At 53.3% G+C, this 126,346-nt stretch overlaps 3 protein-coding genes across 3 annotated transcripts; 2 read left to right on the forward strand and 1 right to left on the reverse strand.

Annotated features, from left to right (window-relative positions):
• Nucleotides 1-3,011: 3,011 nt before the first annotated feature.
• On the forward strand, nt 3,012-40,333 carry AR (androgen receptor). The gene is made up of 8 exons (XM_058813914.1): nt 3,012-3,922; nt 20,605-20,756; nt 27,837-27,953; nt 33,392-33,679; nt 35,740-35,884; nt 36,644-36,774; nt 36,961-37,118; nt 37,388-40,333. The coding sequence occupies exons 1-8, from the start codon at nt 3,012-3,014 to the stop codon at nt 37,541-37,543; spliced, it is 2,058 nt and encodes a 685-aa protein (XP_058669897.1). The 3' UTR covers nt 37,544-40,333.
• A 6,625-nt stretch (nt 40,334-46,958) lies between these two features.
• OPHN1 (oligophrenin 1) lies at nt 46,959-98,756 on the reverse strand. Its single transcript, XM_058813998.1, has 24 exons — nt 98,603-98,756; nt 82,902-82,997; nt 78,890-78,951; nt 77,433-77,504; nt 70,525-70,626; nt 69,514-69,624; nt 68,804-68,908; nt 67,732-67,861; nt 66,311-66,411; nt 64,708-64,799; nt 64,508-64,586; nt 63,848-63,881; nt 62,468-62,530; nt 61,421-61,495; nt 59,713-59,797; nt 59,339-59,397; nt 57,888-57,993; nt 56,974-57,133; nt 53,191-53,338; nt 51,909-52,211; nt 51,086-51,251; nt 50,097-50,147; nt 49,335-49,385; nt 46,959-49,159 (listed from the first exon to the last, which is right to left on the reverse strand). The coding sequence occupies exons 1-23, from the start codon at nt 98,754-98,756 to the stop codon at nt 49,343-49,345; spliced, it is 2,397 nt and encodes a 798-aa protein (XP_058669981.1). The 3' UTR covers nt 46,959-49,159; nt 49,335-49,342.
• Nucleotides 98,757-99,192: 436 nt separating this feature from the next.
• Nucleotides 99,193-103,064, forward strand: YIPF6 (Yip1 domain family member 6). The gene is made up of 7 exons (XM_058814137.1): nt 99,193-99,255; nt 100,039-100,167; nt 100,710-100,788; nt 101,086-101,128; nt 101,764-101,889; nt 101,980-102,137; nt 102,802-103,064. The coding sequence occupies exons 1-7, from the start codon at nt 99,217-99,219 to the stop codon at nt 102,918-102,920; spliced, it is 693 nt and encodes a 230-aa protein (XP_058670120.1). The 5' UTR covers nt 99,193-99,216; the 3' UTR covers nt 102,921-103,064.
• The last annotated feature ends 23,282 nt before the right edge of the window (nt 103,065-126,346 follow it).

The raw sequence follows: 126,346 nt of genomic DNA on the forward strand, positions 1-126,346 counted from the left end.
TCAGGCAGCAAAACAAAGGACCACCTGTTACTCTTGGGTCTGGAGGGAAATTTTTTATGGAATGGCCCCTATCTCTGAAAAATGTTGTTTGCTGCAGTTCTGAGCAGTCACACAGGACATTCTGAGCCAAAGGATTTTATCAGAAAAATTTTTTTCTCGGTGTCCAATGTTTTTGACAGCGCTTTGTAAATAATCACCTTGGTACTGATCCAGCAAAGCACTTAAGGGAATCCTTAACCTTAAGCACAGGAGTATTTCCTAGATTTCATTGGGACTATTTATACACTTCAAGACGAAGATGTGTCAAAGTGTTTTGCTGGATTGGGTTTCCTCAGCACCTCCCCCTGCCCAAGCTGGAGCTCACTCTGCTTTCTATGAGGCCAGGCAGAGTGCCTGCTCTATGACACACTCGAGTCCACCATCTTCAATTCTTTTAACTCCTTCTGCATTTAAATGGACTTTGAACTGAAAGACCAAATTGTTGTTGACATACACAGCTCAAATCTCAGCCTGTGCAGAAAGTCTTATTACCTGGATGGGATGTTAAATTCACACTTTAATAACACATTTTCACATTTCACAATAACACAAAATCACATTTACAGATACAAATTACCTGAATATGTGTTGCTGGGGGAATGGGAAAGTATAATTGAAATCTATATCAAATTCAAGCTGAGAAAAGGACATCTCTAGAACACTGTGTGATGACTTCGGCAACCAAGTATAAAGATTAAAATTCACAGATCCTTTAAGCCTAACATATGCAGTTGTGCACATATACAGCCAGAAAATCCACTAACATTTCATCAATTTTAAATGAAACGTGAGGACCAAGTTAAAAAAATAAAACCCCTGGAAGATGCCTGTTCAAGAAATAAATTAAAAACATCTTTGCCACAGATCATCAGTCAGAACTGAAGTGTTGGCTGTGCAGGCTGAAGTACACAAACCATTTTGCAGTCTCGCTTTCTGCACCTCTGCAGGGATCAACATTCCAAAATCCCCACAGCAACACTCAGACAGGGGAAAATGCAGGGCCCTGTGGATGCTGCAGAGAGGGGAAAGGGCAAGGCAACACAAACAGCACCACAGCCAAAGCTCCAGAGCCAGGAGCTGCGGCCCCAACAGGTCCCATCCCAGACAGGATGGTTGTTTGAACATCAGAATTCTGAGCTGTGCTGAGGTCTTTGCAGGTTGTGGTGTTCCAGGGTGTACAAGCTGAGGATGTTTCCTCCTCGTGGGAACAGTGGGGTCAAGCAAAGCTCTCTGATCTCAGCCCATGTCTCATTTGAGGCATAGAGGCCCCTGTTCCTGCAGTGATCCCACACTGCAGCCCCAGCCCTCAGCCCTTCTCGATACAGTTCTTGAGGCTGACAGTGAGAATCCTCCCCTAGATGTTCTCCACAGTCTCTCTCTGTATTTCACTCCAGGAGCCTGTCAGCTCCGAGAGGCTGGAACAACAAACTCACTGGAGCCCACATCCACTGGGCAGCAGATCTCTTACAGCATCTCCCTTGGTTTTTACCATCTCGGGTGTCAGCTGAGCTGCCTTCAGCACTTTGGGGCTGTGGGACTTGGCAGCAGAGCTCGCACGCGAGGGCTGATGAGGTTTCTCTGCAAATGCTCTTCCTCGCTGGTGGCCAGGGGGAGCAGGGCACAGTCCTGGGCTCCCCACAGCCCCGGGGGTGGCAGTCCCTGCCCTCAGCAGTGCTGGGCTGCAGAGGCACCGGCAGTGACCCCCTCCCCACGGCGCACATCCCTCCTCTCCCTCCCCCAGCTGCTCCCATCCCGCAGGCAGGATGGAGCACACTGCCAAATTTTGCTTGGCTGGACTTCGATTTTTATTTTTATCTTCCACAGCTTGTAAAAAGGCTTTTAAAAGATGGGATATGTCTCTCTGTTTTCCCCACGGGCTCCGCTTATTTATGACTTTTTTCCCTTTGTCTTCAAAGGGGCTCAAAGTAAGGGGCTTGTTTTAAGCTCCCTCGAATGAAAATGATTCCATTCCCAGGTTTCCTAGGGATGGTGCCTCCCAGAAGTTGCTTTAGGATTGCTATTCCAGGACCAGCAAGGGGAGCTCAAGCCTTGTTTACGGTAGGTCCCGCACTAATTCTCTCTGCCAGCGAGGTGTTATTCATCCCAGTGCGTGACCCTGGCGGGGATGCCCCCGGGATGGTTCGTGCTGTGCCAGGCGGGGGCTGTGGCACGACGCGGGGCGCTGGGGGGTGGAAGCGGGCGGCAGGAAGGTCCTCAGGCAGGAACCGCACCAAGAGCTGCGGGGATCTCCTCGGGCCCAGCCGAGGGTGGGGAGCTGTGAGCGCCGACACGCCAGCGCCAAAAGGAGCATTTTTCTGACCAAGTCCGCCCAGCTGCGCCAGCTGTCAGCCGTGGGGAGAGCGGGGGAGCAGCGGAGCCGGCCCGGGGCGGGTTTCCCGCACGCACCCGCTCCATCGGCAGCCCAGCTGGGAACCCGGGCGGCCGCCGCCCCCATCCCCGCCCCGTCCCGCCCAGCCGGGGCGCGGGGCCGGGCGGGCGCTGCCCCGGGGGCCGCGGTGCCGGGCGATGTCCCCAGCGGGCCGGGCCGGGTACGCTCATCCAGCTCCGAGGAGCCGAGCCCGGACACTGCGGCGGGGCTGCGGCTCCGGGGCCGCCGCCGGGGCCGCCCCGAGCCCGGGGCCGGCCGGGAGCCGCTGCCGCCGCGACCGCCACAGAGTTAATCGCGGCGGAGCCCGGAGCGGGGCGGTCTCCCCGCCGCGCCTCCCTCCCCGCGGCCGCCCCCGCCCGCCCCTCGCTCCGCCGCCGCACCTGCCCGCGCCCCCGCCGACAACTTTCCCTGCCTGTTGCGCGCACCGAGCTGCGAGCCCGGCGGGCACTGCCATGGGCGCCGCGGAGCAGCGCCGCGGGTAGGCGGCCCGCGGGGGTCGGGCCGGGAGCGCTGCCAAGGCTCTCCGCCCTCGCCTCGCTCCGCCGCCGCCGCCGCAGCGATCGCTGCCCCGCGCTCGGCGAGCATGGAGGTGCAGCTGGGGGTCGGTCGCGTCTACCCGCGACCGGCGGGCAGGACCTTCCGCGGGGCTTTTCAGAGCTTCTTCCAGAGCGTCTGCGACGCTTTCCAGCCGCCGCGAGAGGAACCGGGCGGCGCCGGGCAACCTCCGCCGAGCGCGCCCTGCCCGCCGAGCCCCCGAGCGCCGCCGGACTCCCCCGCCTGCCTGCCGCCCCCGCCGGGCTGCCTGCCGGCCCCCGAGCCCCGCGTCCCCGGTAAGGCGCTGCCGCCCGCCGGCCCCGCCATGGGCTCGTCCTTCCCTTGCACCGGAGAGCTGAGGGAGCTGCTGGGCGAGGCGGGTGCGATTCCGATGCTGCCGCCGCCCGAGACCGAGCCGGCGGACAAGGAAGATCCGCTGGGCGACAGCGCCCGGCAGCTGTGCCGCGCCGTGTCCGCCTCCATGGGGCTGGCGCTGGAGGCGCTGGAGACCCCGGCCGAGCAGCTGCCCCGCGAGGACTGCATGTTCGCCGTGCCCGCCGGGCCGCCCCGCGCCCCCCGCCCGCCTGCCCGCAACCCCTCGCCCGTCTTCGAGGCCGCCCTGGCCGCAGAGCCGCCCGCCGGGCCGGGGCTGCCCCGCGGCTTCGGCCGCGTCAAGCTGGAGAGCGCGGCGGGGCCGGCCCCGGGCGGCGGCTGGGGCGGCCCGTGCCGCTTCGGGGCCGAGCTGGTCCCGCCGGGCCCCGCGCCCCCCTGGCCCACCTTCTTCGCCGAGGAGGGGCAGCTCTACGGGCCGTGCCCCGAGCCGCCCGCCGGGCCCGCCGACTGCCCTGCCGATGCCTGGTACCCACCGGGCCGGGCGCCTTTCGCCGCGCCCGCCCCCGGCATCAAGAGCGAGGTGGAGCCCTGGGTCGAGGGCTACGCCGGCGCTTACGGCGACCTCCGGTGAGTACCCGCGTCCCGCAGCCCGCCGGCAAGCGCTCCCTGCGCCGTGCTTCCCGCCGGCATCCTGCAGCCCGCCGGTACCGGCATCCCGTGCCCGCATCCCTCATCCGCCCTCTGCACCCCGCCGCGCTCACCGCGGGTCATACCCGCTGTGTCCTGGCTGTTCCCGCTTTGGTCTCCGCTGCCGAATCTTCCCTTTTGCCGCGATGCTCTCATTTGGGGCTGGCGAGGTGAGGTCGTGCCAGGAGCACCGCGGTGCGCGCCTGGTGTCCCCGCCGTCCTGTGAGGTCGTTGCGTTTATCTCGTTTCCTCACGCATCTGTTATCCCGCTGCTCCTGGCCGCTGGGAGCGGGCGAGATCGGGACGCTGAGCCCCGAAGCACGGACGGATGTTGACATCGAGTTAAAATCCTCCCAGCAACTTGTCCCGCCGAGAGCTGCCTGCGCTGTGCAGAGCAGGAAACCCCGAATGTAGTGGCAGAGAAACATCACCTGCGCTTCAGGGCTGTTTTAAGTACAGGTAGAAAATGTGTTTTAAAATAGAGCTAGAACAGGTTTTGGGAATGAATCAGAGGAGGGGAGATTTTTTATTTTTTTTTGAGAAGTAGGATTCAATCAAGAATAATTTTTCTTGGTGGATTAACTTGAAAAAAAGTACATGAGCCACCTCTGTAAAATACCTGTACAGCGTTTAAAGCAGTGTGCACCTGCATTCTCACCTGTCAGCACAACAGAATGTGGCCAAGTTGATGGAAATGGGAGGGAGAAAGGGCTGCCCAAGGGATTTTCTGCTGGCTCAGAGGCAGCCCCATCCAGGAATATGTGAGGCCTCAGCTGGGGTTTGCATCGTGGGAGTCCTGCATCCACACACTCACCCTGTGATGCTTGGGATGCTGGGAGCAAAGGCTGAAATGAACAATTAGATTTTACCTCTAAATTAGCACCAGGCAAGTGCACTGCCTCTGGCCTTGTTTCTGTTTTAAATGCCTGGAGCTTCATTTGGGTACCGGGGCAATTTCCATCCACACAGTGATTTACTGGGGGATTGTACAGAGATGTCAAGGGCTTGGCAAAAGAAAAAAGAATAAAAGTAATGACAGGTCAGAAAGAGTGCAGCTGTGAGCATCATCCAGCTGTGAGCTTCGTACGTGGCAGGAGCTGTGTGAGCTCTGGGTGTGTCTCTGGAGTCTGGATAAATCTCTGCTGGAATCAGTGCAGAGGAGGCAGGGAGGAATCCAGTTGGGAAGTTCAGCATTGGGGTGCTGGTGCTGGCGGCGCAGGTTTGCTCCGTGCGGCCGCTCTGCCTGCGGAGCTGTGCTGTGTGGTCCTGCACAGCTGGGAATGTCACACTGAGGAGAGCAGGTGTGGCTCCCATGGAGGTCTGCAGGCAGCCTTGGAGGCTGGACCAGGCAGCAGCAGGTACATTCTGCCCGGGTCTTGCCTTAGAGATAAGCAACATCTCCCTCATTCCTGTGGGAAGTGCTGTGCACTCCTCTTCCTTGCAGCTCTCTTGGGTGTGCTGTGCCTGCTTGCCCTAGCAGACTTCTGTGGGATCAGCAGGGTTGGAGCTGGCACAGCAACCTTTACAGCACCAGTGTCTTGTCCTTTGAACTCCAAGGCTTGTACAGCACTGCCCTGCTGCTGCAAAGGTGTAATGGAGGGACATTGTCTCTCTGTGCTCAGATGTAATTTCCAAACACCGTAAGGAAAGCGGAACGCTCGGCGTGGTCTGGCTCAAGCCGTGTGTGTTAATCGCTGCCAGGTTTACATTTTATCCTAGCAAAGTCTCCATTAGCTTTGCAGCGTGCTGCTGGCCCATTCCTACAGATTTGCATTTTCTCCTGGCTCTGTGGGTGCCAGCACAGGAACAGCCTCTGCTGCTCTGGAGCGGGGATCGTGTACCAGCATCCCAGGCAGCTGCGCCTGGGGGAAGGAAGGTTTGTGGGAGCTGAGAGGCTGTGTAGTAAAATTCCCTGATGGAAGGATGACTGGCCTTTGGACCTGCACCCCTGTGCTGTCTGGTGCAAGGTCTGCTCTCCTGCCCTACTTGACCTTGCACATGAAGCTTTCCCCTTGAACCCTCAGAGGATGCAGCCTCAGTGTTCTGTGGGGACAGTGAGGGCACTTCTGGGGCAATGGGCACCTCAGAGCCTTGTCCCTCGAGGTGCTGCTGGGAGCAGAGCACACCCAGGCCCCCTTGCTTTGGAGAATAAAGAGCATTTCAAGGTGTGCTGCTCCTACTTTCTTTCCTCTCTGGATGGTCCTGCTGTCTGCCAGCAGGATCGTGGCTCTTCCCTCACGGATGGAGTTCTCCCAAGCCCCAGTTCTGCCCTGCTGCAGTTGGGACCAGGTATGGGTAGGTATTTTTTGAGTTAAACATCCTTCATACGACACTAAAGCATGAGCAGTTTTTAATATTTGAGGGAGTGTCAGGGTTAGGAGGTGCTGGCACATCTCAGAAACACAATTAATAACCACAATGTGGTTATTAACACAATTGGGTTTAATTTAAAGCTTTTGGTAGAGTGTCCCTGACTGCACCAGCCAGGCTTGCATGTAATTAGCAAATTAATTGGATGTTTTGTTACTCTGGACTTGGAGCTGTTTATCTTTTTGCTGTGGTTGTTGCATCATTACTACCAGTAGTATTTGAGGTGACAAAATAACCTGTTTCAGGAGCAAGATGGAGCATTGTCAGAAGGCTCTGCCATCAGAAGACAAATTACAGTGGTGGATTGGAGGGGGTGGCCTCTGGTTTAGATGAAATGGAATCAGAGAAGGAGCTGTTACTGAAGCAATGGAATCAAAGGGGAGAAAAGGATTTAAGGGGCTTTTGGCTCAGGAAAATCTGCTGTCCACGTAGCTTCAGACGTTTTTAAGTGGCATTTGCTATCACTGCTGTTACCTGGTGCTGATACTGGTTGGAATCCTGGTGTTTGCTGCTTACATCTGCCTTTGGTTCCCTTCCCTAGTCTGGCTGTGGTCAGCTTGGGCCAGTGCCACGTGTTCATTCATCACCTGGCTCCATGGCTCTGTAATCGTTTCTGCTCTGTAATTGTGATAGGCTTACAGATAAAACCTGCAGTAATTCCTTCCTATGGAGGGAGGAGATAAGACTGGCAAAGAGAGGAGGGAGTGAAGGGCAGCTGTTGCACTGAGAGATGGAATGAGGCAGGAGGTCGTGCTCAGGGCTGCTCTCACTCCCAGTCTGTGCCCGGCAGCAGCTGCTCTGGCATCCCAGAGGGGGATGGGGACCCCCAGTGCTGCACTGGCAGAACTCCAAAGCCCTTGGGAAGGGGCTGACCCTCCTGTCTGCTGTTGTCAGTGTGACCTCTCTGCTCTGGCAATTGGCCAGAGGATGCAAATATTTCTTTGAAGACAAGGGGAGCATGGCAGAACATCATGTGGGCAGCTGGTCCTTTTGGCCCCTATGGACACATGGACAGGGAGCCTCTGGCGGCCAGGGGAGTCGGGGGTGTGCTAAAGCTTGCTTCAGTTCCTGATAAATGGAGAAGAGAAAAGATAAACAAATTTCTTCCTCAGCACCTCTCACCCTTTCCTTGCTCACAGGACAACTATGATAATCCAGCTGGAGCTGGAATAGAGAACTCAGGGCTGGGTGAATGTGAGCTGGCATGATAGCAGGCTGTGCAGGGTGCGTGTCTGTCATGGCTGGAGCTGAGGTTGTGAAGTAGGTGATACTCTGGGGCTGGGTAACTGGAGCTGCAGGGATGTTGGAGCTGTGCTTAGCAAGGAGAACCCCTCAGGACTGGGGGAGCAGCCAAGGACTGGGCACTGACCTGGAGCACAGCACTGGTGTCTCCTTTTTCTCACTTCTGAACAAATATCAAATCTCATAAAATGGTCTCCTTGTTTTCCCCTCCCTCCTCTGTCCGTCCCTCCCTCTCTTCCCTGCTCTCCTGTGCTCCAGCTCTCCCTTACTGCTGGGAAGGGGAGATGGATCAGCTCTCAGGGGCTGGGTGTGGAGGGCACACATGTAGGGTGAATGTCCCTGTGGGACCCACCAGCTGCTCTGAGGGTACACAGCATCTCTTTGTCTCTTCACTGCTCAAAGGCAGGCTTTGCCCCATCCTCCTCTAGGCTTTCCCATCATATTTTCTAAATATCTTGGGCTTTTGAGCTCTTACACCCTGTGGAAGCAGCTTCCACAGTCTTGCGCTTGGTATTGGCAGTGAGTATTCCACCCTGGCTCCTCTCAAGTGCTGGTTGCAGTGGAAGCACAGGCTTTATGTGGCACTTGGTATTGGAAGCAGCAGCTGCAAATCAGAAAATTTTGCCAAAGAAACAATCCACAAAAAGCTTTCAGAGTGTTGCTGGGTCGGAGTCACACAGGTATTTTGTGTCTTTTCTGGAGGATTTGGAGCTGGCAGCTGCACAGGATCTGCTCATGGCAGCTCTTCTCCTGCTTATGCAGCTTTTACATTCTTCCGGTTGTTTACAGATTCCCTATTGCACAGGTGTTTATCCACTGAACAGATGAGCACCACTCCCTGCAGCCAGTCTGGCATTAACATTGGTTTTCCTCATGGGAGAACTTCATTCCAGTTAACTGAGAGCCAGTTCACAATGGGAAGTGCTTTGGTGCTGCTTCTGAAGACAGAAGAGCGTGTCAAAATACGGACAGGAGAGAGATTTGGAACAGGAGAATGATTTGGAACCGGAGAGTGTGTTTTGCAGCCCAGGGGACAGGAGTCAGGATTCCCTGTGCAGAGATGGGTTTTTCCCCCAGAACAGGATCCCTGCCATGGGCACAGGTACCATACCAGCCCCAGGGGCTGGGCATCAGCGGGTGCTGGAGTTGGAATCCTGTCCCGAGGCACGGAGCCCACAGTTCCTGAAAGTCGCTGCCTCTGTGCGGTTTCTCAGAGCGAGGAAGGTGTGGGACAGTCCCGGGAAGAATGAGAGCAGAAACAGTGTAGCGAGGCAGGCGATGTGAGCGGTGTCCCAGGGGCGATGCCAGCTCCCTCCCCCTGCAGCAGGACCCTCCAAGGCCGCGCTGGCTCCAGCAGAGAAGAGACAAGAGCCCGCTCTGTGTCCATGCCAGGCGTCACCTCCGGGTCCCCACGGGCGCACATTGCCCATGGGCAGGGGGAGGAACGGGCTCAGGGGAAACTGGAGCAGATCAGAACTCAGTCTCTGCATGGGAGGAAAGCTGGAATCACTGCCATGCATTGCAGGAAGAAATCACAGAATTCCCCAAAATATTGGGAATCTCGTAGTCGTGTTTTGGTGTGATGAAAATTTCATTACACGGGGTTAAGAACAATTTGTAGTAGAGAGCAGTTGCTCAGTTCTTTGTGTTTTTCTGTCATTCCCATGAATTCCACTCTTGGCACGGACCTTCATTCATATTTTATAAATTGCTGTTTGAAGGTGGCTGTCCCAGTTTGCCTGATCTCCATTGCCAGTTGCTGTCTAGACTCGGAGCACTCCCTGGAGCCTGCTGGGTTGGTGTTTGCAGTGGATACTTTCTGCTAGTGATTGTGGACTAAAATTACAAAAGAAAGAAATTGTATTTATTTTATTGTCCTGTGAACATTTAAAATTTATCAAATGAGTGTTTACTGAAAGAAAACTATTCAGTGGGAGACTTTCTATGACTTCTAGTAAAAACTATTTGTTTCTGAAAGCTGCCCTGGTAAATCCCAGAGATCTGTGCAGCTGTGGACGGCTCTGGAACATTGAAAATATACAGGAAAAATGAAGATTCCTCCTTGCACAGCTCCTCAGCCTCATTACTTTGTGCAAGATAATTTTATTTTTGGAAGATTTTCTGCAAAAGGCACGTCTGCACATCAGACTGGTGCAAAGCAAGTGCCACAAAGCCATCATGGACAGCCTGGGCCAGCTGGGTAGGGCAGCTTTGTGCCACCACGTGCATGTAGTGACGTGGCACAGGGGGCACAGGTACCTCCTGCTGGGGTCATCATTGGGTCAAACATGGGTATTGATCAGATTGATCTGCTCTCACCTTGGATGAGCCCAGCTCTGCACCATGATCATAGGAAAACAGCAATGGCAACACTTCCTGTGGGGGTACTGGATCCTTTCCAGCTCTTTCTTTTCCTCCAGAGATCCAGCATGCACAGGAGGCATATGTCTCATCTCCTATTGTAGCAGAGCATTTGTAAATGCCTGGTAAACAATTAGGAGGCAGATTTGGTCACATCAGCCCTTGGTGGGTGGCCGTGCAGGCGTGCCCGGTGGTGGCCCTGGCAGTGGCTGGTGGCCCTGGTATGGAGCGTGTCTGCACACTGTGGGGACCAGAGCCAGCCCTGTTTGTTAACAGTGCTATGAGGGAGCTCATTGAAATGAAAAGGAACTGGCCCAGTTGTCATGGCAAAGACTTGTGACGGAGGTTCTCCATCCATATTCTCTCGCTCTTCCAGTGCTGCCTGCCTTCCCTGATCTGCCTGTGCTGCTCATCCACCTCCAACCACCCTTAATCCTCTGCCTGCTCTGGGTGAGGGACAGGGGGAGGCATGAGCCTCTCTGGGGAGACCTGCTGGTGGGGGGAGTCCAGCTCACTGTGGCCAGGTACCTGCAGTGGGCAGTGCCTGTGCTTTGTTCTGCTTTAAATCCAGCCATTGCAACCCTGTTCCTTCTCGCCAGCGTTTTCAGGTGAGATTCAAATTATCCTCTAACAGTAATAAAAACACTGCCAGCAGTAGGACTTCACTGCTGAAGCGCTCAGGAGCAGCGATTCTTTCAGCCTCCAGGCAGCTGTGGAAATGGGAATTGTCCCTTTTCTGCGGGCTGAGGTCTGACAGCAGCCCCAGGTGCATGAGTGCCGCAGCCCTGGCTCAGTGCTGGGGTCAGTGCTGGCTTTGTGCCGGTTCCTGGGGACCAGCCTGCTGGACCTTGCACCCCTGCATGGGCCCGCTCACCTCCTGTGGCCCCGGTGTCCCTGCACAGCCCCGGGACAGTGTTTGCAGGAGCAGGGTTACGGGAGTGCGGCATCGCGCCCGGCATCGCTCCCCGGGGACCTGTGCAGAACGGGGCAGGCTCGGTTTGCCTGGGGTCAGCTTGGCTCAGCTGCTCTCAGGGTGCTGCTTTGCTCCCTGCTGAGCCTGAACAGAGGCCAGGGAGAGCAAGGTCACCTGCTGCACCCTGGCTTGGAGCTCCCCAGCACCCCCTGCCCGGGGCCGCCGCTGCCAATAGTGACAGAGAAGTCAGGTGCTGACACGTCCTCAGGAGTGGTGGGATTGGTCTCTAGGGACATGGACCTCAGATTAAGTGATTTGCAGTAATAGAAATAATCTGAAAAGTATATGCCAGTTCCCCAGGTATTTATAGCTTCTGCCCTTTTCCCAGGCCGCCCGGCCCCAGGCAGCTCGGGTGTCCACAGGGCTGGATTACACCCGTGCTTTCCACAGGTGTCCTGGTGCCTTCTCTGTGCCATCCAAAGGAGAACAGAGCCCATCCTAATAAGTAAATAATGATTTCTGGGCCAAGCCCCTGTTTCTGCTGAGGGGGCCGGTCTGTCGTGGTGCCTGGCTGGGGGCTGGAGGGACCAGGCTGAGCACCTCATGACAGGCAAGGCAGCTGCCACTTCCCAAACAGCTCTAGGGGCAAAAGAGATGGCTTAGCTCAGGATGGGAGAGTCAGTGCAGAACCACCAGTGCTGGGACAATGACAGGGCCTGGGAGGGAGTGCTGTGAGCAGCCTTAGCCAGGGCAAGCAGCTGGGCACAGCCACATTTACCATTTGGTGTGTCTGCCCTGAGATCTGGGTGCTCCTGGGACACATTTGGTGTGTGCCTGGGCTGGCAGAGCCCTGCTTGGGCTGTGCAAAGCAGGAGAGCTGTTTGAGAGCTCTGTGCAGAGCTCCAGCCACCCCTCATGCGCTGGGCATGGCAGCAGTCATGAGGATTTACCTTTCATGTCACCTGTAGCCAGGTGTCTGTGACAGGCACTGCTGGGGGGATGTCCTGGGTGCTGCCCAATCCTGGGGAGTCTGGTCATAGACTCAGGGAAGGTTTTTTTGGAAGGGGCATTAGCGCCCATTTCATTGCACCCTCTCTGTGGCAGGGACATCTCCCCTAGACCATGTTGCTCCGAGCCATGTCCTGCCTGGCATTGTCACCTTAAGATGGGCGGTGCATTCTGTGGGTTACCTCTGCCTCTGCACCAATATACTCCAGCAGGGACTAGACATGGGCTGGCGAGGTTTGGGAAAAACCTCGGGGCAAATCCTTCTGTGTTACAGCAGCGTCTTCACCTTGCAGACCCCCATCCCACTGACTGCTTCTGGAATTGCTGCCAGCAGGAACAATCCCTACAAATGCCAGAGAGGAGGCTGCAGATCTCCAGAATACATTTTACAGAGGATGTGTTCAGTCCCTGGGATGAGGTGGGAAAACCCTGGGGTTTGCTTCCTCCCCCTTGTGCTCTCTGTGCCTGGGGGTGGATGGAGGGGGCTCCTTGTCTCTTCCGAAATGACACGACACTTCTGTCTCTGCTGTTTTTGCCAGCCCACAGCATTTTGGCTGCTCTTACAGATTTTAGCTGTGTTTGCTTCTTTGCCGGTTAGAAATGGCAGAAAAAAAAACCGCTTTGACCTTGGCCTGTGTGCTGAGAACAGAGCCCAGGCACAAGTTTCTGTATCACAAATTTCCTGGTGAAGGCTCTGCCTCCTCCCCCTCGCCTGATCCCGCACATCTCCCGACTGCTCCTGGGAGGGCTGGGACGGGATATCTCAGCAGCTCCACTTTCCTCTTGAAAGAGAAATACAGAGCAGGAATTCTTGTGCTGATTGGCTTGATATCTTTCATCTGGGAAGCAATGGGGTGCGTCAACTGGAAAATGAAATCCCCCTGCAAAGAGAGCCGGGGTGATTTACTGCTTCTATTGAATCGTGTGTGTGCCTGTGCACAATGTGGATGTTCATCATCTTCCCATGAACACCACACACAGATTCTGTGTGTGTTCTCAGTGCTGTGAGGAGCATCCCCACCCCTCTGCACCCATGTCCCTGGAGGGCAGGCGCTGTGCCATGGGCTGCCCGCATGAAGGAGAGGTGCCTGGAGCTCTGGCAGCCTCTGCAGGCGGCACAGGGCTTGGTGTGGGATTGGCATTGCTGCTTCTCCCTGCTCAGACCCTGAGAACCAGCTCAGCCCCACTCCCTCTGCTGCTGCCTGGCAGTGCTGTGTGAGCAGGGCAGGGCTGGGGCACACGTGTCTGGAGCCATGGGTCCAGTGGGGACTGTAATCCCCGTGGGCTGGCGCTGGGCATTGTCCCTGTGCATGCTCCTGTGCTCCAGAACATGTGACATCGTCCTGATGAACTTAGCCTGTTCACATGGATTTCGTTTTTCTGGCTCTCCGTAATTGGCTTTGTTTTCACGTGTTCCCTGTGGTTAAAAAGTCTTTTCCCTGATAATAGGATCTTCCCCTTACAAAGAAATCTATTACTTCCCATTCTGCTCCCCAGTCCTCTGGAGCATCTTTAAATGGTTAGGAAAACAATAGCAGGACAGGGACTTTTCCCCTTCCTTGTTTACAGCACAGCCTGTGCCAAGAGCTGGGTCCTTGATTCTAGGCTGTGTTGGGGGTGGTTTGAAAAGGGAGCAGAGCACAGTGCTGGGAAGCCTGCAGGACAGAAATCCCACTGGGGCTGTGCTGAGGGCTGGGCAGAGCTGAGCTGAGATGGGAGCTAGGGTTCCAGGGGACAGCTGTCCTCTTCTTGTTCAGTTCTCCTTCCCTTTTGCCATGTGGGTGCTTAAAACCTTGGATTATGGCCTGAGCTGAAGCAGTTGTCATGTCCAGCAGGAGGAAAGTGGCAGCCTGGGGTTAGCAGGGTGGCTGGCCAGTCCCTCTGCCCTCGAGTTGGTGGAGGGGGCTCAGTGTGTCCTGCAGGATCCCCTGTGGGCATCTGTTAACTCCTGGCCATGCTGTGCCCTCCTGCTCTGCCCTTGCCCCCCTGTGCAGAGCTGGGGTCAAGGCGGGTGCGCAGCCACTGCGGCTGCGGTGTGTCCTGAGATGATATCTCACTGCTCACTCACACAGACTCGGGAGAACACTCTCAAGGCTGGGAGGCCTAAAATTAGATGTGGCATCTGTGTTTTGGTTTGCAGGCAGGCTTGAAAGGAAATCGTTCTTGGCTGCTTTAATTCCTTGCCTTCTTGGAAGAGCACGGGCAAAGGGTAGTGGGCAGGGCTTTGGTCCCTGGTGTGCCATGGCTTTCTCTGGACATGGCTGTCCAGCAGGGCCAGTCAAAACTCCAGCATGGCTCTGTGAAAGCAGCAGGACCACCCATGCCCACAGGTCCCTGGAGGCAGCCGGGTGCAGGTCTCTGCTATCCGTGTTTTCCTGGGAATGCTCTCAGCCTCCAGAACAGCAGGTGTGGCTGTCCCTGCCATATGTCACTAAAAGTGCAAACTGGCATTAAAGCACTGTTTCCCAGCCTATGCCTGTCTGGATACTGTGGGTTGTAGTAGGTATGTGCTGCTGCAGTTGGTGCTGGTATAGCCATCCATCCATCCATCCATCCATCCATCCATCCATCCCCACCATCCAAGCCCTGCTCCTGTCCCAGTCCTGTCCTGCTCCTGCCCCAATCCGTGTGCACCTGGCAGATGTGGGCAGCTGTGAGCAGCGAGCATGCCACGAAGGCCAGGCTGGGACCAGGAGGGATTGGTGGGTGTCAGCCAATGGCTGTGAGTTGCTGGGGAATTTGCTTCTCTGTTGCCTGTTCTGCTGAGACTGGGGCTAAGAGTTGCAGGGAGACCTGGCACTAAATATGTGAAACCTTCATTTATAATTAGTGTGTTTATGTCGGGGATGAGTCACACCACGATCCGCTTGGAGGACACGGCGGGAAGATGATAGTGTTGCACAAGTCGTGAAGCCTCCTCTAGAAACTCTGCTTTGCCAGCAGAGCTGAAGGGAAGTTCTGCAGATAGCGCTTCTATCCACTCCTAGACATAATAAGGCAAAGGATTTTTATGCCCCTGCAGTTGTGTCTCTGCAAAGATTTGGTCTTGATAGAAACGTGCCTAAAAATAACGCAGTGCTGCTGGTGAGCGGTGGGGCCAGCGCTGCAGTGCTGCTGCTGTGACCCCCGCTGCAGGAGGGGTGCAGGGGGCTGCTCCCCGAGACGGGGGCTCTGCTGATGGCTGCCATGCCCGTCCATGCCAGGGCCCCGTGCTGTGCCCGGGGGAGGGTGCTGGCTCCAGCCGTGTGCCTCCCCAGCTGGGTGCCAAATCTGTGGTATCTGCGGTCTCCTCATGTTTCCATGCCGGGTCCCGCCCTTCTTGCTGACTGGTTTTGCCTTGTGCTTCCTACAGTGGAGAAATAAAAATGCAGAATTTGCAGCATTGGTTTCCTTAGCAATAATTCCACTGCCAAAGGAAGAGGGGAAAATATTTTGTGTTTTAAATATCTGAGTCTGGGAATGAGTCCTGGCATCCCTCAGCAGCCCAACTGGGAGCCAAACACTGACCTCTGGCCATCAGCACAAGTTGATCCTTGTTGCCAAATTAAATTCCAAATTCATTTAGAGTTCTGTGAGATTGGAATCCTTCTGCCTGGAGTTTCTCTTGGTGGCCCTTTAGCAGATGCTGTGGTTAGCTGGGGGTGCTGGGGGACCATGGTGGCCTTGGGGGCCAGTTCCCTTGGGGTGCTGTGCCCCATGGCTGGACACTGGTACCGTGTTCTGTTCCTCTGGAGATCTGCCTGGCACACCAGCTGTGAGAAAAGGCACTGAGAACTTGCAACCCCTCTCCCAGAGCATTTTGTAAGCATCACTGCATTTGATTTTGGAAGAGGGAAAGGTGAAAATTCTCCTGCAGGTGAAGATGTTGGAATGTGGCACCACAAGTCTGTACCCTGGATGCTTTCCTGGGAGCTGTAAGCCTGTACCTGCATCTGGCATGATAGCAGTGTCTCTTGGAGCATGAAATATATGTATCAACTGTCTCATTATTTGTGATTTTCTTTACAGGCACATTTTCTTTTCGTGAGCAGAGGAGATGGATTTGAAAAATGGAAGATTATGGTGTGGCTTAAACTAACTGCATAAATATCAGTGAGGACAGAGTGTTTCCTTGGAAAATAAGTAGGGTTCTCTGTGCAACAAGGATGCCAAGGTCCTGTCCTTGGTGACTCCAGGTGACTCTGCAGTCACCAGGAGGACACAGTGTAGGGCTCTGATGACCTCGGGAGTGCTCCTCAGGGCTGCAGCCTGCCTGCAGCCTTGTTGCTCCTTGTTTGCTATTTTGTCCCCTTTTTGCTTCATAATCAGGTGAGCTCCCATCTGAAGGGACCTTGCAATGACCTTGTGCCATCTCTTTTCATAGCTACCTGCTCTGTCTGGGCATCAAGTGTTCCATCTTCTCTGAGCTGATTTATTTAAGCTGCTCCCTGAGCCTCTGGATGGGCATCAGGCTCTGAGGCAGAAGTTTTGGTGTGAGCTGCACCAAAGGTGGGCAGCAGTCTCTGCTGTGGCCACTGGTGAGGTGCAAGGGCTGAAGGGTGGCTTCTCCCAGGTTTTGCATTCCAGGTGGAGCAAACCTGCCACCTTTCACCTTTGCAAGCTCATTTTCTGCTTCTTCCTTGTGGGAGGTTGGAAGGTGGGAGCCCAGGAGGGCCATTAAATGAGGGGATGGGACTCCCCAGCAGGCTCAGCCAGTCAGGGGGAGGCTGGGGCTGTCCCCTGAGTGCAGGGACAAGCAGTTGCTGGGTCCATGCAGCTCCAGGCCTGGAGGAACCTTCATGCACCACAGAGGAGCAGAGGAGAGAAAAGGGCTGGGAGTGGTGGGGCTTCAGCTGCAGCGGTGATGCGCTGTGTGAAAAACAAACTGTCAAAATAAGGAAACAGAGTGTTTGAAAACAAAAACCCAGAGTTTAATTTGGGGATTTGAGAAGGGATTTGTGCAGCTGGGTCTTTGGAAGCTATTTGTGCCCCTTGGGTCTGGAGGCAGTGCCAGGGCTGGAGAGCCAAGCCTGCTCCTGTGAGTTGCTGGTGGAAGAACATTTGCTTTCTCTGAAGTCTGCTCCTCCTGCCAGCCCGCCCTGCTGGGATGCTTGGAAAACCCATTGTCATCTGCTAATAATTATTTAAATTTAGTGAGGATCCTGTTCCTGTGTGTGTTTACCAGGCCTGGGGCTCAGGCTGCACCCTGCTCTGCTCTCAGATGCTGTCGTGCCTCTGCTGCCATCGCACACGAAAACAAGGCATGAGCAGACTGGAAAATACTCAAGGCTATTTAGCAGAAAGAACATGAATTCAGTGCACAAAGCTGCATGTTTATAGATTAAATGGCTGAAAGCATTTTAACAGATGAATGCTTTAAAGTTTCTGTGCAGGTCCTTTTATCTGGATGAGTGTGATGTGGAGGCTGTGAGTGCAGGCTTGGCTCAGCTCTGGCTGGAGCCACCAGCAGCCAAATGCCAGTGCAAGGGGACACGAGGATGTGCCCAAAGTGGGCAGTCGCACCCTTTGCTGAGCATGGGTCTGGCCTTTTGGTGGGAGTCACAGAACTCCATCCAGGCAGGAGCACCACAGCTGCACTGAGGGGAAGCCAGTTAAATTTAATATTGCATTAGAAAATGTCATGCACAGGTAATGCTGTTTTAAAGGCAGAGATTCCCCTTGATAACATCAGAGTGTCTCAGAAATGACAATACTTGAAGTGACTGGGTAGGGTTTTGTGTCACCTGTGAGTGCTGGCTCAGTTCTGGTCTCAACTCCCTCCTGAGCATCGCTGATATGCAGGTTTTGCATGATGAAGGTGCAAACCCCCTTTCCTCAGGGAGTATGGAACCAGGGCACTCTGCTCTGGGGCTCTGTGTGTGGCAGCTGCCATCATTGTGTCCTGGTCTGCCTTAGGGCAGTTGTGCCATGGCTCCTTTTGAGCAGCCTGTGCCAGCTGTTGCTGAGATGGAAACTTCCTTTGTGGATCAGGAGGAATGGTTGGCTCCTCTTTCACCAGTTCCTTCTCTTGGCTTTCTGGGGATGTTGTGAAATGTGGCTGTTTGGTGAAATTTAACTAATGACAAACAAATGCTTCATCACATGATAGTTCCTACTCCCCAGAAATATTTGCGTGTGTGAGGGGAGCTCAGAAAATCCTCCATTTCCTTACAGAATCCTTCTGAAACGAGAGTAAAACTCATCTTAGAGCTGTAGAAGAGATAGCAAGGTTGTTTTTCCCTGCCCCCAAAAGCCACCAAGCTGCTCTGTGACAGCCACGACCTTGGCCTTGGGGGCAGCTCTGGCTCTGCCGCCGCGCTCGCAGTTGTGTCTGCCCCGGCCGCTATCACCCTGCTTTGGGCTCTGCTGTGGAGCTGACACTTGCCACACTTTGTGCCAACTCTGGGCCCCCTGCAGTTGTTTTGGTCTGACCTGAGCACTCTTGTGGCTCTGAGGGCCAGCACAGCCCCACGGAATGCAAACTTCCAGGCAGAGCAAAGTTTTGGAGCTGCCAGCAATGAAGTGGCCGCTGTGCCACCTCTCGTGTCCCTTCTGTGCCCTCAGTGGTGGTGAGAGGCTGTGGCACTGCCTTGAGGCAGGTGGCACCTGGGGCTCTGCCCAGAGTGCTGCCAGCCCTGCAGCTTCTGCAGGCACCTCTTTGGCTCATTGGCCCGTGTTATGTATTACCTGCACGTTTTGAGAACACCCTGTAAATGTCCCTTGGAAACTGGAAAATGGATCATTAAAGGAACCATTAGCATAGCTCTTTCTGAGTTGCTAGAACATTTTCACATTTTGTTTTTCTTGCAATTCTCTCTCTAAAAATAAAAAAGAAAAGGCAAACTGGAGTTGTTTTGAAGTCAAGGGCATTCCTGGGCAGATGCTTTGGCTCTGGGCAGTGGCTGCTGGCAGGGAACCACGTTGGTGCTGCAGGGTCTGTGGCAGAACCACTCCCCAGCTGCCTAAATACCATCTCCTGCCCTTTGGGGTGTGGGGCTGTGCACACCCTGCCAAGTCTTACCCCAGGAGGAGCCCATCTCATGGCCAGGAATCACTTTCCATGTCAGCCAGTGTCCTGCAGTCTCCATCTGTTGGTGGCACTGGGGACAAGGGTGGCTGAGCATGGAGGGGTGTGTGGGGAGCCCTGCCCAGCCCCATCCCTGGCAGGGACACATGTATGGGCTACTCTCAATGCACACCTGCTGGAAAGTGTTTTTGTACTTGCACAAATCTCTCCATACATGAGCAGCTCTTTAAAAGCTGTTTCAGAAGCCACTCAGTTTCAAACCTGCTTTGCAGTTTCAGATAATTGATCCTCAAAAACACCCCAGGGTCCTCTGGGAGTCCTGTGTCTGTTGTCACGACACCTGCTGCTCATGGCACACAGTGCTGAGTGTGGGGGAGACACAGGGGAAGCCTGATGGAAACAGGGAAATGAGCACTGCTGGATTTCTGACTGCACAGAGAGCAGAAAAGAGGTGTTGGGCCATTAGCAGGAAGGCCTGTTATGTGTGAGCCTAAAACACACTGGATAAATATGACATTTTTAGCCAGGCTTTTGTGCTGCTGGTATTCCTGAGCAGGGTCTGCTCTCCAGCAGCCCCTCTCACCCAGTGCCAGGGCTCTGGAGCACATGGGGGGATGTGGGAGCACCAGGAGGACAGGTGGGATGCCGTGTAAGCCAAGAAAGGAACATGTTGGTTGCAACAGGATTTCACTGTGGCAGACACGGTGCAGCCAACTGTGCCTCCTCCATTTAATCAGTAATTCCAGAAAAGCCTTGGAAATGGAGATGGTTGGGGAAGGCTGGTTGAGCTGCATCTACAGATCAGTCACTGATTGTTCCTGTTAACCTTCTGAGTGATTTCTCATCTCTTTTCTACCATAAGAACTGAGGATGAAATTGCTGCTCCAGTTACCGAGGTGGGATGTGCACAGCTGTCAGGTGAGGGACAGGCAAGGACAGGGGGGCTTTTCTGGGTATAAAGGTTTTTTCAAGAAGTCCCATCTTTGTCACACTCACTGTTGATGTAACCTGATTTCTCAGAGCTCACCTGCAAGCAGTAAACAATGCCAAAAATGAAAGGGGAAATTTTATGGAGAAAGTTGCAGTGACTTGCAGACTGTAAAAAGCTAATTGCCTCCTTCAGTGGTTGCAGGTAAATGAGTTCTGGTAATTAACTCAACGTGCTGGTGTTTCCCAAACTGCCTGGACATGTTGGCTCCTCATTTGGATTAGCCCCTCTCCTCCTACCATGCCCTCTGGAAAAGCATTTTCTCCAAGGATCTGATCAAACAGATCAGATCAGGTTGGGGAGGGGACAGTACCAGCTGAGAGACAGAATGTGGGTGTGTGGAATGGTGAGGTGTTGGAGAAGGGCAGTCAGGTGCTGGTGGTTAGTGTGGCATTAAGTGACTGGCAGTGCCGTGCTCTGCCTTGTTTGGTGCATGAGCTTCATTACTGAAGCCCAAATTCCATGAGCACTGCAGCAGCCAGCCTCAGTCACCTTCTGTGCCTGGGCTGTGCTGTCACCGTGTGTCACTGTCACTGTACTTTGTCACACTTTGTCACACACTGCACGCAGTGGGCAGGGTCTCTGCATGGTCAGGGCCAGGCTTGGCTCAGTTGTTGCTTTGCTCACCCCCTTGGCTGATCCATCACTGCAGTTCTGCCATGACCCTGCTCCCCTCAGCTTGCCCTGAGCTCATTTGCTGACCCTTCTCTTGTCCTGTCTGCTTTGTGCTGCAGGTTGGAGCCGGGCCGTGACCATGTCCTGCCCATTGATTATTACTTCCCACCTCAGAAGACCTGTCTGATCTGTGGAGATGAAGCATCTGGGTGCCACTACGGAGCCCTGACGTGTGGGAGCTGCAAAGTGTTCTTCAAGCGGGCAGCTGAAGGTAATGGGGACAGGAGAGGGAAGGTCACTGCCCCACTGTGGTGGCATTCTCAGATTTCTTAAACCAGGAAGGGAAAAAAATCGAGGATAAATTGATTTTTCTCTCTGATGTTTGTAATTTCATTTTACAGATTGCACTCAAGAAGTAGCCAAACCAGTTTGCCAAAATACAATTCATTCCAGTGGCATTGAGCAATCAAGGTGTCCCTGCCATGGTGTGGACCAAGATGGTCTTTAAGGTCCCTTCCAACCCAAATGTTTCTGTGATTCCATGATTATCTTAGTGACCTGGTGAGAGCCCGGAGCAGTCAGTTCCTGCTTCTCTTCTTGACTTTCCTGAGTGCTTTAAGCTCCCATCAGCCCACCTGCAGTTTCAGGGGAGGCTTTTCCTCTCCTGCACCCTTCCAGAGGATCCCTTCTGTGAGTGCCCACAAAACAGCACAACCCCGTGTCCATCAGGAGCCCTGCTCTGACCTTGGGGTCTGTGATGCTTCTCCCCAGCCCATGAGAAACCAATTCCTCCTTCATGTCCAGCTCCATAGTGTCAGGCTCTCCAGGGATAAGTGTGAGCCCAAATGTTCCCTCTCAACAGCAAGGTCTTTGTCCCACCTTCCCTGGCAATGACCAAGCAGAAGCTCCCAGCTCAGCTGTTTCCTCAGGCTGTGCCTCAGCAGTGGCTGGTTTCTACCTGCACTTCAGAGCTGTGGTTCTTGGGCAGCAGTGAGAGCCTCTGGTGTGGGAGATGAACTGTCCAGCAATGTAATGTGCCTGTGGTCACTCATCAGGCTTGCTGTCAGGAGACATGAACCAACACAAGCCATCATTTTTTCCTTCTTGCTAATATAATTTATGTGGGCAGCTGCTGTCACTGGCTGTGGTGTCCTTGGGAGTAGGCTGGCAGCTAAAAGAGGATGAAGCTTCTGTCTCACCATGACCTTCCCCTGTGCCCACCCTCTCCTGTGCATGAGCAGAGGTCCCAGGCTAGGGGTGCTCACCTGCTGGTGTCAGAATGCTGCTTCTACATCAATTAGATCAATTAGCATTATCCCGCCTCTTGCTGGAGTCCTGTTCCCCTCATTCTTCTGTGTCAGGAGCCAACTTGTCAGTGCTGGTCCAGGGAAGAACAGGGGCTGTGCCACAGGGGACATCAGTGTTGCCAAAAAGGGCAGTCAAACAATAGTTAACAAATTTTGCATATTTCTCCCAAGTAAATCATTTGCAGATCTGTCTCTGCTGCACACCAGCTCTGTGTCAAGCCAAGTGGGTTGGCTTGTGCAGCCAGAGTAAATAACAGATGCTTGTTTAAGTCAGCAAGTTATTGTTGATTTATAGTAAGTGGAGGCTTGGCTCTCAGTCAGATGAAGTGCTGCTGGAGTGCCTGTGTCTGCGGGTGTCTGTGGGGGCTGTGCTGCCTGGCACCAGGGTGGGTCACAGGGACCAGAGGTGCCCACGGGCAGAGGGGCAGCCTGGGCTGCTCTGAGGCACGTGCCCTTGAGTTGTTCCCTCTCCTGGTGGTGTTATGTCATTAATTTAAATGTTAATTTTGGCCATGTTGGGATTGGGCAGCAGCCCTCTGTCTTTCCTGAGGAGCCATATGTGTGTGCAGAGAGCTGCCAAATTGTCAGGTTTCATCTTATGCTGCCCTGAGGTACATGGCTGAGTCTTTATTTTAGGGAAGTGACAATAAATTGTGCTCCTTTATAGGTACTGAATGCAGAGATGGCAGGTGGTGATTTCTGTTCTAACTTTTGGTGAGTTTCCAGACAGATCTCTTCCTTCTTAAAGCTGAGCAGCATTACTGAAAGCTGATATTTCAGCGCGTTCTCATGTTTTAAAGTCCATAAAATGCCTCTCAGAAAGCCTTAGGTCGCCCTTGGAGACTTTACAGCAGTAGATCAAAATGCTTCCCCATGAGAAAAGAAACCTGTTACCTTCCTGGGGCTGGGGTCAAGGCACAGCTTTAGTGGAGGGAGCAGCAGAGCTGTGACTGGAGCAGCACAAACAGCGTCTTGGAGGGGAGGGAAATATCTGGGCACATAATTTCCTTTTTATTACAGTCTTCTGAAATAATAGTGAACTTATCTGGCAGGGATACTTAAGGAGGTTTTATAGACATGCACTGGCTTCTATGGGGTGAGAAAGGGAAAAGATTAAAAAAATAGGTTGTGACACTGATTCTTCTTCCCTTTGGACACACTGAGGGGTTTATGAGCAGGAGCAGGTCACCCCTGCTTTGATGGAATATTTGACAGATTTGAGGGGTTTCACAAGCTCAGGTTCAACTGCTTTTCCCAGAAAGATGCTGAAGAGTTAACAGAAATGACAGGAATGTTGTCCTGTCTCGTTTTGCTGGCTCTTGTGATTCACAGACTCTCTCAAGATGTCCAGGCTGTGTCCAGGCCAGCCCTGAAGCACGGCCCACAGACTGGTGGGGACTGCCTGACCTGCAGGGTCACCAGACCAAGCCCAGCCCTCCCTGGCAGTCACAGCCCCAGAGTCCAGAGGGCTGGGTGGCTGCCCTGGCACCCGGGTGCTGCTCCCCCTCCTCATCTGCTGAGCAAAAACCTCACCCAGCTCAGCACAAATGTTGTTTTTCCTTAGAGGCAGGACACCTCTGGGTGCGGTGAGCATGGCTGGGGTGGGTTGAAGACATGGGAGTTCAGTCTTTGTGATGCCACTCTTGTCCCTGAAACAGAAAAATGCTTCCAACAAGGCAGCTGCTGTGTCAGTGAGCAGCCCAGGGCTCCTGCTCTCCCATTCTGTCCAGGAGGGGGATCATTGTGTCTCTGCATGTATTCCCGGAGAGAAGCAGACCTTCCTTGTCCCTCTGAGGTTTCTGGGATCTGCTGGTGACCTTAGCCAGCCCAGAGCTGCCTCCACACAGCGTTCCTGGCAGTGTAGGACTGGGATGCTTTGGGCTGTGCTCCTGATGGGGCTGTCTTTAAATATATCAGAGAGCTAAATGAAAAAAATAACACAGTATTTGGCAATTTTCCTAGCAGGCACCCAGCCAGGCTGCTGTGCAGGCTGCTCTGAGTGCCTCCATCATTCTCCATATGGATTAGTGTTCTATGTTCTGACCTGCTGAGGATTAGCCTTACACCAGAGAGATGTCACTGGGCCAACTCAACAGTTTCTTGCCAGATTTCAAGATGACACCAAGTTAAAGTAAACCTTTGCAAAGATCCTTGCCATGTTATATAAAACTCTCTCCTCCTTTCCAGGCTGATGTGGCATGCAAAGAAATTGACTCTGCAGAAGATTCAGTGGTGCTGCAGCATCACGATGCTCCAGTGGTGGGTTTCTCACGACTATTTGGGTGTTATGTGCCTTAAAATGTCATGGGGAGAGCAAAATCTGGGACAACCAGAGCACAGGGAAAGCTCTGGGTGCTTTCCCTATGCTCACTGGTAAATACAGAGGGCTGTTCAGGAAATGACTTTGCAAAGGTAGTTCCTCAGAGTGGCTCAGTGCTGGCTCCTGGGAGCTTTGTGGCTGAGCCCTCCTGAGTTATTAATAGGAGCATCACATGGGAAGGGTGCCAGCACCAAACCCCCAGGCTCAGCTCTGGGCATGGCCCTGCTGGTGGCAGCCCCAAGGAGCAGAGGCTTTCCAGGGGAGCTCTGCAGCCTCCATGGTTCCATGAGACCACGGGGAATTGCTTTCGCAGAAAGCTTGGCCTCATCCCCCAGCTGTTAAAAGTCAGTTTATGTCCTGAAGTATGAGGATCTCTGTCTTCCAAAAGGCATTTACTGGTCTTTCACATTTATGGTCGTATATCTTGCTCCAGATGTTTGCAGAGATTACTTTGTTGTCTGGAGGAGAAAGTTAGTCTGGGCACAACAGCTCGTGTGGCAACAGGCTGTTAGTTAGATGATTCCTCTGGATTGAGCAACTCACCTCCATAAATCATTATTTTTAGTCAAGCAGACCTGGAGAGCAGCTCTTCCCCTTGGCTCCCAGTGTGTGCTGTGGTCCCAGAGGAGTGGGAGGGCTCAGAGGTGGTGGAAGAGTCTTTCTGCCTGGTGTCAGGGGGCCCAGGAGGGGCCCAAGGTTGGGGGTACATCCCAAGCAGAGGGGACATGAGCACTGCAGTGTGTTCATGGTGGGGACTGCTGCAAAGATGCTCTCTTGGGGTGTCTGTGCTGGTCTGGAAGGCAGAGGGTGCTGGGTGTGAGTTCCCCCCTCACCTGTGCAATGTCAGACAGGACCTGGGGGCACGGGAGGATGTGAGGCTTCTCTGGGTGACATCTGCACTGTCCTCAGCTGGGCATGGTCTGTGGGGGAAGGACAGGCTGGGTGAGGGGCCTTGCAAAGGGCAGGACTGCTGGGGAACACCCCAGAGTGGGTGTGAGGTTTGGACCTGTATGTACAGGTTTGCAAAGCAAGAGCCTCTGCCTTGGAGTGGCAGGAGAAAACACCTCTGCTGTTTGCAGGTGAGAAAAGGAAAACAAAGAAGTAGTTTCAGTGTTAAACTCTAGAGAAGGATAAACCAGCACATTTATCTTTAAATAAAGAGCAGCTGATTGCAAATGTCTCACTCACCTTGCTCTGGAATGAAGAGAGTGAATTACCCTGAAATTAGAAACAGGACTCTGTGTGTGAGAAGGGAAGGAGCTTCCCTCCACTTCAGAGGGAAGGAACTCATCCATGTTCCAGCCACCCTTCCCTGTTCTCCTGCCTTTTAGAGCTGGTGGTTCCTCTCCTGGTGGTTAAGGGGAAATCTCTGCATCCCCAGGAATTAGGGTGAGGTGAGCTCAGCTCATTCTCACACCCAGCAGCAGCACCACCATGACCTGCCGTGGCTGTTGGGTTCTCTTTTTGTTCCTGGAGAACAGCATAAAGTAAACAGGGCTCACTTGTGCAGGCCCAGACAACAGAGAGCGAGTTCCAGAGACAGAGACAGGCCCAAAGAGCCTGTCCATGAACCATGAAGCTGGCCTGGCCATGTCAGCAGTGTCACTGTACCGTGACTGTGGGGACAGCTGTGGCTGCAGCTCACAGCCTGTGCTGCTCTCTCTGGGGTGGCACTGCCATCCTGCAGCCTCCTCCAGCGTGCCCAGTTTGTCCTCTGGGCCCCTCTGCCTACTCCTGGCTCATGGAAGAGGCTCCTTCTCCATGTCCCTGCCCAGCAGTTCTGGAGCTGGGAGATGGGAAACAGCACAGTGGCCTCATGGAGCAAGTTTTGGACTCCACTACCAAACCTCATCTGTGCTCTGTGCTCCCTCCCCTGGGGACAGAGCAGGGTGGGGATGAGCCCACGTGCTGGGGTCTGTCCAGATCCTGGGGGTGAGCAGGGGCCTGGGGCTGTGGGGTTCTGCTCCTGACACAGCTGTGCCTGATCCTGGAGCACCCTTGGGGGGCTCAGGCAGCCAGATCTCCTTCCAGCTCTTCATTCCCCAGAAAGTAGGGCATGTGTTTGTGAGTACCTAAAAAGGTTGAGTGGAACGAGTGTGGCCTCAGCTCTCAGTGCCCCTGGCACAAAAATAACTCCAAGTAACCCAGTTTCAGCTGAAGTTCTTTGTTACTCATCCTCCTCCTCAATGAGCTGCTGAAAGGGAGGATGGTGTTTCTCCCCTTAGGGTCCTTAGGGATTTAGGTGTCATTGAGGCTTGACTCAGTATCCCTCTCATGGGAAATGAGCCAGGGAGAAGGTGAGAAGAGCTGTTCTGAGGACAGTGTAAAAATGATTTAACAGGTGTGAGATGTGGTGAGTAATGCAGGTGATGGCTGAGGCACAGGGGTGGGTGATGATCCACTTTGAAGAGGACAGTTCTGAGAAGGTCAAACATGAGGTGTTTGTGCAGCCCCTGAATGCTGTGGGAGGAGTGGGCTGGGTGCTGAGCCCTGCCAGGGGGCTCTGTGGGGGTTACAGTGGCAGCTGGTGCTGCCAAAACTGTGGCCAGGCACGAGTGGGGGGACCCAGGAGCCCCAGTGAGAGCCTCAGGCAGTGGCAGTGAGGGCAGCAATGGGGGAGGTGTGGGGGTTGTAAAATCTCTGCACCAAAATTGGTGCATCTCATTTCAAAACTGGCACATTTAGGGGTTGGATTCAGCCTCACCTTATTCATAGACTTCTGATGACTCCAGAGGGCTATTTCTATAGGAATGCAGAAAGTAACCTCTTGCAGGATGATAAATAAAGGCCATGGGCTGGTTTCCCTTGTGGGCTGCCTGTGGTTCTATAAGCTGCACCTCTCTGTTGTGCGCTGAGTCCAGTTTGGTTTGGAGCAGCCTGAAGAACATCAGATAAATCCTGCTCCAGTAAATGTGTTCAAACTTGACAAGAAAAGTGATGATTCTTGGCTTGTCTGGCAAATGGGGCAGTGAAAAAAAGCTGTGCCCTGGAGCTGCACGAGCTGCTCTCTGAGCGAGTGCAGGCTGAGTCTGAGGTATGAGTGACTCTCACCATAAGTAACTCCTGAATTTCCTGCCCTTCCCCAAAACCCACAGCTGCACAGGGTCCTCTATATAAGGAGTTGCTGGTCCCAGTTCCCTCCTGGCTGACTGCAGATATATCCCAGGGTGGCATAAGACTCACCTGTGGAGCAACAGCTCTCCAACCCCAATATCTGTAGATACAGCAGACCCAACTGGTATCAATGGGTTGCACAAAAAATAATTCAGCCCCAAAGAGGTCTGTTGAGCATCATGGTTCTGGGGGGACTGGTAGGTGAGTATTGTGGCAGAAGGTTCAAACTGTGGGGTTTGGTCTGGGAGAAAACCCCCAAAAGCCATTCAGTGGCTGATGGATGGATGACATTGGATGGCATTGGATGGATGGATGACGATGGATGGATGGATGGATGGATGGATGGATGGATGGATGGATGACATTGGATGACATTGGATGGATGGATGGATGGATGGATGGATGGATGGATGGATGGATGGATGGAAGGATGACATTGGATGGATGGATGACATTGGATGGCATTGCATGGATGGATGACATGGATAGATGAATGACATTTAAAAAACAAGAACCAAACTCTCCAGGCTGCCCACGGTGATTCCAAAAGAGCCCAGCCTGTCTCTCTGCTGGCACCCAGCACCCATGCTGTGTCTCTCTGGCGTTTTAGGTAAACAGAAGTACCTCTGTGCCAGCCGCAACGACTGCACCATCGACAAGTTCCGGCGGAAAAACTGCCCCTCGTGCCGCCTGCGCAAGTGCTACGAGGCCGGGATGACGCTCGGAGGTACGGCCAGGTCCCCTCCTGGGGCCCTAATGTCACCTGGGGGATGAACAGTCAGCAAATGGCTGGAAAATGAGGCTGATGGATACACCCTCAGAAAACATTTTCAGAGTTTAATAGCAAAATGGGGAATTTCAATAGCTTTTGTTTGTGCTTCAGGAAACGTATTTTTCCCTCATTTCAAACCTTGTGAATCTAAAAAAATTAAACAGCAGGGTGAGTTGGTTCTGGCTCCTGGAGCCTCAGAGCAGAGCACTTCCCTCTTTTGATGGGATCATTCCAAGGCAGAAAGGAGCAATTTCTCGGTGAAATTAAAAGCTCAGTGTTTTCTTTTGCAGGATGGAAGCTGCTCCTGTGTCACTGGTGAGGGTCCTTGTTACAATTTGTCTCTGTTCCCAAACCTGTAGCCCTCGAAAACTGACAAGATGCTGATATCCAAAATCTGAGGTTTTCTGCTCATAGTCTATAAGTTGGTGTTGTTCACTGGGTGTCTCCTTGTTGAGTTCATCTGATTAAATTCTTCCCTGTGTGATGAGGCCCTGGCACAGGGTGCCCAGAGAAGCTGTAGCTGCCCCATCCCTGGAAGTTTCCAAGGCCTTGGAAAATTGGACAGGGTTTGGAGCAAGCTAGGATAGTGGAAGGTGTCCCTGCCCATGGCAGGGGGTGGAACTGGATGATCTTTAAGGTCCCTTCCAACCCAAATCCTCCTGTGATTCTGTGAGGAAGACAATATCCTGGGAAAGGGTGCTGACAGACCTGCCCCTGCTGGGAAGCTCTGGATTGAGAGGGCTTCAGGGGCTGCACAGAGGAGCCTTGGCAGTGCCAGGCACAGCACAGGGGGACAGAGGCAGCCCAGACTGCTTGGGTGTGTCAGCATTTTAGGTAAAATCCTAACCCCATTGCTGGGATAGGCTGAGCCTCCAGAGCTGCTGGGCTGCAACAACGCTGTCTTGAAGGACTTGCTCCTGAAGTGGCTCTGATTTGTGACTCACCAAGGAGCAGAGGGTTTCATTTGATTTCTCCCCAAAGATCCCAAAAGGCAGTGCAGTCCTCCCTCCCTTTTCTTAGCTTATTTTTAAGTGCTTTTTTCTGTGAAGTTTCCATAAGTAGGAGAAGACATACATCAGTGTAACCCTCTTCTGCAGGACACACTGACAAAATTAATGCTAATACGGATACCCCGCTCCCTTCTTTTTTTCTTCAGCTCTTTGGGTCACCCTGACCTGTTCTGCCTGGTCTATTTTACATTTGGTTTGGATGTCGGTGTAAAGGCAATTGTTACAAACAGGCAAGCTTGTGGTTGCCCACAGTAACCTCTCCCACAGCGGAGGCAGGGCGTTTGAAATCACTCCCAAGCTCCAACCAGTTGTTTTTAACTGGTGGCTAATTACAGTCACTGATGGGGTACATCCCTGGTGCTCTCGTGGGGGAGGAGGAGGAGGAGGAGGAGAAGAAGGAGGAGAAGGGGGAGGTGACACACTGAATGCCTTCTGCAGGCTCTGCTCTGGAACAGGATGGCAATGTGTTGAAGCACTTCATTATTGATTGAGATCACAGTGACCTGCAAGCTGGTATCCACTAAGCAGGATTTTCTCTCTATAGAGAGGGAAAAGATACTGTAGAGAGGGAAAAGGAAAAAGAAAGAGGAAAAAAACAGTGATAATGCTGTTTTAGTGTGTTGGGTCCTGCTGGTGGGCTGGCCTGTGCCCACCATCCCACTGCACCTGTGCCTGCTGCTGGGGAAGATGCTGCAGGGATTCTGCCAGCTCTGAACCTGGAAAATGTCCTGGTGTGGGCACAGCTGCAGGGATTCTGCCAGTCCTGAACCTGGGAAAAGTCCTGGTATGGGATTCTGCCAGTTTTGAACCTGGGAAATGTCCTGGTATGGGATTCTGCCAGTCCTGAACCTGGGAAATATCCTGGTATGGGCAGAGCTGCAGGGATTCTGCCAGTTTTGAACCTGGAAAATGTCCTGGTATGGGCACAACTGCAGGGATTCTGCCAGCCCTGAGCCCAGGAAATGTCCTGGTGTGGGCACAGCTGCAGGGATTCTGCCAGCCCTGAGCCCAGGAAATGTCCTGGTGTAGGCACAGCTGCAGGGATCCTCCCAGCCCCGAGCTCAGGGAGCATGAGAGGTGCCAGGGGCTATTCCTTTGGGCACTCCAAGCTCCTGTACCCACAACCAGAGCTGGCAGCCAGCCGAGCTGCAACCCTGTGGGTCTTGGCTGGAGCAAAAACTCAAAACATCTGCAATTCCTTTCATTTTGTTTAGAGTAGGGCTAGAAATCTCCTGTAATAACAGCCAAAAGCTTGTGAAAATCCAGGCTTGAGGCATAGGTGTGTTTAATTCAGTCCTAATTCAGGTTCAGGCAGAGCAGAGTCTCACCACATATTGGGTATTGATTCCAGCCAGGGGGAATTTGACACAATTTTTGCAGAGCCATTGCAGTAGTTGCAATCAGTGTTACAATCAGGCTGTACCTGATTTTTCATCCGGTCTGGTCTTGACTTACAGCAATTTGATCTTTATTACAACTAGATTTTCTTGATTAAAACCCCTAATTTTATTGATTTTCTGTCCCCACAGTGGGTATTTGTCACCTGTGACTCAATAACCCTTTTGCCTCCTACACAGCCACCCAAGTGACATTCCTTACCTCCTTGCTCCAAGACATGTTGTCAAATCTTCAGTGTCCTCTTCAGTGTCTTCATGGTTTCTGCAGTTTGCCAACACCTATCAGCCCTTGTGTGCTGACCTCTGTCCATCTGTTCAGTGATCATCCTTAATGCTCATCCCTGTTTTCCATCCATACATTGCCATATGGGCTGGTTGAGTAGAAATGGTTAAGTCTGGTTTTGGGGTGAATGTAGCTATAAGCCACCCTTGTAAGAAACAAACCTGTCTGATGTTCTTTCAACACAATAATTGCCTTGAGATGTATCGCTAGGGAGTTTGCAACAATTCAGCAACACTATCTGCTATTACATCCTTCAAGTTCTTTTCAGTCATGTGGACCTGATTGACTCAGATCTCTTAAATGTGTCTGCCACAACCAGTAATTTTATTATTATCAACTGAAATTGTTGTGCCAGACAAGGTTGATAGCTTGACAGGTTCTGGTTTTGGCAAGCCTGGTGTGAAGCTCATGAAAACAGCAAAGGGCAGCAGGTTATAAAACAAGTCCTGTTCATCTCCTCAGTGTCCCTCTGGCAGCTGAGCTCGACGTGTGCTGCAGGATCTTTCCATTGTAGTCAGTGCAAGAGCAGCTTCTTCCAGGTCTCCATAACTTCCCTAACTCCTGGCATCATGAAAACTGGTGCTGGAGCCCAGAGTGCTCCTTCCTCAGAGCTTTAGAAGTGCCTGTAAGGGAGATGTTTGAAATGTGCATCACTTTGGCCATCGCTCTGAGTGTGCTCCCACGGGTTCTTGCACTGCTGAATATTTTATTGTGATATATAATTGTGTCCTTTAAGCTTTTTCCCAAATCTATCCAATAGTTCCCCAGAGACCCCCAGGCAGCTTGCAGGGCTTGGGGCAGTGCTGTGCTGCAGCTGTACCTCGAGGCTCCCTGGGCCTCTTGTCCCTGCTGACAACCAAGCAGGAACATCCCAATATTAATCGCATTTCCTAAGGTTTCTCCCACTACAGATGTCTTTAATTCCAGTTTTTAAATTTTTGTTTATATTACCTGCTGAGTAGGAGCCACCACCACAAAGGGGTTTGGCAGAGGTGACTGAGTAGGAGCCAGTCTTTACCTCTGAAGGTTTTCTCCACTTGGTAATGTCAGTATTTCAGTGCTCCTGGAATGCACAAACCCCAGGCCTGTCTGAAAGCACAGTTAACACCCATTGTCACAGGAAAGTCTGGTTTGTGGCTGCAGTTTCAGAGCCAATGCAGTAGGTACTTGCTGTTTTCTCACTTCATTTGGGATATTTTCATACTAGATAATTAAATATTAAGGGAAGAAACCCAAGCATTTAAAGCAAACCATATGTGTGTTTTGTACGTGTGGGTTTGGCTTCGCTCACACACATGACCTGGGGCAGTGGTTATTTCTAAATCCAAACTCTGTCACAGGCTGCCCAAGTGGAGTCACCATCCCTGGGGGGATTTAACAGATTTGTGGCTGTGTCACTTGGGGATGTGGGTTAGTGGTGGCTTTGGCAGAGCTGTGACTTTGGAGGCAAGGGAGAAGAGGCCATATCAAACGAGTGGCTGATGGCCAGAGGCCATCACTCTGTGCTGCAGCACTGTTTTCCTCTTTCTTTCCCGTATTTTTATTCATCCTTTCTCCTCCCTTTTTAGAGAGAGGCCTGTCGTCATTGCCCATACAGCAGATCATACAGAGTACCAAAAAAAAATCAACATTTGGAGTTAATTTACAGAGCTGCACTTTGACTTGACATTTTTATGTTTTACTGCTTATTTTTCTAATTACAGCTGAAAGGAAATTTGAGATAAGTATCATATAATGAAGGAGCCAAAACCCCAAGGACAACTGGTTTGATGTTGTATTACCTGCTGAAGCCATGGGCTTTTGTTCTCTAATTAGCTGGGGTTTGGATTCAGTGAGGGGTGGCAGGAACAGGCCACCTGTGCTGAGCAATGTCATGCTGGTGTCAATGAGGGGAACATGGACTCCCCAAGACCTCTGGTATCACACCTCTGGAGTGCTGCAGCTGGGGTTAAGAGCCAGGTGTGTGGGGAAAACACCTTTTCATGGCGGGCACAGGCAAAGTCACCGGCTGCATTGGTCCCCCTGCCAGCTCCTGAGGCTCATGAGGGTGCACAGCAGAGTGAGACCACCTGGCTTGGGTCCTTTACCCCTTGGTGGGGACTCCAGGGAAACAGCCCTGGAACTCCCTACTGGCTTCTGAGATGTGTTTTGTGTAATATGTGTGCAGTGTGTTTGGGAGAGCCTGCTATGGGGCAGCAGGCATTGCAGGGAGGTTTATCTCAGATGCATCCTGCTTCTGCCCTGGTCTGAGATGGGACAATCCCACTCGGCCATCCATGTGCAATGTTTTTTCTCCCTGGAACATGACTGTATGCTGAGTTTATCATCTTGTGTTGCTCCTCTTTTTGATTGCATATGAGCAGTAGTTTGAGTTGAGTCAAAACCTCTTCTCTCTCTTCCCTGGATCTTCCTCTCTGTTTTTAAGTGGGACTTACAGACCAGTCATTGCAGAGGATGTAAATCATGTTGGTTCTTTTCCATGTCAGATTAACAACAAAATGGATTTTGTCACACAGGGTGTTCTCGTCTTGTCCTTAGGTGAGAGCTGCAATGCCAGGGCACTCCTTGGGCAGTGCCCACTGAGGGAGGAGCTGCTGCTCTCATCACTTTTCCTTTGCTCATAACTACAACGATGGAGCCAAGAAGCCCTGACATGTTTTTAACATATTTTTAAGTGTCACTTAAACTGTATCTTTCCCACAGCCCGCAAGCTGAAGAAACTGGGTAACCTGAAGGCCCAGGATGACATGGAGGGAACCAGCTCATCCAGCCCAACAGAGGAGCAAGCTCCCAAGCTGGTGATGACACGCATTGATGGCTACGAGTGCCAGCCCATCTTCCTCAACGTCCTGGAGGCCATTGAGCCTGGGGTGGTGTGTGCTGGCCATGACAACAGCCAGCCTGACTCCTTCTCCAACCTGCTGACCAGCCTGAATGAGCTTGGGGAGAGGCAGCTGGTCTACGTGGTCAAATGGGCAAAGGCTCTGCCAGGTGAGAAGGAAAGCAAACAAATCCTCTCCCAGCTCCAGAGCCCATCTGCACTGCTGGGGGCAGGGGCAGAGGGGATGGTCTGCAGCCCCTGTGCCATCACACAGCTCCTGGAGGACCCCCTCCATGGGCAGTGTGTGTGTCCCCTGCCTGTAGCAGTGTGGGACTTGACTCTAGAGGGGCTCATAATGGGAGAAGGAACTGAGGGGTGATGGAATGTGTTGGAATTATACTCTGAGTTCACATAGCTCCTGGTCAGTGATACCATGTGGGCGCAGGGCACTTGCGCCCATGGCAGGGCTGCAGCTGGTCTGGGCTCAGGGTCCTGCTCTTCTCCCCCTCTTTCCATGGAGGTTTTGCTCCACTTCCAAGCCGTGTCTGCCAGCCCTGCAGAACTGCCCTCTAGACAAGGATCAGCCCTGTCCCAGAACCCACCTGAAGTGATGAAAAGGGTAAATAGCAACATGGCAAAAGAGCAATGCAGAATCCTAAAGGGCTTTTCCTGGCAGTCACTCAGGTTGCCCATGTGATGGCCTGGTGTGATATATTTGTGATGCTTCAGAGAGGTAATAGGGGGCAGGAATTTTCCAGATGCTGGTCAGCAGGTGCAGTAAATGGAGCATCCTGGTGAATGATGTGTTCATTGAGCCGGATTTGCAAGGTGTCTCTGCAAGGTTGGGGACATGCTGCCTGTTCCACCTTGTCATCCTGGAACTGGGTGAGTGGGATTGCAGAGGGCTGAGCTCAGTCTGGGCACCCAGCTCACCTCCCAGCATCCTGGAGACTGGGGCATGGGGCCAGGTCCTGCTGCCTTCTCCTTTCTGACCCCTTTCCTCAGGGGACACCAGAGAAAGGAGGAACCCTGCTCCTCGTATGTCTGGGGTGATACAGCCAGAGGAGGAGACTGAGGCACAGTAAATTTGCCACTCTCTGCCAAACCCTGGTGATGAGCTATGGTCAGGTGTTTAGCAGCTCCCTAGACTGGTGCTCCCAATGAGATATTGGTCTGCATACCCTTAAATGCAGAGTAGCCCATTCTGTTTCTGCTATTCTTGGCTTGTAAAACCAGGGACAAATCTTGCTTCCTCTTTGGCTTGTCTACACTAGACATCAAGATCCACAGAGACACCACCAAAGCCACCTGGCATCCAGGGCTGAGGCTCTGCCACTGCAGTAGTGCTGATGGAAAGGGAGAGTGCTGTGGGAAATGTTTTCTGTCATAACCACCCCTTTATCAGAGGGTTTTACTCTCCTGAACTGCACCTGATGCCCGACCCCTCAGTGTGTAGCAGTGTCAGCTGCTGCCCTGCTGCCCCCGGGGCCAGCACCGACTGTGCCAGGGTGGCATCTGGGCAAGGTTCATTCTCCAGCTTGTTTGCCTTGAAGAGCTCTCCAAAGCACAGAGATCCTTGCCTCAATGGGTTGTAATTATACACTGGAGCTGTTAAATTGCTTTAATATTTGATTGAAATAATGCATGATTGCCTTGAAACTCAATTATATTTGCCTATTTACAAGTATGTTGAAAAAAACAGCGTTGGAGGTGGTGAAAGCATGCCTGGGGTTTAACTCTGGGCTGCCATCTGGGAATGGTAATTTGAATTTAGTTGCTATTTTTGTTTCTCTTGCAATGTAGCTGAGGTTTCCATGCTCATTCCCACAGTCAAGAGATCCATGCAGTGTGTATGGGGCAGAAACCAGAGCACCTGTAGCCATGGTGGGAGGCCTAGGGGCTGCCTGCTGTCTCTGAGCATCACATAAAAATCCAGTTACTTAAATTGGTGCAGTCCTAGTGGAATTTTCTCCCCTATTTGTCTCTGAAGTTCCCTTTCTTCCCTTCCAGGGGCAGGTTTGTGCTTGTCTATTCTTGATTCCCAGTCAAGGTGGGAGCTCCATGTCATGACTCATGTCCTGAGACATAAGCTGGCTGAGCCTGGGCTATGGACTGACCACTTTTTCCTAAGAGAAGCACTGAAGGAGAGCTGGAGTCTGCCTGGAAACAGCCCTGGAAGCTGCAGGAACCCAACAGTAATTTGTAACATCCCTCCCTCATTGTTTATTAGGATTTCGCAACCTGCATGTGGATGACCAGATGTCAATAATCCAATACTCTTGGATGGGCCTGATGGTGTTTGCTATGGGGTGGAGATCCTTCACCAACGTCAATTCCAGGATGCTTTACTTCGCTCCAGACCTGGTGTTCAATGAGTAAGTGTGAAACAACAACAGCCTGATGCTGGGCTTTGGGTCAGCCCAGGTGACCAGCTACACTTAGAGCAGTTAAACTGAGCTGCCCAGCATAGCCCAGCCTGGCTGTGCCCATCCTGCTCCCCACTGTCACCACCCATGGTGACCTCCAGGAGCAGTGAGGCCACTGTGATGCCTCTCTGGGTCCTTCTGCCTGCTCCCTCAGCCTTGCTGTGGGCTGACACCCACTGGGGCAGCAGCAGAAGCTGGTATGGGGTGAGGGATTGCTCAATTTCTGTCTTTCTGCCATGGGGTTTGAATTCCAGCTCTGTTGGGTAGCTGGGGTGAGCAAAGATAGAGACAAAATGTACTGTAAGGTCCTGGTGGGCTCTTCTTGATGTACCATCAGCTTAGAGCTGGGGAGGGTTTGCTGGCAGTCAGATTGAGGAGATGGAACCCAATAACCAAACACAGCAGCAGGCAAATTCTCACCTGCCTGGGAGCTCCAATTCAACCTCATATCCCTGACAGACAGAAATGTTTGGGAAATCATTGCAGTCGCTCTTCAGACAGATGCTGCAAATCCCTTGTAGCCATCTGTGTCCAGTGAGGATCACATACAGGCCTTCTGGAAAATGCTCCACTCCTGCATGAGGCAGAGCTCAGGCCCTTGGCAGCAGGCTGTGCCAGGCAGGGGGATTTGCTGGGTCAGGGAGTGTCCCCCTGTCACACACGTGCATGTTGGGCTCTGTGCCACCTGTGCCCATCTCACCCTGCCAGGTACCGCATGCACAAATCCAGGATGTACAGCCAGTGCATCAGGATGAGGCACCTCTCCCAGGAATTTGGGTGGCTTCAGATCACACCCCAGGAGTTTCTCTGTATGAAGGCTCTCCTCTTCTTCAGTATTAGTGAGTATCCACACCCTTCCCTCCACAGAGCTCCAGCACCTTGAGGCATCTGGTGCTTTTCCTGTGCCTGGACTTTCACTTCCCAGGAGGAAGCTGGGGATGTCCCCTGCTTCAGCCCTTCCTCCTGCTCTCCTATTGTTGTCACTTTCTGGGCTCCTCTCACTGTTTCCTTCCCTTCCCACCCAGTTCCAGTGGATGGCCTGAAGAACCAGAAGCTCTTTGATGAGCTCCGCATGAATTACATCAAGGAACTTGACCGGATCATTGCCTGCAAGAGGAAGAACCCCACCTCCTGCTCCCGGAGGTTTTACCAGCTCACCAAGGTCCTGGACTCTGTGCATCCGGTAAGAGAGGACAGGGAAATGTCCATCTGTACACATAATGGCCATCTAAATGCATAAGGAACAATATAAAAAAGAAACTTTTCATAGAGAGAATGATCGTTCTCTGGAACAACCTCCATATCATGGGAGGAGTTCAGATGCAATTGGAGAGAGCACTGGACAGTTTCATCCGGTTTCCCTTTCCCGGGGTAGGTGGGACCTCTGTCATGTATCTTCCCAGAAAAAGCACTGCCCAGGGACTTGTTTAACCAGTTCTCTTCCTTTCCCAGATTGCCAAGGACCTGCATCAGTTTACATTTGATCTCCTAATCAAGGCACACATGGTGAGTGTGGACTACCCAGAAATGATGGCCGAGATCATCTCTGTGCAGGTTCCCAAGATCCTGTCTGGAAAAGTCAAGCCTATCTACTTCCACGCACAGTGATCTTTCAGAGGGACCCCCGTGCTGCCACCCCCATTCCAGCCATCTCCTGCCTGTTACTTCTGCACTACTGTCCTGCAGTGCCTTGGGGAATCCCTCTGTGGCGGTGGCCAAGGGGACAGGCAGTGACAGACCTGCTGAGATTCCTGAGATTACAATTTTCCTGAGGTACCTCTGAACTGAACCCCTGGCGCTGACCTCTGCCTGGCACCAGCTGCTCACGGTGATGGACGGGGACTGGTGGGGGCAGTGGCATCATGTCTGAGTGTTCTCTGTTTGTCACTGTGACTCCAGCAGCCCAGGGCCACGGGACAGCAGAAGAAGTGCCAGTGGTTGGTGGGTTTGGGGTGATTTTTATAAAAAGAATACAACACAAAGCAGGTTGCAGCTCCGCGTTTGGGTGTGGATTATGTTGCCTGCCTCCTTCTGGAAGTTTTGTTTGCACTGTGGTGCTGGGAAGCAGATAAGTTCAAACATTGCAGAAGAGAAGCAGAGCAGAGCTGGGGGACAAGGCAAATTTGTGGCTGAGGAGTTCATGGGCCCTGCAGCCACTGTGGGATCTGCTGTGGTCAGCTTGGCCCTGGGACCGGCCTGCACTGCCGAGACACGAGCGATGGAGAGGACAGGCTGCAGCACAAGGCCTGCCAAGGAAGATCACCTTGGAAATCCCCCAGCGATGGCTGGGTCCTGTTTTCCACCTGGGTTGTTTTTCCTATGGCCTGTCCAGCTGGGTCAGACCCCCAGGTGCTCAGCAGTCACATTCCTGTCCTTGCCAGCTGCTGCTCCCTGACAAAGCTGAACCCACCTCTGAAAGTGCCTGATGCCCTCGGACCTCACACCTGCCTGGCTCCCCTGGGCACCTGCAGCCCCTGCCCCCACACCTGCTCTGCTCCTGTCATGGCTCTGCAGACCTGGGATTCCAGCTATGCTCTTTCCCTTCATTTGTCCCAAATATTTTGTCCCAACTATTTTTTTCCAAAGCCAGCAGATGAGTGTTCTGGAGCCAAGACCAAGGCCAGGGTCTACGGGACCTGTGGGACCATGGGACTCCTCTCTGAATCCTGTCCATGGAGAGGTGGCTGTGGGAACTGGCTGCTGCCACCAGCACTCTTTGGGGGGGCTGCAAGGGAAGTACCAAGAGACCCCCCTGCTCTTGGAAGCAGCACACACAGCTGCTGGTGGTGGCAGTGGCTGATTGCAGCCCAGGAGGACACCACTGTGCACTCACTGTCCCATGTACATGGTCCTGTATGCGCCACACCACCCACACCCCATCCCTTACACATCACCCACACACCCCATGCCATGTGCATCACCCCACACACCATCCCTTACACACCATCCCTTACACCCCATCCCTTACACACCATCCCTTACACCCCATCCCTTACACACCACCAACACCCCATCCCATGGGCCCCACACACCCAGCCTGTCCCCAGCACACACACAGCAGCCAAGCCTATGTGCTCTGTGGTGTTTTAGTTCCCATCTTCCTGCACATCCTGAGTTCATCAGAACCACCTGCCCAGACCCAGACAGGCTGTCAGTGACTGCACACACACACAGGCCAGGGTCACACATGCCATCATGGGCTGTGACATGGCCTGGCGTTACCAACACAGCCATCTGCGAGAGATTCTTGTGCCAGCACAGACAAACTCTGCACCCTCCCAGGGCAGTGAGCAAACCCAGAACCCTGTGCCCACCCAGAGCCCTGTGCCCACTCTGTGCCCAGCTCTCCAGGACATGCCAACATGGTGCAGCTGCTCCTTTACACTCTTGGAGTAAAACAATTTCCCTGATACTTTCCAGCCTTTTGATGGGATTTTCATTATAAGAAGGAGTGGGGGAAAAGCCCCTATGGAAGGAGAGGATCTTTCTTTGCAATGATTTTCCTTCCTCTGCTAGACAGGGCTCTGATCCTGCTCCTCCTCCTGAAATCCTCTCATGTGGCAGCAACAGAATCCATACGTGAACTTTCTGGCTGGCAGGTTGCTGCTCTCAGAGGCTCCCCGTGCCAGGGGGCTGCTGGCATTTTCAGTGCTGGTGTGAGCTCAGATATTTGCAAATGAACCAGTAAAAAATTCCAGCTGGTGCATCCCTGTCTTCTGGAATTTTCCCTGGCTCTTCACAGCAGAGTGGTGATTCCCAGTCCCTCTTATGAGCTCAGGCTCCAAGCAGTTGGAACAGCAATTTGGGAGAGCTTCATGCATCACACAGGCTCGTGTCAGGGAAGGTTTGGTTGGTTAATGAGTGTCCTGCTGGGTGTTCATCTGCTGGGAGACTGAAAAGAGGCCAAACCCAACAAGGATTTGCCCACCCTGCTTTGCTGGTGGGAGCACCATGTGAATGAGAAGTGGGGGAGCAGGGGAAGGATTCTGCCTGTGCCCTGTGTGTGTCACCCAGCACAGTGAGTGCTGAGCGAGGCAGGAGCTCACGGGGAGCACCCCCAGCCCAGGACAGAGGGGCAGTCGGGGCATTGAGGTCATGTTCTCTGTCTCTTCACTATCACAGTAAACTTCTGCAACTTGTTAATTCAAAAGTTGGATTTTTACAATATGATTACCAGGAAATGTGGGAGCCAGGACTCGCAGCATCTGTGTGTGTATTTGCTGGGGGAATTAATGCTGTTTCCATGTGGATTTTCATGAGCTGCTGCAGGAACTGGGGAAGAAGAGGCTTTAAGAAATACCAAAGTCCAACTCCTGCCATTTATCTTTATGCTTTTTGTTTTCTTTTGCATTTTCTTGTCTACTTTTGCTTTAATAAAGCAAGGAGAATTTCACCGTGTTCACAGTCCCAAAGAAGCTGTCCCTGAGGCTCTCCTTGGGCTGAGCCCTGGAATTGGGACCCCCTGGGTGTGTCACAGCAGAGACCAACCATCTCCATGTTCCCCTGTGGATTCCCTGACTCTGCTCTGGCTCATCTCAGAGGTGTGGTGGGTTTTGAGCTGGTTCAGTCTGGGTCACGGCTCAGCCCATCAGCTCCTGCCCAAGGCAGCAGATGGAGGACAAGGGATACAGACCTTGGCATCTCCCTGGGAGCAGTGTTTGTGCATGGATGGGCACCATTCCATAACAGAGGGTGTGGGATAAAGGATGCTGTCTTTAGTGAGGGCAGGAGGGACACTTCTTCAGCCCTGTGTCATGGCAGAAGCAGTGGGATAGATCAAATGGTGCAACGGCATGCAGCATTCCCAGGGCAGGTATCACCAATCTGTGCCCACCTGAGCCTGACAGGCTCCTGCCAGCACCCCCTGCCTCAGCAGGAGCAAGAGCCAGGACAGCAGCTCTCTGCTTGGAGAGGCTGTGGTTGAGTCTGGAGAGCTGGCAGCATCCACATGCCACTGCCATAATGTCCAAGAGGCCCTTTGTGCTTGGCTTAGGGGACAGAGTGCTCAGTGAGGGAAGTGAAGCTGGGGCAGGACCCTCCCTACAGTGCCACTCCTTGCTCTGGGCCATGGGGTTGTCCCTGTGGTCTGTAGGGAATGCTGAGGGTACCCAAGGTGTCACCTGTCTCCCAGCCAGCCCGAGAGCTGCTGCCCTGTCACCTCCCACCACCAGCCAGCCCTGCAGTCCCTGTGGTGTCCCTCCCCTTGCTGAGCTCTTGCCCTGGATGTTTCAATAACATAATGTATGCTAAAATTATCTATCTCTGTATAAAATAAAGGCATGGCCCATTTTCTATTGCTAAAGATATCTATTTAGTGACGTGCTCTAAGAGTCCTCTCTGGTTGCACACTGAGGTACTGGATGCTCTGCAAGAGGTGAGTCAGAACATGCCAATTTAATGGAGACTTTTCATTATTTTTCTGGCTGGGTGCTGCCCAGTTTGCAAAGGTCCCCCTTTTTGTGGCATGCACAGAGCACACACTAGCATAGGCTGGGGTTGGTATCACCTTCTCCAGCCTTCCTGTGTCTTCTTGAGGTTAGACAGGGAGAGTGTTTGCATTGGGGAACAATGGAGTGTCTCTTGTTTCTTCCCTCTTTGACTTGCACAAAGTGTCCTCACACATTTGGGCAGAATGCTGGGGTCACAGAGAGTGTCTCTGTTCTGAGTTCCACCTGTGCGCAGGCCCAGGGCTGGCTGTGGCCACTGGGGGTGGCTGTGGGCAGGCAAGGGGTCCCAGCCCCCTCGGGTGGGTCAGAGCCTCCCCTGCCCACTGGTGCCTGCTCCCTGTGCTCCTTCCCTTCAGCAGCAGAGGGATGCTGTGCTTGTGACTCACAGAGTAAATCTCTGCACCCACATAAACCCTTAGCAAGTGGATAAAAGCTGCTCTCTGTGCCGGATATTTGGTGTTCTGTGGCAATTTTATGCTGTTTCTCTTTGTTAACATGTCTCTGTAATAATAAGAGTTCTCTATTTGATATATTTTACTTTCTTTGTAATAAGCCAAAAAGCTCATTGCTGGTGCCTTTTTGCCTGGGGGGGCCTCCCAGCCCACAGCTGTGTTCCTGGGAGTAACAAAGGCCAGTCTGCAATTGTTCCTTCCACCAGAGCTGAGGGAAAGACAGAAGCCAATGCCACAGCACTGCCAGAAAAAAAAGAGCCTTGGAATGGCAGAGAGAATTTGGGGTACAATGCTGGTTCTTTCCTGGGGCCTGGCTCCAAGGTGAGGGCTGACCATGATACTGGGCACGCCTTGGCCCCATTTCCATGGGGCTGTGACCCTGGAGACCCCACAAACCATATGATGCAGGTGCAGAGCACACAGCCTGGTCTGGCCCAGTTTGGAATTGCAGTGCTTTGCCCAAATTATAGCATGACCTGAGGGTAAATTATCCCAGAGAAGGAATTAGATGGATTGCTGACACAGCTGGTTTTTCTGGGGTTTTTCATTTTTTCTTTTTTTTTTTTTCTTTTTTTCTTTTTTTGGGGGGGGGGTTTGTTTGGTTTTTTTTGTTGGTTTTTTTTTTTTTTTTTTGGAACTGAATGCATTGGATAAGGAAGAGAGAGCCCCAGAGTGTTTTGGTAGGGCTGGACTGTGGTGACAGATGCTGCTGGGGCCAATGGGGTGCAGTGCAGGATGCCCTTGGGACAACTGCAACTCACAAGTCCCCATGTGGGACTCAAGGACGATCATTTGCGTAACCAAAGAGAGGGGCTTGCCTGGCACCCTGTTAAAGAAACCGTGCTGGGGGTAAATGAAAATTCTCCTTTCTCTTTCAGCCATGCCTGGGGCCCACGTGAGCCCCCAGTCATGCCACAGGATGGCCCCTCACGCTTGGTGTTCAGTTCTTTTTGTAACCTGAAAATCTGCTGTTGTTCTGAGTCCAATAAATGCAGAATCCGGTTTGCTGGAGCTCTACCCTCTGCCTGCATTTGGCTTTTGTGTCGATTTTGTGCATGAAATCGCTGTGGGTGTGATGGCTGCCAGCAAGCAAAGGCACTGGGAATCTGTGGGTCATTGGCCAGTAGATGAGGCTGTACATTGGATCATTGTAGGCTTTCTTTCACACTCAGATTTCACCATGAATCACATCTGAACTCGTAATTCAATTACATATCAATTGGCTAATCCTTTCATATATTCCTCTTTGGGTCTTTTAAATTGAATTTCAGTTGATTAATGTATTTCTCAAAGCAAGGAGCTAATAAAGGCCAGTGTCCTCCTGCTCTTGTAATTGCTTTTGGTATCTTTATGAACAGTTGTAAATCCATTCTTCTGCAACGTCTTTATAAAACTGACCTATGCTCTCCAAGTAATAAAGAAGACGCTTATCAGCCACTTGTTAATTCAAGGCACAGATGTGAATCCTGTCCAGGGCTAAGATTTGATTCACTCAGACAAAGCAAAGAGCTTGGAGGAAAAAAAAAAAAGCTTGCTGGGCCACAAATAGCTGGCAATGCCTGGTGTGTAATTGCACAGCAGCAGTCCACACAGTGTGCCCTGTGAGCTGAAGAACAGTGTGCCAAGAGAATAAAAACCCCTGGGTTTGTCATCCACAAGGAACCTGATCCCATCCCTTGCTCTGAGTCACAGTGAAAAATTATTGTGTTATTTTCAAAATTCACCCCGTAATGGACACTGAGCGGGCCTCAGCTCCTCGGGGCTGGTGTGGCAGATTGGGTGCCAGCATGTCAGTCCCAGTGTCACCTGCCAAATGGCCACTTGGATGCCAGGGACATTCAGGAGCCACTGGTCCAGTGCCTCATGGGATGAGGGACTTGGTCCCTCAGTGGCTGCACATCCTGGGCTTACTGACCTTGGTCTCTGATGGCCCCAAACTCGTGTGGCTTGAACAGTGTCTGTGGGAGGACAGTGAGGCCACCACGTGGGGGCTGCTGGGTCACAACTGAAGCTGAAGGACAAATTCACCTCACTCAACTCCTTCTGCCTCGCTATGGTCCAGCCACCTCTGTTCACATCCTGCATCCTACATCCTATACCCTGCATCCCCCCTGCACAGCTCACCAGGACCTACAGGTCACAAGAGAGCTGCTGACCTCCCTGACCATTTCTGTAGCTGTGGGGCCTGGCAGCAGGGTGACAGCCACCATGCCAGCACTGGGGGTGAGCCACATGCCAGTGGGCTCCAGAGCTGCCCTTAGAGACGCCTTGGCTCCTCAGCAGAAGAGCACGCCAAGCTCACAGGAAAAAGTCCAGTTATCATGAAGAAATCAACTAAAAACATGAAAAGATCATGAAAACCCTAAAATGGCCTCATGCTTTAAAGTCATTTATTTGTTCTTGTCCTCAGAGAACAAAGTGGGATATTTTTAAAACAGAAGTTCTGTTTCCAAAAATACTGACGAGTTGTCAAAAAGCCCTTTCATCAGTTCCCCTCCCTGGGGGTCTGGGAGTGCAAGCACTGTGACCCTGCAGTGCTGGCAGCCAGCCCTGTGTGCCTGCCATGGTGTCAGGGCTGTGCCTGTGCTCCCAGGGTGGGCCAGTGGCAGCCACAGACCTCAGTGGGGTCACCCTGACTCGAGTGCCCTGACACGAGGGACAGCAGCCAACACTGGGGTTTGCTCCTTACCCAAAACTGTTGCTGCCTCCCTCTACCAGCAGTGGGGGGGTGCCAAGGGGAGGGCAAACAGGGCCTGCCTGACATGCCCTGTGTCCCAGCTCATAGGAGCAGGGTGGGTGCAGTGGCATGGTGTGGCAGCATGGTGTGGTGGCCACCAGGAGAGCCTCTGGGAGGCACTGAAGGGAGCTGGGTTGTGCAGGACACAGAATGAGGAAGGATGGAGCTGTAGGAGGATGGAGCTTGTGGGGACTTGTCTCTCTGAACCTTCATGGGCATGGCCCACAGGATTTCAAGAGTCTTCAGAAGTCACTGCAACAGTTCTGCCTTGCGGGAGCTCTTAGAGACACTGGCAGAGGCTGTTAAAGCACTTCTTAAACTTCTGAAAACACAGAGAATGGAAAACATTATGGCCTTTAGTGGTTCAAAGCGTCTCCTGATTGTTTAAGCCAATCATAGGATTTTTTGGAGGCCTGACCTGATTTAGAGCCATGTGTATGGGCCAAGAAACCTGCTAAGGGCTGCCAGGAACCCGCCCAGCACAGGGAGCTGCTCCCAGCTCGGAGCATCCAGATGGGTAATGGTGCAGTGGGATGGGTCAGGGAGAACTACAGAGCTGAAAACTATGGCTCTGATCCTCCAAGGAATCCCACGTGGGTGGATTCCAGCACCTTCATGGGTCTCTGTGTAGCACATAAATTTCAGATGTCAGTGCTCCACTAAGTATATTTCAATTCTAAATTTATCACACAGATGTGTCTGCTGCAGAGTCTTTGGCCTCTTCAAATCTTCCTCTGGGAAGAACTCACTGAGGCTCAGGCTCAAGCTTTGGAACTGATTGTTTTGTTATCTTCTCTCTATAAAAACCTGAAAGGTTTTACTTGTGCTGGAAAATAATTTTCTTGCTCATATTAAATCCAAATGTTTTCTGTAAGAAAGCAAGCCAGGCACCTGTGGGTTGGCAGACAAGGATTGTTGGGGCAGTGCTTCAATGCTTGTTCCAGTTCACCATCACTTAATACAAGGCCTAGTGAGGAAAGCAAACAGTTTTGTTCCCCAAACATGGCTGTTTTGAATGCATTCAGCCCTGGAAAAGTTACAGACCCACAAGGAAACTTTTGAGAGAAACAAGAAGCCAGAAAAAACAAGCAGAAAACCCTCCAGCTGCTGCTCCTGGTGCATTGTGTCCATGCCCGCCTCAGGAATGCTCCGGCTGCTTGGTTCCGGAACCAGGGCACGGCACAGAGCTCTGGGAGCTGGCAAACCTGGCCTGGCAAACCTGGCCTGGCACAGACCTCTCAGAGCTGGCAAACCTGGCCTGGCACAGACCTCTTAGAGCTGGCAAATCTGGCCTGGCAAATCTGGCCTGACAAATCTGGCCTAGTCAAACCTGGCCTAACAAACCTGGCCTGGAATCTGGCCTAGCACAGACCTCTTGGAGCTGGCAAACCTGGCCTGGCAAATCTGGCCTGGTCCAACCTGGCTTAGCAAACCTGGCCTAGCAAACCTGGCCTGGCAAACCTGGCCTGGTCAAACTTGGCCTAGCAAACCTGGCCTAGCAAACCTGGCCTGGCACAGACCTCTCAGAGCCGGCAAACCTGGCCTGGCAAACCGGGCCCATGCTGCACCAAGGGCCTGCGGGCGGGGGCCGGGCCCGCACAAAATAATTGCAGGAGGATCCTGAAAACACCAAGCAGCCCTGAGCGGGGTGTGGGTGGGAACGCTCCCCTTCTCCAGCTAGGAACCCTCGTGGCTGTGGAGGCAGCTTGGCTGTCCCTGGACCCCCAGGAACACCCTCTGGAGTGGTCACCTCCATCAGGCTTCTCCAGAAATGCAGGCTCCAAAGGTGGCTGTGAGATTCCCATGCCAGAGAGAGAAGCTGCTCTCTCCTGGGAGAGGGTTTGCTGCTAAAGGAAAGCAAGAGGCCTGAAAAGCAAACATTGGTGTGCAATGTCAAAGGAGGGGGAAAACAGATGTGAGGAGGGGAAAAGAGTGCTGGATAGATGGAAAGAAGCCATTAGTCACAGGAAAAGTGGATTCTTGGTGACCCATGGCACAGAATACTGTCCAGGCACTGCGGCAGCGCAGGAATATTCAGCCTTGACAGCGCATATTCTCCAGTCAGAAAAATGCAGAAAACCAGCTTGGGGACTGGAGACCCAGAGTGGGGCTATGGCAGAGCCCAGGGCACTCCCAATCCCATGGACACAGCCCTGTGTGGCCTCCCTGGGGCACAGAGCTGGGTCCCACAGCAGGGCCTGCCTGCAGAGGGGGCACAGTGGGGGCAGCGCTTGGGCACAGGGTGAAGAGGAACAAAACACACCGACATGGTTGTTTCACTTCATAGAAACTTTATAAACACTTGCAGTAACCTAAGCTTGTACACATCACAATGGCTCCAGGGCTGATGCTGGGGGCTGCCATGCTGCAAAGGATGATCCCACATTCCCAGCCGTCCCTCCTGGGCCACTGGCAGCAGGGACTGTGCTCACAGTAGCAGGGATTGGGCCTCACAGCAGCAGGAATTGGACCCCACAGCCCCCTGCCAGCACAACCAGCATCCCCACTGCCCAACTGCTGGTCCCCAGTGTTCAGCTGCACCCACGGGTGCAGGAAAAATCAGCACAGACATACAAGTGACAAAGAACTTTAAAAGGACACCATGAAATAGTCTGCAAAAAGCTGCCTCTCCCCACTGCTCATACTGTCAGACTGAAACCCAGCCACCCTTGGATTCTCCCTACCCATGGAGTCCAGCTCTGTCCTGGGGTCTGTGCTGGGTAGTGGGCACAAGCAGGAGGAGGATGTGACAAGCCACTGCTCCCACAGAATGTCACCTCCAGAGCCACGTGCATCAGCACAACCCAAGGAGTTTCCCAAACTGACAGGCTCAAGGGGTCCCCAGACAGTGTCCCAAAGCAAGAAAAACAGTAGGGAAATGCTGGCCTTTTGTGTGGGAGCCACAGGCCCAACACCCCAGCAGGGCCAGGGGGTGATGTGCTGCAGGCAGGTGGCCCCACTGCCAGGCTGGTCAGGGAAGCTGGCTCCAGCTTCAGCTCCATTCCTGTTCAGAGATCCCTGATCAGAACCCCTGTGCCTTGTCCTTGAGCCCCTGGTGAGGGCTGCAGCAGAAGGGGCCCAGCACAGCCCCAGGGGCTGCCAGTGCATGTGGCACAGCCTCAGCTGCCACAGCACAGGGCTGGATTGGTTTTAAAGCCACTTTCATGTGCCAGGCCTAAAGGAGGGAGCAGCTGGGGCACTGCTGAAGCCAAGGGAGTGAGAGCACCATGGACATGACACACATGAGCTGTGTGCCATTCAGCAATAAGAGACACGAGGTCACACAGAGGCAAAGTGCCAGGAGGTGGGAAGGACCTGCACCAGGCAGGACACCAGGCTCCAGGGAATGGAGCACCTGGGAAGCAGCTGTGGGAATGTTTGGCCACTGGTTTGCAAAGGCTCTCAGCACCTAAAGAAAACCATTCAAAAGGAGGGAGTCATCTTTGGGCAGACGGAAGAAGCAGGGAAGTAGCTCTCTGCCATGCACAGCCCTGGAGCTGGGCCCTGGTGGCAGCTGGAGTAACAGACAAGCTTCTAGTGCTACAGAGGTCCTGGCCAGGGACACCTCCCGGGCCAATGGGCATCATCCACAGGGCCATGGCTGAGGGACAGGCTGGCCATCTTGTACTGGAAATGAATAAACAAGCAAACAACAAACTGGGCAGTTCTTAAGAAGAAAACAAACAATGGGTTTGACCCACAAACAGTGAGTTTCAGATCCTCAGCACCTCTGTGCTGGCCACCACAATCACCCAGGATGGAGACTTCTTGGTGGGCCAGTGAGAAGTGGATCTGGTGGGAGTGTGGCTCATGGAAGAGGAGGCAGTGGAGGAAGAGGAGGAGCACCTGCTGCCCCCCTCCCACAGCTGCACCCCTGGAGGCTGCTGACCCGGGGGTGCTGCCTGAGAGCTGATCCCAGGCAAGGTTGTGGCCCTGGCTCAGGCCAAGCCTCTCTGTCAGTGTAGTGTCCCAGGCCAGGGATGTCCAGGAGGAGATGAGGAGACATCCCACAGATCTGAGCACAGTGATTCCTCCATCCCTGCCCAGCTTTTGTCACCATGGGCAGCATTAGCAGGCACAGCTGTCCCACACAATGACACTCACCAAGTGAGGGACACAAGCACAAAGGAAGGGGCTTCTCAGGGCAAGCAGGGCAAGAGGGGACTGCAGCTGTTTTGCCCTTGCATCCAAACAGAGGGACTCAGCCCTTGTGCTGTCCAAACACCCTTTTCAAGGTGTGTTTCCCAAAAGTGTGCAGGTGAACAGGGGCTCCACTGTCCCTTCCACAGGTGGTCCATGTCCCCCAGTCCTGCCCATGCTGCCATCACCTGCATGGCACACACAGGGGAGGAGCGGGAGGAGAGGTGAGAGGGCAGGGAACAGTTCAACACAGATGTGTGGGCAGGACCTGCTCTCCATTGTGGTCTCCCTCTCCTAATTTCTTGGGCCACTTGTGGCTTGGAAATCATCGTCCAGTAAGATAGCTGCTCTCCAGGGCACTGGGGCTGGCAAGGCTCAGCTCTGACTCCTGGGTCACAAGCACAGAAAGTCTCCTGGGTCCAGCTGGGCTGAGGTGTGCTTACAAAGCCTGGAAGAAGAAAACAAGCTCCAAGTTCTGTGCAGCAATGCAAACCCACCAGTAATGGCAGAACCACTGGAATCCCACATAATTTGTTGGTTCCCTCCAAAAACCCCATAAATGGTGATTTGTCTTACATGTCTGCTTTCAGTTTATTATTCAATTTGTTGTCATAAACACATACCTTTAGCCTCAGCTCTCATCACTTGGGATCCTGCCTTGTGGTGATGAAGAACTGCATAAAAGGAAGTAGAAGAATAGAGAAAAAATGAGTGCAAGGAGCAAGCTGCAACTCAGCTCCACAAGCTCCTCGAGGCTGGGTAAGTGCAGGGAGGGGTCTGTTTTGCAATAGCACAAATGTTTTCTCTCAGTACCTGCAGCAGCAGTTCTCAGACTTACACACAAACCTGCTCTCTCCTGGGCAGAGATTGGCAGCTTTTCAAGGCAGGAAGCTGAGGCTTATTTGGACAAATATTATCACAAATGGAACCTGCTGCCACTCAGAACTGAGGGCTCTGCCCACACTGTCCCCATAACCCCCCAGCTCCCTGTCTGCACACCCCCTGGACTGGACCAGCCATGCTCTCTTGGCAGCTGCTGGGACCTAACCAGCCCTCACCACCTCACCCACCACCTGATCTTCCCACAAAGCCTGAGTACAATGGGCACTACACCCCACAGATCCACACACCTGCTAACAGGGATCCACAGGGATGTTTCTCGCTTGGTGGATTTAATTTATCAAGTCTGTATCTGGACTCACATTTTATGCTTTGTGCTCTTTGTTTAGTTTCAGCATTTTAGCTGAGCCCCATCTGCTGTTTGTGAGTACAAGACAAGGCAGGCCTGGGGCTGGGGCTGTCTGTGCTGGCTCTGCCTCAGAGGGAGCACCGTGTGCTGCAGGGCTGCTGCTCTCCACACGGAACCTTCCCCGTGCCAGCCTTACCTGCCTGTTCTTCGGGACGCCGTCTCAAAGAACTTGGTCCTAGAGGCCACCCTGCAAAGAAAACAGGAGAAGTCTCTCCTGATTCGACCTGGCAATTTGCTAATGAGATCTGCTCTGTGCCAGGGGGATGAGCTGCAGCATTGGCAGCACTGCAGAGATCACCTTCAACTGACAGTTCTTGTGCCAAGGCATAGCCGGGCTCCTTCTGTGCTTGCTCCACCTGCACACCACCTGCCAGTGCTTTGGCTGGGCTGCTTATGGAACCATGGCATCATGGAATCATTTAGGCTGGGAAACATCTCCAACATCATGGAGTCTAACCTTTGACCAAACACCACTACACCAACTAAAACATAACACCAAGTGCCACATCCAGTCATTATTTCTGTGCTCTTGCCTATAATCCTATGTGCATCCACGACCTTTATGGTCTTTCCTTTAGTGTTTATGTGCTCCTGCCCATGCTCAAGAAAGAGAAGTTAAATTATCCTAGAGAAGGAATTAAGGCAGTTCTGGCACAGAGCTGACCCTCATGGCACCTTTTGTTTTCTTTAGGTTAATTCCCACTAAAGCCAGCAGGGTTTCTGACGCTCTTAAAATCTGAAAGAAATCTGAGGATGAGATGAAGCTGAACTCCACCCAGTTTCCTTAAGATCTAAGCTGGATCTTGTCCTGTCCCAGAAAGTGTCTCGTTTGAGAGGTTTGCTGGAGGCTGACAGGGAGGGGCTCAGCTCCACCAACCCAGGAACAGCAGGGAAGGGGATGGGGCAAGGCTCAGCCCTTGGGCTGTGCTTGAGCAGCTCCAAAGCTTCTTGTTTGCCTTCACTGTGGCACCATTCCCCTCTTTGGCCATGCACTCTGCTCAGATTTCTAAGTGACATTCAAACCTGCACTTGCACCAGTGCCAAGGGAACATCCACAGGCTCCAGCCACTGAGGCCCCGAGTGTCCCCACCAGCACCAAGCACCCTCCATGGGCTGCTGGCTTACACAGATGAGGGCATCTCCTCTGCTGTCCCTGCTATCAGATCTGGCCTCTGCTCCAGCTTTGGAGGGATGGGAGTCCGGCACGGTGGATCTGGAGGTCTCACAGGGGGACGTGTTATCACAGGCTTATCACCATGGGAACGTGGCTTAGGGACACCATCACAGTCACCTGCAGGGATGGAGATAACAAACACTGAGCAGGAAGCTCTGGCAGAGGCCAGATATTTATGAAGGGGCATTGAACAGGTTCGTGGGTTTAGTTCTGCCCCTTTGCCTCAACACTCTCTCCCTGACAGTGGCCAATAGCCAGAATAGAGGGACAGAGTCCAGGGAAAGAAGTTCCCACACTACCTGTCCCAGAAAAGCTTTCCTGGCACTGGTAACAGGGGCTGGATCTGGATCTGCAAGGACAAACTCAATGCAGTTGCTGACTGTGAAGCTGATACTTCCTGGGAATCACAAGTGTTCTTAACCAAACCCTGTGCAGTGCTGCTCTGTGAATGGGAGAGGAACAGCATAAACTGGTGATTCCTGCAGCTGAGCTTTCATCCTGGACAGATACCACCTGTCCTCTCCTCGGCTTCTTTTCTTCCCCAAGATCCAGCCAACCTTACTATTCACTTAACCCTTCAAAGTCTTTAAGAAACAAGTCAACAAGGAATGAGTGCTAGACTTTACCCGTGCCCACACCTTAGGCTGTTCTGTACTCCCAGCCCCTCCTGCTGAACTACACTGAGAGGACTCAAGGGTAGAGGCCACCACGTGCCCAGGGAGGGCTGACTTGGGCACTTGCTTGGCTCTGGCCACGCCCCAGGCACACACTCACCCTCTCTGCCACAGATGCCTGGTCGGGGTGCCGGTCTCCTGGCCTGCAGCGTGGCAGTCCTCAGGGTAGGGCTGGTCACCACGCCGTTGGCCGCCCTGCCAGCTGCCTTGGCCCCTCCATCCTGCAGCCCTTTCCCCATGCCCAGCTTGCCCGGCTCGGGCTCAGCACGGGGCTGGGGCCGGCTCTCGGCAGGGGAACGCCCCAGCTCGTCCCCCCCCGGCCGGGGCGCGGGCAGGCGGCTGCGGTGCAGGGGCTTGGGGGCCTCCACGCCGCCGCCATTGGGGGTCTGGCTGAGCCTCTCTGCTGTGGAGACAAGAGAGCAGAGAGCTGTGGGGTTAGCTGTGTACTGCACTTGGTGTGCCTCCAAAAGCCACTCATCCCAGCCCTGTTGCTGTGCTGCAGAACCAGGAGCAAGCAGGGGCTCTGCTGTGAACCTCACTGCTCCCTGCAGCCTCGAGGCAGGCCAAGGTGAACAAATGCTTCTGCTCCCAGGTCGAGGAAGCATTGAAATGCAAGGCCAGCCCCAACTCCATTAGCAGTCTGGGAGTTTTAAAGAGCAATGTGAATCAATCATGTTCTGCCAGTGTCACAAAGTACACTTTACACCTAAACATCATCACAGCTCTGAAAACTAATGGAGAAAGAGACTTTCCATCTCTTTGGTGACTGTGGAATCAGGGCACAGCCTGCAGTGACAACTAGAGCAAATCAGGTTGCAGAAATATAATTTTAAGGTGATGTGTCCTTTGCTGTTAATCCAGCTGACTGTAAGGAAATCCTGAAGCTGTTATGGTAATGTCAGAGTAGAACTTGGTCTAGGAAATACCTTCACTGCATCCTGAAAAAGTTCTTTGGAGTTCTTGCTCTGGATGTGGAACTGCCAGCAGCTGAGCCAGCTTGAGACCTCCTTGGGCCTCCTGCAGCACAACCCTCCCTGGCTACCATCCCACCAACACTCCATGCAGGTGTTTTTGCCTCTGATGCCACAAAACCTCTCCTCTGGGTCTCTCCTGTGCCAAGAACCAGCCTTAGTTTAGCTAATGGAGCATGCAGCAGGTAGCAGAAAAACTCAAATCCCACAAAATCTGACTTGTGACACGATGCAATCAATGTATGAGCGTTTTTGGCTTTCCTTTCTCTCTGAGAAGCCCTCACTGCCTGCCATGTCCAGGACCTGGAAAGTGCAGCCCTGCTGCTGTTACCTCCATTGCTCCTGGAAAGGTGTAACAGAAAGCAGGAGGGGTGAGAAGCAGGTAAGGCATCAGGGAACAGCCAGACTGACCTGCACTCTCCTCCACAGAGGCATTGAAGAACACAGGTCTTTCCCTCAGGGGACGCTTGGAGATGGTGATGGGCTTGTGCCGCCGGGCAGCCACCCTGGGTGGGGGCACTGGGGGGGCTGTGGTGTCTTCTGGGGGGCCAGAGTAGATCTGTAAAGGGAAACACATTCAGGTGACCAAACACAAAGGGCTGCTGCCCCACCTTGTGCTGCAGGTGTGCCCTCCCAGCACAGAGAGTGATAGAGGCCACCACTGACACTGTCCCCACCACTGACACTGTCCCCATCATGGCACCATTCCCACCACTGACACTGTCCCCACCACTGACACTGTCCCCACCATGACACCATTCCCACCACAGATAGTGTCCCTGCAGCTCAGCAAGAAGATCACAAACAGACAATTTGTAGAAGCAAATTACCCTGGAGCAGATGAGGGAGGCTTTGGAGCTGACAGCTCCTCACCAACAGCAAGATTCCCATTGTCACAGAGATACAATCCCTGAATCACCCAAACCAACCCTGCATTGTTCCAGATCTAACACTAAAACCCTTCAGCTCTTGGTTTACAGTGACACATTTGGCACCAGGAAATTACCTGGGATGAAATACTGGCATAAAAGCAACGCTACTGAGAAGTTTTATCTCCTTTTCTCACTGGTAATGTGGCACCTATTTAGCTGGGATTAATTGAGAGGTTCTCATTTATGTCAGGGCTTTTTTAAGAGCTGAAAAAGAAATAAATCTGAAGAGCTGAAATACCCCATCAAGGCCCACAGCAGTTGCTCCTCTGCTCTTCCCAGGGATGTTAATTGAAGTTTTATCAGGCTTTAAAGCCTGAGTTACTGTGTAGAGGTGGCCTGAGCTGCTGAACCCAGAGGCTGCACTGCCTGTCCTGGGAGATGTGGTGCTGGACCCTTCCTGGCTCCAGCCCAGAGGAGGAGAGCTGTGCCAGCCCCACTGGCATGCTGGGTCACCACACCCTTGGGCCACACTTCAATATGGAAAAACAGCCTAATTGCATCACTCAGAAAAATCTTACCGTGAAGAAGTGTAACATTCTGCTTTGATTAAATGTCCCATTTTGGTAATTCAAACCAAAAATGTTTTCCTTCTTCTCCGGGCCAAAGAGCAGGGCTAGGAGACCAAGATGGGGGATGGGAGAGGAAAACATGTCCCTGGTTTAAATTTCTTGGTCCCAAGTGTGTGCCTGGGGAGGGCTGGCAGTGGTAGACAGCTCCCACACCCCACGGTCAGGCTGCTCTGGCCCAGCCTGGCTGGCTTTGGATAAATCCATGTGCCAGAATCAGGCTTTGCTCCCAACAGCCTGGCCCAATCTGCACGAGGAGAGGAGAAACAACACAGAATCACAGAATGGTTCAGGCTGGAAGGGCCCACAGTGGCTCATCTGGTCCATCCTCCCTGCTCAAGCAGGGTTTCCCTAAGGAGCAAATGGCCCAGGATTGTGTCCAGACAGTTCTGGAATATCTCCAGAGAGGGAAGATTACACCCCCACTCTGGGAAAAAAAACCCCACACTCAGGGTTTGGTGACACAGGGCGGGTGCTGGCTCACTGCTTGCTGGGCTCTGCCCTGGGCAGGGGCAAGACACATTCCCTGCTCCAAAACACAAGGTCTGGAGTTCTGGAGTACTCTCTTGCTGTGACATAGCAGCACATGAATTAAAAGCAGCTTGTATATTATTAAATCAGCAGAGGATTGCCTGTAGGAGGGAAATTTTTTGGAAATATCAACCTCATTCCTCTATCCTGAGCAGAATCCAATCCTGCTTTTAAAAGAAACATTAAGTTCCCCATGGACACTTATACAGGTACCAAAGAATACTGCTTTCAACACCTGAAACCCAAGCTAAACCAACCACAAATGACTGTGTTCAGGAGGTGGGTGCAGGCTCTGATTTACTTCTAATTGAAAAATCAAGTTAAATAACATAAACGTACAAAGATATTGACAGACCCTCACCTTAAGAAGGTCTGTACAGGGAAGAAGGTGTTTCCAGAACAATCAACCTATTTAATTGAACCACAGCATTGAAACATGAGCTGTGGAAACAGCAATTATCCACAAACACTTCATGAATAGTTACTCTGTCCTCAGTCTTCAGATTGTACCATATAACCCACATCCCCTCTTCCTCCAAGTCTCATCTGAGCTGTTTGCTCATGTGTGAGCTGAAGACTCTGTCAGTTCCAACACCGAACTTATACACTCAATCCAATAAATGTGACTAACTAAACCTTATTGCTGGAGAAATTAAAAGCAAGCAAAAGGACATCTGACTTAATTAAAGCTGTCATGCCAGCTCTCAGAGGTGGCAGGGTGTGTTGATTCAGACTGTGCTGCAGGCTGTAAGGAGGGGAGCACAGAGCCCCATCTCTGGAGCGAGCATGTGAGATCCCAGACAAAAACCAGTTCCTGTTTTTCTGTGGGAACTTATTACAAGTGTTCATAGAGACCTACAAAGGAATTGGCTGGTGTTTCCATGAGCTTCTACTCTGGGTACTCAGAAGCCTGTCTGAGCTCTTCCATCCCATTTCAATCCTTGGCATCACAGCCAACTCCCACCCCCTCATCTGATCCCACACCCCTCTGTGGTCCCCACCTGGTTGCTCTGGCTCCACATCCCTGTTGCAAGAACCTTGCTGTTCCAGCTTTGGCTGCCTCTTCCCTTTCCAAAGGGAGCTTTCCCCCTGCCCATATGCTGCCCTGTATTCTAGAAGCTGCCCCAGCCCCTCACAGCAAACAGCATCCCTGAATGAACAGCTCCACAAGAGAGGCTTGGACACTGTGTACTCTGCTGTGAAAAGCTGGAGGACCCAATTCACTCCTTGGAACCCAGGGCTGTTCCCAGGACAGGAATCTGCTCCCTGCTCAGGATCGGCTGCTCTGGATGCAGAGGCTGCTCCAGTTTTCAATATTAACACCCAGCTCCTGTCATCCCCCAGCCACCCGACACCCCTGAGCCAGTGTCAGGTATCTGAGAGCAAGTGTGAGCACAGCCACAGTGGAACATTCTGCTCTCCAAAGGCACACATGACAAAGCTGCTGTCTGCACGTGCATCTTCAGCACCACCCCAGCAACCAGAGCCTGGCTGGGCACATGGGCGATGCTCAGGCTGAAATATGAATACCCAGAGCAGATCCATGGAGGGCAGATGAGATGCTCAGTCGTGTGAGAGCATGGCCCAGGGACATGGGCACCAGCCTCAGCTCCTCTGAAAGCTCCACCCCAGGCAGCAGCTCCCTCAGTCCAGGGAGCATCTCCTTCAGACTCCCCATTCCATCTCTAAGACCATCCCTGTGTCTGCATCTGAACGCAACCACAGCTGAATTACTTTCATCAACCATTCAACACTTGTCTGCTCTAGTTTTTTTTTCCACTGATTTAACAGTTGAGCAGTGCCTCATCTTGGACTGTGCCCATTAAAACCAATTCTCCTCTAGCCTAGCTCCTGTCTAGCAAAGGAAAGAGTGAAGCCCTGTAATGAGCAGTCATACAATACATTTTTTTCCCCTTGTTTAAAAAGAAAAGGCAAAAATGCCCAGACTTGCTGTTTCCTCTGGGACCAGATAACAGCAACATTGAGGAACACACACCTGCTACTCTTTGCTTCCTCCTGAAGCCTTTCAGAGCAGAGTGTTACATAAAGCCAGCCCAAGGAGGCTCCAGAAGGAGCCGGAGCTGCCGTGTTGCCACAGCAACAGTCTGCAGGAGCAGGCAGAGCAGCCGGGGCTGCTCCGGGGCTGCTCCGGGGCTGCCCCGTACCTTCCCAAAGTGCTCGATCAGGATCTCGACCACGATGTTTTGGAACTTGATGTTCATCATGGCTGCCACGGTGTCCTCCTGTGCCCGCATGAGAGTGGGCCCGAAGATCACCCCCATGTTGGACGGTGACATCAGATTCTCCCGGCTGTGCTCACACACGCTGCAGGGGCAGAGGAAGGAGGAACAGAGTTTGGTTTGGTTTGGTTTGGTTTTTTCCAAACAGATCTTATTCCAAGGAAAAAAAACAAAAAGAACAAAAAAAAAAAAAAAAAAAAACCAAAAACAAAACCCAGGATACACTAAGAATCAGTAATTCAATTTTCTTCATTGTGTTTCAGAATTTGTTTTCCAGCAGTGACAAACATGGCTTTAGGTCTGACACACACATTTGGCTTGGGCAGATGCTGGAGAGAGCAATGTGCTGACAGCATCTTCATTTGATCTCTTCCCACTCCCAGCTCCTCTTTAACTCTGCAATCAAAAGTCATCTGCACAACATATGCACAAAAGGAATCATTTAAATCCTATATCCTTTTTATCCACAACTGACTTCTGGCTTTAATTTTCTTTCCTTCTCAAGGAAGAGAACTGAATTTAGGGAGCACACTATGGTGGTTTCCAATAAATTTCTGAGAGGTGACAGTTTACAGCCCCTGCTCTCAGAGAGTATTTTTATTTTTAAATCATTTGCTGCTCTGTGCATATCTGAAAGAGGATGGAAGGAACCACCAGAAAGAGAAGCATCACTCCATGCAGGGGGTAGCAAGGACAGTCACCCCCTTTGTGCAATCCACATGGAAATTCACAAGGGGACTACAATGGGTAAATTTTGCAAACCTGACCTCCCAAAAAGCTTTGTTCTGCTGATTCCATTATTCCCCTTTCTTTGGTTTTAGAGGAAAACATCTGCTTACTTGACAAGGTGCTGGATGAGGAGTTCTAACATCTCCCTGTTCTTGTCAGGCAGTTTATAGACCAGTGCATGAATGGCTCCCAGCCTGTAATCCAGGTTCTCAGACTCTGGAAAGCAGCAATACAAAGAAGAATTTGTACCCAACACTTTCAAACTAAATACACCAGAGAAATATAAAGCCAAAGGAAACCTGTGGAAGCTGTTCCCTCTGCAGCATGGGAGCAAAAGGGAGCAGAGGGAAGTGAGATTTCACAGCAACAGGATGAATACTGTGAGAAACAACATGAAGTGGAAAGAGGAAGAAATGGAGCTTGAAAGGGAGCCCAAAGGCACACTCCAAAAGAGGCTGGGCATGGGCAGGTCCTCCCCTTCACACCCTTGTTCCATACACCTGGCAGCACACAGCTTCCCTCTGGGAGTCTGTGAGCCCAGAGAGCTCTGACACTGAACAGCACCTAAAAATATCCCACAGGGAATAAACCTGAGTCCCTGACCCAAAGAGGTCACCCTTAGAAGAATAAATAATCAGGAAACAATAAAATACTCTGTGTGAAAAGAATAGTGTGGGGTCTGGGTGGCTGGGAAGCTCAGTGGTGCAAGTTCCTGAGGGAGGGCAGGGAAAGGATAAATGTCCTGTCACACCCAGCCATCAGGGGCTTAACCACCTCTGAAAATAATAAATCCTGGGCTTGACTACCTTCAGCAAGAAGTGGAACATTTCCCTTTCCAAGAAAAATGGGTGTTATTCATTCTCCAGAAGGACACATGGAGAAGAAGTGGGCATCCCTCCCAGTCTCCCTGTGACTTGTGGAGGCACAATGGGATGAGGGATACTGTAATCCCACACATTTCCAAATGCCATCACTCCTATGCTGAGGGTGATGACCCTCATTATGCTCTCTGCCTCACAGGACACTGGCTCACAGCTGTAACAGCTTATCTGCAGTGGCCACAACGAGGTGACAGTCACAGAGCAGCTTCTTGGCTGACCTCTGTTAGTCCCAACTGTGACTCAATCCCAACAGCTACAGCAGAGAAATGCCTTCCATGGGCTGTTTTCAACATCCCAGGACAAATTTCATAACCTAAAGGGAATACCTACTTATCTGGGGTGTAACAGCACATCCCATTTCCTCACAGGTTTTAAAATAAATATATCAGTACTAGAGGGAAACAATTCTTGTGGCTGCTTTCAAGTGAGTGACATCCTCTGGCTCTCCAGACCCCCCTGAGACCACAGACCCTGTTTGAGGGAAGGAGCAAAGGAGAGAAGGGGACATCCAGCACCACATCCCCTGCACAGAAAAGCACTTGGAGAAGACAGCACTGCTCTCTCTACAGCTGAAGCAGTGGGACACCACAGGGCTGGCAGAGCTCTGCCAAGTGACTTTGATGGACCCTGGCTGGGGAGAGCAGGCCAGGGACCATCAGTGGGGAAGCTGTGGGACTTACTGGCAGCCAGGACCAGCTCTTTGTGGAGCTTGTACGTCATGACGGGTTCAGACAGGTTCCTGCAACAACCAGAAAGAAAACTCAGCTCTGCAGGGCACTGTGACCCACTTGTGACCATCTTGGACCAACTGGCTCATCCCTCAGTGCCAGCAAGTCCTAGTGGCATTTCCTTCTGCAGTCAATAACAGTGAAAGAGCCCTCCCCAAGGGATTGAGGGATTCTGCAACATCCATATTCATCATCCTTCCTCCCAAAGCCTTTGTCACTTTGCCCTTTTCCACAGCCAGATGTGAATATCTGGCAGCTCATTTCAGCTTTCATCTGGGTCAGCCCCAGTCCCCTTTCCTTGGGGCAGGTGTGACCTGCAGTGCTACCTGAGATAGAACTTCAGTGAGCTGGTAATAGTCTTGATGTCCCAGTCCCCACTCTGGAGATCCACATCCCCAGGGCATTTTGGATCTGGAAGGAGAATGAAAAAGTTTTAGAATAAAGTTCATTCAGAGGTTACTAACAAACAATCTGCTTGGGCTGGGGGATTCCCCTTGAGACACATGAAACCACAGCAGCACACAAAAAGAGTTCCTAATTCCCATGGCTAGGAAAAGCAGAAAAACAGCACCAGTGTCAGGGTTTTGGAGGCTGGGGAGTGGTGCTAATGAGGACAAAGAGGGAAACACAAGGTAAAATTTAAGCAGGGCTGAGAAGTCACTGAGAGCATATTCTCTATAGTTTATTTTTTCCCAAGGTTGGCAGAAACAACGGATTTCAACAGGTCCAAGACAAGCTTTCTGACATCCAAAGTAATCTGAATGCCAGCTCAAATCTCTCACTTGCAGCTACTCCCCTGAAGGCTGTTCTGGAAGCATTCGCTCTTGCTGCACAGAGAGGAGGGAGCTCAGGGGAGGCCCAGCAGCATGGAAATACAATTTGCTGCTGCCTCCCCCCCTGACAAACCACACCACGTCTGTGGCGCCACGAAGTGAAGGATGTAGTTGTAGGATGGGGGAAGCTGGACTACAGAAATAAACAGCAGGACTTGTTTTTGAAAATAAATAGGACTAGAGACTAAAAAAAAAATAAATTATCTCCTTTGAGTGGTTAAAGATGAAATCCTGCTGCACCAATTATTTCTGTGGTGTTGGACTTTCCATTATGCTTTCATCTGCAGTGGGGTGGCAAGTGGTTACCCAGACCCATGCAGATAAACAAAACAAAAAGGCACTCACTGGTGGGATTCAGAGGAGAAAACCACAGGGCTGCTCACAGGGAGGGTGAGAATCAAGCAGCAATAGAACCTGAGGCTTAGCAATGAGTCACGGGCCAGCAGAGCTGGGCAGATGCCCGAAGTTATGGCTCTGTGAGAACTGGGCATAGCCAGACACCAGTACGAACCAAGGTTTTAATAAACAACATCCAGAGCAGAAGCAATAGGAAACAGCCAAAGCCTTTGAATGCTGCATTAATATCAGATGTCTGAGCTGGCTTGAGCCCGAGGCACGCCTGAAGGAGGTGAGCTCAATCCCTGCCCTGTGCTCCAGCCCCAGGCAGGGCTGGGGAGAAAGGTTTGGCCTTGGTAGGTGGGGATCTACCCCAGAGGGTCCCTGAGAGGCTCACAGGTGACCACGAGGTGAGGGTACAATGGCCTCAGCCAGGGCCCAGCCCAGAAGGGCTGTCCTGGCACAAAGCAGTGCTGCTGAACCCCTAAACCTGCTAAGACTGTAAACACTTCCCCAGTTGCCAAGTTTGTGTGACAGACAGATCCAGCCACAGGAAGGCTCCCAGCAGGAATGGATCCACAGGTTTCTTAACATACATCGGCTCCTTATGGTACACACTGCACACAGTGAGGTGTCCCCATCCTTCCAGAGACAAACCTTACACCAGGCTGGAGGGCTCCCTGCAAAGGCCACTCTCCCAGTCCAGCTCACTGTGTTATCCCAGGAGAGAAGGGGAAGATGAGCCTCAGAGGGGCCACAGGGACCAAAACCCATGCTGGACATTTCTCACTGTGGAATCCTCTCTGTTCATCACAAACAACTCAAGAACAGGACAGTGTCATTGCACAGAATAATCAATTCTTACCAAAAAAAGCATTCAGTAACTTCTGCACCTGGATGTTGCTGCCAACAGTCCGGTACACGCCCTCCGTGGTGATTCCTGAGAGGACAAAGCCAAGAGTGTCAGCCGAGGTTTCCTGCTGGCGATCCAAAAGCCCCATCTAGTGGAAACGTTCTCCTGCTGCTGGGCTCTGTCCCTTATCCCGGGTTATGTCCCATATCCCGGGTCTTGTCCCACATCCCGGGTTCTGTCCCGTATCCTGGCTTCTGTCCCATATCCCAGGTTCTGTCCCCCACTCCAGGTTCTGTCCCATATCCCAAACCCTGTCCCACTCCCTGGGCTCTGCAGGCAGGGGCTCTGCTCACCCCAGCAGCCAAGGCCACCAGCACCACCGTGGTCACCATGTCACAGCCAGGTGAGCACAGCCAGGGTGTGGGAAACACCAGCCCACACACCCCATTTCTTTACCATGGATTTGCTCAAACCCCTACAGAAGACAAAGGCATTAAAAACACTGGCCAGTGCAGGGACAGGCAGAAGCACTGTCTCTCCTAGCTCTGCCAGCAGGGTCTTTGTGCCCTCACTGCTCCCCACTCCAGTGGGCCTTGGCTGCCACAGCCCCAGCAGCCCCAACCCCACATCTGGAGATAAATCCAGACCCCTGTCCCACACTGGTGGTGTTCACTGGTGCTGGATGTTATGTGACAGCCCAGAGGATGAGCTGCCACCCTTCCACCTGCTGCTGCTGCTTCACAGACTGAGGCTGAAGCAGCCTGTGGCCACCCCTGCTGCCAGAGCTGTTCTCCTGTCCAGCAGTGGGTGTGCTCAGGGCCAAAACTGAGAAAACCACGAGTGAAAACAGCATAAAGGTCGAACTTCAACCTCAACAGCCTTGGTACAACATTCCAAAGCAGGTGGGATTTTTGCTCCCAAAGAACATGCATTTAACTGAAGAGCACACATTCCTCAGCTGAAAGCTGCAGTCCTGTGCCAGTGGCCAACCCTGTACTGCAGGAACCACAGTGTGATCAAGGTCATGGGAAGCACGGCCAGGCTGAGTGAGCTCCTCACCTTTGGTCTCCACTGCATTGATGCACTTCCGAACAAACTTGAAGCCCACCTCGTTCAGCTCCACTGTTTGGGACAAGGAAGCTGTGTTAGCTGCCTGAGCCCTCCTGGAGACCCTGGGAGCCCCCAGCCCACCCCCAGCCCCAGCCCTTCTCAGCACCCAGAGCCTCAGTGCCCCAGCACACAGAGTGCTCACACCTGCACCCACACCCCCTCAGGAAACACCAGTGTTCTGAACATCCTAACAAGGAGTTATTAGTTCCACATGTTCTCCCATTTTTCCTCAAATTTATTTTGAGTTGCAGCACTGCTCCCTACCCCCTCTCTGTCTTTAATAGTAAGGTATTTAATAATAATAATAATAATAATAATAATAATAATAATAATAATAATAATAATAATAATAATAATAATAATTTGGATTGTATCTGATAAAGACTTAAATAATACTCTCCAGAGCAAAATCTGTAGTTAAAGTTATTCCTCATCATGGGACTGTGTAATTTCTGCTTATCTACATCACTAGGATTAAAAAGCAAAACCAATCCAGCTTGATGTTCTGAGGAAAATGAGCACAGGGCTTCCTCCACTGAGCTGGGCAATCCTATGGGATCCCTACATTTTCAGCAGATTGTTTATACTGATTCTGTCTGCTCTGAGCAACAACAACATCCAGCTCGGACATCTCTTAGCCCTGCCCCAGGAATAAGCACAGAACCACCTGGTGCTTGACACTGAGGGCTATGATACCCCTGGAATTCTTACCAGCTTTAATCTATGGCAAATAGAGAATGTTTATTCAGTGGAACCCTAATTTACATTCTTCCCAGCGTGTGATGTGAACATGGCCACACAGCAGGGTTGTGCTCATGCTTCTGGGAATGCTCCCCCTGTGCTCATTAGACCCAGCTAGCTACAGTGCTGATGAAGTGAGCTCTGGGACAGAATGCAGGTTTCACCCAGCTGACAGAGCCCCAGAGGGGTTCCAAGGCTCTGCAGGGTGCACCCCACTGCTGACAGGGGGACACAGGACACGGTGGTGGGTGGGAGATGCAGGGAACTCAGTGCCACCTCCATTGCCCTGTTACAACCTTTGTTAAAGGACATATCCTCAGAATCTTTCCCTGGGGTTTGGAGGTGCAAACTGAACTTCACATCCCACTGCTCCTGGCTAAATAAAAACTGCTCACTGCAGTTCTGCGCAACTCGTTCTCATCTGGGCTCAGTGCCAGGCACTGTGGTGTGAGAACAGCAGTGACACTGCTGTCACGGAGCGGGGACAGTGCTACTCAGCAGGATTTGAGGATGAGTGTATCTGCAAGGAAAATTCTGCCTGGCCTCGAGGCTGTGAGAGCCCAAAGAACAGCAACAGAAGTGACTCACTTTCTTCCTGCTTCGTGATGGGACTGTGATAAATCTGAAAAAAGGGTGGGAATGGGGGAGGGAGAAGCAAAAACATCATCAGCATGATTTGGTATTTATTTCTAAAAGAAAATGCAGCGTCCCATAAATCACCCCCAGATTACCCAGAGGCAATCATAGCCAAAAAGTCAATGTCCCATAGAAATCTCATTTTATAATTAGGCAAGAACCCATTATCTGCACAATCAAGGAGTTTCTGCTGCCTCCCTGTGTTTCAGTGGGGCACCTATTGCTGGGGAAATTCTCTGTTCTGTAGGCAAACCACAGGGCTCTGAGCTCTGCTCAGACTGAAGGAAGAGGACATCAGTAGGCACAGAAAGGTTGGAGAACACAGGTGCAGGGTGGGCAGTGACACCTTTGGAAAGAGCTAAGGGCTGCTAAGAGCAGGGACAGGCCAACCATCTCCAGCAGGCAGTGAGGAGCAGGAGTGAACCAGCCCGGAAAGGCTGGGGTCTGGAACACCCCAAGATTTCGGGGGGAAGCCCAAAATCCCCAGCGGGAGCTGAGGGAAGGGCAGGGAGCCTGTGGTGATGGTGCAGCAGCGATCCTGAGCAGCAGCCGCCGGCAGAGGACACTGCTGGGCAGCGCATCCCAGCTGGGAACGGCTCCAGGGACACTCACCGGCTCCTTCCCGTCCATGGCCTCCATCCACAGCCTCCGGTTGGCTTCTGACAGCGCCTGCAGCGTGATGGTCCCGGACCTGGGCACAATTCCCCCAGGGACAGGCAGGGAAAGGAAGAAAAGTTGGTTTTAATAGACAGTAAAGAGGGATTTGCTGCTGGTCCGTGGGGTTTGGGGCCACCAGGCATGAAGCCTCTCACCTTTCATTAGTTTCAATGTCAAAACAAAACCTTTTGTCTATGGAGTCAGTCTTTCTCCTTACACAGGATTTCAGGGTCAGGTCCAAGGTGCCCTAGGAGAGAACATGAAAGGCAAGGTGAGAGGACAGAAACATGGGAGAGTTTGGGTTCCTCAGGCCCAGCCCAGCACTGCCCACAGTGCCTGTGCTGATATTCCAATGGCACTGGTACCAGGGCACAGGTGGCTCTCCCACCATCATCACAGGCAGATGAAGTTCCAGGCTTGCTCTCAGCCAGAGAATGTTCTGGACTCAACAGCACTACCCCACACAGCAGCACCCTGCCCCTGCAGTGCTGGAACACTGCTCCAACCATCCCAGAGAGGCATTCCCTGTCTCTGAGGCCAGGACCATGCTCACCCATGCCCTGACACAACTGGGCTCTAATTTTTACCAGGGCTGGCTGTCAGTACCAGTTACCCACAGCACCAATGAACCAAATGGCTTTACACAAACATGTGGGGCACAGGGAGGTACATTTCCTCACCCCAGACAGAGCAGACATGCTCTGGAGAGGCTCTGCTCTGGCCCTGGGTGTTTGTGTCCCTGCACTCCACAGCAGAATAATTCATAATTTGATTGTGGTTTTGTGGCCAGCTGTGACCTGATGGTGCAGGCTACCAATATTTGGGAAAGGCACTAAGTTTTCCCAGACCCTTCCTGCAGTAATGGGCCTTACTAGACGTGATTATAGCATAAATGACAACAAATCTCTCCATACAATAGTTTGGCTTTTTCTTTGCCCAGCTCTCTGCCAAGGGGTTGCAAAACATCTATTTTATTTTCCTGCTGCAGTGTGCAGAGCCCTGCCAAAAGCAGAGCATGAGCTCACACACTGGAGCACACAGGCCTGGCTGGGAAGGCCCTGGGGACCACTCCATGGCAGAGGAGGGCGGGGGACTCAGCTGGAGGCACTGGCTGAGCTCCATCCTCCCAGCCCTCCCCTGTCACGAGGAGAACTGAGGGAACTCCCAGGCTTTGGTAAGCCAAAGCACTTTGTGAAAGAAGCAGTTACCCAAATTGCGGCCTTAGTGCAGTTTGGAGCTGCACTGTTACCCCTCTTCTCTTCCCACACTGTCCCAGACCCACAGAATCAGTGCTGAGAGCAGAAATCAAACCACAAACTAGTGCTGTGAGCACGCAGTGCTGTGAGGAAATGCTGCATTTGGAAGCAGGAACTCCTGTAGTAACTTGAGTCATTCAGGCCCTTCAGTGGCTGCCACAGTTTTTGTGGGAAGGGATCAACATCAGCTGGCCCAGAGAAGCACAAGTTTCACCCCAGGCTGAACTCATGGGCCAGCACTGTCTGGTATCTCTCATGTCACAGGACCCACATCTGCTGCCAAACCCTGCAGGGCTCTCAGGGACACAGTGGAGTGAGACCTCTCCTCATGGGGGTGCCTCTTCCAGGTGACACCAAACTGCCCTGAGTGGGCAGGGAGGGGACAGAGCCCACCCCTCTGCTCTGTGGCACCTGCAGGGTCAGCTGTCACAGGAAGGGAGGCCATACATGGGTGGAAGGTGGGCCCAGTGGTTGGGCCAATGTTTGCAGACATCCAACTCACCTGCTTAGCTCCAGGCTTCTGGTCTATGGGTGTCATCCGTAAGGTTTTGGCCTCTTTTTCATACTGGCAGTAATACTTCACCCAGGAGATGCCCAGAGCCCCTGCAGGACACAGGAGAGGCTGGAATCAGGGACAGGGCTGTGGCTTGGTGCAGCCAGCAAGGTCAGGCATGGTCAGTGCTGCCCACACGTCCTCCCTTCTCTGGGGATGGACACTGACAGCTCTGGGGACATCAACCTCGCAGGTGTCTCCATGGGCAAGAGTTAGGAGGAGAAGAGGAGGAGAGGAGGAGGAAGAGAGAAGCAGGAGGAGAGGAGAAACAGGAGGAGGGGAGGAGGAGAGGAGCACAGGGCAGCTGCTGCCTCCAGCACCCTCCCAACTCACAGCTGGTGAAAGGCCATTTGTGGGACTCTGACCACAAGTCAGGCTGGTTTGGCCAAGCCCAGCCAAGACCTACACTGACAGGATCCTACATGTCCTGAATGTCTGATCCACAAACCCCACTGCTTTTTCCTGTGGGTGAAAACTCAATAATGAAGACAACAGCAGCTTTGAAATACTCTGAAGTTCCTATTTCCAGATTCATAGTTACTTTCCTCTGTTTTCTTACCTGAATTCATTTATAGGAAATAATTCAACTAGTATTTTTTCTATAATTTGTTTTTAAGTTGCAGTTGTCAGGAAGAACAACTTTTCATACTTGACTTAGAGGGAAGAATAAATAGAGACAGAAAATAGCCCCTGGCCTGCAGGAACATGCCACATTTAGGATCTAAAATTACTGAGTGTGCTTTCTTTTAAAAGCAAGATAAACAGACATAAAAATATATGTATAAATAGATTTCTATGTAGGATTAAGAATGAATGCTTACAAAGTTGTCTGTAGCCCCAGAGGTCACACTTTTGCACAGACTTATGTCCCCTGAGCATTCCTGCTGCGTGGCCATGGAGAGCTGCAGCCAGGTTTTGGAAAAGGCTGCATTTGGTCTGATTTTATTCTGCTCAGAATTACAAGTTTTGCTCTGAGCAGCTTAACTCAGCACTGGTTCCACCTTGGCTGTGCTCAGCTGCTCGCAGAGGCTGCCAGAGGGAGGCTGGGCAGGACACCAGATTCATCTTGGTAAAACACAGCCAAGGCAGAGCCTGCCAGAGCTCCAGGCTCTGGAGTCATAAATCCCATCTCAACAGAGTGCAGGGCAATTATCCCTGTGCTGTCACAGATATGTCACTTGGACAGAGCTCTGTGCCACTGCTGCCAGCTGAGGCTGCCAGTGCTTCCAGGCACTGCAGGCAGTGACACCTCAGCAGTGGCAGAAGGTGACACCCTGGGCTTGCTGTGCATGGCTGTGGTGACACCCAGTGCAGCAGGGGGTTATGTCAGGGCAGCCCTATTGCATCCACCTGCATCCCAAAGCCATTACATTTCTCCTGAGTGTACAGGTAGCCCTCGATGGTGGGCTGCCCAGGCAGCTTGCAGGTTAGGGGTGCTTCCTTCATCCTCTTCTTCAGATCTTCCAGCTCCTCCCGTGTGCTGGAAAAGTGATTCCTTGTCTGGGAACAGAAAAACAACAGAAGCATATTTGAACATGAGCAAAAAGTGAGCTGCAGGTTATTTAGTCCTGGATAAATCTGAGGTGCTGTTGCAGAAATGAATCCATTCCCAAGGTACAAAACATGGAAACCACTGCACAAATCCACATGGAAAGTGGCTATAAGAACCACTGAGCTCTAAGGGATGATTGAAGAGACACATCATGTGCAGAGATGGTGCTGAGGGCCACAGCTGGGAGGCCACTTGTTCCCTTAATTAGGGAACTTTAGCACATTTCAAGGCTGGCTGGAGCAGAGGAGCTCCCATTCACAGCATTGCTTGGGTAACAGGTGTGTTCTCCTCCCAAAGGTGTTGATCATGCTACAGTGCTTTGCATGAAAGAGTCACACCAACAGGGGGTACCAAATCCAGGAATTTGGATGGAATATTACTTGGACCAATTAATGAGCCAGCAGCAAAACCATCCTGGCTCAGATTTACAGCTGTTGTTCCACAGAAATGAAGGCCAGTCAGGAAAGACTGAAGATAAAGGAAACAGGACTCAGATATTCTACCCCATGAGCAGACTTGGCCAGCAGAGGAGCTTACCAAAGCATGCAGCAAGCCTGCAGGAAGCCAGCACCATTAAGATCAAGGTTAGAGGCCTTCTTATAGTACAATTTCAATCTCTTGATTGAAAGAAAATCTCAGGCTTGTTTATGCACCAGGTTAAATTATGCAACTGCAGTAGCCCCTTCCAGAGAAAACAATTTCATAGACTTGTGAACTGTCCCATGAAGAGAGGGGAAAACCCACGTGAACTGAGAAGGAAATAACTGTATCTGCAACAAGGCAAACATGGCCAGACTGCTTGGGTGGAAAGACCTTGTCATCAGAGGTGTGTAAATACAAATGAGAACAGAAGTCACACAGAAAAGTCCTTCAGCTGGGCAGGGACTCACGTTCTGCAGGCTGAGCTGGAGCTGCTGCTTGTATGGGAGGAAATCCTGTGTCAGCTCCACTGTCAGGTTGTTGTAAGTGAAGAGGCTGTGGAGAAATGCCAGCACCTGCAGTGGAGGGAAGGGACACACTGAACTTCTGTGTTTATAATGGAAGGAAAGATGGACAGAGTGTGGGGTTTCAGAAATTACATATGCAATTATTTTTTCTTCACTGCTTTGAAATGCCAGCCTTGATATGGCTTATCCACCAGTGTCCTTAAAGCTCAAGCTACCAGCCACACATCTGTATGAATAAAACCCCCAGAATGAAAGACCTTGCAGGGAGACCCAGAGCAGATGTGCAGAGATCATCCACAAGATCCAAGGATCCCACACCCCACTGCAGCTGGCACTGGGGCAGAGCCACCAGCCAGGGCAGGGTCCCTGCACTCAGCCAGGCTGGGACAGGTGAGCAGGGCAGGTGACACCTCTGTCCCTCTGCAGACAGACAGCCCTCACCAAACCCAGGGGGGCCAAGATAAGTCATAACAAGACCTGTAGCTCTGTACAGTGTCCAGCCTGTTCCTTAGAATCCACAGATAGCCAGAAGAAACAGGACTGGGGCTTCACAGTGCTCCTGCCCCACAGGACCTAATCCAAGCTGGCAGCTCATCCCCTGCCAGCACATCTGAGCATCAGCAAATGAGACTGAGAGCAAAGGAAGCTCCTACCGGCTCCACAATACTGAATTTCTTGCTTTCTTGTACTTCCTGGATCTGGTACACATACTCAAGGGAGGACTCAAAGAAATTGTGTCTCTCTTTGTCCACCTGAAGGTCAGCCTGGAAGAAAGAGGGAAAGGTGGAAAAAGAAAATACATCACATGTAGTTTGAAAACATTTGACTCGCTTTTGTCTGTCAGCCCACACACAGTTCTGTCCTCACTGAAAACCTGCCTGGTGTCCAGCCCAGCTGTGAGCTGGAACATGGATATTCCTTTAAGTCTGCCCTTTTCTGGCTCCCTTTCATTCAAGGATCTAAAATCTCTTCTCACTCTGCAAAGAAAAGGCTTCCCCAAAGCTCTTTTATTACTTTAGCACAAGCCTCTTCTCCTGACAAGACCACCTTCACCACCCTCTTGCCTGACTCCACCTGTGTCCCAGAACCAGCAGCTCTGGAGCTGCAGCAGTGGCAGGAGCACACAATGAGCTCACACACAGTCTGCCTTGAAGTGATGTTCGTAGGTTGATGTGACAACTGGTCTGACAGATCTGACCAGATCCAGCTGGCTTTCCTTCCTTGCTGCAACATGCCTGCAGCAGCACCAGCTGGAAGGAACCCCCTCCTCTGCCTGCCCCACAGCCACCCAAAAGCACCAGCAGCAAGGCAGGACACCAGGCCAGCAAAAGGAAAAATAACTGGTTACTTTTCAGCCAGAGCACTTCCCCAGGTGAAAGGGTGGCCAGTCCCCAGCTGTGCCAGTGCCACTGGTCACTGCCCTTCACCATCAAGGTGACAACAAGCAATGACAATGTCTGAAGCCACAACCAGCATCCAACAGACACAGGAGAACTGAGCTTGATTTCCCTGATCTCACAGAGAACTCAGGCTTTGGGTAGATTTAATTGATTATCAGTTTCAATTGGTTACTTTAAGGGATGATTCCTCTCCTTTTTTTTAAGACCTAGAGCAGTTGGTGCTGTTGCTTCTGGACCTAACTCTGAGAAAAATTCCATACACACCTCCTGTAACTGAGATTCCTTCTTTTTGGAAGACAAATGCAAGTGGCGATCCAGCATAGAGTAAAACTTCTCTCCATCCTTCTCAAACTTTTTCTTTCTTTCCTGTAGATGCAGAGAGGTCGAAGCAGAACCAGTTATTGGCATTTTCCAGATAAGAACATGCATCAACACCGAGATTCTTTCTGCAATTCTGTATTCCCATGGACAAATTTTGGTCAACCCAGGCAGAGAACAGAAGGCCACTTCTCATTTGCTCTGATTTCACAGCCCCTTGCCTACCTTGGATGCAATTATACCTCAAGACCCAGTCTAGCAACACAAGAAGTATTTTTTCATGCCAACATCATGGCAAAAGCCCCATTGAGGAGGTGCTGTTCCCTCTCTCAATCTCTTCATTTTCCAATAAACTGAAGATGTGCTCATGCATCAAAAACCTGTTCACCACCTCCTGACATGCTGCTCACACAGCCCAGAAACAACTGGGCAAACACTGCAGTGTCAGAGGCGCAGCAAGGTCAAGAAAAGGTTCATTAGATTTTGGCAACTTTCTGTTCTAAAGAGTTTATAATTTGTTTCTGAGAGTAGCAGAAGGAAAGCTGAAGCCTGGCAGGTCATCAGGCAGGCAGGAAATCCTCATCTGCCTCAGCAGTGCTGCAAAGAGAGCACAAATGAACAAGAGCAGCAAACAGAGATGTTCAAGAAGGAACCCCTGAGAGCAGGCAGGGAGCAGCAGGACTGAGCACCAGGCTCTTGGCTCCTGCCTGCACTGACTCTGACATTGGCAATCACAAAACAACCAGAGTAGGGGCCAGGTTGACAAATATCCACTTTAGATGGTATCTGACACATCAGGGATTCCTGGGAGGCAACTAAATTACTGAAATCAGGAAATTCCAGCCTGGCAGCAGCCTCAGTGCCAGGTCCAAGCAGCTGAGAGCTGGTGTACACACAGTGCAGGTGTGTATGGGATGCCCAGATCTTCTGTCTGGCTTTTGAAAACTCAAGCAAGTGGAAAGCAGTTCCAGCTTCCTGGGGAATTACTGCTATCTTTCAACATCTGTCTCCTGAAAGCTCTGAAATCCTGTTCTCTTGCCCCCACTCAGAAATGCATGGATAAGCAAGCATACACCAGTGCCACAGCCAGAGCAGATGGGCTCTGCCAGACTGCTGGGTATTAGGAACTTTCCTCACAAATTCAGGAGTGACCACAGCTTCCCCTGCCTGAAGTTTTGCTTCCCTGTTCCAGTTGCAGAGCCTATTCCATCTGTCTGTCTGGATGCCCTGCAGCAGGATGCCTGGGGGCTCCCAAAGCCCCTGGGCTCAGCACAGGTGGCTCCCAGTAATAGGAACAAGCCTTCCTAGCAGCTGCCTTCCAGGGAAGAGGATTCTCTCCCCACCAGAGTCCTGCCATGGCTGCAGTGAAAGCACAGTTACCATGAGGAAGTGGCACCAGCCCCTGTGTAAGTGTCTGGAGCAGGGCAGGCTTAGCCCAGCAAACCTTTTCACCTCAGCAATTGCATATCCTGCTGCGCAGAGCCTGGAATTACAGGACACCTGAAGGGAAGGGCATCCTCTGCAATCACCCCCTGCAATATCAGGTGCTGTGACTCTGTTAGCAGCCTCACACACCAGAAGAGAGAGATCTACACCAAAACCAGAGCAAGAGAGTCCTCCAAGGGTGAATCCTAATTTAAACAGTGCAGCAACTGTGGGCTGAGGCCAGGAAGGAGAATGAAAACAAACCACCACCCTCGTGACTGAGGCCCTGAGCAGCAACCCCAAACCCAGAGCAGCGAAAGCATTTGTGGAGCAGCAGTGCCTGTGTCTGTGAGGTCAAACTCCTGGGCTGTCTGTGCCATTAATGCCCTGTCTTATACAGCCAGGAACTTTTCTTGTTTCCATTTCCTCAGAGAGCCTCCAAGCCCCAAGGCCACAGAAGTGCAGGGAAGCAGAGCTGTGGGCACAGCACTCCTGATGCCACCTCCTCACGTCTCAGAGGAGATGGCTGTGCCAGCAGCACGTCCTGAGATAGAAAAGCAGGTGCTGCCATGGAAAGGTAGCTGCAAACCCAACCAAGGGTTCCACTGTCTCCAGCAAGGTGGTGTGCAGAGGTGGTGGTGGCAGCACTGGGATGGTGCCATCCCTGCTCCTCAGCAGCAGCAATGGGGCTGGAGCCACTCCAGGAGTTCTCTCCCACCTCTCACCACCAGCAAGCAGCACTCATAAGGTGATTCAGCTGTCCCCACCCTGTGGAGAGGCCAGCAGGGAAGACAGCCACACTGCAGGCCAGAACTGGGACCAACCTCTCCCGCTCTCCATCTGGGAGGCTGCTCACCTGTGCCAGGTGTAGCCATGATATTTTCTGAAACATCCTTTCCTTAAGATTTCTCCTTCTGAGAAGCTGAAAGGCCTCAGGAACAAAATGTAAACATTTATTATCTACTGCTGTGGAATGCAACAGGTCCATCTGTGATTGGACTCATGTGGTTGTTTCTAATTAATGGCCAATCACAGTCCAGCTGTCTCAGACTCTCTGTCCAAGACACAAGCCTTTGTTATCATTCCTTCTTTCTCTATTCTTAGCTAGCCTTCTGATGAAATATTTTCTTCTATTCTTTTAGTACAGTTTTAATATAACATATATCATAAAATAGTAAATCAAGCCTTCTGAAACATGGAGTCAGATCCTCGTCACTTCCCTCATCCTCAGACCCCTGTGAACAGGGTCACAGCCAGGAGCTGTGGGAAGCACAGGGCAAGGGAACCACCAGAGCCTGGTGCTACCATGGCCAGGCATGGCAGAGCCCATGGGCAGGGGGATGTGCCTCTGGATGCAGCAGCCTGGGAGCACGTGGCTCCTGGCCTGTCCCCAGGGGAGGTGACATTGCTGTGGGAGGCTGTGGTGCCCGTGCACGTGGCCACAAGAGCCCATGGAGGAGGCCATGAGCTGTGTGTGGCTGTGGTGCCCACACACATGGCCACAGCCTGCAGCCACAGGGAGACCACAAACCACCAGGCTGCAGCTCTGTCACCAGCTTGTGGGCAGCTCCCTGGTGGGTTCTGAGGAAGAGAAGATATGGCGGGTTCTGAGGAAGAGGGGTGATCTCTGCTCAAGGAAATACTGGTGAAGAGAAAGGAAGAGCCTGGGAGAGCAGGGGAGCTCCTTCTGCAGCAGGAGCTGGGGAGCCAGACAGGAACAACTCTGGGAGTGCCTCCTCCTCTGGCAGCACCCAGGCAGGCAGGGGCACACTGGGGACAGGGAGCACTGAGCCCTTTCTGGGGATTGCAGGGACTGGGGACATGGAGCACTGAGCTCTTCCTGGGGATTGAAGGGACCGGGGACATGAAGCATTGAGCTCTTTCGGGGGATTAAAGGGACTGGGAATGATGTCCAGGATGGATCCATGTGTGACAGGACCACATTGCAGTGTGGCATTTTGGGCCACTGAGAGGGAGCTGGCCAATCATTCCCACTCTGGTAATTAGCATGTAACTGAACAGAAGGATGACCTACAAATCCTTCTGAGCTGGCTGCTGACCAGAGCAAGCCAAGACAGAAAAAAAAAACAACACAAAAAAATCACCCAGACTGAAGCACAATCTGGAAACACGAGCACAAATTAATTCCTCATGAATATTCATCAAAGGGCAGCACCACGTTTTCACTGAGGTTTGCCAAAAGGCACCACCCACCTTCCCTTTGTTGCTCACTGGGAGAAACCGAGCAGATCCCACTGAGGGCAGGCAGGAGGGGGCTCTGAAACCCCCTGTGCTGGGAGCTCTGGCAGGCACTGCTGTGCCCAGGAATGGCACAGCCCATGCTGGGAGCTCTGGCAGGCACTGCTGTGCCCAGGAATGGCACAGCCCATGGGGCAGCAGCGCCTGCCTGCTGAGGCTCTGGCTGCTCTGTGTGTGCCAGGTCCTGCTTGCACCCTGACTGCCACCAGCACTGGGGTGACACCAGAGCCCCTCAGCAGCTTCAGGTCCTGCTCATCAGGGGGAAAAGAGCAAATAGACTTGGCAAAACTCCTCTTTAACCATTAGTTGCTAATTAGGATCCTCTGAAATCCCCATTTTCAGGGAGGTGGAGTGAGTGGCAGGTGAGAAGCCCAGCCCACAGGCCACTTCTCCTCTCCATAAGGAAAATCAAACACACTTTTCCTGCTGGGAGCCCCCACCTCCATGCACACCTGAGGGGTCTGGGTGCAAAAGTGGTGGATGCAGGATCATCACAGTTCATTTTTAAGAGGCATCTGCAGTTAATTTAAAAACAGACTTCTAAAAAGTCAAAGGGTGTAGAAAGAGCAGTTCTGTCAAAGCACACTCAGTTCATCCTGGCATTTTACCCTCACCCACTGCTTTCTCTCAAATGCTCCTTAGGCCCTGCTCCCCCAAAGATGAAAGCAAGCAGAAGTTATTAACCTCCCTTTCTTTTAAAATTATAATTAATGAAATTAATAACAGAATTATCTAAGACCTTGTAGGAATATGTTATCTCCTATGGAAAAAATTTTGACAAACACTGCAGCTATTCAGCATTCCTCTTGCTCTTACAGTACATCCCAACAAAATTCTCCCTCTGATTTTTTTGGTTGGCTTTGTGGTTTTTTTTAAAAAGCTGTCTCCTTCCAAGTGAAACCGGAATTAAACTTTTCTATTCAAATCCTCCTCAGCTCAGTAAGTTTGGCCAGCTTCTTCCCCAAGGGTCCCAGCCCCACAGTGTGGAGCTGAGCCCCAGGGCTTGGAGAGAGAGGGATGGGACCTCCATGTGCACCAGCTCCTTCCCAAACTCACCCTGGGCCATGAGTGCCAGAGCTGGGCAATGGGTCAGCTCAGGGGGTCCCTTTTACCTGTGCAGTGTCACTCACAGTGACAGCAGGTCTCAGGAGAAGCAGTGACCGTGGGGCTGTGCGGGAGGGAGCGGCTGGAGGGGCTGCCCCGTGTGGAGCACAGAGGAGACTCCCCTGCTCCCGGCTGAATGCAGACTCAGATGTGCTGCTCAGACTGGCTGTGCTCCAGCCAGAGCCATCACAAAGCCTCGATTCAAGGGCTCTTCCTATTTGGCCGCAGCAGCTCGCACAGGGAACAGAAAACATCTCACAGAAGGCGACGCTGCCAAAATACGGAAACCGAGCAGAGGGCACAAATTCCCTGTGTCATGTCTCCAGGCTGCTCCACAGCCTGCCCTGGGCTTCTGCCCCTGGTGCAGATCAGAAAGGGTCCATGGGGTGATGGAAGGCCCAGCAGCGATGGGAGGAACCCACACTGACACAGCACAAATGAGGAGCCTCGTTTGTACTTCCCCCCTCCTGCTGCTGGCTGGGGATGGCCCAGAGATGCTCTGCAGGCTGGCAGGTGAAGGAAGGCTCTGTGCCCAGGGTGACACCTCAGGGTGCAGTGTGGCATAGGCTGCTGTCAGAGAAGCATCAGAGCTGAGGACATGGGGCTGGAGTGGCTGGGGCTCACTCCCAAACTCACACCCTCTCAAGGCTTTGGGGTGGCACTGGGGACAGGGGTACCTCCCTGTGCATCCCTGTCAGCATGGCACAGCTGGATCCTGGCACAGTACAAGGTGCTGTCCTGTGAGCTCCTGCATGGAGCTACAGCACAGCTCTCTTCCCACCACAGTGCCCTGGCACCTCTGCAGCTCATGCTCCTCACAAGAAACAAAACCCCAAACCAAACCACAACGGCTGAGCCACCTGCAACACCCCCCTGCCCTCTGCCACCTCTCCAGCTGCTCTGAGCAGTGCCCTGCCACTGTCACCACCCTGTGCTTCCACCTGAAGCACTCTGCCCATGCACAGGGACTGAGGAAGGGCTGCAGGCTGCCAGGTGAATCCGTGCCAGTGCTGGGGCAGCGGCACCAGCCCTGCTGAGACCCGTGCCTGCCATCAGGGAAGGGAGCAGGACATGGGCACAGGCCTGTGGGTGCAGCCAGCTCAGCTCTCAGGGCACAGCAGGCTCTGGGCTGGGGGCAGAGCAGCCCTTACACACCTTAAGGGCTCTCTGGGACAAAACCAGCCTGAAGGACACGAGGGCAAGGGCCGTGGGCAGCACCTGTGCCATGCTCGTGGCTGCAGCTCTTCAGAGGGCTCCTCACACCAGCCCTCAGGGCATGGCAGAGGGCAGGAGGGCCATCAAGTATCTCTCCTCAAACCCTGTATTTATTAAAAGTCAAAGCCTCCAGATGGGCTGGGCTGAATCCAAGCCTCAAGTGTTCTCCAAAACATCTCCATTTCAGAGCTGGGCCAGAGCCAGCCCCATTTTAAGCTGCTGCTGAGTAACATGGAACCTGGATTTCTTGATAGCAGACAAGGGAAAAATGATCTTTTGTGCTCCACATGTGGAGAATTTGCTTTTTATAGCTTGTTTCTTTAAAAGTTTGGTCCATCTGAAAGACTCATTAGATGCTTTATGTAAATATTTCATAACAAAAGCCCTATGACTATAATCAGGTTCTGCCTGCTGGCCTCTCCTGCTTTCCCTCCTTCCCTTCCTCCCTCCCACTCCACCACACACTTCTCTGCAGAAAGTATTTTATTCTCAATAGCACTGACTGAACAAAGGAGAGAGGGGGTGAAGCAGCAAGGAGGTTCTCCTGGCTGAAACAAGCACTCCTTGCTCAGGACTGAGGCAGTGCTGGAATCAGGCCAGGAGAGAACCCAGAGAATTTGGGAAAAGATTTTGGAGACACTTCAGATTGAAAAATCAGACTAAAAGTCACAGCACGAACCCTCAGCCAGCAGCTGAAAGCCAGCATTGAGCAGGGAGTTTGTGAGTGCCTGAAGTCAGAATGCAGTGGAGCAACTGCTTGTTAGCAACAACAGGAGAAAAATCTGAATTCAAAGACAGTAACAGAAAACAAATCTGTTTACACTGAAAACAAACAAACAAACCAACCTTACCTTGGTGAACCCTATCTGCTCCTTCCGGAAATTTTCCAAAGGTTTGATCAGCAAATCACTTGCATTCTGCACCTACAGCGCAAAGAAAAAGCATTTTAACTGCAGGGTGCTGATCAATTTTCTCTTAAACAGAGGCTGAACATGGCTAGAAGCCAAGAGCTCTGAGATTTTAATGTTTTTGACTGGAAACTTATTCTCTGTCCGTAGGTCAATTCACTTAAACCATCTGTACCTGCTCTTCCCCATGGGTGACACACAGCAAACCCCAGCCACATCCCAGGAGGCTTTGGGGACATCCTGTGGGTGACAGGGAGTGTCCCCCACCTCAGATAAAGGATGGGGTTCCCTTGTCTGGAGATTCAGAACAGCCAGGGAAAAGGGAAAGCCTGCCTGTGTCCCTTCCACTCCTGCCTCAAAGATCTCAGAGATCTCTCCTGGATGGTGCTCTGCCCACCTTTGTCATGAATCCACATGAAAGTGAGTTGATCCCAGTTTGTATCACTGGCTGCAGCTCCATTCAGGCACTGGCACCAGCTGCTGTCTGCTCCCAGCCCCACTCCCCTGACAGGCTCTGTCCCAGGCTCCAGAGAAGGGAGAGGGGGACAGAAGGGGACAGGACACCACACAGCACAGCCCCTCAGGGGATTTAAATCTGATGAACACAGTGAGTGTGAAACCTCCTGAGGGAGCTGCTATAACACAGAACTGGTCCTACAAGTAGAGGGAAAAAACCCCAACTTTGAAAGTTGGACAGTGCCCATAATCCCTGAAACACCTTCCACTGCTGCCCCCACTGCCAAAGGAGCCACTCTACCTGGGATGTAATTAATTATAAAGAAATATCTCAGTGCTTTTCTGGTTTCCTGCAGTTCCTTGCCTGCCCATGGCCCCTCTGGCCCAGCCTGGCAGGAGCTCCTGCTGCTGCACGAGGCAGGGGAAGGCAGAGCCAAGCAGCACATTCCTGGCACGCTGCACGCTCTCCACCGAGCCTAACCTTCATGTTTTTCCTGGAATTAGGAGTGGAATGGGAAGCCAGCACTGGCTCTGGAGGAGCCTGGAGAGGCTGAGGGCACATGGCAGCAGGAAGGTGATGGCAGTGCATTGTACTGCAGGAGCTGGACCAGCACTGATGGCCTCAGGGACACCTGCCTTCCTGCACCCAGCAAAACTGAGCAAAAACACTTCTGATTCTTTAACCCTTGGTTTCCCCACAGTGAGCAGCCCCTCCAGCTGCAGGGCCTGGGGCTCTGTGCCTGCCTGAGCTGCCTGGGAGAGCCACAGCCCCCCACACCCATTGCTGTGCCTGCCCATGCTCAGGGCCCATGGACAGATGAGTACAGAGCACATTCCCAGTGCTCCCAGCTTCCCTCTGATGAGAAGCCTGACACAGAGGCACATGGTGCTGTGGCTGTGATTTGGCATTCAGGAATGACAGAGCCCAGTTCCCATCTCCTTACCATCATGGACCTCTCCAGCTCCACTTCTTGCAGCAGCTCTGCAAACTCCTTAAAGGACTCGGCTGTAAGAAAAGAAGAGGCTGGTCAGGGGAGCTGGGACATGGCACTGGATGTGGCACTGGATGTGGCACTGGAGTGTGTGACACATATCAGGACACCCCAATGTGGCTGCACCCCCAGCATGGCCATCTAAAGGCTGACAAAAAACCAAGAAGAGGTGGCTTCTTTTGGCAGAAACTGAGTGAGGCAATGCCAGGGGCAGCATGGCCTTGAGGGGTATTTATGTATGCAAGGGACAGGAGGGTCTCACACCCAGGCAATGAAGGAGTGAAGGCCCTGGGAAGGTGAGAGGATGTTAATGAGGTTTTATTAGGAATTGTGTTATAGAGATGGCAATATAGGTAGCAGAGAAGGGACAAATGCAGGGAAAGCCAAACAGGGGGAAGGGGAGCTGGCATCCCCAGGGCCTGCAGCAGGGCATTTTGGGCAGGACAGGGGTGCCTGGCCTGGCACCACCACAATGGACCTGGCACCTCTGTCCCAGGAAGAGCTGCAGGGGCTTGCCAGGACCAGGACAAATGTGTCAAATGAAAATGGCCTGAAATGACAAAGATCACATGCAGCACCAGGAGGCACAAAGTCCGTGTACAGGAGGAAAGGCAGGAGGTGTAGACATGGTCACAGACACAGACACCACTCCCTAAAATCTCAGCAGTGAAACAAAAAGATCTCATTGATAAGCAGTTGGAGTCCAACTACAATAAAAATAGCACGAAACTTTTCCTTTAACAAACTGAAATAACAATAATTCAGCCTGGGGAGATAAAGAACTAAGTGGGAGCAGCTGACCCCACACCAAGGGGGGAGCATGCAGCCCCTCTCCCTGCCCATCAAAGGAGAACTTGGGAAGGGGCTGAATTTGTCCCAGGGGAAGAAACCCCTCAGCAGGAGAGCACTGACAGTGCCAAGCCAAACTCCCCTCTCTCTGGGCTGCAGGCAAGGCTGGGCAAACTCCTGCCCATGCAGGTACTGTGGCTGTGTGCTGGCTGCCTGGGGGAACACCCTGATCACCCCAGTGTATCTGGGAACTACCTGGGAATTAGCTGGGAAAGTTTCCCACAGCTCCAGCCTGCTCAGCACAGAGTGGGACAGGTCTGGTGGGTCCCAGGCTCCCCCTGGCCCTGGTGGGAACATCCCAGAGTGGCTCTGTGAGACCCCAGAGCTCTGCAGTTCAGACCCTCCCTCCCTGCTGGGCTGGGCAGGGCAGGGCAGGGCAGGGCAGCACATGAGGGGCACAGCAACTGTACAGCAGTGCAAGCACAGGATTAGCTTGTCCCTCAGGTCAGGGAGAAGGTGCTCCTGTGCTCCCTGTGCAAGCTGAGAGTCCTCTCCCCTCAATCACAGCAGCACCTTGGGAGAGGTACCTGTCCTAAAATCCAGTGTGAGGATTCATTCTGCAGCTGCTGAGACACACAGAAGGGAACAAACAGCCTGGTGACACGGGCACTCAGCTGGCAGTGGCACAACAGACCTTCCTGATGAGTCAGGAGCTTCTGAGCTCTCCTCCAATTGCTCCAGCACCCAGCAATGCAATGGCCCTACAGCTCATGGTGCTCACACCCAGGGCCACACGTGGCTGTCACTGTGGCTCCCCAGGATGGTGGAGTGCATAGACACCAGGGGCCTGAGCCAGGAAAAGAATTATCACAGGGAGAAAGAACCCAGCCCCAAACTTACAGGGAAATATGTCAGTGCATAAAATGTTCCCTCACCATTTTTTCCCTTTGCTCTACAGGAAGAGCCCAGGAACATGTTTCCTGGCTCCAGTCACAGAACAGCCCACTGAGTTTGACCTGCACCACACACAAGGCTCAGATCCTGCTGCCAGCCCAGCAGTGCCTGGGGTGGATCTGTGCTCCTGGCCTGGGTCAGACTTTGCCAGCCCATGCAGGGCAGTGTGGAGCAGGGGGGCCACCAGCAGCCATAGCCTGCCCAGCCACACCTGGGCAATGACACCTGGAAATGCCAGAGTGACTCTGCTGGGCAGCCAGAACCATTCCAGGAAGGTCCTTACAGGATTCCATGTTTCCATGCCTGGAAGGGAAGAACATTCCCCCCCATCTCACTGCCCCTCCATCTCTGCAGGAGCTGCTGATTTGTGTCCTGTGAGGTGACAGTGGAGGAGCTGCAGCTGAGGGGTAACACAGGTGCATTCATGACCTCTCACATGCCCAGGGGAAAGTGCTGCTCACCACAGACAACATCAGCCCAGTGTCCTGACTGCCACCTGCAGTGTCCCCGCTGCCACCCGCGCGGGTGCCAGGCTGCTCTGTGCCCACACAAGGAGAGAGCAGTGTGACTTTAGCTCTATTTACAACCCAAACACGTTCTCTTGCAGAGCATAAGAAGTGCCTGGAAGTGTTGTGCTTCCCTCCCATGCCCTGCACATGAAATGAGCTCTGCACTCCCACGCAGCCCCCTGGCACCCTGGCAGATGGAAGCTGCTGTGTCAGGAATAAGGAAGCCTCAACCCCTGCAGGCACACCAGGGCCTGGGTGGGAGGAGAACACAGCCCAGGCTTCTTCACAGGGAAGCTGGGGACCTCTTCTTGAAAAATCAAAACAAATCCTCCCCAGCAAAACTGAAGGGAAACACGCTCCTTTCACCACGGAGAGTTTTACATCTGCTCTCTTGCTCTCCCTCATCCCACACTCCCTTTATTCAACCTCTGTCATTCCCAGCAGCCTTGCCTGGTTGTTGGAGCTTTGTTCCTTCCAGCCAAGAGGAGGGACACTCCTTTCCTTGCATGGCTGTTTGCCTCAGACCCCTCAGCTCCCAGGAGGGGCATTTCCATGGCAGAGTTCCCCCCTCCCTGACCCGTGTGTGTTTGGAAGCTCAGACCTCTGCTGCCATTACATTTGGAGGCTGATTCATTTCCAGTGGGTTTCACCCAGAGACTTTCCATAAAGGAAACAAGCTTTGGAGGGGCAGGCTGCAGTCTGCTTCACGTGGCTTTAAATACAACAGCCCAAGGAACAGGCTCTACTTCCTTCCCCTTCTGACAGCAGCTGAGAGATCTGACACCAGCAATGTCACACTGCTGCCACTCTGCAACCACTGCCTGACAAAAGCTGGTTTCCCTTTTTACCCCTCTGTGCAGCCCTTGGGAGCAGCCTGGAAAAGACCCTGTGCCTTGTGCCGTACCCCATGAATGCCCTGTGAATTCTCCTGCCTGGTGAATGCCCTGTGAGCCTGTGGGCAGCCCCAGCTCCTCAGCCCAGGCAGGAGGAACAAGTGTTTTGTGTGATGGGGCAGGGTGACAACCTTGGGGGCTGAGGATGCTCTGCTGTCCCTCCTGCAGCCCCCTGTCACCCCTGCAGAGTGTACTCACCTCACTAAACCAAGAGCAGATTCATGTGAAACGTGCAGGGTTTGGGGCATTAAGGCCCCCAGGCTGTGGATGCTGAGTGACTCCCAGAGCTGAGCTGGGGGAGGGCAGGGATGTAATACAGCTCCAGGATCACTAATGCCCAAGCAGATGTGCAGGCAGCAGCCCTGCAAGGCTGCCCAGGGCACAGATGGCCATTGTTTTCCGTTTGAGATACATCCAGTAGCCCTTTTCCCCAGCAGTTTGCGGCCTGGTGCCCTTGCAGGGCAGCGTGGGGCAGTTTGTTCCAGCACAGCAAAGGCAGCTCTGGGAGCAGCACCCAGAGCTGGGCTCACTGCAGCTCTGGGAAGAGGGGCTGGCTGGGAGGTCAGTACCACACTGCCTCCTCCCCAGCACCTGGCAGCACAGAGCAGGCCTGGAGCCATGGAAAACCTCTGCAAATTATCCGCTGAATTGGGAATGTGAAACTCGACCCGTGACTGCTCAACTTCAGAAAATAAGCTGTGGAAGAGCTGCCTGGAACCCAGCTCCTGAGGCTGCTTAAAAACCATCAGGCAGGCTAATTCCTAGAGAGGGAGACTGTTCCAATTGCTGGAAATCAGCTTCAAAAAGCAGAGAACTCACCAATATTGATCTCATCATCTGTTAGTGTGTCACCGATGAAGTCGAACTGGAAGGACTGCAGAGTCTGGGAGAACTTCTGCACTGCTGAGGAGTACCCTGGAAAAGGACAGAGCAATCAGCTGTGGGTTTCTGCAATTGTTCTACAGAGGCTGCATGTCCTAGGAATTTGTCCTGATGGAACAAGACCAGAGGAGGGTGGTTATGAAAATCCACAGGCATTGGGAATTTCAGCGCTGCAGAAAATGCTGCAGCATTAATAACCCTCAGAGGCTGCAGAGAGAATTGGATTTGGGTTTTTTCTCTCTCTGAAAAAGCTTCTGCAGCACTAATGGATGCACCACACGGTACAACAACTGATCAATGGCCTTGTGTCCAGCCACAGACAGGAAGGGACACTTCCCTGCAGGAAAACATTGAGGAGATACTCCAGGGCTCTGTGCACCAGCATAGCTCCTTGGAGCACAGGGGCTGTTGAACAGGCTGGCCACTGTTCACAGAAATTGTTTCATAATATAGGAGAAAAATCTGTAGAGTCAGAAAATAAATGTGAGGGAAAAGGCAGGACTAAAAATAACTGTTCCTCTGTGGGGTCATGGACACAGGCAGGCCCTGAGGGAAGGACAGTGCCACAGAGCACACAGCTGAGCCAGGGGCACCCACAGATGGCCCTGGGACCTGCTGCTCCTGCTGGTGAGGAACAGTCTGGGCTGGAAGCAGAGAAATGGCCTGATGTTTCCTGTGGCTCAGTCCAAATTATTTTTGGACCTTGCAGAGAAGTTTCTGGCCCAAAGGATGCTTTGTGTCTTTGCACCCTGTGTGGCTGCAGGATGTGTCTGGATGGCGTCTGCTGGCATTGGCAGAGGGGCCCTGGGACGTGACAGTGACACCAGCACAGAGCCTGACCCAGGGCCAGCAGGGACAGCACACTCACTGCACTGACCACATCACCCTGCACAAAGATACAGCAATTCCTGAGATACAAACAGAAAGTGAGGCTGCACTTGCCTGACCTCAGAGAGGAGCATGCAGGCCACAAAAAGAAAAGCAAAGGAATAATGTAAGACTCTGATTTGCATTGCTACTTCTAATTTGGGACTCCAGCTGTGGGCACAGTCCCAGGCTGGACTCCTTTGTGGCAGGGCACAGAGACGGGACTTTGAGAAATTCATGAAATTACAAGTGGGGAAGATGTGACAGCACAGACCTTATGGGCAACCAGCTCCCACCACTGCTTTGCCAAGCCAGCACCATGACTGCTGTATAGAGGAACTTGGTGTACATGGATGGGTTTTTTTGATTTGAAAATAAAACTTACTACTGTGGTGGCAATCATGGGATGCTCTGAAATGCTGCTATGAAGGAGAGAGAAAAATTGGACAACATTGAAATAAATGAATGTTGGGGAAAAGAAATCAAATGGCCTGTGTGGGACACTGGCAGGCCCCCAGACCGCCCTGCTTCCCCTGTCCCCAGGTCAGGAGCTCCTGCCCTCCCCAAGGTCCCTGGGCAGGCAGGGGTGGGGGCACTGCCGGGTCCCCAGTGCAGGCTCAGAGTGCAGTCCCTGCTTCTCCCTCAAAAGCCTCGTTCAGCAGCTCCCTGATGGGTCAAACCTTGGCTCCTGAATGGGCAGATTCAGGCCTGAATGTCGCTATTTAGCCCCAGCTGCCAGGGGCTGGAGCACATAAATGGGTGAACTCTCACAGAACGATGTCATTGACTTGATGGAAAACCTCAGCAAATAATTCCCCCTCAGTGCCCCAGAGCTCACTCAGGCCAGGCTGGAGGCTCATTCAGCCCTTGCTCAGGGGAATCTTTGTTCATCCCCTGCAAATCCCCATCACCATCACCATCCCTGACGCTTCTGTGGCCCCAGCCAGCCTCTCCCCTGCTGCTGGTCACAGGTGATCTTCAATCCTTCCCTCCCAACACTCCTCCCAGCCCCGTGCGTGTCTTTGAGCCCCTCTGAAAGCAGCAGCACCCCCATCTGTCTGTCTGTCCGTCTGTCCCCTCCATGGGTGCTGGCTGGGGGCAGGTGACAAAGCACACAGCTCCAGTGTACCCGTGAGCACGGCAGCACACACAGGTCCCAGGGGTGGCACCTGGCAGGGACAGAGGGTCTCCATGTGCTGTGTGTCCCTGTCAGCCAAGAAGGGAAGGAGGGAGAGAGGGAGGGGGGTGTGAGCCCGTACCCTGCGTGCTTGGCAGGCTCTGGAGGAGCTCCTAATGGAAACCAGGCTTCTCCAGAGCAACACAACTCCACTCCCACACGTAGAGAGCCTTGGCTGAACATTGGCTCCTGACAGAGCTCCTGTGTGCATGCACAGGGCAGCATCGCTGCTGCTGCAGCACTGCCACAGCCCTGGGGTGTGAGTGAGACACAGCACAGGGATCAGTGACTGCTGGCACTGTGGGACAGCCCTGGGGTGTGAGTGGGACACAGCACAGGGATCAGTGACTGCTGGCACTGCCACAGCCCTGGGGTGTGAGTGGGACACAGCACAGGGATCAGTGACTGCTGGCACTGCCACAGCCCTGGGGTGTGAGAGGGACACAGCACAGGGATCAGTGACTGCTGGCACTGCCACAGCCCTGGGGTGTGAGAGGGACACAGCACAGGGATCAGTGACTGCTGGCACTGCCACAGCCCTGGGGTGTGAATGGGACACAGCACAGGGATCAGTGACTGCTGGCACTGTGGGACAGCCCTGGGGTGTGAGAGGGACACAGCACAGGGATCAGTGACTGCTGGCACCATGGGAACAGAGGATGTCCCCACTCGGGGTCTGTGTCCCTGCAGGGCCCAGCACCAGGCCCTGAGGCAGAGAATCGGTGTCAGTGCTCAAACACACTCGGTGGGATGTTGCCCCTTCCCTCAGTGGCACCCGAATGGCAGTGGGGACTGGTGACACCCCATCAGGCAGGACAGGGGTGCTGGGGAGAAAGGAATAAGCCATGGCCACAGGAAAGAGTCTTGACCACAGGAAGGAGCCAGCAGGAAAAGATTTGCTGTGGAAAAGCAGGGCTCCATCCCACGCTAGGAGAGATAACTCTGTGTTCTCCCTTGTTTCAACTGTTGGAAATGTTTCCCCACCAATACAAACACTCATTTGCCAAAGGCTGCTGCTCTGCACCCCCAGAGCCTGGCAGGAGGCAGAGGCAGCTGCAGGGCCTGTCCTGCTCCCCCAGCACCAGAACCAAGGACCAAGGAACAGTGCCATGCTCCAAGCTGGAATATCCCTGTGAACAGCACTGCCCCACAGACCCTGCCTGCTCAGCCTGTTTCCATGGAAACACACCAAAATGAATTTCATCAGGAGTCCTCAAGGACCCCTCTCCCTTCCAGCCTCAGGAAGCAATGCCAAATATCACCATTTGTGGTTACAATAATTTACTCTCCTAGTCAAAGTGAAGTTCCATCCCTGCACAGAGTGGTCCCAGCCAGGCTGTAGGGCAGGAGTGGGGGGCAGCAGTGCCAGCCATGCCAGCCTCAGGAGGCACACACAGAGCTCAGGGCTGTATTTATGTGTGGATAAACACATCTTCAGAGCCAGCAGCTCTGGAAGGATGTGCCTCACAGCTTGCTCAGTAAGGACCTATGATTCTCACTTCAAACTTTGACAGCAACCACAGGTAACCAAAAACCACAAACCAAAAAGTGCTGCTACCGCTGCAAAAGCCACAGGTCTTTGACAAAACACAAACAGAGCCCCAAACCAGGCTGTGCTGCTGCTTTTTCCTCCAATGCTTAGAATTTAAACCAGAAGGAAACCATCACCACAGAAAAGAACCCTGGGGGAACAGGGTGAGCAGACACAGGCAGAGAATGGGGCACCGAGGTGCTGCTGAGGGTCTGCAGTGTTCGAGGTGCCACAGGTGCACAGCCTTAATTAGTTTTACTAATTGCAACCCAGGTCACAGTCTGTGTGACTGCCATGGTCCTCTGTTCCCAAGAGAGGAAACCATGCCCCTGAGCACACAGAAATGGAAGTGGCTGTGACAACCAAGCAGTGACAGCTACGGGGACCAGGAGGATCCTGAGCCAGGACAGGAGGGCCCTGCCTGGGCTGCCTCACTGAACACCACAGGGACACAATTGGACATTGGGTGTGACACAGGGGCAAAAACCAGCTTGATTTCTAGAAATAAACACTTGGAAAACCAACAGAACATCTCCAACTGTGCAGGGGAGTGGGTGTGGAGGGTACACATCACATTGGCCAGGGCCAGGCTGCCAGCACCCTCACCCCTGTTATCCACACCCCAATAGCCCTTGTTTAAATGACACTGTGCAGCAGCTGGAATACAGCACCACTCTGCTTCCTAGGAAACAGCCAGGTGGGAACTGCTGCTCCTCCAGAAGCTCAGGGCCAGAGCAAGCAGTGGGTTCAGCAGCCCTTTGGCTAATCCTCATCACATGCTGCTCCCAGGGAGCAAATTAAGGAGGAAAAAACAAAATAAAAATACCACCCCTCTACTCATCATCTTTGCAATCATTGGCTATGACACTTTCAGTGCAAAGGCAGTCCTGAGTTTAATCTGATCCAGCTGAGCAGTGATGGGGCTGCAGCATCCCTGCCCCGCTCCTAGGAAAGGACAGGATGTCCCAGCCCACACTGGAAGGTGGGAAGTGACTTTCACTGCTCTCCCTGCCTGCACCTACACATGGACAGCTCAGGGAAGAGCAGCCAACAGGGATTTCCATGGGGAAAAAGGCAATTCCTGAGGTTCTGCATGTGCCCAACCCACAGAGTGCAGTGCCAGAGTAATTCAGTCACAGCTTCAGCTCTGAATAAAACCCATAAGGAATCAACAGGGAAAACACAACCTGGGTTTGATTGTGGCAGTGCAAATAACCTGAGCAAAGCTAAGCAGGAGCTCCATCTTGCATTTTGCTTTCTTATTCTCCAGCTTGAAAACAGAACTATCAAAGCTGGCCACACACACTCTCCTTTCAAATAAGCAAACAAAAGAATATAAAATTCACTCTGCCCTTAAACAAAGGCATTTTAAGACATGAAAATTTTCAGATTGGGATCTCACCCCTGGAAATCCATTTTTGTCAGGGAAAGGTTGCAAGACCCTGACACACAGCAGCTGAGGACACACCTACATCTCCTACCAATGGTCTCTATGGGTGATTTTCTCCTCCCTGGTGGAGAGCTGTGCACAGCATACATACAGCCTGAGAAATTCCACTTTTCCCAGCATGCAGAGAGATGGCTGTGATTCCTAAGGAGACAATAATGTGCCCATTGTTACCAACTCCTGCCAAAGAATTCCCCATGGGGAGTTGCATCACTAAGGAGAGGGAACTGATCACCATCACCACCCTGGGGAGGAGGTTCTGGACACAGTACCCAACCCACTGCTCCTGGGGAATTCTCTGTCCTTGCAGCAGAGTTTTAGGAGCCAGCACACAAAGAAAGTGGCCGAGGGGCCAGACTCTGCTCCAAGGTGTTGGATTTACACTGCATGAAGCCCCCAGTCTCTGTCCCACAAAAACACCTCAGCCTGGAAAGCCATGAGCTACCCCCCAAGCCCAGATGTGCCATCAGGAGCAATGAGCCCTGACTCATGGAACACTCCCAAATACTCCACAGCTGCTCAAACACAGAAACGTTAATTTGCTCAGATGAGAATACAAATATAACCTTCCAGTTAGCCTCTAGGTAGTCCCAAATCCACAGGATCCTGCAAGGACTGCAGCCCAGAGGGGAGATGCTCACCACCAGGGATCACAGAGTGGCCCAGGACAGGCAGTGCCTGGCACTGACCCAGGCCAAGCCGTCCCCTGAAGGCTCTGTGGGGACTCAGAAATCCTGACACATTGGACAAAGGCCATTTTTCCCACACTGACACAGGTTTTCCACTTGCCAGGAGTAAGTGGCTAGCGTGAAGTGCTAAAAATAACTTGCTATTTTTAGCTGTGCTTTACAAATCTCTTGTGAAGGAATTGAGTGGATGTCTCACACTGTCACACATTTACCTCTCCTAATCAGCTCCTCATTGACTGAGTTGTTCATAAACTGCTGCTTCCCTTTCACAGCCAGTCCAGCCCAGGCTCCAGGCATTAGAGCAGGGCTGTGCTCCCAGTTAAAGGACATTTCTCAGTATCTCTCCCTGACCAGTGACCTTTTGCTCTGCTAGTTGGCTACCTGCCCTCTGGACCATCACCTCCACTCACACATCCCCCTCCCACCCTCCACAATTTCTGTTTCCTGTCCTAAACTTCAATCTTTTATTATGAATTATTCTCCTTGCCCAGCCAGCCTTGTGGGAAGTGCCCAAACGAGCTTGACAGGCTTATTTTCTTATTTACTGTTAAATTAAATACCCAAGGAGCCAGACAGCAAGGGTTCACACTCATCACACAATTCTCACGCCTGCTTTATCTCCCTCATTGCCTGAAGAAAACCGGCTCTGCAGAACCTGCCATGCTCCAGATGAGCTGGCAAAAGTTATGAGGCTGCACCTCAAAGCTCAAGGCAGTTAAACACACACAGGGGCTCTCCTGCATGCCTGGAGCACAAGAAGATCATGGGTCTTCTCACCAACAGCTTGGAAGTTTGGCAACATATCAGCCCAAAATCCCAATCAAACAAAAAGCAACCAAGCAAGACTGGAAGGACAACAAAGTTTTGGGGTATATTGGTCTGTTTTGGGGAAAATTGGGAGGGAGTGATGTGAGATGCAGCTTCTAGGAGAAGGATGCACTCTCACCCTCCCTGGGGTTAAATTATTCAGCATCTTCTTCCCAAGACCTCCACAGTGACAGATCCATTGATCAGCAAGAGAATCATGCAGCAGAGCCACATTTCAAAGCAAAGACGTGGAGCACAGCATTCTCCCAGTGACACTCACTGGCTTGTACTGCTTTCCTAGAGAGCACCACTTCAGCCTGTACATTTAATATTTTTATAAGAGACAGTGTGCTGGATGATTTTTTTTTCATGATTTTTGCTTCTGCAACACAAGGGCAGCACAGGATGCTGCAGCACAGCCTCCTGCCTGGCCCAGCTCAGCCAGGGCACCCCTGCTCTCCCCACAGCAGCAAAATTCCTACTGGCATCAGCACTTCCCTTAGTGCTCCTCAGGATGAGCCATGGGTAAAGCTGCACTTTGGAAGCCTGAACTTCTCAGAGATTAGTTTTTTCCCCTTTGTCATTTTGCTGGCCTTTCAAATCAACCTTACAGCCCTGCAAAGCTGGAGGAGTTGCTTCAGCAAAACTGGGAAGAGACACAAGGCAGCCAGCCCAGAACACGTGGCCAACTGAAACGGGAGTTAAGAAAAGATGAGCTGCCTTAGAAATCAGCAAAAGTGGTGAAATGCACAGTAAGAAATAATGCAACTCCTGGGGTTGCAGAGGCAGAGAAGAGTCACAAAACGCTGTCACAGTTCTTGGTTCACCACAGACCAAGCCCAACCAGGGTTGCTGCCACACCTGCAGGAATTTCAGACCAGCTGGTGTCCCAATCCAGTCTCAGCACAGCAGGGATTGCTCAGCACTGCCCTGGGGCACAATGAACCTGGGTGCAGGAGGGACAGCCCAGCTGGGGGACAGTGCCCGGCTCTGTGGGCACCAGAGCTGCTGCTGGAAGTGGTGGCAGCTCCTGAGCTGGGCAGTCAGCAGCTCCCAAACCCTGCACAGGAGGCTCCAAGGGTGGCAGCACCCTCAGCTTTCTGAGAACTCCCAGCACAGAGGCGGCTGGGTGCAGCAGGGATGGCCAGGTGAGCGCTGGGTGGGGATGGTGCTGCCAGGAGAGCCCTGGGGATGGCAGTGCCAGGTGAGCTGTGGCTGAGGGTGACACTTTGGGGCTGGAAGCCAAGCAGGCAGCCAGCTGGAAGCAGGGTGAGGCTGGCAGGTGGCTCTGGCTGCTGCACCTATTTATACACCTGATGTGGGACATCACTGTCCCACAGAAGGCAGTCACCACCTTCAGAGTGCCAGCCTGGGGACAGTCCTCAGGCTGGGGAATGAAGAACAGGCTCTTTGAAAAATAAAACCAAAAATACACGAAGCTGAGCCATGGAAAACAAATGGATTTTGCCCTCCCTTGGGAGGAGTGAGCTGTCAGGGAGGGGCAGCAGCTGCTTTCCCGGGGGCATCAGGAGAGCAGCAGGGATCCCTGCAGTTCTCCAGGCTGTCACTATGATATTTTCTGAAAAATCCCTTTGCTAGGATTTTTCTCTTGAGAAGCTTCAGAAGAAAAGAAAAACAATATTTATCTGCTTCTATGGAATGCAACAGGTGAATCTTTGATTGGTTAATGTTGGTTGTTTCTAATTAATGGCTGATCACAGTTAGCTGGCTTGGGCTCTCTGAGAGCCACAAGCTTTTGTTATTAATTGTATTCTATTCTTTGCTAGGTTTCTAGTGAAAACTTTAATTCTATTATTTTAGTATAGTTTTAATATATAATTTTAATATATATATAATTTAATATCTATATAATTTTAATATAGTTTTAATATATAATTTTCTTAATGCAAATATTAATATATTGATATATTAATATATTCATATATATAATAAAATAATAAATCAGCCTTCTGAAACATGGAGTCGAGATTCTCGTCTCTTCCCTCGTCCTGGGACCCTGTGAACACAGCCACACCACCCAGAGCTCCCCGAGCAGGCTCCTGGCACGGAGCTCTGGCTGAGCTGCACACAGGGTGTGCTCCAAATCCGCGGCTCCCGCTGCTTCACAGGACGGACACGGGGAAAACAAACATGAAAACAACGGACTGTTATCCGGGGCAGAGCAGAGCGATCCCCACGGAGCCGTCTCATGATCCGCATGTCCCTGCAGCCCCCCTTCGCGGGCAGGGCAGGCTCCGGCGGGCGCTCGCTCCAAGCTCCGATGATTTCAGAGTTTCCCTCGATACGGGCGCAGCGGGGCTGGGCAGGGGCCCGCTGAGTCACACAGCACAGCACAGCCAGGGAGGGAGAGACCCCTGAGCCACCAGGGCGGCTCAGCAGCGATTCGGGGCGGGGAGGGACCGCATCCCTCCGGATCCAGCTGGGAATGCGCATCCCTCCGGATCAGGATGGGAATGTGCATCCCTCTGGATCCAGGCTGGGAATGTGCATCCCTCCGGATCCAGCTGGGAATGTGCATCCCCTCAGATCCAGCTGGGAATGCGCATCCCTCCAGATCAGGCTGGGAATGTGCATCCCTCCAGATCAGGCTGGGAATGTGCATCCCTCTGGATCCAGGCTGGGAATGTGCATCCCTCCGAATCCAGGATGGGAATGTGCATCCCTCCGGATCCAGGATGTGAATGTGCATCCCTCCGGATCCAGTACAGGAATGCACATCCCTCCTGATCCAGCTGGGAATGTGCATCCCCCTGGATCCAGGTGGGAGTGTGCATCCCTTCTGATCCAGGCTGGGAATGCACATCCCTCTGGATCCCCGTACAGGAATGTGCTTCCCTCCAGATCCAGGCTAGGACATGATGCCAGCCTGTCCTGCACCAGCTGGCACCTCCTGGGGGGCTCCTTGACACCATCAACCTGACCTGCACACTTAGGGGGGCTTTGCCAAGAGCTACCCCCACTCTGGGCACCTCTGCAAGGACTTGGGGGTTTGGATTTGTGTTTCCACATCAAAGGGTCCCCCAATGCTCTGCAAGTCACCACTTCATCCTTGAAGTGTCCACAAGTGTCCCTTGTTCTCCATTCTCACAGCTACAAGGTTTAGTAACATTAATATATCTATTTTTGTTTTAAACATCTCCAGGCTCTTCAAAATCAGGCTTGGCTGGGGGAACAGGCTAAAAAGGAGCAAGAGCAGACTGAGAGAGCAACTGACTTGTGGGCTGTACTTGTATTTATAGACTTTATCTCAGGCTATTCTGCTGCTCTTATCATCACTTGAACAACTCATGACCGTACGTTCACCTGCACGGAGAATTGGGTGACAGGAAAGGACAAGGGGCACAGAGACCATGTCTGAATGTGCCCCAGGAGAAAACAGCCTGGCCTGGGATCACTGCTGCCATGCAGCAGCTGTGAGACACAACACAGGCCAGCATGGACAATGCACAGAACAGAAACAACAAGGTTCCAGAAGCTTTCTCATTCACACGTGTCAGATCCTCAGACAGAAGCTTTATGTGTTTGGAAGACTCATTTAATGCTGAGTAAGGAAAAATAACTGCTGCCTCCTGAACTTCTCCAGCAGTTCCAAAGCTGCTGCATTTTGGTGCTCAGTATCTGTAAATAGTGCTGACTGCTCAGAGTTTTTTTCCATGAACTCACAGTTCTCCAAACCTGTGTTCCTGCCAGGCAGAGCCTCACAGCCCTCACAGCAGCACCTGCCCCTCTGTCCCTGGAGAATGGCCCAAGCTGGCACTGCAGGCTCTCCCTGCAGCCCAGATCCATGGCTGGGCAGCGAGGGATCAGTGCCAGAGCCAGGATGCAGCATGGCCAGGGCGTGCCACAGGTGTCTGGCAGAACACAGCTGACACAGCACTGTCACCCCACAGAGCCAGGCTGGCACCCAGCAGGACAGAAAAGCCTGGGGGCAAGCATGGGATGCCACATCTGTAGTTATCAATGTGCCATCAACAGCATTAGGAATAAAATATTCCAACAATACCTCAAGGAAAAAGCCAGAAAAGCTGAGTCCTCAAACAGTGACTCAAGAGGAAACTCTTAGGTCAGCAGCAGTGCTGCTGTGAGCCGTGGGCTGTGAGACACACAGAACATGGATAACACCCACATCCTCCCAGGGAAGGAGCCAGAAAAGCCAGTAGAAGATGGATGAAAAGCTCCCTGCATGCCTCATGTGCAGCACAAGGAAAAATATCCTTAAACACATGAAAATGATTTTGCCTTTTGTCCTGGCCCCTGTGCTGCTGCAGGCAGGCGAGTCCTCGGGAAGCATATCTGGGCTGGAAAAAACTATCACAAAATATTGCACATTGGTTTGTTTAAGCTGGAATAAAGCTGGCCCAGAGCCCTCCCACCAGCCCCTGAGCTGGCAGGGACAGGGCAGGCTTGGTGCTGCTGCCAGCCACCCCTGCCCTGGGCTTCCCAAAACAAACCCAGCCCTGGGCACATTTGGGCATGGATGGAGCAGCTGGAACCAACAGGAGCCAGGAGGGAGGCTCAGGAGCTCAGGACTGCAGCAGGGAGGGAGCAAGGGACAAGGAGCCAGGCCTGGGGACATCATGGCACAGCCAAACCATCCTCAGCCACGGGCAAAGCAAACCCAACAGGGACAACCTGCCCAACCAGGGAGCTGCTCCAGAAGAAGCAAAACCCAGCAAACACCTCCCTGAACCCCAGAACACAGGGTGGGATCTGCCTCCCAGCTGGATCTGGTAGAGCCTGTGCTGGGCCCTCACTGCTCCTGCCTGCACTGAGGATCAGCTCTGGCGCTGGGGGTGAGTTGGCTTTTGGGAGGGTTTTTGTTCTTTTTTCTGCTATTGTGTTTTAGTGTCTGGTTAAAGCCTGTCTGGTTTAGATTTGCACCAACTGAGGCCCCAGTGCTGTGCTCAGAGCTGGGAGCCCAGGAGCAGGAGCTGCTCCATCAGCAGCTGCAGAGATGCCCTGTGCCCAGCTGAGCTGAGGGTGCTGCAGAGATGCCCTGTGCCCAGCTGAGCTGAGGGTGCTGCAGGGTGCAGAGGCTCCAGGGAGAGCTGGGCTCTGGCTATGGGTGTGATTTAACACAGAGCTGGGAAGTCAGGAGACAATTGTACAAGTTACCAGCTGTAACTGGTGCCCTTACTGGCTGAAATCCCCACTGGGGATGGGGAAGACCAGCAAGGAGCCAAGAAGGGATCACATTATTGCTGGAGGAGAGTGATGTGTTTTCCAGCAGGTCATTTCCCCCTGCTCCTCACTGTCTCATGGCTCAGCTGTCTTTGTGGGACAGGACATTGTCACTGCAGCTGTGCCTCCCAGCAAAGCTGATGCTTGCCTGGAGAGCTGCAGCCTGTCCTGTGTGGGATAGGCTCCTTCCTCTTCCCCATTTTCGAGAAGAGCTTTAGGGTTGTTTGGACAGTCCCCAGGATCTGGCTGTGATGTGCTGCAGGAACAGATTCCATTGCCCCACAGCCTTCCCATGAACCAGGACATGGGGCTCTGGGCAGACAGGCCACTCTGGGTGCCTTCAATCCCATTAAAATAACCTGTTCCAATGCTTCAGTCCCATTAAAATAACCTGTTCCAATGCTTCAATCCCATTAAAATAACCTGTTCCAATGCTTCAATCCCATTAAAATAACCTGTTCCAATGCTTCAATCCCATTAAAATAACCTGTTCCAATGCTTCAGTCCCATTAAAATAACCTGTTCCAATGCTTCAGTCCCATTAAAATAACCTGTTCCAATGCTTCAATCCCATTAAAATAACCTGTTCCAATGCTTCAGTATGGAATTAAAATTAAAATTAAATTAACCTGTTCCAATGCCATGCTGCTTCCCACATACCACAGCATCAAACCCCCAGGCACCACATCCAACAAGAGCACAGAAACCTGTCCAGAACAGGTCTGCCATGCTGGGGGACACCAGAGTTCCCTGAGGGGACAGGCCAGTTCCCACATACAGCACTGAAGATCTGCAGGGGTGATGATGATGATGATGATGATGATGATGATGATGATGATGATGATGATGATGATGATGATGATTATGATGATGGAGGGACCTTTCCTGGGTGTCCAAGGAACCCCATTTCTGGAGAAAAGCTCACACAGTCCCTACACATTCTTTGTCACTCCATCCTTCAGGATGAAGTGCTCAGACTACCTGGGGAGGCTGGGAAGTGCCAGCACAGTCCCAGGCACTCTGCAGAGCTCCAGGCTGGACAGAAATCAAGTGCAAAACCACAAACACAACATTTGCATGAGAGCTCACAGCTCTTCAAGCTTCAAAGGACAATTTTCACCATCACAGCACTCACAGGTACTGATGAGAAAAGCCTCCATCTGACATTTCTCCAGCTCCATTTGATATTTAATTGGGAGAGAAGATCAAAGACCAGGGGAAATAGGTGGTTTTGCATTATCATACACACAGCTGAGCACAGTGAGCAGGAGAGATTAAAGCACAGAAATAAACTGCAGTAAAGCAGCCATTCTTACAGCCACGGTGATGCCATGGAGCCACAACTTCTGACAAGCCAGTGCCCTGGAGCACGTGCCCTGAGCAAGCTCCTATGTCCCACCATGGCCATGGGGAGCTCTGGGCAGGGACAAGCTGCTGCTGGAGCCGAATCCCCAGGGCCCACAGCAGGTCCTGATCCTGGCCAGCACAAGGGGATGGGACAGACACCTCCCAGAACCTCTCCCTGCCTGACCAGGGACAGGCCACAGTGGTCTCAGCACTGCCAGTACAACGTGTGGGACCAGCATTGTCACTTGGCACTGCCACTGACTCGCCACACTGCTGGCACAGAAAACAAGGGATGCAGCCAACTTTACAGCAAAAATAATTTCCATTTCTGACTAAAAGCATTATTTTCTATTATTGGCTTTCACACCCAAGAATGCTACAAATGAACAATATTATCCTCTGCTTTAGTAATTTAATTCCCCACTTGGCAATACTGAATACTTTGTCCCCTTGTGGTGTCCTGTGTATTTGTGACAACTCAGCTGCTGGGGGGTGTCAGTACCACACTCAAAGGCAGCACTGGTGGGGCTGTGGCTGCAGGATGACCCTCCCCAGGACATGGCGGGCTGCAGGCCCCTGGAAGAACTTCACCCCTGGAATTTTATTTGCTCCAGCTGGTGACACAGTTAGGTGGAGGGAATGGAACCAGTTTCCCTTAATCCATGAAAGATCAAATGAATTTAAAGCCCCCTAAAGAGCCCCCCTCATTCAGGTAACCTGGTCTTGAACACTTCCAGGGATGGGGCAGCCACAGCTTCTCTGGGCAACCTCTGCCAGGGCTCACAGGGAAGAATTTCTCCCCATTATCCCACTAACTCTGCTCTCTTTCAGTGTGAAGCCATTCCCTGCTGTCCTGTCACTCCATCCCTTGTCCAAAGTCCCTCCCCACCTTTGTTGCAGGCCCCTTCAGGTACTTCACCCTCTCTCCACATTGGATCTCACTCTCCTGATGGCAGCACCACCACTTTAGCATCCCAACAGCTGAGGGCACCTCGTTCCCACCCTGTCAGGGGGCACAGAGGGGCTGTCAGCCGTGGCTGTGTCCCAGTGGACACTGGGATCTGCCAGCTGGCCGTGGTGAGGCCATGCCCAGTGAGTACCCCACATAACCACAGCTCCACATGGGTAGGATTCAGAGATATATCAATTTTTTAAAGTTATCTGTTAACTAAACACAGGGAGCTGATGGAAGCCCAGGCAAGACTGGCCATAGCACCTCCCTGGCAGCTTGCTGGATCAGCTACAAAAACACCCCACAGCATTTCAGGCAAGAAATCCTCATCCCTGGGGGTTCTCAGTGCTGTCTGGGTGTGCTCTGCTCTCTTCTGCTTCTGCCCTTCCTCCCTGGCCAGTCTCCCTGGGCCGGTTCTGCTGATCCAGCGAAATCCCTCACATCCCTGTGCACTACAAACACTGAAAAGGGAAATGGTTTTGAACAAAGTGATGAAGAAAAGCATTTCCATTAGCAAGCGTGTTTGTTTTAATCCCTCTGATTTCCATTTTGCTGGGGGTTTTTCTTTGCCCTGGACTGTGCAGAGATTTGAGTTTTGGTACCCACGTTAGGTCTCACAGCCCCGTGACGTGGGCAGTTTCAGTCACACCAGCTTTTGTCTCTGCTGCTTCCAGATGGGCAAACACGGGCTATTCCAGCCACAGCCTCGATAACAAGGAAGCTCTGAATTATTCTGAACAAAAGGGCAGCAGCTAAACCTATTAACACCAACTGAAACCAACCAGCTGGCAGGAAAACCGCGTGTGACCAGCGTGGATTGTCTGCGTCCCTGCACTGCCCCCATGGATGCTCTGCTGGCCTGGATAACAGCATGGACAACAGCAGAGAATCATGGAATCATCTGGATTGGAAAATTTAAGATCATGGAGGCCAGGGAGACGACACGGGGAAGGTGTGTATGAAGGTGGATCCAGCTGTGGGGAAGGAAAACAAACCTAAGCAGTCAGGACAGTGTCAAACACGTGGGACTCGGCGGTTTCAGGTGACACAACCTGGCCCAGGTGCTCTGCTGATCTGTCAGCACTTCTGAACAGGCGACTCCCGCAAAGTCAACACTGAGATCGGCATTCATTGGGAAAAATGCTCACCGCGGTTTGCAGGATGACAGAACGCCGACAACAATGGGAGGATTTCCAGCAGGGCCCCTCTCATTCACGGGGGTCCCGCAGGGTGTCGGGATGGCCGGGACGGACCCGCCCCGCTCCCCCCGCTCCGGGGATGCGGGATAACGGAGCAGCTTCCCCGAGCGGGGATCACCGGCCCTAAACCAGCCCATCCACGGCAAGGCTCGGCCGGGGTCAGCCCAGCGGCACGGGGGATCCGGCCCGGCCCGGCCCTGCCTGGGGACGGCGGCGGTGGCCCCGGAGGTGGCACTGCGGGGACAGGGACACGCCGGGGGTGGGAAGGGAAGGGCAGCCCTGCCCGGAGCGCTGCAGGGCACGGCCCAAAGGAACTCCAGCCGGAGCCGCGGGCAATGCCCAGGGAACGGGACACCCCGAGCCCTGCCCAGGGAACGGGACACCCCGAGCCCTGCCCCGACCCCCGCCCGTCCCGCTCACCGCGGATGGCGGCGATGAGCGCGTTGCCGTCCTTGATCACCTCCTTGATGAACTTGTTGGTGCGCTCCAGCTCCTGCTCGTAGCACTTAAGGCGCTCTCGGAAGTCGGGGCTGTCCAGGTAGCAGTCGCTGAACTCCAGCGGCGGGTGCCCCATGGCCGCGCCTCGGCCCGGCTCCGCCGCGCTGCGCCTACCGAGCGCTGCCGCTGCCGCCGCCCCGGGCGCCCCGCGCCGCCGGCATCCCGCGGGCCCGCCCCGCCCGCCGGCCCCGCCCTCCGCTCCCCGCCCGCTCCCGCTGCCGCGCCTCGCCCGAGCGACCCCCGCCCGCCCGCCGAGCTTCCGGCCGCGCCGCTGCCGCCGGGAGGTGTAGTCCGGGATGAGCGGCCGCCCACCCTCCTAGCCTGGCCCGGCCCGGCCCGGCACGGTTCGGTTCGGTTCGGGCGCTCCGGGCCGGGCGCTGCCGCCGCCCCCCGGCCGCTCCCAGCGCGCCCCCTGCCGGCGGGGCGGGGCCGGTGCCGCCCGCACGCGTTGCCATGGACGCCCCGGCGGCGGCGCGTGACGCGGCGGCGCGCGGTGATGACGTCAAAGTGGCCTCCACGTCGGCCGGGCGGCCAAGATGGCGGCGGCGGAGGGGAGCGGGGCCGGGGGGCCCCTGGTGAGGGCGGCCGGGGGAGCCGGGGGGAGCCGCGGGAGGGGAACCGGGGAGGCCGGACTGAGGACGGGCCGGGGGCGTTCGGGCTCCCCTCTGTCCCTGAGCAGGGCCGGGCAGCCGGTCAGGTGCCGAGCAAAGGCGCAGCGGGGTCTGGAGGCCCGGGCGGGCGGCGGCTCGTCCGGAGGGCGGGGATGGGGACGAGGAAGGCGACAGGGGAAGAAGACAGGAAAGGGGACAGGGTCGGTGCAGGGCCGGGGACTGCCGGTCTCCGCCGTGCCCTCCGTGGCCCGCCTGGCCAGCGCCTCCCGCCGAACCGGTCGGGCCGTGCCCTGTTTGCCTTCGCCTCCGGGTACCCCGGAGCTTTGCTCGCCCGCGGGCGGGGAGGGCTTCAGCCCGGTTAAACGGGTCCCTGAGCAGCCTCGGTGTGTGCCCTGGCCGGGGGTGTCCGTGTTAATGTTAAATGTTTAATGTTAATTTTAAATGTGGGTACTCGGGGGTGGTGCGGCTGTGCAGCCCTCAGGCATCACCTCCCTTCAAACACGGCTTTTTATTTATTTATTTCAGTTACTGCCGGAGCACAGCACAGAGGGTGGGCTCTGGGGGTGGCAGGGGACAGGCTCACACACACGTGCTCAGCTCTTCTGTCACTGCACACATCGGGCAGGGATAGCAGAACTATCTTTGTTGTATCTCTGAATTCTGAGCAGCTCTGTCCATCCCCAGCCCATCTGAAGTGCACATGAAGATCACATTTGTGTTTGTTCCTAAAGGTTTGTGCCCATTCAGTTCCCAGGTCTGGCAGATGTGTCCATATCCCAGGACATTCCAGTGGAGGGGGAGATCACTGTCCCTGTGGGATCTCACTCTCCTGATGAGGATTACTCCACGCTGGATGAGCCAGTCAAGGACACAATTGTGAGTCTGAGCCCGTGGCTAGGGTAGAACTCAGGTTTTCTGGTGGTTTTGGCAGCTGTTGTGCAAAATCTGTGTTTTTGCACAGCTCTGTACTTCAGCAGGAATTGTTTTAGAACTCATCACATAAAACAAATTCCTGTGGGTCAAAAAGTGTCTGAATTGTGGCCCAAAGTTTCTCTGTGATGCTGAAATCAGTGTGGGCAGAGACCTCAGTGGGAGCTTGTGAGAAACTCTACTATTGAAAGTGTTTTTCATTTATTCTCTTTTCCTAGAGGAGCAAACAAATTGTTGGTTATATTCTGGTGTTATTAAAAGCTACAGTGTTGTGGTTGTTAAAGAAAAGGATGTGATGCTGTGGTTGCTAAGGAGTGCAGGAAAAGCAGTCATTGTTTGTTGCAGAGGGTGCTACAGAACTTGTTGGGTTGGATCCTCTCCTGATTTGAACATGGACATCCATGTTCCTTTACTTGTGTCTCTTTGCTTTAGCTGAGAGCTGTAATTTTTATGAGGGGCTAAATGAAAGTGTTTTGTGTTTGTTTCAGATGAGGGACCTGAAGGCTGTTGGGAAGAAGTTTGTCCATGTCATGTATCCCCGGAAGAGCAGTGCCCTCCTCAGGGACTGTACGTGCAGGGGAGGGGGGTTCAGGGGGGCTGAGCACCCTGAGCAGCAGAGCTGGCACCTGGGGTGTCCCCAGGGCTCTGGGGCAGGGTGGGTGCAACTGGCAGCTGCAGCAGCTGCTGGGTCTTGAGTGGATTTTGTTATAGATCATGGGGTAAGATGCTGGATAAGAGAATTGTGAAGCAGTGAGATGTGGCATATGGCACCTTGGGAGTTGGGCAAGGGGCTCTGTTACTCCCAGGAGAGTGTAACTGAGGTGGTTCTGTGCCTTTTGTGATGTGTTTTCCCTCTCCCTGCAGGGGATCTGTGGGGCCCATTGGTGCTGTGTGTCTCCCTGGCTCTGTGAGTATTCCAGGGGAATTTGGGGTTTTGTAACCCAGTGCATGAGGGAAATGAGATGTTAAAAATTACTCATTAATATGTTAAGATCAATTTCATCTGGTCCCTCTCTGTCTTGTGCAAGCACTGCTTGGTTGGGTTCTCTGATAAAAAGTGTTTGTGAGACTTCAAGCCCATTAGCACCTCCTGTCCCTAAATTTAGGATTTAGGGATGAACTCTTCCTGGTCCCCTGGCCTAGGAATGGTTTTACTGAAGGTGTCTCAAGTTATCCTTATCAGCTGTAGTCCTGCATCCTGTAGTTATTCCAGGGTTTCTCTGAGGCTGGTTTGTTCAATCACACACCACTCTGCTGCTTTGAGAGGTACCAAAACTTTGGTACTTTAATTTCCATCTCAGAAGGGAATCAAGCCTGTTGTCCATGGCGTGGTTCCCTTCTGAGTGCTTTCACAGCCCTCAAAATAGGGAAACAAATGGACTGAAATCAGTTCAGTTGAGCCACAACCATTTTTTTCCTGTGCAAAACTGAGGATATGATGAAAATATAAAATGGAGGAAAAACTGTGTGCCTGCTCCAGTCTGGGAAAACTCCATCTGTGTGTTCTCCAGTGCAGCTGTTTCTCCCTGTTCCCCACTCCAGGATGCTGCAGGGTGGCTCTGCAGACAGCAAGGATGATGGAGGGCCCCAGTTTGCTGAGGTCTTTGTCATCATCTGGTTCGGGGCCGTCGTCATCACGCTCAACTCGAAGCTCCTGGGAGGCACCATGTGAGTGTGGGTTTGTTCTGTAGAGCTTCACTTCAAGCTCTGCCCTGCCTGGCCTCACTGCTGTCTCCCTGATGCTGTCTCCCTGTGCAGCTCCTTCTTCCAGAGCCTGTGTGTGCTGGGGTACTGTGTGATGCCTCTGACCGTGGCCATGCTGGTGTGCAGGCTGGTGCTGCTGGCGGGCGCGGGCACCGTCAGCTTCATCATCCGCCTCATCGTGGTGGGGGCCATGTTCGCCTGGTCCACCCTGGGTGAGTCCTCCCTGAGCCTGGGCAGCTTGATCTGGGCATTTCCTGAGGCAGAACCAAGGGGTGATCTAGTCTGAGGTGGCCCTGGGCTGCTGAAGGGCTGTGAAAATAGTTCTTCCAATCTGAAGCTGAAGGGCTTTAGAAATAGTTCTTTCAATCCTTGAGCTGGCAGAGGTTCAGCCTCTGCTTCTACTCCTGGTGATATCCATGGTCATATGCAAATCACCTTGGGCAGCAGGATGGTGATTTAGTATTAAACTCTGTGAGACTGTTGGGTGGTTTATTCTATGATTATGTTATAAATACTCTTAGAAAATGCTGATTTTATAAAGATGCATTTGCATGATTACACCTGCAAGTCTGGCTCTCATTGTACAGTGTTAATCAGTATTTATGGCCAGGCTGGTTGGGGCTTGGAGTAGCCTGGGCTAGTGGAAGATGTCCCCTGGAAGGTGTGGCAGGGGGTGGAACTGGATATCCGTTCCAAGCCAAACCATGCTGTGATTCCATGATTCTATGACTTGTCATTCTGTACAATAGAGAAGTTGCACTTGGTGATTACAGCCCATTGCTTTGAGCAGTGGTTTGATTTTCAGCACAAGTGCAGTGCAGATCCTGGCTGTGAGGGTTGTGCTGCTCGTGCTTCACAGGTTTTGTGTCTCTGCAGCATCCACGGCGTTCCTGGCAGACAGCCAGCCCCCCAACCGCAAGGCCCTGGTCGTGTACCCCATCTTCCTCTTCTACTTCGTCATCAGCTGGATGATCCTGACCTTCACCCCGCAGTGAGCACCATCCCAAGGGGCTGCTACACTGACTGGACTTTCTCATGGACGCTGCAGTGAATCCTTGGCTTTATCTCCTTCTAATTTATATATAGGGATACTGTAAAAAGGCAGGTTGTGGGATAAAGCCAGAGGGCTGCAAAAAGTGCTCATTTGTGTGTCACTCTTTGTGAAAGATGCTGAGGTCCAGCTGCTGAGGTCCAGCTGCTGAGGGGTTTATTTAGCCCTGTTCTGTACTGGTGTTAAATAAACAATGCCCACTGGGACAGGGATTGTTCCATCTGAGGAGAAAGTGGGAAATCCTGGATTTTCAAGCTGCTGGGAGATGAAGATTTTGCACGACTTGGCAGATTTCCTGCCCGTGCTTGGATTCTCACTGAAGATAAAAATGCCTTATCAAACCATAGAACTTCACTGCAATGATGTGTGGAGAGGAAAGAGATGTGTCTGACTCCTTTTCATGTGGGACTGGGGCTTTCCCAGGAAAGGAGAGTTCAGTCAAAACTCAGTTTTGCAGGGAATTTGAGCTGGTGGCAGGGAGTTGCTTTTGCCCATATCCAAATGTTGTGTGTGTCCATCCCTTCATGTGGCAGGAAAGAAGGTTCCAGCTTGGTGCCTTCAGCACTGCCTCTGTGAGGGGACTGTGGGCTCACTGCAAGCTGCAGACCTGTGACCAGAGGGAACAAAGCTCAGAGTCCTGCAGAAATGCCGAGACTGTAACAAAGTCTGGGCTCTCACCCTGCATTTGGGAAGTGAAAATTCCTTGGGAAGTACCATGAATGTGTATCTATGATAAAAACAAAAAGTTCTGTGCACAAAGTGGAGGTTTTGGGTCTGTAAAACCCTACCAGGGCTTGGGCCCCAAAGTGTTAAAACAGCTTGAAGGAAGGGAAATAAATGGTACTAGAGGTGTTGGTGCTCTGAAGCAGGATGTGAATTCTGCTCTCACCTGCCTCTCTGTGACTGTTCCTTTGGTTGTTCATGGGAACAGCAAAGAAATGTGTGCAAATGTGCATTTTGTTCCCTTGTACTTCCCAGGAGATGTCAGACACTGTTCTGTGGGGTTTTAATTTTGCTTAATACTTTAATAAAAGGGAGGGGGCTCCACCAGTCACTGCTGGTTCATTGTGTACCTCTCCTGGGTACAGGTATGGAAGAGTCAGGTGCATTTTGGCACAGACACTGGGAGCTGGGATTTACTTTGGAACTACAGAAATGATTCCTGTTGTCTGTTGTTCTCATTCAGCAATCCATGAAATATCTGGGGTGAAAAAGCTGCTGTAAAATGTCCTTTTTCCTACATTTGTGCAGACAAACTGAAACTGAGGTCTGTGGGTTCTGCTGAGGTGTGAATGTGCCTAATTTCTACTTCTATGTGCAAGAGCAGTCTGTGCTGTAAACACTGGTAGTGGGTGGGAGCTGGGATGGAAATTGCTGAATTTCAGATTAAAAGTGCATTTTTGCATTAGTGGATAATGAGCTGCTGTGTGTGGCAGGGCCTGCCTGTGTCACCAAGGGGCTGGAGGGGAGCTGTGGTGGTTGGCAGACATGGGAACCATGGAAAGGGGAATTTTTAAGTTTCCATTAAATTATTGCTGGTATGGAATGTGTTTTTTCTTTTAAAGTGTGCAGTTTTTCGTTCAATTAAATGTTAGTTCAGCATTTGAAGCTGAAAAGAAATATTCAAGGGAAATGGATGGTAATGCTATTGATGGCTATGCTGGGATTCCTTGAGCCAAATATTTCTATCCTACAAGAATTTAACCACACTTTGAAAGAAATCCTTGGATTCTCTCTGGGTCTTGTGACTTGAGCTGCTCTTCTATCTCAAGGATAATTGGAGTAGCAGTTAATTGATCCAGTAATATTTTGATTTTTTTTACATTTCTTCAGAAAGTCAAAAAGCCCAAACTGGGATTTGTTTCTCAGCCACCCTGGAGGTCCTGCAGAGCCCCTGCTATGACAGAACCACATGGGCACATTAAACACAACCAAACCATTTTGGTTCAGGGAAACAAAACGCCTCAAGCTTGTTTGATATTTGCAGATGCTGGAATTAATGCAGCTGATTGATTAATGCAGCACTTTAAATAGCTGGTGTCACCTGTGAGTGCTCCCTGAATGTCCCTCATCCTGTGCAGCCAGGTGTGCAGCACATCCCTCCCAAGGGCCCTGCAGGGGACTGATCCCTGTCACCAACAGAGGTTTAATTTGTGCTGGAAATGTCTGTGGTGAGAACTGTTGTGCTTTCCAAGGAGAAGGGCTTTTCCTTCTTGTTTAAAGCTGCTGGGGATGGGTGACAAGGAAAAGCAGCTGTGTTGCCTATAATGGAGTGTTTGAACTGCTCTGCACAGAAATGGCTGATTTCCAATGCACAAATCAGGCTTTCTTTCCTACTAGGATTTTTTAAATATTGTTTATCAGCAGAAGTTGTTATATATGTTTAATTTTCAATTTTAATACCAATAAAAAGGAAAACAATTTATGTGCTTTAACTTGAAAAATTCAAACAGGCTGAAAGTCACATGGGCAACGCGAGGTGTGGATGGATGGAAGCTCTGTGCTCTCTGTGGCACCTGGCCTGACTGGGGCAGGAGGGGGAAGCTCCTCAGTCCCTACCCTCGTGTCCCCTGTCCCCACACAGAGAGCAGGACACGTGTGCCACTCGTGCCGGAGCCACTGAGGCTGAGCCAGGACATGGCCCTGGCCGGGCTGGGATCCTGCTGGTGCTCACACCCTGCTCAGGGGAGGAGCAGTGGTGCTGCTGTACCCCAAAATCGGGGTTCCAGTGGCTTCAGGGCTGGGAGGTGTCGGGAGCCACCCAGGGGACCTGTGTTTGCCTCAGTGGTGCTGGCCAGGGACCACGGGGGCAATGGGGGAGCAGAAACCTGGTGATCTGATGGGGTCAACGGGTATTAAAGTCCATCCCTGCCCGGCTAATGAACCAATGGCAATTAAACCCATCCCTGAGCCACAGCAGGGCTTGAGGCAGTGGCCAGGGGTTTGTCCATGCTCTCGCTGACAATGAGGACATCCATGACACCACCCTGGCCAGGGAGCCTTGGCCCGGAGCTGGTGGCAGCAGGGACACGCTGCCCCTGTGCCGAGCATGGGCTGCGGGGCTGGGGACAGCCACCGTGGGCCAGCGGTCACCAGAGGGCGGCAGGACCGCGCTGTCCCTGGCAGCTTTCTCCGCGTGGTTCCCGGGAGCTCCGGGGAGCACAGCCCGGGGCTCGGTGCCGCAGCCAGGACCGGGCTGGCCGGCAGCCCCGGCAGGTGAGCTGGGAGCTGTGAGCTCGGAGCTGCCAGCCTCAGCTGCCACCACCTGCCACCAGCTCGGGGTGCCACACCTGGCCCTGCTGCGGGGTTTCTGCCTGCTCAGTGATGAGCAAGAAGACACTTTCATTCAACAAGCCATATTTTTTTGGCTTTTTTTTTTTTTTTTTTAAGAAAATTTACCAGTCCTGGAAATGTCCCTGTTCCGCTGAAAAGGGGTGTTCCCAAGTGTAGCTCTGGGCTTTGTAGTCACACTTTGTTTGAAAAAGCTCGAATTTAGCATCTTCTCTAAGTGAATGTTTTAAGGCAAATATTCTGCACGCTGAATTGTACCCTAGGGCAAACAAATGGGGCAGGTGCCAGTGGAAGGACAGATTTTCACAGTAAAATCAGGAAGTGTTACCCACAGATTGCTGCTGTTGACAGCTGGGACTGTGAACTCCCGACCTTTGGCTCTCTTGGCAGGGCAAGCAGGTGACATGGCTGCACGAGCTGGAAGGCAGGCTGGAGGCTGCTGAATCTCCACACTGCAGGTACTGAACGCAAGGGCAGTGCCGGGGGGGATGGGACAGGCTGTGTCCAGCACAGAGGGCTCCTCATTGGAAGTGTCAGGGGAGCGTCACCGAGGGCAGGTGTGACAGCCCAGCATGGGGGCAGCTGCTGGGACAGACACAAGGGTCACTGCATTGCTCTGCTGTCACCTTGTGTGGGGCAATGCCTGTGTTGGGGGGCTCAGGGTCTCTGGGAGACAAGAGTGAAGGTTTGCTTTATTCATTCTGAGTCCTAGTTGGAATAAACACCAATAATAAGTACACTTCCTGATGCAGGAAGGACGAGTTTGGTGTTTCTGCCCCAGTTACACTCTCTGAACCTTGTCCCCTCAGCCCACGTTTCAGGGAGGGGAAGAGGGCAAGTTTTCTGGAGTGCCACAGCTTCCCTGATACCTTGTCCTGTCTGTGCTCTGAGCCCTCTGTGTGTGAGCAGCTGCTGCTCATGCTGCTGAGGGAAGCAAGGGAGCATTGTCAGAGCCTTGGGGACAGTGGGCACGTGGGCAGGCAGGGTCCTCCCACCTGGGAACTCTGTTCTTCCCAGCTATGCACAGGTGGGAGGAGATGGAGTGATTCTCTGCCTCAGCCAAACTTCCCCTTCCTGCGCAGCTCTTTCCAGGAGCCTGAAACACACCTCAGACAGCCTGAAATCCACCCCAACGAGCCCCCTCCAAACCCCCTCTCTTCCCCCAGTGCTGCATTGCCAGCAGAAGAGAAAAGGGCATGATGGGAAGCACACCCTCCTCTGAAAGTGTAGGGGGAATTTGGTATTTTAAGACAGAAATGTAGAGTACAAACCCAGCAGGTCGAGTTGTAATGGTGGGTCTGCCTGCTCTGGTGAGGAGAGCATGGAGGCTACTGTAGTGAGGGCCATAACACCCCTTTCTAATCGAATGGAATGGAAAGGAAAATGAGGAAAAGCAAAATAAATGTAGCCTCCTGTGTGGTTCTTCTAATGAGTTTTGGTTTTGCATTGCCAGCTCTGCCAGTGGTGGGGAGGGTTCCACCCACGGACGATGGAGCCGAGGAGCCCTGGGCACCGAGCAAAGCCACCAGTGTCCCCAGGCCGGCAGGATGAGCCCCTGACCCCGTGCTCTTCCTTATCGGCTGAAGATGAGGAAGGTGTCTATGGCTTCCTCTGTCCAAGGAGCAGCAAGTGCAGTGCTGAGGATGAGCCTGGTTATGAGCTGATCCATGACAAATCCTTGCAGTTCCTCTGTGGATCTTTTCCCAGGAGAAGGAGGAGGCACCAAACAGGATTTATCAGCCCCACACAGGGACCTGCCGGGCACAGCAGGGATGCTACAGGCCACAATAAATTCTTCAGCAGCAGTGAAGTGTTGGCCTTTGGTGAACATTCCCAGACAAAGCCTGGGCACATGTTTAGGCACAACGAAACAGAGCAGGTGGGGCTGCTCAGGGCAGACCTGGGGAGAGCCCACAATGCCCTGGATTGCAAGGTAGATGAGGTTAATGCCTTCCCTGTGTCTCCTGGGGAAGTGAAGACATGTCCTGGACATCTGGTAAGTGTTCTACATGGTGGCTGTGGGTGCCTGCTCCCTGTGCCCCATTCCCTGCTCCCTAGAGGTGCCCAGCTGCTCCTGAGGTTGGGATGCTCTGGCAGACATGGATGCTTTGTCTTCTCTTTTCCTCTAAACTCCTGCTTTAAGCTGGTGATGTGCAGTTTAAATCCAGTGTGTTAAGTTGCCTTAGTATCCTTTAACAGTTGGTCTTACTACCCTGAGGGGTTTCTGCCCAAATAGGAGCTGGATTTGTGTTCATCCCCAGCAGAGCAGGGAGTGTGCCAGGGGTTCAGGGCAGATGTGTTCCCCCAAGGCCCTGCAGAGAGAAGAATCCTCCCTGGCCAGGGGAACTGGCACTGGCTGTTTTCTGTTTTCCTCTATGTTTCGTCTGGGCACTGTGGGCTTTTCTCTCAGCTCCTCCTGTGCCTGTGGGCCCAGAGGCTCCTGGCTGGGCTCCCTCACTGCAGTCTGTGCTCCTTGGGCAGCCTGTTCATCTGTCAGCTCCCAGTGACACCTCTGCATCCCTCTGAGTGCCTGTGCTTACTCATGTGAGCATACTGCCCCTCAAGTCATCTGGTCCTGGTTATTTGGGCTGCAGAGAGCTCCAGGCTCCAGAGCCCTGGAGCAGAGCAGCTGTGGGGCCAGTGGAGCCATTGGAGCAGCCTTGTCCCCATGGCTGTTCTCCTTCCCCATCCCTATCTCTGTTCTTGTGCTTCCCACAGCTGCTGCAAGGCAGGAGCCTGATAAGCTCATTGATATCTATGAGAGAAAGGCAAAGGGTGAATTTCAGAGCTAAGCAAGAACTGCTGGAATTCACCAGGATTGTTTTCTGGTTCTTTTCAAGTCTTTTTCAGTGTTTTGTGTCACTGTCTCAGGATCATAAACAGAACATGCAATTATTTATCCTGGGCACTGATTTAAATCCTTCCTCTCCCCATAACTCAGCCCTCCCTTAGCAAAACCCGCGGGGCTGAGGTCTGGGCTGGGGCTGCTGCCTCTTCTTTCTCAGGGCTTTGGAATTCTTCCCAGCAGCAGGAACAGAAGCCTGAGCACAGGGTATGGGGACAGCCTGCTCTGCACCCTGCCTGCAGCCAGGATCTGTCCCCAAAAAACCTCTTCTACCTCTTGGTTCCATTTGGGGTGGCAGCAGCTCAGCCCTGTGGCAAGGGCTGGGACAGGATCCCTCTCCAGGACCAGCCTGGCAGCCCCCGCGGCCACAGGGGGCGAAAGGAATTCGCTGTCACATAATGGGGTTTTGTGTGTGTGAGGGTTGGCATAAAGGGTTTTCTGAAGCTGCCTCAGAGCCTTTCCTGGCGTCCCCAAAGAAGGCTGGCAGTGGCACGTGGCTCCTGTCCAGCCTGGAAATATCCTGGGGCGTGGTGCCCAGGGGCACGGGATGGGCACTTGGTGTCCCTGAGCATGGAATGTCTCTCCTTGTCCATGCCTGAAGGAAAGCTCATCTTTGGGCAGTGGTTTTGACTGGACAGTGTCAAGGAAGATGTGCCTGATGCTGTTTGCTGTAAATCCTGCTCTGATGCTCCTTTCAGGGAGGAGCACCGTGTCCCTGCCAGTCCCCACTGCCTGCCTGTGCCCTGCGCCCCCTCAGCTCTGCTCTCAGGGTGCCCACAGGACCAGCCTGACTCTGGTGGGGTTTGACAGCAATCCTCTGGACACCCCAGAGTGCTGCAGTGTGACCAACTGGGCACTGGTGGGATTGCGAAAACCCCTGGGTCTGTCACCTCCCATCTGCTCTCGGCTGCATGCTTGGAGATCAGGGGATTTGATTTTGATTGTTGGCACCCAGGAGCTGTGGAGTCCCCCATCCTGTGTCCCAGTCCTGATGCCATGTCCCCAGCTCTGTCCAAGAAGCTGCACTGGACAGGGTTTACCTCTGGATTTGGGTGTGGGAAAATTGGAACACGAATGGCCCAACCCTGCACAAGTGAAGGGAGGCTGGTGTGAATTCATGCCACAGATTCAGCTTGCAGACACCTGCCCTTGAGGGAGCCAGCACTGCACCTGACAAGATTCCTCTGTCCTGGGAGTTAATCCCAACCCTTGGCCAGAATTAGGGCTGGGATCCTCCCCAGACAGCAGCTGTCACCAGAACTATGTGCAAAAATACCCAAGGAGCTCAGATGCAGTTTATTAAATGGCATTTCATGGTGCCAGCCAGAGGAGGGGTGTCCCTGTCACCTGTGGTTGTTTTTTAGCTGCTGAGTGTGCTGTGAGTGGCAGGTACCAGGGCTGAGGGTGAGTGTGAGTGTGAGGGCACACATGTGCTGCCAGCCCTCCCTGTGCCACCACAGGAGCCTCCCTGCTCCAGCTAATAGTAAGAGCTGCTGCAATTCCTTGGGCTGCTCTGGTGCCTGCCTTGAAGGCAGAGGATTAATGTCCCAGGATTAATGTCCCAGCCAGGCTCCAGCAGCTCAGTGCTATTCCCAGGGGTAGGAAAAACTGCCTGGTGAGCATTCTGCTTATGTGCCCTTTTGTACTTCAAAATGCAGCCTGATTTATATTTCTTGCTTTCACAAAGGCATCTTGAAGGGAACTAGAGAGCAGTAGCAGCAGCTTTTTGTTGGAATTCTGTCCTGCATGGGAGTCTCTGTAAACACCCCCAGACAGTAACTCTTGGGTGCTTGAATACAAATGGAGTTAAAATTGAATGGGAATATGGCTCTCAAAAAAATCTGTTTCCTTCTATATCACTTGTGTTTATTAGTAATTTGTGTATCTTGTCTACAGTATCTCAGAAATGTCACCATTTCAGTTATGCTCTTTTATGTGCATTTAAATAGCCCCATGCTGAGCACAGTCCCAGGCCCCTGTTGAGCTCCCCAATCTTTCTGGCTCTGGGAACTGGGGCAGGAACACCCCCCAGCTGGTGCAGCAGAAATTCCCCAGAACTATCATGGACTGTTTTTTTTTTTTTTTTTTTTTTCAGTGAAACTGGGAGGTTCTGCCAGTCTGTGAGGATTAGTCAGCTGCAAAGTTTGTTTGGTTTTGTGTGTGCTAAATCAGTCGGTGTTTGTGAATTCTCTCACTGGTGTTTGCAAACTGGAGCATCCTGTGTGGGGAAATGTACAGAGCTGTCTGTGCCAGGACCCCTCAGGGGACAGGGAGTGCAGGAGGCTTCCTGGGAGTCCAGTGCACATCTGGGCTAAACAAAAGTGTCACTGGCTTTGGAAGGTGATGCTTCAGCAGGACACCAGTGCTGGGAGAGGGGACATCCCCCTGTGCTGCCCCAGCTCTTGGAAGGGGCATTCTGAGGGGATGCCATGGGCCTGGCTGGCTGCTCCATCCCTGTGGGATAGGGGATCGATGCCTTTGGCCCGGGAGGCTCTCCAGGGTACTGCCCTGCTCACCGGAGCGCTTCCTTCTGCCACAGGAGCTGCACGTGGGGATTAAGTAATTGCCTAATTGCCCGTCCCAGAGAGAAGCTTTCCCTCAGGGCTAGAGCTCCGGTGATGCAGCCTGTGGTTTGTGTGGCAATCCTCGTGTGTCCTGAGCCCCCCCAGGGTGTCTGTGCCCGGCACATCCCACCCCTGAGCCACTGGAGACCGGAGCACATCGGGATTATTTTAAATGAGGAGCTTTTTAATGGAGAAACAGTGATGGCAAGTGGGCAGGGGGCTCACAGGTGGCCTGTGGGACCTCGGCATTGTCTTCTGCTGCCCTTGGCCATCTCTCAGTTGCCTTCTTGTGCTCTGCTCGTGGTGGTGCCTCTTTGGTGGCATCAGAGACATTTGTCCCATTGGGCTGGAGCTGGGCACGGAGCTCTGAGCAGGGCTGGCCCCACAGTGCAGCCCCAGCCCTGGGGAGCTATGGGGTGCCATGGGGTTCTGTGTGCTGGTACTTTCTGGGCACAGCCCTTGCTCGGGGGCACACAGAGGGGTTCAGCCCTGTCCTTGCCCTCTGTGCCTCCCCACTGCGGCAGTTTCCCCGTGTTCTCCCTCCCCCGTCCCTGTCTCACCGCCCTCATGGTGTCACAGCCCCAGCACCGCCAGCGCCCGCCCCGTGTCCGGCCTCGGGAGAAGAAAAGGGTCCCTGTTGCCGCTGTGCTGATGGGGAAACGCCAGCTCGGCGGGAGCTGCGCCCTTGCCAGCCTCGGGAAATGCTTGTGCCCGGCGGAAAGTGGAAAATCCCCGAAAATCCTCGTGTGCCGCGGGCTCGGGGCTGGGCCGGCCCAGGGGAGGCCCCGCTCACAGCCCGCGGTGCCAGCGCGGCCTCTGCGGGGACCCGGCCCGGGCTGGCACTGATCCAGGTGACAGCCGCCACAGCAACAGCTCAGCGGCACTCAGAAATAGCCCTGGGCACGGGATCCTCCTTCCAGGGAATGATCTGCTGTGGGAAGAGGCTGTACCTGCCCTCCGAAATTCCGGCCCTGTCCTGTGACTTTCGGAGAAGGAGGGATGTGTGTGGCCGTGCTGGGGCTGGTTGGTGACATCCTGGTGTCCTGGGCACTGTGGGCAGCTCTTAGTGAATGTCTACAGGGTAACATTCTCCATAGAATCAGCTTCTTAAAATTAACTCAGGTTTAAAATGGGTTCTCATGTGGGTCTGAGGAGGATAGTGACACACACACATGCACACACACATATTTATTTATAGAATGAATGGATATTGCATTTGCTTGTCCTGTAAGCTCATCTGCAGAGTGGGTACATTAGGAATTTTGGGACGAGCCAAATGCAGCAGTAGGGTCAGTCCCCTGTCCACTCAGCAGAAATACCCATTTGGTGTGCACAGCTCCTGCCACCTCCCCATGGATCCAGTCCCCAGGAGCTATTCCTGCCGAGGACAGTGTCCTGGCACGCTGAGGAAGGATCCAAGATGTAGCATTACTGGAATGCTTTTGGGATGACCGGGTAGGAAGAAGCTACACAAGTATGCAGAAACCGCTGTGGTTTGTCTCCCAGGCCTGGGAAGGAGACAGCCTGCTTCTATTTGTGCTAGCTCGGCTTTTTTAGCTTCTGGAGGAAGTGGGAGAAGGACCCGATGCTGCTGGAGCCAGCAGGGGCAATTCTCTGGGTCCTGGCAGGGTTGTGGCTGAAGCAGCAGGACCTGTCCTGCTCCAGAACGCAGGGTGCTGAAGGCTGAGCCCCTGATGGGAACAGGAGCCCAGTGCCACCAAGCCTGGCAGTGCCTGCCTCTCTGAAGGGACAGTCCCTCCTGTGACAGCTGCCTTCAGCCTCACCCAGGCCCAGATGTCCCAGAGCCTGTGGAATCATTGAAGAGTCTCCTTGGACTCCCTGGAATGATGGTGCCAGAGCCTTTCACAGGACCCTGTGCTGGCAGTGCCCCTCCATGTCCTGGTCACGGTGGTGGTGCCCTGGCAGCCTCAGCCCCAGGACAGCAGTGCCCAGTGAGCTGAATGGGGATGGCTGGCAGTGAGCAGTGCCCCAGCTGCCTTCATCCCTGCAGGGGAGTATTTGCAAGTCCTTGGGGTAAAACTGCAGCACTTGAGGCAGTGGTGGGTGAGTTAGGGTGGGCAGCAGCGTTGGGCTTTACATCCTGTGGGGAAAATCCCTGCTAGGAGACGTGACCCTGGTGGGACACGTGCCACAGAGGTGATACTCTCTGCCCAGCCCTGGGATTTTGAGGGAGGAGAAAAGAGATTGGTGTACAAAGCTTGTGCTGCCTTGGTGTCCCCAGCCCTGCTGGGGACATTAGTGGCCCAGTTACACCAGCAATGCAGGGGACAGGGCGAGGAGCTGCAGCTGGTGCCAAGGCTGGGAGCGGTGCCAGAGCCTGCTGAGGAATGAGTGAGGGAGAGATGGAAGGAGGCAGCTGGAGCCGGCGCCGGGACTGCTGCTGCTCCTGTGAACTCCATGGCTGCTGGGGCCATGGCAGGGCTGTGCCAGTGCCACCAGGGCACTGCAGCCACTCCAGGGCCCTGGTGCTGCTCAGGTCTGCTGGATCCTGGCAGTGCCTCATTCCATCCTCCCCAGGCAGGTACACCTGACATGGTTATGCCGTGGCCTTCCTGCTGTTTGTGCTTGCCTTGTCTCCCTTATCCTCAGGCTTTGGGGCCCCACACCCGATCCTGGCCTGCCCTGACACGTGGCACTGGACACAGCTGCCACAGACACCAGCTGCTGGGGGTTGGGTACAGACGTGTCACATCCTGAGCAGAATCATTGTGCTCTGGCTCGTGTTTCTCCTGCAGGTCCTGTCAGAGTGGAGCTGACACCAGCCCGAGATGGGCAGTGGGCAGGAGCGATGCCACTGGAGAGCCTGATGCCAGTCCAGGGTGGGTGACAGCCACCAAGGGTCCTTGGGAGCAGGGCCGAGCCCATACATCACTGTGGATCTGCTCGTTCTTGCTCCCTCCGAACTGCTGACACAAATCAGCAGTTTGTGGGGTGTTCTTGTGTGCCTGCAGGAAGAATCCTGGCCCAAGGGGCTGCGAGTTAGGGGCTGACACAAATGTTTGTGACTTGACCTTTTATTGTGGCGCTTGTGAACAAATGATGTTTGCAGAAGGCACATAAGGAGCTGTGAATAGCTGGAGTGAAGGGCTCAGATATATATCTTGGCTGGGGGGGTTCCCCTGTGTTGTTTGCCCCCAGCAGGCTGGCCCTGGGTGACGCTGCTCTGCTGTGCCCGTGGCTCAGCAGCCCCTGAGCATCCAGGGATGGCACCACGGCTGGGTACACCTTGTGCCGGCAGAGGAGAGCGCCAGGAGCTGCCAGCCAGCTCGGGCAGGACCCGAGTGACAATCTGAACCGTCCAGGGTTTGGGTTTCTAATGTCCTACATGCGCCTTTGACAGCCCAAACCCCCCTTCTCCCGCTCTGGCGTGCCGGTCACCCCTCGCCCCTTCCCACTGCCTGCGAATGGGAGCAGCTCGGGTGCGTTCCACGCAGGAAGGAAAGCCTGGAGCTGTTTAAAACTCGCAATCTTCAGGGAATTTCAATCGCCTCCAAGCCCGTTCCCAACCAACTGAATAACGGTGCAGGGTTTGAATGCTGGCCCGCCTCCGCCGCCGGCCGCTCCTCCCTCCGCGCCGCCCGCACCGGGCTCCGCAGGCTCCGCCGCCGCCGCGCTGCCATGGGGGTGCCGCGGGGGGCTCTCCCCGCGCTCTAGGGGGGTCTGCCGGGCCCCCCGGCACATCATGCCATTGCTGGACTTCTTCTGGGCTTGCTTCAAAAGAGCCAAGGTAGGGGAGCGCTGTGTCCGTCGCTGACACGCTCCGCTTTGCGAAGCCTCGGCAAGGGGCGCTGGGGACGCGTCCCCGGCGGTGTCGGCGGCTGCTCCGGGGGTGTCGTGCTTGTGAGAGGGTTTAATTTTGGCTGGGCCATGTGTAGGTGCGCTGGTCCCTGTGCCCTGAGCTCGCCCGCTGCCCTGTCCTGGGTGACCGTGCCCGGCAGCCCTGGGTGGGCAGGGGGCTGTGTGTGTCTGTCTGTCTCTGTGTCTGTCTGTCTGTGTTTTTGTGTGTGTGTGCCCACCCTCAGTCCCCCAAGGTGGTCAGCCCATGCCAGGAGCCTGCCTGTATGCCTGTATGGTGTGGTCAGGCTGGGACATCCTTCCCAGCCCAGAGGCTCAGGTTGCCCGTGGCGTGGCTGTGGGACCGTGGCCAACGTGGAGGGTCAGGGCAGCTCTGAGCAGGATGACAAAGGAGCAGCAAGGCCAAGGGCTCCCAGCTTTTCATTTCCTGCAGCAGCAGTTCTTATGGCGTGACATCTGAGGTTTTTCTTTAGGGTTTAATTCTTCATCTGTCACATTAATAACAAACAACTCTCCCTGCCTCCTCCTGATCACTGTTGGTTTATTGTGTCCCAGCCTATGCAGTGTGGTGGGAGGTGAGCTGGGGAGATTGTGGAGTTATAGTTAGTGTGAATTTTGGGAGTTTCATATGGGAAAAGTGTTAAAATCCCCTTTCAGACAGTGCTGTACACCGGGCTGTGCTGGGTGAGTGGATCTGCTGTGGTGAAATGGATGTGGAATGCACGCTGTCCCCCCGGGCTTTCAGTGTGCAATGCTTAAAATAGTTGAGTCTAAAAATGACATTTGTGAAATTCATTGGTAATATTAGTGGCTGTCTTGTCCCTGCTGTCTCATCCCCGCTGTCTCTGGAGAGTTTAGCTGTCCTCATTAACCCTGTTTGTCCCTGTGTGCTGCCTGTTGGCATTGCCATCGTACTGGTGATGGCAGGGACAGTGACACTAGGTCCTGCATGGCCACAGGCACGGCTGCAGCTTGGGATGGCTCCAGCCTGGCCTGCACAGATTCTGGTACCCAGGGGTTTCAGCCTCCTTGGAAGCACCCAGCAGCCCCCTGCCTTCAGCCTGTGTCTTTGGCCCAATGTAGGGTCTGGTGGCCCAGCTGGCCAAGGCACCACCCTCCTTGCTGCTTTCAGTGGGCTCCTGTAGGGCTGAGCCTTCTGCCTCAGCCTGGACTCCTCTCCTCCCCATGCCAGCGCTGCTCAGCTGCTCACCACCAGCAGGCGAGGAATTCTCACCTTCCTTGCTGAGGAATTTCTTGAACAGGGAGAAACGTGCTGGGCTCTGTCTGTGGGATTAAAGCTTTCCAGGCTAAAAGAGGTGGATGTGTGGCTGCTGGAAGGTTTCATGGGAAAAGGAAGGTGTGGGAACAGATTGGGCAATGCCAAAGGATCCAGAGGAGCTGGGTGACCTCCCCTGTGGACAGGGGCACGCTGTGAGGTCCAGTCCTGGTGATGGCACCCCTTGGGGCAGGCAGGGCTGGGGAAGCACAGCAGCAGGGACATGGTTAAGCCTGGCTTCCCTGGGCCAGCTCAGCCCTGCTGCCCCGGCAGGAAGAGGGGTCCTGGGTCCGTGGGAAAGCCGGGCTCATCCCGCAGCACATTCCTGCGGTGATCCCGCGGGGCAGCAGCACTGGAGGGGCTCAGTCTGCACCCAGACAGGGACAGGGGACCCTCCCGGGCTCTGGGTCACCTTGGGACCAGGAATGGGGACCTTCTGTCACTCCTCCACCTCTGCAAAGTGCTGCTGTGTCCCCAGTGCTGCCCTGCTGCTCTGAATCCCGTTTCTTGTGCTTCCCTCGGGAGCTGTGCTGGTGGGTGCCAGCTGGGCACAGCATCTTTGCCCAGTGCTCAGGGCCTTGGGAGTGGCAGTGGTGTTTTACAACCAGTGGGGTGATGCCCTTGGGAGAAGCCTTTGTCAGGCCCCAAGCATCATTGCTTGTTCCAGCTCTGGGTCAGCACTGCTGGTCTCAGGTCACTTCTGGGCACAGGGGAGGCTGGAGCAGGGGCCAAGCCCAGATGTGAGGGGCAGCATTTCACAAATGTGAGAATTAAAATGATTTTTAAAAATTATTTTTGTTTGTTTTCTTTCTTTCTTTTCACAGAAATTCACCTTGTTAGAAGATAAAAAAGATGCAGGTAAGCTGCAGCAATAATCTTTGGGGCAGGAGTGCCCTTGCTGTTAAACAAGGGCAGGTAGGCAGGGATCATGGGAAGAGGAATGTCCCTTTTGTGGGTTCTTCTGCCAGCAGTGTGATTTTCCCCCCAAAATATTATTTTCAAGAGAATATATTTGCAAAGGAACGTTGGTTCCTTTTCAAGTCCTCTTGTCTTTGTGGTGAGCAGCTTTGTGCTCAGCAGATAATGCCACTCCAGAGCCTTGGCACTGCAGTGCCATGGGCAGGAAGGGCACCCCTGGCTCAGAGACCCCAGCTTTGTGTGCCTGGGGTGTCTCAGCCATGACTGTGGGGCAGGAGGGACTGGCAGTGCAGCTCAGGCTGATCCTGGGGGTTGTGCACGGCTGCTGCTGCCCTGATCAGACCCCTGCCAAGGTGGGGGCATGGGCTGGGGATGGGGCTGCCCTGCCATGAGGGGTTTATGGGGGCTGGGGAGGCTGGAGGGGGTCTCTGGGAGCAAGAGGAGGAGGAGGAGGGGGAGGAAGGTGTGTGTGCCAGCAGGACCAGGAAGCAGGGATGGGGCTGTGGCAGGGGGGCAGAGGAGCCTTTCCTCATCCCACTGTTGGTGCCTTGGCGGTCTTTGTGCAGTGACACCCCCAGAGTCACACCTGTCTCATCCTACACAGGGTGTCCCATGCCTCTGGTGGCCCTGGAAGTGGTGGCTCTGCTTCTTTGGGCACAGGGCTCAGGACATGCCCTGTGGATGACAGCTCTGGTGTTGGAGGTGGGTGCAGTGGGGCTGCCCACACTGCTGGCTGGAGCCCTGGCACCATGGAGAGGGAACATCCCTTCTCCCATCCCATGCAGGGAGCCCATGGGATGTGCCTGGGGATCTCCAGGCAGTTCCCTGCCCAAAGGGTGGTGCACTGAGGGCCTCTTGTTTTCATGCACGTAAGGGTGAAGTGAGCTCTGCGTCTGGCTGGTGAGAGCCCAGAGCACAGGAGAGCTCTGGGTAACAAAAGGTGCTTTGTGAGAGAGCCCCAGAGGTATCTTGGGTGGTCTCTGGCCCTTGCACGGGAGAGATTAAGAGCATAAAAGTCAAGAGTTAAAGAGCCCTATGGAAGGGAAGGGGCAGGGAAGGCTCCTATGGATCACACTGTGACTGGGATTTTGGGACAAAGAATGTTTTTAGGTTTTTTCCCCCTTGGTTAAAACTGCCTGTAGAATCCAGGTCTCTCCTGATGAAGGCTCAGTGGCACTCACATGACCCCTGCTGACACCTGCCTGTCACATGTCCCTGTCCCAGCTCTGGCTGCTGGAGGGATGGCTGGGTGGCCATGGGCTCTGGGGGCAGGAGGAGCAGGAGCCTCGTGTCCTAAGCAGCTGCAGAGTTTCTCACTGTGGGATTTGTCACCTGTGACTTGATGTGATGATGGAGCCATAGCAGCTCCTGGTGTCACTGTGACCTGCAGCAGCACAGTGCCTGGGGCAGGCTGGAGTTCTCCTTTTCCCATGAGCCAGCCTGCAGGGGGGTTGTGCCCTCCACTGGGAAGGGGCCAGGGCAGGTCCTGCTGTCCTCTTCACTCATTGTCCCCAGAAGATGCTCGGACAAAGGGAGCATTCAGGCCATGGGCTTGGGGACACCATTCCCTTCCCTTATGATGATTTTCAGTCACTTTGGATGGGTGGCACGAGGACTTCAGCTCCTGACACAGTGGCATGGGGCAGGGTGGAGATGGTTCTGCTTTATCCCAGCAGCTCTTGGTGAAGTGTCTTGTCCATCAATTCCCAGAGCTTGCCTCTGACTTTTCCCCTTCAGCACTGCTGCTCTCCCAACACACCTGGCAAACTCCCTGAGCTGCTTTCCAGGCATGGACAGACCCACTCCCTGCCCCCTGTTTGGAGCTGTGGTTGTGCTGCCACAGCCCCTTCCCTGACCACTGGCTGGATGAAGTCATTAAAACACCGGGGTATGCCATGGCAGCTCCTGCAGTGATGGTGGAAAACAACTTGGATTTCATCTGCCTTCTTGGAGGTGACGTTCCAGCCATGGAGCACATGGGGACTTCTGTGTCCCTGCTCTCCCTCCTGCTGCCCTGCCCAACATCAAAGCCCTCCCTGGCCCACCCTGCAGCCCCCTTGGCTGCATGGGACACAGAGCCCCTGCACAGCCCCAGACTGAACCACTGGAACAATCCCAGCTGGGTCAGGTTTCCATGGGTTTCCTAACCCTCTGTTTCCTCTCCCCAGCATTCACTTCCCATGTATTGTTCTGGACTGAGCAGAAAGGAAAAGCTTGAAGAAAGGAAAGGCTCACAGCCTGGCCATGCACCTGAAAACTGCATCCTCAGACTAAATTTCTACCAACAGCAGCAGCAGGCCCCTCCAGAAGGGTTTGGGAGCTGCTCTGCCCATGTCATGGAGCAGTGGCTCCTCTTGCTGCTCAAGGACAGGGACAGAGCTGGTGGCTCCTGCCAGCACAGCCAGACAGTGGTGTCACAGTGGTGACATTGCAGCATTTCAGGGTGGGCTCCTGTGGCTGGATGTGCTGAACTAACAGGGAAAAGCAGCACAAGGGACTCGGCTGAACTTTTGCCCCTGCATGAAATAATAAGGTTGTATTTACTCAGCATCTGGATCACCGAAAATAACCTGCTAAATTTAGCTGTTGTTGATGTGTTGTCACAGCTGAGCTGTTCTTCTCTCCTTACACAAAAATCTCCTGCCCTGGCTTGGTGGGTTTGTGGCCTGAGCATGAGGCCCCCGTTCCTCACCTGACCTGAGCCCATGACTGTGGTTCCCTTGGTTTGGAGGCAGAAGCAGAGACTGGGATCTGATTTTGTCAGTCTGAATGTGTTGGAAGGGAGAGGGGCTGGGGCTGGCAGGCCCTGGGGTCTGTGGGTGTGCAGGGGCTGCTGCTGTTGGCACTGGGGCCATGCTCTGGCTGTGGCATCAGAGGGGACCCATGGAGTGAGTGGGATGCTGGATGTGGCAGCAGGGACCCGTTCTGGAACTCCTTGAGAAACTGTTGCTCTTACATGGTGGAAAAGGCAGTCATGGGGCTGGGCATGGGTCAGAGCGCTGGGAAGTAGAAAAGCTGAACCAAATGTGATTATTTGTGGGTTTGGTGGGACATGTGATGAGGGGATTCTGTGCTGCTCCTTCCTCTTCCTCTTCCCTGCCCTCCTGGGTTCAGGCTTGGCTGGTGAATCACCAGTTCTCATTCTTGTGTCCCTCTGCCTGTAAAATTGTGTAGCTCTGACCCCCTGATGACTGCTGCAGTGACAGAGACCCCTCCCCCAGCCCAGCTCCTTCCTTCTGGGCTTTAATTCCAGGGCTGGAAGTTTTCCCATTTCCTGTAGCTAACAAAATACAGATTCCCCCCTCTGGACAGCAGGATCTGCTCACAGGTTGGGGAATTTTCTTTGAAGGCCAGAAAGGAAGAGCCTGGGTCAGAGAGAAGGTTTTTCTGTGTTGGTGAGTTTCAGAGCACGTGGGAAGTGCAGGGAACGCGCTGGGAAAAGGCTCCTTTAGCCACCTCGTGCCCGGAGTGTCGCCAAATTTTTCCCATGGCAGCAAGGAGCGACTGAGACTGAGACTGAACGGAAAGTAACTGCAGGCAGGAAAGTACATTTCTATCTGAATCCTCGGGTGGTTTGCATGAGACTGAAAGGAGCGAGAGGGAAGTTCCGAGTGTGGTCATTTCCCTGAAATTACCATGAGAAAATGCACTGAAAACTGGCGGAAAGGTTTGGTTTGGCAGTGGTTTTTCTTTGGTCAGATCTTGGACATGCAAACTGCCTTAACATGCACAGGAAGGTAATCCTTGTGCCTGAAGCAGCCCCTCAGTCCTTCTGGGCAAAGCTGGTGCACAGGGAGCAGGCATGGGGCTGTGGGAGCCTCCTGGGGCTGTGTGATGCTCACGGGAGTTTGTTTTCAAAGCCCGAGAGGTCAGATGGGGAAAAAGCAGTGTGAGGTGTTGGCAGGCCAGTCTGATCACGTTAATTCCTTCCCTTCTTAAGAAGAACCCCTGAGCCCTGCCCGGGAAACATCTGCCCGCCCCCGGGAGCGGAGGCGGCAGCGGAGCGAGGGTGACTCAGTTTTGGGGGGTGCAGGTGGAACACGTGGCTCAGCATCACCTTCACCTCGGGCCCTGGTGATGCCCGAGCCTGGGGGACGGGGCTGAGCGGGATCCCAGGTCCCGGGGATGCTGCGGGACCCCCGGGGCGAGCGGTTTCCTCGGCCGGAGGCGCGGCCGGGGGGGCTCCGCCGGGGCTGCGAGGAACGGGCGGAAGGGGAGCGGGCGTTCCCCAGAGCGGCCCCGGTCCCGTGCCCGCATCCCTGTGGGGGAGGAGCTGCAGCTGGGTCGGAGAGCGATGGGTCACCGCGACGGGGCCGGGGTCGCAGCTCCGCGCCGGGGCTCCGGGCGCTCCCTGGGGCTGCGGCTCCGCCGCGCCGCGGCCGCGGCTCCGTGCGGCAGAAGGCGGCGCGGGCGGGCAGGTGAGTGCGGGGCCGGGGCTGCGGGGCCAGCCCGGTGCGGGAGCTGCGATCAGCCCGGTGCGGGGGCTGCGATCAGCCCGGTGCGGGAGCTGCGATCAGCCCGGTGCGGGGGCTGCGATCAGCCCGGTGCGGGAGCTGCGATCAGCCCGGTGCGGGAGCTGCGATCAGCCCGGTGCGGGGGCTGCGATCAGCCCGGTGCGGGGCTGCGATCAGCCCGGTGCGGGGGCTGCGATCAGCCCGGTGCGGGAGCTGCGATCAGCCCGGTGCGGGAGCTGCGATCAGCCCGGTGCGGGGGCTGCGATCAGCCCGGTGCGGGGCTGCGATCAGCCCGGTGCGGGAGCTGCGATCAGCCCGGTGCGGGGCTGCGATCAGCCCGGTGCGGGAGCTGCGATCAGCCCGGTGCGGAGCTGCGATCAGCCCGGTGCGGGAGCTGCGATCAGCCCGGTGTGGGCAGCGCTGGCAGCGGGGCCGGCGCGTTCCGTGCGCGGCGGGCGAGGGACGCGGCTGGCGCAGGGTGAGCTCCGTGCGGGTCAGTGCGGTGGATGCAGAGGGCAGAGCACAGACAGGGGATGCGGCTGACTGAGGAGCGCGGGCTCTGCTTTCCGTCCAAACCCGATTTTGGTGGTGTTCTGGGCCGTGCCCGGCTGTCTGTCGTGTCTGTGTGAAGCCGGTCACAAAGCCGAGGCGGGGACTGTTCTGAGCCGACTGGTAAAGCAAATGATCCACCCAAGAGTCGGTCAGATGACAAGGACTTCCACTTTTCATCAAAGAAAAAGCATTATTTTGTATTTGATAACGTTTTAATGATGCTTGTATCAGTCATCTTGTCCAGGCTGTGAAAATGCTTAAGGAGTTTTTGTTCATTTGGAACTTGGGTGCTAAAACTGGTTTGATGTGGCTTGTAAAGATGCCTGTGATAACAGGGTGTGGGTAATGATCTTGAAAGCCATTTATTTTAGGATCTATGAAGGAGGAACTGCTGCTGCCTGGTTTCTCCATCGGCTGTGATGCTTAGTGAACAATTTCACCTCACACCTGGAGACTCATTCTTTCTGCTGATAAATGATCTCTTCAGGAATGGCCCAAATCACGCTGGATGGACGGGGGCAATTCCTCAGGGGTGAGAAGATAAACTTAATTTATTGTAGGCAAGGGGGAAGTCGAGTTCTCTAAAGATCTCCCACTGCCAGACCCCGTGCCAGTGACATTGCCTGTCTCAGAGCTGGCACATGTGGCAAGTTGCAGCCAGAAGCTGTTTGCCCCGTGGGTCAGGGGGGACAGGATCTCTTGTAGGGGACAGGAGATTGTTCTGAGATCATCCACATGAGAGCAGGGAGCACAGATCCTCTCTGGGGTCTCCTGGAGGGTCTGTGGTTGCTCCCAGGAACCAGCCCTGCCAGGAAGATTTTCACAGGATTGCTCAGCATCGTCTCCCTTTTCACACATGCTGGTAACCCTGTGCATGCTTCCAAGGATGGACCAGAATGGAAAACATTCTTAGGCTTGCAAAGCACTGCCTTTATCTTTGGGAGCACAGCACACTTGCTTTGCCATGTGTCCCCCAGGCAGCCCTGCAGCCCCCTGTGCCCCTTGGTGGGCCTGTCTGGAGGCAGCAGCAGCAGCAGCAATCCCCCCACTCCTGATGTTAGGAGAGGAAACTCTGACTCAGGTGGGTGAAGCAGGAACAGTTGGATAATGGAGCTGGTTGCTCATCACTTGCCAGGGTTTTGCCTTCCAGGAGCTGGGGGCTTTCTGCTCTGTTCCAGCAGTGGCCACATAATCCGGATTCCTGGGATAAATTCCTGCTGTTTCTCCCAGATCTGCGGCTGCTGTTTTAATTGCCCGGAGCTCCAAGGCAGACACAGGAGCCTTGTTGCACAAACCCAGCTCCATGAATGATGCTGTTGTGTGTGTCTCTGAGCTTCTCTTTTCCTTCCTCTCGCCCTCCTCCTTTGGAAGCTGGGGAATTCGGCACTGCTGAGCTCCTGCCTGCTGTGTTCATGCAGCTGGCAGCACAGCTCCAGCTGCCATTTCGGGTGTGCCAGGCGACCTCTTTCCCCTCATTTCCCTCTCATGAAGGACATTGAAGCCATCCTCCTCCTCTTGGCTGGTTTGCTCCCTTCCTGCTGGTGTGAGGCCAGTGCTGGAATATCCCTGTGGTCCCGGAAGCTCCAGGTGGATGGGCAAAGGTGGTTTATGGCCTCTGTGTGCTGCAGATTCACTGTTTTCAGTGGTGTTAGTGATGCCTGTGAGCCTGTGGATCCTTGTGGGATTTGTTGGGTACCCTGTGGTTGGAAGGGCTGCAGTGGCAGCGCCTGGGTGATGCTTTTAGGGCTGGGAATTGGGAAAAGCCAACAGGTGTTCTGCACTAGGACAGAGAAAAAAGGGGCCTCCAAAGGTGGGCAAGGGTGCCAGTACAGGCTGGGCCAGCTCTGCCAGGGGGTGGCAGCCTTCATGAGAAAATAACACGAGTTTCTCCATTCTCCATCTACAGCAGTGGAAAAACAGAGCCATGGATAATGCATTAGCAGAGCAGGAGTCCCCTGGCAGCTGGGTGTTACACACATGCCCCAGACCCCATCACTATGGGGCTCTGTTTGTATTTATATGCCTGAAAGAAAACTGTAAGCTTTCCCCCCCCCATTTATTCGGGTTGTTGGAAAAAGCAGCAGTGAAAAGGCTGTGATGTGCTGGAGCAGGCTGTGTGCGGGGGCGCCTGGGTTCCCCTTCTGCTGGGGGTTCCCGGCTGGAACAAATGTGTTTTTCCCGTGGATTAGGAGCCGTATTTTGTTCCTTTCCGCCGTTTCCTTGCTGTGACCCTTCCGGGGGTTTCACGATCCGGGGGCAGCAGAGGGATCCGTGTCCCGCAGGGTGTGGGGGGGTCGCGCTTTGGGGATCCCCGAGCCCCGCCTGGGAGCGGCCGCCCCGCTCTGCCCCCTCCGCCGCTTTCCAGCTCAGCGTCCCCGCGAGATTTCCTGCTCTTGCCTCCACACCCTCCCTTGTTCCTGCTTCACGCAAGGAACCAGCGGAAAAATGCCCGAAACCTCCGAGCCCGGCGCTTTTCCAGTGGCCGTCAGCGTGATGGGACCACCCGGGTGAAAAAACCATCCCTGTCCCGGGGTGCTGGCTTTGGGGGTCAGCCAGCACCCGAAGTGTTTCCAGAGCCTCTGCTCACCCTCTGTCCCTTTTTGTCCCCTCCCCATGAGCCGGGGAGCCTGACTTGTGGGGGTCAAGGCTCGGCTGGGTCCTGATACCCGGATCCCCCTGACCCCTCCTCTGCCCGCGGGTGCTCACAGCCTAAATGACCTCCCAGTGATCTCCCCCGATCAGCAAGCTTGTCCCTGCGCTGGGGCTGACCCCGGGGGGCACTGGCTGCCTGCTGTCACCCCCTGCCACCCCCTGGCCGCCCCTCGGGTCCAGCTGTCAGGGGCTCTCACGCACAAAGCTGCGGGAGGGGTTTGCAGCCAACAAGAGGCGCATTGAGCAGCCTCTGCTGGGTCCCTTCCCTCCGCGGGGACAGCCAGGGCAGGGGGGGCAGAGGTTGGTGGGAGGAGAGTCAGGAGCTTGGGAAGGAAGGAAGGAAGGAGATGTGCCTCTCAGACTATGAAAACAATGGGGAAAAATCCTGTTTTTTAACTTGATTCTCCCGTGTTTGAAGCTTGGGCATCTCTCCAAGCAGTGATTTCCAGAGGAAAGGTGGTTTCTGGAATCTCTGCAATGTACCTGGTCTCTCTCCTGTTTTTCTGGTCATCCCACCCCAGATCACTGCCTGCCTCCATCTCACCCTCTGCCCCCTCTGCCTCTCCCTCCATGCTCAGGCTGGTGCCTCCTGGCCTCCAGCCCTTTCACCTCTCATTACTCACAAAAATTGCATCCTTCAAGTCCATTGTAAGCACTGTTTTTCCCTCTTTCAAATCACCTGTGGCTGTGCCCCTCTGGTGTGACAGGAGGTGTGGTCCAGAGCCAGGTTGTGAGGTGTGTGTGCCATGAAGAAGGTCCTCCTCACTCTGTGCTGTTGGAATGGCAACTGCAGAGCAGTGCTAGGGGATTTTGGGGGACAGTAATAACTACAGAGCAGTGCTAGGGGATTTTGGGGGACAGTAGTAACTACAGAGCAGCCCCACTGCTCCTCTCAATGCCTCGTGGTGGCTTGCACCCCAACTGTTCCATTTGTTGGGTCTGACCACAGGGAGAGCTGGGGACAGCCAGGTGTGTCTTGGGGCTCCTGTTTGTGGGGGGAAC

Source organism: Ammospiza caudacuta, chromosome 14 (assembly GCF_027887145.1).
Source record: "Ammospiza caudacuta isolate bAmmCau1 chromosome 14, bAmmCau1.pri, whole genome shotgun sequence".
In the NCBI taxonomy this organism is placed as follows: domain Eukaryota; kingdom Metazoa; phylum Chordata; class Aves; order Passeriformes; family Passerellidae; genus Ammospiza; species Ammospiza caudacuta.

Excerpts from the sequence above, each read along its gene's own strand:
- YIPF6 (XM_058814137.1), top strand. The coding sequence starts at position 99,217 with ATGGCGGCGGCGGAGGGGAGCGGGGCCGGGGGGCCCCTG. Across the intron at positions 100,168-100,709 it reads AGCCAGTCAAGGACACAATT|ATGAGGGACCTGAAGGCTGT; the intron begins GTGAGTCTGAGC and ends TGTTTGTTTCAG. Across the intron at positions 101,129-101,763 it reads CTGTGTGTCTCCCTGGCTCT|GATGCTGCAGGGTGGCTCTG; the intron begins GTGAGTATTCCA and ends TCCCCACTCCAG.
- OPHN1 (XM_058813998.1), bottom strand. The coding sequence starts at position 98,756 with ATGGGGCACCCGCCGCTGGAGTTCAGCGACTGCTACCTGGACAGCCCC. Across the intron at positions 64,800-66,310 it reads AGAAGCCTGGAGCTAAGCAG|GGCACCTTGGACCTGACCCT; the intron begins GTGAGTTGGATG and ends GTTCTCTCCTAG. Across the intron at positions 62,531-63,847 it reads CATCACGAAGCAGGAAGAAA|TGGAGCTGAACGAGGTGGGC; the intron begins GTGAGTCACTTC and ends TGTCCCAAACAG.
- AR (XM_058813914.1), top strand. The coding sequence starts at position 3,012 with ATGGAGGTGCAGCTGGGGGTCGGTCGCGTCTACCCGCGACCGGCGGGC. Across the intron at positions 36,775-36,960 it reads TCTCCTCTTCTTCAGTATTA|TTCCAGTGGATGGCCTGAAG; the intron begins GTGAGTATCCAC and ends CTTCCCACCCAG. Across the intron at positions 37,119-37,387 it reads TCCTGGACTCTGTGCATCCG|ATTGCCAAGGACCTGCATCA; the intron begins GTAAGAGAGGAC and ends TTCCTTTCCCAG.